The sequence below is a fragment of the Myripristis murdjan genome, chromosome 24, assembly GCF_902150065.1.
Source record: "Myripristis murdjan chromosome 24, fMyrMur1.1, whole genome shotgun sequence".
Taxonomy (NCBI): Eukaryota; Metazoa; Chordata; class Actinopteri; order Holocentriformes; family Holocentridae; genus Myripristis; species Myripristis murdjan.
Genome location: NC_044003.1, coordinates 22,181,910 through 22,326,088, shown reverse-complemented (window position 1 = coordinate 22,326,088; position 144,179 = coordinate 22,181,910). Strand labels below are relative to the sequence as shown.

The 144,179-nt window shown below is 40.9% G+C and overlaps 6 protein-coding genes and 1 non-coding gene across 7 annotated transcripts in view; 1 reads left to right on the top strand and 6 right to left on the bottom strand.

The window, feature by feature from the left end:
* The window catches only part of LOC115355783 (cholesterol 24-hydroxylase-like), a 10,294-nt gene extending 5,127 nt beyond the window's left edge, over positions 1-5,167 (bottom strand). Inside the window, exons 1-5 of the mRNA XM_030046673.1 lie at positions 4,977-5,167; positions 4,801-4,878; positions 1,182-1,263; positions 872-945; positions 190-276 (exon numbers count right to left, since the gene is read on the bottom strand). Of these exons, the coding sequence (XP_029902533.1) occupies positions 190-276; positions 872-945; positions 1,182-1,263; positions 4,801-4,878; positions 4,977-5,125 (470 nt within the window). The 5' untranslated portion in view covers positions 5,126-5,167. The remainder of the gene's footprint in view (positions 1-189; positions 277-871; positions 946-1,181; positions 1,264-4,800; positions 4,879-4,976) is intronic.
* A 4,034-nt stretch (positions 5,168-9,201) lies between these two features.
* Positions 9,202-11,217, bottom strand: LOC115355781 (cholesterol 24-hydroxylase-like). Its single transcript, XM_030046670.1, has 3 exons — positions 11,071-11,217; positions 10,678-10,744; positions 9,202-10,593 (listed from the first exon to the last, which is right to left on the bottom strand). Exons 1-3 carry the CDS (start codon positions 11,142-11,144, stop codon positions 10,435-10,437), a joined length of 300 nt encoding a protein of 99 aa, XP_029902530.1. The 5' UTR covers positions 11,145-11,217; the 3' UTR covers positions 9,202-10,434.
* Positions 11,218-28,225: 17,008 nt separating this feature from the next.
* LOC115355880 (cholesterol 24-hydroxylase-like) lies at positions 28,226-39,954 on the bottom strand. Its single transcript, XM_030046805.1, has 14 exons — positions 39,900-39,954; positions 34,992-35,206; positions 34,816-34,893; positions 32,377-32,458; positions 32,065-32,138; positions 31,328-31,414; positions 30,659-30,797; positions 30,102-30,215; positions 29,848-30,010; positions 29,622-29,687; positions 29,382-29,454; positions 29,214-29,298; positions 28,987-29,097; positions 28,226-28,390 (listed from the first exon to the last, which is right to left on the bottom strand). The coding sequence occupies exons 2-14, from the start codon at positions 35,138-35,140 to the stop codon at positions 28,226-28,228; spliced, it is 1,386 nt and encodes a 461-aa protein (XP_029902665.1). The 5' UTR covers positions 35,141-35,206; positions 39,900-39,954.
* Positions 39,955-40,032: 78 nt separating this feature from the next.
* trnat-ugu (transfer RNA threonine (anticodon UGU)) lies at positions 40,033-40,105 on the top strand. Its single transcript has one exon. It is a non-coding gene; the product is annotated as a tRNA-Thr (tRNA).
* Positions 40,106-47,662: 7,557 nt separating this feature from the next.
* ism2b (isthmin 2b) lies at positions 47,663-61,548 on the bottom strand. Its single transcript, XM_030046668.1, has 6 exons — positions 61,080-61,548; positions 56,236-56,487; positions 54,387-54,720; positions 52,203-52,340; positions 51,916-51,984; positions 47,663-50,443 (listed from the first exon to the last, which is right to left on the bottom strand). The coding sequence occupies exons 1-6, from the start codon at positions 61,188-61,190 to the stop codon at positions 49,926-49,928; spliced, it is 1,422 nt and encodes a 473-aa protein (XP_029902528.1). The 5' UTR covers positions 61,191-61,548; the 3' UTR covers positions 47,663-49,925.
* A 1,422-nt stretch (positions 61,549-62,970) lies between these two features.
* Positions 62,971-85,160, bottom strand: sptlc2b (serine palmitoyltransferase, long chain base subunit 2b). Its single transcript, XM_030047436.1, has 12 exons — positions 84,912-85,160; positions 80,580-80,774; positions 78,204-78,358; positions 76,795-76,943; positions 76,256-76,380; positions 74,759-74,852; positions 73,953-74,058; positions 71,727-71,946; positions 70,462-70,588; positions 66,844-66,979; positions 66,393-66,522; positions 62,971-65,116 (listed from the first exon to the last, which is right to left on the bottom strand). The coding sequence occupies exons 1-12, from the start codon at positions 85,053-85,055 to the stop codon at positions 65,003-65,005; spliced, it is 1,695 nt and encodes a 564-aa protein (XP_029903296.1). The 5' UTR covers positions 85,056-85,160; the 3' UTR covers positions 62,971-65,002.
* A 12,225-nt stretch (positions 85,161-97,385) lies between these two features.
* snw1 (SNW domain containing 1) lies at positions 97,386-107,625 on the bottom strand. Its single transcript, XM_030047483.1, has 14 exons — positions 107,561-107,625; positions 106,878-107,031; positions 106,330-106,491; positions 105,921-106,016; positions 105,331-105,437; positions 104,439-104,543; positions 103,230-103,299; positions 102,829-102,894; positions 102,573-102,689; positions 101,381-101,522; positions 100,368-100,470; positions 99,537-99,654; positions 98,901-99,064; positions 97,386-97,714 (listed from the first exon to the last, which is right to left on the bottom strand). Exons 1-14 carry the CDS (start codon positions 107,572-107,574, stop codon positions 97,522-97,524), a joined length of 1,611 nt encoding a protein of 536 aa, XP_029903343.1. The 5' UTR covers positions 107,575-107,625; the 3' UTR covers positions 97,386-97,521.
* Positions 107,626-144,179: the final 36,554 nt, after the last annotated feature.

Below are 144,179 nucleotides of genomic sequence, written 5' to 3'. Positions count from 1 at the left end.
TCCCTATTCATGAGCGTTGTTGATCAATGATAATGATATGATAAAGAAAAATTATTAAGCTTGTAACTGAGACTGCGTACAGATGCCACTAGATGGTACAGAAAATTTGTGATATTACACAGTGTATCTTGATTGAAAATCTGCAACTTTTCCCTGTCTTCTGCCGTGTGAATGGGATTAATAACTTACAGGCTGCTGAAGGCAGGGTCCATGATCCGGCGCTGTTTGTACCACTGCTCATGATTCACTGCTGTCACCATGCCATTGCCCAGGAACCTTAAAGAGATTATTAAAGAGAGTTATTTACTTTTTCAACTTGTAAAGGCTGTTAGGATTTATAACTAAAAATCTGACTGTGTGTAAGCACAAATATGGTGCAGAACCTGCTTATGCCATTTAATAGCACATGCATTCTAAAAGTATTTGAGACACATTACATATTTCAGAGTCCACATATGAAATTTCAAATCAAAGGGGCCAAGTATGTCTCCACTGTTGCAACTGACAAGCACAACTACTGTACCATTTGGGTCCCCATGCTCCCTGATTTGTAAAATTTAGTTTTTGGTAGATACTTCAATACGTATAGTTTTTTGAAGGAGAAATTTGTAAATGTTTTCACAGCAATATAAAATAGATATAGAGAGGGACTTATGACCTGTACAACTTCCTAACACTGATTCTAAACAATATTGTATAATATATGAACATAACTTTGTTCATTAAACATGTTTTGTTTGGAAACTATGCAATAAAAATGCTGATTTTCTAAAAGTGAGGTCTGAGGCAAACTGTGGATTTAGAGAATCGTTACACCCCTAGCCTATGGTAACTATAGCTGAGCAGTTTATTTTTAAGACCAGTGAATCACCTCTGACCAAACAGGTGGAAGAGTCTCTTGTAGGCAAACTTATCTTTTGGATACTTTGGGGACATCAGGATTTCCTAAAACCAGGGGCAACACAAGAGGGGTATTAAAACAAGGCCTTTTTTTCAGTTCAAATACTGTTGTAAGAGACACTGATTTTCAAAATGTAGCACTGAAAGTAGTTCAAACAAGACAGGGCTCCCTGAGCACCTTTACACTACTTTTTATATTATTATTGTAATTTTTTTTCTTTGCTTATGCAACTGATGGTAATTAAGCAAATACCTACTGCAAATTAAATTTTGCTTTTTACCTTAGTGGCCTCTGGACAGGACACAACTATCATGGCATGATGCAAACCATTGAGCCTGTAAACAGGACCATAAGTTTGGGCCCTGTAAAGGTAACATGAAATGCAAACAATTACAGCCTGAACACACCCTTTAGGCCGCCCTGGATATTTGGTGGGGTGTGTTAGTGAGTGAGACAGAGATAGAGAGCAGAGGGAGGGAGGGAGGGAGAGAGAGAGAGAGAGAGAGAGAGGGAGAAATTGCTGCATGTATACATGTACCTGCATGTTTGTGCAGCTCTCAGAGAAAATTTCATGAAGGAACTGTAACCTAACATGCTCCCATGCACAGGTGTCAAACGGCAGCTGGCTATGTGGAGATGTTGCAGGGGGCATCCCTCATGACTGAAGGCCATCGTCTGTGTGGTAATGACTGGGTTTTTCAACAGGACAACGCTGCAGTTCACAATGCCCGCCTGACAAAGGACTTCTTCCAGAGAAATAACATCACTCTTTTGAACCATCCTGCGTGTTCCCCTGATCTAAATCCAATTGCAACATTCCCACTAGCTTCCTGGAAACACTAGCATCAAGCATGCCGAAACAAATTTTTGAGGTGATTACCAAGAATGGCGCAGCTACTCATTACTGAGTCCTTTTTTGAAAATTTCATTTCTATTTTAGGTTTTTTTTGTTTGTTTGTTTTTTTGAGATGTGGTCTTAAACTTTTGATCATTTCAGTTTAATGGTTGTTTGCAATAAATTGCTTACCAGAGGTGTGGACTCGAGTCACATGACTTGGACTCGAGTCAGACTCGAGTCATAAATTTGATGACTTTAGACTCGACTTGACAAAATGTAAAGAGACTTGCAACTCGACTTGGACTTTAACATCAAGGACTTGTGACTTCACTTGGACTTCAGCCTTTTGACTTGGAAAGACTCCCTACTTTCCCCAAAACACAAAGATTAAAAAGTATGTTATTAAGGAACGCTCTATCTCCCTCTGTGTATATGTGTGCGTCTGTGTGTTTGTGTCCGTGTGTGCTGTCGGCACAACATCCAATCAAATTAGTTCCACGTTGTTTGATCCGACAGTATCCATCCAATCAAATTGCAGGACAACCAATGAAGAAGAAGTGTCAAACTTGCCGTTACTTACTACTAGACCCCTCCATCCATAAATTTTGAATAATATAGTAATATTCAATGAAAGTGCAATGCAAGCGGTGCTAATTATAAATGTCAAATAGTGGGTTTTTAAGTGTTTAAAAGTTATGACCTCCCCCATGCCTCACAGTGGTTTGGCCCGCATCCTGCTGCCGGCAGAGCGGCAGCTCGGTAACTTTCAGTCCGTCAGCCTGAGAGGCAGCAGCCTGATGAGAAGTAGCAAGAAAACCTCCTCAAGTGAAAGCCAGTGAGTCATTTATCACACCACCTGTTCACCAAGCACAAGGCTGTAATATGAAAAGCGATATTTTTCCCCTGCTTGGTCCAAAACCTGCCTCTTTCAGCTCTCTGTTTAAGCTAACAGCTAATGATTGTTTACAGGCTGAAGCGAGTGCAGGACAGTGAGGGAGAGAGAGGACAGACCACAGGAGGAGCAAATACTGAGCTTTTTATTCTTTCAAAAAGTCTGTCAGGATATTAATGTCAGAAATAGTTCATATTTTACTGATATTTTGAGTTTGTCTCAAGATAGATATCTATTTTTTTGCATTTTAAACTGCATTATTTTGTCGCATAGTTTCATTTCATTTTCTTATTTGATCTAAAAGGGACAGTGTACAGCTCAAACATATACTGTATGTCACTATTTGATGCCATATCTTGCTTTGTTTTTTGTTGACACTACAATAAATTTTTTCGAAGAATAGTTTGATGTAGTTGGATTATTCAAGGTATTTCCTGTAGTTTTAGAGCTTATTTTGAGTTTCTAGTTCTTGTAAAGCTACTTTGATGGACTGTAGTGGAAATAGAACAGTGAGTAAAGAAATTAGGATTGTTGTTTTTAATAGCATTATTTAACCCCCCCCCGTAGCCACGTATGAGTGAGGGGGTACTCGTGGTCTGACAAAAACGGCTCAGGGGGTACACAAGACAAAAAAGGTTGGGAAACACTGGTACAGAAGACCAGGGGTTCAATTCCCCATCCTGACTAACTGACATTACTACTTTAAATTATAATGTATTACTTTTTCAAAGTAACGTGGCCAACAGACAATGATAGATGAAATTTGACAGCAATGTCCACACTGCAACAGCAACGCAAAAATATGTGCATTAATAAGAGGATTTAAGAAAAGAAAAAAATAATCATAAAAATTACTTTCCCCAGTAATTGAATTACTCTTCTGCAGCAGTAATTGTAGTAATCAATAGTAATCAAAATTACTTTTTTACAGAAGTAATTAGTAATTGTAACTTATTAGTTTTGTGAGTAATTGGTCCCAACACTGATAGCAACTACACCGGCACCGCACGAGCTAAAAGGCAAAGAAACTTTCCAGGCTACAGCAGTGCACTGACATAGATTGTGAAACAAAGCGAAGAAGTGCCACTTCGCTCTATTTTCGCTGGCTAAAAGCAGCACACTGGCTTAGCTTGTCTATTCAGAGAAGAGGTATCACTTCGGCTTATTTTTCAATCTATGTTATCAAATGCATACTACTGCTGATTCACTGGTAGCTGAATTGTTAGGTCTGTTTGATAAGTAATTTACATTACTTACATTACTTAATTTACATTACTTACATTACCAGATGGTGATTCTGCTTTACAATTTGATTTTATGACTGCAGGATCAAAAAGGTTTTCCCAGGTAATGTGTTTTGTTAAATTAGAAGACAGTAACAAAATAAGAATGGAGCATAAAAAACAAAAAAACAACACGTTTTTATAAATAAATACAGATTTTAAAAGCATACATGATATGTTTATTACTCTGTTGTTAAAAGGACTCGAAAGGACTTGAAACTCAAACTGTAGGACTTGGGACTTGACTTGAGACTTGTCAGTCTTGACTTGGGACTTGACTCGGGACTTGCCTGTCTTGACTTGGGACTTGACTCGGGACTTGAGGGCAAAGACTTGAGACTTACTTGTGACTTGCAAAACAATGACTTGGTCCCACCTCTGTTGCTTACTCAAAATTTTTTTTGTCTCACTCTCATTTCTTCTTTTTGCATTTTGAAGCTCTACTTTGAACCTTCTTAAGATCCAACAGTGCAAAATGTAAATTCTTGCAATTTTTCAACTGGTCTTAAAATTTTGATCAGGAGTGTATATAGATACACACACACACACACACACACACACACACACACATTGCAGATTCTAACTGAAGGAATCAAAACTATGAATGAACACATGTGGAGTTATGTACTTAACAAAAAAAGGTGAAATAACTGAAAACATGTTTTATATTCTAGTTTCTTCAAAATAGCCACCCTTTGCTCTGATTACTGCTTTGCACACTCTTGGCATTCTCTCGATGAGCTTGAGATGAGACACAAATAGTGTCACTGTCACAATACTTATGGACCTGATTGTATATAGGGCTGATAAATACACGAACTTTCAATCTCAAAATGGCAGCTAAGTGACACCAAGAGCTTGAGTTAAACTTGAAAGCTGTGCTCACCATTCAAGAAGTTTTTCGTGTACAACTCTCTCAGCCTTCATTTCCCTCAGAAACGTCGGTGTGTGTCCGAAGAAAAAGCTGGTGGGAAGATGAAGCGTCATCTCGTAAAATTAAGTGTTTTTATGAAGTTTGTGAGAAAGCGAGTATAATGTAGGCTAATTACATAATCCACTTACCTGTTTCTCGGTGGCCCGGGTATGTGGTCATATTTCATGTGAATGTGTTTTATATACAAACTGTAGCCGAGAAACGCCACGAGAACAATGAAGAACAGATACCAAAGTGCATGACAAGCACAGCCGAAAATCAGACTGAAAACTGCCATATTGATGAAATAATTTCTGATGAGATTATTCTGCAGAGAGAACCAGCTGCGCAGCTGCTGCTAAACCTCCCGTGTCGAAGTGTCGAAGTGGTTCAATGTCCAAAGCGACTCGACACGACTGGTGGCTGGAGCCTGGCAATCACAACCGGATAGGCCTACGTAGTGAGCTTTAAAAAAACGAACTTCTTAAGCTGCTTATCCTAAATAGGGTCGCAGAGTGCTGGAGCCTACTTTGCACTACTTTATCAGTATTCTTATACTGACAAAGTGTGTGTGTATATAGTTTTTTTTTTTTTTTCTATTTTTTCTTTCATTTTCTTTTACTAAGATCAGTCATTGTTCCCTGTATAAAAAAAAGCCAAGCAATCGAAAATGCATTGTAAAATTTCCAACATGCAAATATAATGTCAAAATCAACCAGTTTTACTCACTCCTTTACTTTTGGAGATAATAATCTTTAGGTAGGACTAGTTCTTTAATACATCTTCTGATGCTCCTGAACACATCTTCAGTGATGTTTCCTGGGGTCATAGGGTGTTTCGGGTCTTGCAACATCAGACACCCTCGCCCAGGCGACCCAGCCGCGGTTGATCAGACCGCGGCTTGTGTTCAGGCGGCATTCGCTTCTCCCCATGGTTCTCCTCTCCGGATCCAGAGCCATCTTGAAGCTCTCTCAGCTGCTTCAGTGGTGTTTTTGATGGCTCTGCTCCTAGCTGTTCCCGTGATGCCCAGGGCACTCAAGGCTTTGTGGAGTGAACGCCCCACAAATCCTCTACAGCCAACCTCGATGGGCATACAACTTACCTTCCAGCCCTGAGCTCGACAGTCAATGACCAACTGCTCATACTTGGTCCTTTTCCTTTCATGGGCCTCCCCCAAGCGGTCCTCCCATGGCACTGTCAGCTCCATGATTATGATGCTCCTGGTGCTCTCTGAGACCAGAAGGATATCTGGCCTCAGGCTGGTGCTGACAATGTGCTGGGGGAATCTCAGCTGCTTCTCCAGGTCTACAGAGAGCTGCCAATCCTGGGCGGTTGCCAGGATCCCTGCTGGTGTCTTCTTGCAACCTGCCCTTGACAGATTGCTATGAAAGAAAAAAAATCTAAAACTGCTGATCACTTCTTTGTGTTACAAAGAAGTTGACTTTTCTGATGCCTATAATGCTCATATTTTCTTTCTGTCACAATAATACAGGTGTCCATTCAATTCTGTGTTTGAGCTCATAGTGGTGCTGTTGCACTGGACTGCATTTTCTTTAGAGGTGTTTCCACTATTCTGTTCCCCTCCTGTATGTATAAATAGGGAGGACAAAAACTTAGAAACACCTCTCAATATAATGTTGTCCAGTACAAGACCTCTGCAAGCTACAACCCCAATAATAAACAGAATTAAATTTACACATTCTCCACAATGCCAACAAAAACTGAACACAATAAATATTCTGAAAAGATAGAATTTATTGCAGAGCTGTTGCACTGAACTGATCATACTTTGATGTTTATCTGACCTTAAACACTGTTTTAGTTACCTAAACAAGCAGCTCAGCTAGGTTGAGATCTGGGGACTGACTTGGCCTTCTTTGCTTGCAGTAACTCTTTGGCTGCTTCCGCAGTATGTTTTGGGTCATTGTCCATCTGCACTGTGAGGCGCTGTCCTATCAGCTTTGTAGCATTTGGATGAATCTGGGCAGATAGTATAGCCCTATAAACACCAGAATTCATCCTGCTACTTCCATCAGCAGTCACATCATCAGTAAACACCAGTGAGCCAGTTCCACTGGCAGCCATACATGTCCATGCCATAACACTGCCTCCACCATGGATGTGGTATGAATGTGGTATGCTTTGGGTCCTGAGCTGCTCCTTTCATTCTCCACACTTTACTCTTCCCATTAAGTTCAGGTTCAGGTTACTTTATTCGTACCCGTAGGTAGATTTGTCCTGCAGTGAGTTGTCCAAACACACATACACATACAAACATTGCATCATACAAACATAATAACCAGAAACCATGGTTATAAAGTGCTACGTAGGTCAAGGCTCCACCAATAAACACACAGATTTCCTAAAACACAAAATGATGAATTAGTGTAAAACAAGAATACAAAGAGTTTAAAAACCCGGATACTAAAATACAATCAGATAACAAAGATTAAAAATACATGAATAAATAAATAAATAAATAAATGAATAATGAATAAATAAGGCCTGTGCACTGTATGTAGTTATGGCTTGTTCAGCTCTATGATGGCAGCAGGAACAACTTCCTGCTTCACAACTGTCTTCAAAGTGCAATTTGTCATCAGTGACAGTCCCCAAACATTTATAAGACTGCACCACCTCGATAGTCTGATCTTTGATAAGAGTGTCTTCATGCATCATTCTGATACAAGTTCATCTTTGTTTCATCTGTCCAAAGAACATGTTCCAGAGTCAGGCAGGCTTTTTTTTTTTTTTTAGATGTTTTTTGTAAAGTCTAATCTGGCCTTCCTGCTAATGAGTGACACCAGTGGTTTGCACCTTGCTGTATACCCTGTGTAATAATTTTCTCACAAACGTGTCTTGACTGTAGATTTGGACAATGATGCGCCCACCTCCTCCAGAGTGTTTTTGACTTCCCTAGACAGTGCAAAAGGGTTTTCTTCACCAGGGAAATTCCTCAGTCATCCACTTTAGATGTCTTCTGTGGTCTTCCAGACATTTTGGTGTTGCTGAGCTTATTAATGCATTCCTCCTTTTTACAGGATATACCAAACCTTTGATTTGGCTGCTCCTAAAGTTGTTGCTATCTGTCTGACAGATTTTTTTTAACTTGCTGTGATTCCTCAATGGTTAATTACACTTTTTTTTTTATTCAAGCCCTTAAATTAAAGCTGAAAGGCTGCACTTCAGTCACACCTTGATCGCTTCATCTCATATCCACTGTGGTCGTGTACAAGGGCAAAATTATAAATAGTGTCACTGTCACAATACTTACGGATCTGATTGTATATAGGGCTGATACATACATGAACTTTCAATCTAAGTGACACCAAGAGCTTGAATTAAACTTGAATGCTGTGCTCACCATTCAACAAGTTTTTTGTGTATAACTCTCAGCCCTCATTTCCCTCAGAAACGTCTATGTATGTCCGAAGAAAAAGCTGGTGGGAAGATGGAGCGTCATCTCGTAAAGTGTTTTTATGAAGTTTGTGAGAAAGCGAGTACAGTGTGGGCTACAGTAGGCTAATAGTCGAAATTAGCAAAAAATACTGAATATTGATAAACGTATTTTAAAGATAGTCCCAACACAATATTCACTATTATAATCATTCAATAATCAATAATAATAATAATTATTATTTAGCAGTGCCAGCGTTTGTCTGTATGAAGGTTAATGTATCAATTAGTTCTACAGTTGTTGTAAATGTAGGGGGCTGATGTTATGTACTAATCTCTGAAAAAATGTGAAAATAACTCCCAACATACATGCCATCAGCATTCAACAGTATTTTGTTTATTCAGTTCATTTTCAGCATTGTTTGCGTATGCATCTTTAACAAATGTAAAAAAGGAAACACTGTTAAGCCTGAGCTCGAAAGAACTGAACCCACAAAGCAGATGCGGTTAGAAGTAACAGAGTCTTTAATTAACAAAAAAACTCCAAACAGAACTGAGTAAGCACGGAGAAATCCGGGGAAGGCTGGGCGCAGCAGGCAGGACACGGAGGGGCAGGCAGGACACACAGGCAGGCAGGGCAGGGTCTAAAGGCAGAGCAAAAATCCAACAATCAAAAGACTGGTCACCAAAGAGTAGCGCAAGATCAAAAATAGGAGCCGGGACGTTACCACGCATGGTACAGGACGAACTGGCGATGAGTGGAAGTCTGAGCCGGGGTTATAAAGGCTGTAGATTGGTGAGATAATGACGGGATGGAAACCAGGTGCGTGAGCGGGAAAAGGTGAGTGGGAGAGACCAATGAGCCTGCCACGCCCAGCCTGCAAGGAAAAACACACACAAACACACAGACACACAGGGGGAGGGGAAACAGGAACACACACAGAGACGGCTCCTAACAAACACGACATGAAAACAAGGTGCACAATCATCTCTGAGTGTTTTATTAGACTGCTAAAAGAAAAACAGCGCACATTTTACAAGGTGAACAGGTGTGTTTGGGATTTCTTTGGTAAGTTACACTGCCACCTTACGGTCACACCGCTATAACGACCCCAAATAAAGACATGAAAGAAAACTGGCAAAACAATGTCAGTAAGCTTCAGCTGTAGTGTATTTTGATGATTTGTGTGAAAACGTTAATTTGAATAAGAGTGTCCATCAAATCACTGCCATGTCCTTATTACTGTTTATATTGGTAATAACAAGAGGAAAAGGTAAAACATGATATGAAGGATAACTATGTTGTTAATAAGTAGTGCATTTCATTACAATAGATATGATTAAAAATACAATCAATAACATTACAAGACAAACAGCACGTTTCAAAACACAGCTACAAAGCACTTAACAAATGACCGAAAATTCATCAGGAAAAGCAATAAATCAAAATGAGTGGATTTTAGCTGAGATACAGGGAGCTGAAGTGGTCTAACTGGAGGAGACAGAAAGTATGAGTGACTCTCCAGATCAATAAAAATGAAAGACACACAGCTGAACCACTTTAATCTGCTCTCTGAAACTCAACTTAGCATCACAAATTACACCTAAAACTCTTGTCACCGTCTTTATAACTACAGAGACAGCGCCTGATTCACGGTCAATCAGTGCAATTGAATTGTAGGAGGGGCTTCACTGCTAGTGAAGCCCCTGTTTTTTCCTAAGTGTGTGTCATCAGCATTACAATTAAAATTCATGTTTGCAGATAATATGTCGGTGTGGCATCATGTAAATGGAGAATAACACGGGGCCAAGACTGCACCCCAGTGGGAACAAATATGTATTGTCTGCTGAGGACGAGTCGCCAGTCTTAATAGAAAAGGTTCCCTCAACCTGTGAGGAAAAACCTGGTTTCTCAAGCAACGCAGTAAAATTATATGGCCTACTGTGTTGAAGACTTCATTGGAATATGAAAGAAAGACAACATAAAATTCCTTAGCATCTGTCTCTCTGCTATGAATTAGTTTTTATAAACCCTGAAATTTACTTGATCCAGTGCTGAAATTCTGATTTGCATACATTTGTGCAATCTATTCTTTGTTGATCTTTACATTGTTATTTTGCTCTGCTGTATCCACTTCCAATCTGTTAGTGCAAAAAGCCAGTTTCAGCGTTTTATCTCATCTGATCTTGTCATCTTATCGTACGGTATGGTCATTCTTTTACTTTGCTGAGATTTCTGTGTTTGATGTGGGACATTACTCCATCCTTTGGCCTGAGGGTTCCAACGTCCCGGATGTCAAAGCTCTGCCCTGGGACCAGATTGAATTCAAACCTCTGCAGCAGTTTGGCCATCACCACCTTAGCCTCCATCTAAAATCACATCATGACGACATTCAATTCAATCAGTTTGTGTGTTGCTGTGCACGAGTGTGGATGTGTGTGTCTGCTCCCCACCTGAGCAAAGTTCTGTCCCAGGCATGAGCGTGGTCCCAAGGAAAAGGGATAATAACAGTAGTAAGGCCTTGTAAAACAGATAACAGACACATTAGTTTATTTCAGTGGATTTTTCTTCCAGTCTTTTGCATAAAGTGAAACTTAACTTTGTGGTAAGGATTCATATGGAGAAATTATCTAAACTCCAGCAGCTTGTGAAGATTGAAAGTAATAAATATCTACAGTGTTACACATGATTACTGTATTTTGCCTGAAGTGAGCTAATCTGGCAGTAAACTGCAATACAATATCAGGGAAACCTGCAGTACATCATGTACACTTGCACAAACACACACACACCATGACATATACACAGAAATGTAATGTCAGCATTTTTCAATGCCAGGCACTTACTTGGGTGCATCTGGGTGAAATCTGTCTGGATCAAACATCAGTGGGTCCTTGAAGAATTTGCCCATTCTCGACATCACATAGGTACTAAACTAAATGTCATCACATTGATTATTTCATTATATTATCAGTTAAATTTATTTGTTTTGTCAGTTGATTCATTCATTTTTCAAGCTACTTATCCTAAATAGGGTTGCAGGGTATTAGAGCCTACTTTGCACTACTTTGTCAGTATTCTTATAAAAAAAATTTTATTCTGTTTTTTTTTCTTTCTATTTTTTACTGAGATCAGCCAATGCCCCCTGTAGAAAAAAATCCAAGCAATAGAAAATGCATAGTAAAATTTCCAACATGCAAATATAATGTCAAAATCAACCAGTTTTACTCATTTGTTTACTTTTGGAGAAAATGATACTTTGGTAGGACAGATTGCTATGACTGAGACAGATTGAGAGGTGTTTCCACTATTCTGTCCCCCTCATGTATATAACAGTGACAACAAAAAATTAGAAACACCTTTCAATATAATGTAGTCCAGTACAAGAAGAGATGGCCAAGAAGGAGGGAAAGTCTGTGCATGTGGTGTTTCTTGATCGCGCCAATGCCTTTGGTTCAGTCCCCCACAACTTTCTCTGGGCTGCCTTTGATTTCTTCAGAGTGCCAGCAGCTCTCACAGATCTTGTGAAAGCGTATTTCCAGGATCTTCAGCTATGCCCATGAACAGCACACTTCACCACATCATGGCAGCGGCTGGCAGTTGGAGTCATGGCGGGAGGCACTATCTCCCTTCTAGCCTTCACCATGGCTATGGAGGGGATCATTAGAGCATCTCAATGGGTGGCTGAAGGGCAGAAGATAAGACCTGAGCTGAAGATAACATCAAGTTGGCTTGGATGAGATTCAAGCCATCCAAGTCAAGAAGCATTTCCATCGTCAAGGGGAAGCTTTTCGAACAGTGCTTCTTCATTGGTGAGGAGGAAATTCCTACTGTCCCTGAGAGGCCTGTAAAGAGCTTGGGTAGATTAGATTAGATTAGATTAGATGGCTGGTTGGATGGTTATCAAGATGGCGCGGACGAGTCCAGACGCCGTCGTGACTGCTCCGCGTAGACTGTGCTTTTTGTTTGTTACTTTCTTAGCTTTCTTTAGTTCTTTGACCTCTCTTTCTTCTGGCTTAATTACCTACGACCACAGCACACTATTCAACATTGCTACCAGGTCTAATTACCTTTTTTCTGAAGTTTTACACGAGAGCTCCACCTGGCCGAAGGAGATCCTGCGGGACACGGAGTGTAACCAGGGGAACGGGCCTCCGAGGAGAAGCAGGAAAAAACACAGAGGGAAACGTGCCGGGGTCAGAAACAGGCTGCGAGTACGAGCACACCATCCTCCTCTTCCCAGTATCCTGCTGGCTAACGTCCAATCCATGGATAATAAACTGGACGATATCAGGGCACGGGTCCGCTTCCAGCGGGACATGAGGGACTGCAACATCCTTTGTTTCACGGAGACATGGCTCACGCCGGAGGTGCCGGACCACGGCGTTCGCCCAGCAGAAACATTCACAATGTTTTGCATGGACAGAACGAAGGACTCCGGTAAATCTAAAGGTGGTGGAGTGTGTTTCCTAACCAACAACAACTGGTGTGATCCAAGGAATGTTTCTGTTCTGTCGCGCTCTTGCTCACCGGACCTCGAACATCTGGCAATCCTCTGTCGCCCTTTCTATCTGCCCAGGGAGTTCTCTGCGGTCATCGTCTTTGCCGTTTATATTCCACCACAGGCGGACACGGACACTGCTCTCAATACTCTGCATGACACCATCAACAAACATTATGCTAAACACCCGGACGCAGCCCTCATCGTGGCCGGTGACTTCAACAAGGCGAACCTCAAAAAGGTTATGCCCAACTTTTTCCAACACGTCACATGTCCCACGAGGGGTGACAACATTTTGGATCACTGTTATACCCCATTCAAGAACGGATACAAAGCCATATCACTGCCGGCTTTTGGTAAGGCTGACCACGACGCCATTTTCCTCTTACCAAAATATAAACAAAGGCTAAAACAGGAAGCCCCGGTATCGCGAGAGGTCAGACGCTGGTCTGCCCAATCAGAGGCCACACTACAGGACGCGCTGAGTGACGTAGACTGGGACATGTTTCGGGCGAGCTTCGATGACGTCAATGTGTTTACGGAAGTGGCTACATGCTTTATATCCAAGCTTTTAGATGATACCATTCCTATGGTGACTGAAGGTTTTTCCTAATCAGAAACCGTGGGTGGATAAGTCTATCCGCGAGGCTCTGAAAGCACGTACCGCTGCCTATAACGAGGGACTCATCACTGGAGACATGTCACCGTACAAAGCGGCAGCCTACAAGCTCAGGAAAGCGGTGAAGGCGGCTAAGAGGCGATACAGGGATAAGGTGGAGGAACAACTGTGCGACCGCGACAGCAGACGCATGTGGCAAGGACTGCGGACGATTACGGACTATACAGGACGAGTGAACACCTCGGCTGTGGTGGACTCCTCACTGGCGGAAGAGCTTAATACCTTCTTCGCTCGCTTTGAGGCTGGCGGCACTAGCGCTAGCGCTGTGGCTAACGCAATCGAGGCAGGCGGCCTGACCGGTGAGGAGGACCGCTCACTCTCGCTCTCGGAGCACGACGTCAGGAGAGCTCTGAGACGAGTGAACAGCAGGAAGGCAGCCGGCCCAGACGGCATCCCCGGGCGTCTGCTAAAATCCTGCGCTAACCAGCTAGCTCCGGTGTTCACAACCATCTTCAATCTGTCCCTGGCCCACTCTGTCGTCCCCACCTGGGTAAAAAAGTCCACCATAATCCCTGTGCCCAAAAAGACCAACCCAGCCGGTCTAAATGACTTCCGCCCTGTAGCTCTGACCTCCGTGGTGATGAAGTGCTTTGAGAGACTCATCAAAGACTTCATCTGCTCATCACTGCCGGACTCCCTGGACCCCCTTCAGTTCGCCTATCGCCCCAATAGGAGTACTGACGACGCCATCACCCATGTCCTCCACTCCACCCTCTCCCACCTGGACACCGGTAAGGGGAATTATGTGCGTCTGCTGTTTATTGATTACAGCTCAGCATTTAACACCATAGTTCCCCACAGACTGGTCACCAAGCTCAGGGACCTGGGGCTGAGTCCCTCACTCTGCACCTGGGTTCAGAGCTTCCTGACTGGCAGACCACAGGTGGTGAAGGTTGGAGCCCACACCTCCAGCTTCCGTACCCTCAACACTGGTGCCCCCCAAGGCTGCGTACTGAGCCCTCTGCTATACTCCCTGTACACCTATGACTGCACAGCTACACACCAATCCAACATCATTGTGAAATTCGCGGATGACACAGTGGTGGTAGGCCTGATCTCCAACAACAACGAGACGGCCTATCTGGAGGAGGTGGAGCTGCTGTCTTCTTGGTGTAAGGACAACAACCTTGACCTGAATGTTGACAAGACCAAGGAGGTGGTGGTCGACTTCAGGCGAGAGAAGCAGAGGATCCATTATGCACCGCTCAGGATCTATGGGACCCCGGTGGAGAGAGTAAGCAATTACAGGTACCTTGGAGTTCACATCTCTGAGGACCTGACATGGACTACACACACCACCACCCTGGTGAAGAAGGCTCGGCAGCGGTTGTACCACCTCAGGCGGCTGAGGAAATTTAAGATCTCCACCACGCTGCTGAAAACCTTCTACGGCACCACAGTGGGGTCTGTGCTTTCTGTGAGCATCACTGCCTGGTACGGCAGCTGCAGCTCCCAGGACAGGAAGGCCCTGCACAGAGTGATCCGATGTGCTGAGCGCATCACCCGCACAGCACTGCCCTGCCTCCAGGACATCTACACCCAGCGGTGCAGGTCCAGGGCAAGTCGGATTTTAAAAGACACTCATCATCCCAACCATAGACTGTTCGAGTGGCTGCCCTCAGGCAAGCGGCTTCGCTCCATCAAGGCCCGGACTGAGAGGCTGAGAAGGAGCTTCTTTCCCCAGGCCACACGGATTCTGAACTCATAACACAAATTATATCAGTCCACAACACCACCTGCATGCAGTGTCAGACAGCTCAGCACCTTACTATCCCCTGTTGTCTGATACTCAGGGGAAGGGGTGACTCCACAAGGCTGGATCAAGTCTGACAGCTCCTGTATCCCAGTACCGGGCGTCAGGTTCTGTCACTTGGTCTCACGGTTTCACACTAACCCTGAACCTCCGGCGGAACGTGTTGTTCTTCAGGGTTTTGCAACTCAGTTCTTCTACTCATTTGTACTTACCCTCTACTTACTTGTACTTTTTGTACTTTTTGTATATTGTTGCATATTGTATATAGTCGTTCATTGTATATAGGAATGTCATTTATTCTTTCTATTTTATCTTTATTTTTATTTTTATTTCCTTTTATTTTTTTATTATTATTATCGTTATTATTATTATTTGTATTTTTTATTTTTATTTTTTACTTGCACAGTGCCGGAGTTGTTGCAATTACATTTCACTGCTGCTGTACCTGTACATTCATGCATGTGACGAATAAACCTTGAATCCTAGATTCAACTTTATTGTCATTGCACATGTCACAAGTACAGAGCAACGAAATGCAGTTAGCATCCAACCAGAAGTGCTTAGCAGTGTATTAAATACAAATGTACAGTATATACACATTATATGATAAACATATTATATATATATATATATATATATATATATATATATATATATATATATATATAGTGCAAATTAATAAATAACTGTTGCTGTAAAGTGCAGGTATGAAATGAATAATATTTAATGCTACGGGTATGTACAGAATAAACAGGTTGAAAAATATACAGTTGAGATTTATATTATTATCATATCAGATTATATGATTTACACAGATCTTGATGATTGCAGTATGTACATGAGTGCAGAGAGGTATTGACAGTAGTGCAAGGAAGTAGTGGATAATAAGTCCGGTACAGTTACAGTATGTACAGTAGTGCAAGGAAGTAGTGGGTAATAAGTCCGATACAGTATGTACAGTAGTGCAAAGTAGTGGGTACTAGACCAGTTCAGCTCACCTCCTGGAGGGGTGGAGGGATGGGGGAGTTGGTTTGTGGGAGCGAGAGGGGGCGGGAGCCTGGGGGGACAGAGTTCAGCAAGGAGACAGCTGTGGGGAAGAAGCTGTTCCTGAACCTGGTGGTTTTTGTCCGGAGACTCCTGTAGCGCCTCCCAGAGGGCACACTCAAAAAACTGATTCAAGCCCTTTTTTGATGTGACACATTTAATTAGGGCCCGAGCGCTGTCCCAGTGCGAAGCCCTATTGTTTTTGTAAGGTTTTTCTCTTCTTCTTCTTCTTCTTCTTATTATTACGTCCAAGTAAACCTTAATTTGACCCCCTAAACATGCTCAAAAACTCACCAAATTCAGCACGCACACCAGGTCTGGCGAAAAATTTGATAAAATCAAAAATCGAACCCCCCAGGTGCAAAAATGGGCTCCGTAGCGCCACCTAGGGACGCAAAGGCAGCCCCTGCGGCCCACAGGAATGTCATAGAAAGACCAAACCAGCGCTGAAACATAGATATCATCAAGCCCGACATTTTTTGTGTTCGCGCCCCCCACCTAAAACCAACAGGATGTCCGCAATTTGCATTTGAAAGTCACGTTTTCGCCCAAATTTCCACTTTGCATGAAATCTATCTCCTCCCAGGGCGTTACTTTTATCGGCTTGCAAATTTAATAGATGACAGAGAACATAGTGCTTAACAAAAGTTCAGAAGGAATTTACATTCCTTCGAACTGTTTGGATTTCAGAAGGACGCAAAGTTAGAGTGTCTACAACCAGCGCCTCCACTTTTTCCCATGGACCCTGGTGGGAATAGCACAGAATGCTAGGGGCTAATTAGGCCCCTGGTGACTAAAGTAAAAGTCTGACAGCTTTCTAACCTATGCCGATGGAAAGAGGACCACAATTCCTACAAAACTATATATCATGGTGTGGATTGGAAAAAGTGTGTGTCCACTGTGAAGACTAGTTTAACAGGTGGGACTCCGGTTTCTCTTCTCTGCACTGTTCTCCCTCCCCTCCTCCACTCCTCTGACTCACAGTAGCTGCCTGCAGCCTTCTCCCAATACACACTCATTGGGAAGGAGCAGTAACAACTCTGTGTGTGTGTGTGTGTGTGTGCTTAATGCCACAGCCACCGGGCACAAGTGGGCACAAGGCGGCACGGGTGCAAGGGCCCGTCCAACGCTGCTTGCAGCTTTAATTTTTGTTTTGATTTGCTGAAACAAATCTATTAAAAATTTATACATGTACATTTAATTGACACAGCCTAATAGTTTCACATTGACATTCATGAACTCAAAACAAATGTGTTTCATTTGAATTTGGACCGCCCATTGCGCATGTGCGAGGCAACGCGCTCTCACGGTCTGTGCCATAGACATATTGTGCTGCCCGGGCTTTTCGTCCTTCTTCTCCTCGGATACTGTTGCGGGATACTAATGTACGGAGACACCAAAAGCAGCTGATTCCACTCATTGGTGAGTACTCTATTTTGCTGTATTTAAAAAGCTTGCTGTTAACGGACCGTGAAGCCAGACAAGTTTTACCGTCAGTGAAGACATTGCGGGCTAGCTAGCTAAGATACAGGAGGGAGAATAAAGTTGAGTAAGTGTCTGTGGTTACTCTGACAAGTTTATAACCACACATATTTTAGTGGTAAGTGTACATGAACATGTGTTGTGACCTCTGGCATCGAATTAATCTGTTTTGGCAGATCCCGTCTCCCCCTCCCCCACTCGCGGACACTCACCGCGAACAGAAACGCTGGCGGATTCAGTCGCGTCGTTGACTTTCAAATTAGACCTTTCTGGCTTATAAAAGACCAATTACTTGGTGCAAACTTGTCAAAAATCGCCGTTTTGAATGCAGTGTAGGTCATTTATGTGATATATAAAGTGTATAGGTAGCACACCAACGGCTAGTCAGTCAGTCAGTCAGTTAATGAAAATGTTTTTTTTTTTTTTTTTTTTTACCAGTAGCCTACAAAAGGGAAGCTGTGACACAAACATCGTCTCATGGTGTCGGGAAATCTAAGTGTGTAAATGTCTGTTATTTGAACATTTTATGAGCAGCAGGGCATAGTCTATAATTAAGCCTCTTAAGGCTGAATTATGCTTCCGCGTAGGAAGAGCCTACGGGGGTTGTGCGAAGCACGCATTTCCTACGCAGCGCGTGTGTGTCCAACATACCTCTGCAAAACACACTGAGCAATCCTCCGCCCACCACCCTGTGACATATGGTCGCTGGTCTTCTGTACGTCTTTGTAATGGGAGAGGACGAGTCGTATAGGTGCGGGTACTTGGGCACCTCCTCGGCCAGGCGTTCTTCCGCGAGATCCAGCACTCTCCAAAGTTTTCAAACACAACCGACGAGTCGAGACACAACAGTTGTTTTAAAAACGGCGCTGTCGGCCGGCACAACAACAGGATGTGATGCTGGTTGCAACGAAATGCTGGAAATGATGTACTTCGGCGGACCAATCACAGCTCTTGTGGGGCTGCGTAGGGTCCGCGTAGTTACAATTTTTGGGAGGCGCGCGGCAAGGCGAGCGGCAAGGCTCTGCAGCGGTCGCACAACCCCCGTAAGCTTCGCACAACCTCCGTACGCTCTTCCTACGCGGAAGCATAATTCAGCCTTTACACTGGCGACGTCGGCGCCGACAGGATTCGGCATGCTGACTTTACATAATGATTTGTCCGTGACCGCTTACAATATTCAGATTAAGAAAACAAAAAAAAAAATCTGTAACCGGAGAAACCGGAGTTTTTCGCCTCTATGCGGTCCATTACGGTAACTCCGTAGGATCACTGACAATTCGACCGTCCAATCACAGAAGATTCCCCGGTGTGTCACATGGTTGTAATCTGAGCTTCTCAGTACCGTAACTCCTGAACCAATGGTGTGATCGAAAAAATTCCAACGGTTTCTGAGAGCAGAGAACCGGAGCTTTCCAATGGAGTGCGGATACACCAGTCATTACGGTGTCCCACTGGCCGGCAGCCCACAGTTATTGTCTTCAGTTAGCCAAACAAGTTTTATATTGTAACGGACTGGTGGACCTAAGTGCAGTGATAACATCAGTGGCAGGTTTAATGAGCAGTCAGTGCTGCAGGTGAGGCTGGATTATGGACCTAAACTGACAGTTAAGAACACTTCATTCTGCATATTAAGTAGCCATGTGCTTCTGTTTGTGTGAGAAATGATGAATGTCTCTCAGATTCAGTGTGATTGATGGACAGGTGAAAGATATATTTCATCAGAGGAGATACATTTCATTAGATTAATTACAGATTAAATTAGAATAATTTTATAAACATTATATGCAGGCTCTGTCTTTAAATTGGCTGCAGTAGAGCAAATAAGTCTCTCTCTCTCTCTCCCTCTCTTTCTGTCTCTCTCTCTCCTTACTCAACATAGAATAAGCTGTGTCTGCTTGATTTGTCTTTGGATGCAACTAAAGATTATTTACAATTGATAAAAAATCTGCACTGAACCCGTGTCCACCTTAAAAATTTCATCTTGATGCAATAAAAGATTTTTTTTTTTTTTTTTTAACCATCTCTATACTTTTCTGACTTACACCACATGTCAATACCTTTTGAAATGATCTGTTTGCTAAAATGACTTTCTTTTAAGGAATTACAATGATGATTTGATATTTCATTAAATATACACAGATTACATACCAAATACATACCAAATGTATTTGGAATGCTTTCATGACATGATGTAATCTGCAGCATCATTGTAGCTGTAAAATGTTTCCTTGTCCTTTTCAAATGTCCCCTTCCACTCAAAAATGTTAGTTTCTATCCCAAAAATGTGTCCTTTAATATACTCACTTGTATATGTGCAAAGTTTGTGTAGAGGTGTTTTGACTCTTCTCTATTGAAGGAAGAGATATACTTCTCTAAAATCTGATATTCAAAGGTAGACAGAGCAAGCTAGACTCTGTGTGTAACACATGAAAGCCAATGGCTGTCGACCAAACAATGTCAGAAAACGAAACCATGAACCGTTAGGCCACACCACATATGAAAACAGTGGACTTGTCAGTACAGAACAGGATTTTTTTTATTATTTATTTACATTTTATGTAGGAAAATTTGACTTCTTGATGAAATGATGTATCCCATCACTTAATATTTTTGTCTTGTCCTTTGTAGTTTCATCAATAGTACCAAGGCACTGAAGGGCAACCTCTCTGTGATATCTGATGACCCTTAATACTGGCACAAGTTGATCTGTATCATTTTCACATGTTCAATTTGAATTAAGCTTATTGATTTTTCTCTCCTTTTCAGGATAATGAATGTGGAAGTGCAAAGAATGCAGTGTAGAACTACCTAGCAGGTATTTGTTGCTGCAGCATTTCAGGCAGATACATGGGCATTTTAGGGGCAGTTATTGCTTTCCATGTCCATACACAGATTGCCCTTGTACATTTAATACATGGAGTAAGCTATTAAATCACACATATAAAAGTCATGCTAAACAGCCAACTCCAAAGCCATTAGAAGCATCTACATTCCAGTGTCACGTGTGTTCTTGCAGAGAACTAGCAACAGAAAGAGATTTTTTCCAACACCTAAATGGACATCTCAGGCATAATGAGACGGTTCCCTGTGTGTTTTTAGGCTGTACATTTAAAACCAATATTTACAGTACATTTAACACACACAAAAACAGAAAACACAACCAACATTCATTTAAAGACTTTCAAGCAAATCTCATAAGAACAAGTACTAATTTAAATCAGTGTGATAATTCTGCAGATGGGCTAACAGAATCCATAGACACAGATCATGAATTCGAAACACTAAGTTGTTATGATTCTGCAGAGTTACACCCAACAAATTTTATTGAAGAGAAAATTGCATGCATTTTATTGAAGTTGGAAAATATTGTTCATATTCCAAAGGCTGTAATTGATGAGGTCCTCTCTGAACTTCACTATGTATTAAGTACTGAGTCTTTGCCTTTGACAAAAGCTACAGTTTCTGCTGTATTTCAGAGCCATAATTTACAAATTGAAGATTCAGTTGTTGATGAGCTTTCCACTGTTATATGTAAATCTAACCCGTTAGGCATAGCTATTGCAAAGGATGGCCCTCTTGCTACTGCTTATAAGCGTACACAATACTATACTTCTCATTTTAGGGTTGTGGAGCCAGTTGAGTACATACTAGATGCCCAAAGGAAAAGGACATTTCAGTACATACCTCTATTACAATCTTTGCAGCAGTTGGTCTCTCATAAAGGTGTCCTTGATCATCTTGAAACTCCAAGAATACAAAACCAGCCATTGTCTTGCTTAAAAGAGTACCGAACCATAAGAGACGGTGAGTACTTTAAACAAAATCCTTTCCTGTCTAGTGAAGGCTTTAGAATAGCAGTTCATCTTTATGTTGATGATTTCGAGATTTGTAACCCTCTGGGGACGTCTCGTAAAAAACACAAACTTTGTGGTGTCTACTGGGTTTTGGGTAATTTGCCACCAGGTTCCCATTCAAAACTAAACTCAATCTATTTAGCTGTTCTTTGCAAATCTGATGACGTCAAAGCATATGGCTTTAAAAAAGTGTTAGAGCCGCTCTTGCAAGACTTGAGCATACTAGAACAGCATGGAGTCTTTATTTCGCAGGTTGGTCAGTTTGTTAAAGGTTCTGTGCAGTGTGTAATTGCTGATAATCTTGGTGCCCATGCGATAGGTGGTTTTGTTGAGAGTTTTTCTGGCGGGTCAGTATGCAGATTTTGTACAGGAGATAAATAAGAATTTCAGACCAAGGATGTGAAGTCTGGCGCTTTCCAACCTAGAACTAGAGATATCCACGATGTTCATGTCCTGTCTGCTCAGGAAAGTGCAACTACTTGCTCTGGAGTCAAAAAACAGTGTGTTTTAACAGAGCACCTTTCTCATTTTCATGTAAGCACTGGCTATCCTCCTGACATTGTGCACGACCTCTTTGAGGGTGTTGTTCCAGTCGAACTTGCACGCTGTATTATTGATCTCAAAAAAATACTTTACTCTTGATTTCCTCAACACATTGATTCAGACATTTCCATACAAATGGGGAGACAAAACCAATCGCCCACATGCCATACCATGCTCTTTCACATCTAGCAACACTATAGGTGGCAATGCACATGAAAATTGGACATTGTTAAGATTTCTTCCCTTTGTGATTGGGCATATTGTACCAGAAGATGAACCAGCATGGCTGGTGATTCTGGATCTTAAGGATATTATTGATTTGGTTGTGGCTCCTGTACACACAGATGAGACCATCGCATATCTTGAGGCTAAGATCTATGATCACAGACAGCGCTATCTTGAACTCTTTCCAAATGTTAAGCTCCTACCTAAACATCACTATTTAGAGCACTATCCACAAATGATCCGTTGCTTTGGAACTCTGGTTGCACTATGGACAATGAGGTTCGAGGCTAAGCATAGCTTTTTCAAGCAGGTTGCTCGGCACACAAACTGCTTTAAAAATATACCTCGCTCACTAGCTATTAAACATCAGTTTATGCTGGCTTACCACACACATGCCTCCACACTCAAGAGGTCATCCTTGGAGGTCACGGATGTCTCAGTTATGCCTGTTGATGTCCTTAGTGAGGAAGTAAGATCTAACCTACAACAGAGATATCCTGAGGTGACTGAGGTCCATATGGCAAAACATTTGTCTTACAGTGGTATATGTTACAGCAAGGGGATGCTTATTGTACATGGATCTGTAGATGGACTTCCAAAATTTAATGAGATAATTCAACTGTGCATTGTAAAGGAGAATCTGTGTTTTCTAGTGAGAGATGTGCGTGCTTGGTATAGGGAACATTATGGTGGCTTTGAACTGTCTACCTCGTCTACTAGAGAGGTTGCCCTAATTGAGCTTGGTGACTTGGAGGACCCATATCCCCTTGTGGAATACACCGTAGGGGGTTTGCGCATGGTATTGTTGAAAAGATTGGTCATCGTTAAAGGTTAGTGACATTATTGAAATTAAATTGTGGAGCCCAACTGATAATATCAATTTTCTGATATTAGCCTGATTGAAGACGTATTGGTATTAGGGTTGTCCAATGTGCTGCAGAAAAAAGATGCATTTCAGACAGTAAATTTAATTTATAGGTTGCAAAATATAATAGTGTTTCAAAAATGTTTGATATTATATATGGTATTTGAAGGATCATTGCAAAAACTTTGTGTTTGGCTTTGGCCTCAAAAATTAAGTCTCAGTCAGGCTCCACTTAATACTCTGGGTTTTGGACAGCAAAATCCTGCAAAATCTAAAACTATTTTTATTTGCATTTAATTCAGTATAGAGTGCTTATGTATTCTTTTGTTGTGCTGCTTCTCTGTTGTTTCAGATCAGGAGTAGGTGTTCCACAATGGCAGATCCAGCTGTCCTACGGGTTATCTTTGGCGATGAATCTGACTCAAGAAAATTGCACCTAGTTTCTGGAATTCCAGAAACAGTGGATCAACTGCATCATCTTGTAAAGACATTCTTTCAATTGCATGATGACTTCCGTTTGCAGTACATGGATTCTGATTTTAAGGAATTCATGAATCTCACTTCAGTGTCTGAAATTCAAAATAAGAGCACACTCAAAGTAATATACACGCCACCTGTGGATCCCTACATCACTTTGTACCCAGTACAACCGTCTGATGAGTCTTTGAATACCAGCATCCCAAATGCTGAAATGTTTTCTTCTTCATCAGTAGCCTCATCAAGCAGTGTTGATATGCCTTACACATCGACACCACATTCATCCCCAGAATTTGAGCTCTCAGGATTGTCCTCCTGGCCCAATATCTTTGTGGTCCCTAAATTCACCTACGAGGCTGAATTTGAGCTACAGCAAAAGAACAATGAGTTCGAGACGAATGGAACATACTTCAACCCTGGCCCAAAGCTAAAAGGGATCATCCTTGATGGTCTAGTTCAAGAAATGATGAAATACACCAAATACCCAAAAGACTATCAGTGTGAAGAGGTAGCAGCAGCTTTGACAAAGACACATCCTTGTTTGGGGCAGCTAGGATCCAAGACAGGATTCTGGGGATGGAAACAGTCTCTAAAATATAAAATGCAAAATTATCGAACAAAGCTTGGGAGACTCGGTCATCCCGAAATCCGTGTGAACTCCTTGAAACACAAGCGAGAAGGCCAAGGCAAAGCTGCAGCTAATATCAAGAAGCCTAGAAAGGCTGAAGTTAACTACATTCCTCTTCACCCAAAAGGTGAAACTGCAGAGAGCTTGGAGAACGAGAGAATTGCTTTGTTGTCAGAACTGAAAAAGCGTGACAACGAAGTAGTGATAAAAGCAAAAATGGAGAAAACCTTCTCCCACAGACGCCTTGAAGTTGTGGAGCAGAGGCCTATGATAGGAGACTTCAAAAACAGATGGCCTGCTCTGTTTCAGCAAAGTGAAGTGAGTAAATGTGTGCTGTCAATTTTTATTATTGTCCACGGTGATTAATGGCTTCAATTTGTATTTGGCAATAATCCTGCATCCCTTTATGGCGGAACTTAAAAAAAAAAAAAAAAATGTCTGTACATTGTTGAAAATTTTTCAGGTGAATGCAGAGTTTTTGCGAATCACCACTAAGCCACTGCAATCAAAGTTCCTGTCACAAATGGACCAGTTTTCAGACAAGCTGCTGAAGATTTTCCAGACCAAAGGAGGTGTTAAGGGGCAAAAGATCAAGGGCATCTTGGCAATGAAGGACTCGGTTAGTATAAATACATCAAATGAACTTTAACTGTGTTGTGGTGGTTTAGTTTTTTCCATCTCTAGCTGAACAACTGAAAATATGATGTTTTGATAACACTAGGAAAATTGGTGCTACATGATCAGAGAAAACAGGCTGTGGCATTTGCTTTTTCCCCAAGCAAAAATAAAAACAAAACAAAAAACTGTGACTAGAAGAATGCACTGCAGTGCACCATACCAAAAAACACCTCTCGCAAGTTGAGTGGTGCTCAGTTTACACAAAAATGTGGAAATTCAACAAACCTAGAACCAAAACAAAATGGCGTGCAGTCTGTACTTGTACATGCACTACCTACCATGTAACGATAACCACAATCTGGTATAAATTTGGCAAAGTATTCTTTTATTCTCAGTAAGAGGGAGGCCTGATGGGAGATCAGTGTTGAAAACCTTACATGCTCTTATTAATCTCAAACCTACCTACTGCAGCTATAATTTTCACAATTCCCGCACCACTCCACCATCACAACCAGATGTCTTTGTCACCCATGTTTCAGTGCGAGGACATCAACATAAGGAGGGAGTGCATCCTACGAAGCCTGGTTGTCTACGTCAATGAAGACCCAGACATGTTTTTCAAAGAATATTTGGTAAGTTTATTACATTTCTTTGTCATGTAGTATAATTGTTACCCATACATATCACTAATGAAATCATGCAACATAAAGAATACTGTAACTCACCTTTTTTTTCTATATTTCTTGCATTTACTGACTTTTGGCACCTCCATTTTGCTCGTCTGGACTTTACTGCAAACTAGTGGCATGGAGTAGTCACTGTATACACTGTAAATTATCATGCACAGATACACACACAACACACACAGACACCTACCTTTATAAGTAGGGATGGATTTTAGGTTCTAATTCTTGAGGTTTGCTAAATATTTTCTGTGTAAGATTCAAAAGGGATCACTGCAACTTCATAGCTTTACAACTGAAGGATGCTATCCATAAAGCTGCTAACATAACCCTCAGCTCTCTTGCACTGCTATAGCCTTGGCTCTGACAGCTGCAGTTTCAGGCATTTCTGGAGATGAAGTTGATTGGGCTCAGTCCACTCTTCATGTTGTGTGGCTCAGATTCTGGAGGTGAAAATACCTCCACCTCTGAGGAGCAGTCTGTGAATAGGTGACCTGAGAGTCATCCATTTCTCTTTTATCTGTCGTTGACTAAATCCTTTGTCAAACATCTACGCTCTACCCTGTTTCAGCTCCTCTCTCCTTGTTCTGTCAGTGTCTGCCCACTTTTTAAGCATTTTTCAAAATTATCCAGCAGGTGAAGTTACGTTCTGATTAGTTAGTTACCCTTTAATTTTTTAATTCTTTAATTCAGTGCTTCATTTAAAATCAGGGAGGTTCTCTCTTTTTTGAGCTCTTGCTGTTTGCATTCCTGTAAAATGAGAAATGCTATGAAACATCTCATGACTCCAGGAAACACAGATTCTGTGAAAAATTGACTACCCATGGCCAGATATCTTAGGTCAAATGTTGTAGGCTACAGCTGTCTTAGAATTGGCATCTGTTTTTTGATCAGGACAACTAATGAAGTGCTGCTCTAAACTGCTGTATGTAGTACAGTAACTGTGCATTTATATTTTGTATATGGTTTTCTGTTTGTTGTTCAGCATTTTAATCAAATTTGTTTTCTGTATTTGTGTTGTTCAGCCCTCTGCAGTTGAGGATGCAGAGAGGGACATCGCCACCACAGTCATGGGGATTTACACAATCCGAGGGGATGGACATGAGGAGCCTGAGGACGTGGGAGTTGTGATTGAGGGCATTAAAGTCCTCAACAACCTTGGCAGTGTCATCATGGGGTTCATCATGTTGTTTGGGCTCATTTATGCCCTTGATCTGGCCTTTCCCGAAAACCTCAAGTACACCTTTGAGTTTTGCCAGAAGATCATTATGAACTTGGATGGCCACAAGCTGAATGCAAAGATACAGCAGCTGAAAATCAAGCTGTTTTCATAAGGGGCGAACAATATGTGTCCACACAGTCAGTGACAGTGATCGTGAATGTTTTTCTTGTTCTAAAAATGTGTTCAATACTTGTGTGGGGAATCTTGAAGTGTGTTACTATGGATAGACTGTGATTGGACTCAAAGACTTTGCATTTTGCACTTAATGGTAAAAACCAACATTTTCATGTGTAGTCTGAACTGGTAATACTATGCCTTAGCCTTTGCAAATATTGAAATTGTATTGTGTTCCAAGTACTAGTAACTAGTTTTAAAGTCAACAGAGTAATTTCTTTTTTCTTTTTTTTTTTTTTTTTAAATGTTATAGGCAATATACTGTGTTCATCACAGAAAAAAAACTTAAGAGCAGTGAAAAAATCTAAACTCTCAGTCAAGTTCAAGGTGCTTTTTTTTATCAGTCTAGTTTGAGCTTGTTGGAAATATTTCCATGTTTTGCACTGCTGCTATGTGTGTGTTTAGGCAGTACATATTACAGTTATTCATAAAAAATGTTCATGGTTGGTCCCAACATGTCACAATTTGTCTTAGCTTTGCTGCCTGGGCTTTTAAAGGCAGTTTTTTCTGTGTATTGACACAAGTCATGATGTTGTGAAGTTTACTGATCACTGTCGTCAGTTCATTGATGAGTTTCATATGGATGTTCAGTGTGTATAGATATATATATGTTATGTGTATTTGGATGAGTTTTTATGCGTTTTAAATAAAAACACATCTACCAGATTTGGTGTTATGTGTGTCTGAAATGGGGGTCAAATGAAAGAATGGAAGAATTTTGCCCTATTTGTTTTAGACTAATTATATTAGTTTGAGTTGAACAAATGTAAATCAGTTTAGGCCATTTAATGTAATTATTTTATTTTGGCTGTAGATGGTAAAAATGAGTTCGACCAACTCAATTTAATCATATTATGAGGAGGTACTTAGTTCGAGTTGAACAAATGTAAATCAGTTTAGGCCATTTAATGTAATTATTTTATTTTGGCTGTTTATGGTAAAGATGAGTTTGACCAACTCAATTTAATCATATTATATGGAGGTACTGAGTTTGAGTTCAGCCTACATAAAGTTAATGGATGGAAATCCTGCCCAAAATTTATTTGAGTTCATCCAATGAGTTATTTTTTTCAGTGCAGGAGGGCAAACAGACTGTGTGCTGGGTGGTAGGAGTCCTTAGTGATGTTAGCTGCTCTCCTGAGACAACGCTTCCTGTAGATGCTGTCAATGGCAGGAAGTGAAGCTCCGGCGATGCGCTGGGCGGTTTTCACCACCCTCTGCAACGCCTTCGGGTCAGAGACAGAGCAGTTCCCCTACCAGACTGTGATACAGTTGGTAAGGATGCTCTCGATGGTACAACGGTAGAAGTTCACCAGGATGTCTGAAGAGAGGTGGTTTTTCTTCAGAGTCCTCAAGAAGAAGAGGCGCTGGTGAGCCTTCTTGACCAGGCTGTAGCAGTTAGTCATCCATGAGAGGTCCTGTGAGATGTGGATCCCCAGGAATTTGAAGCTGGTCACACGCTCCACTGTCACACTATTGATGTGGATGGGTGGATGAGTAAATGTTGGTAAAGTGGTAAAGTGCGTCCCTCAAGGACAGCAACAAGGTTGAGCAGCTTAGGAAAGATGCCATCTGTGGCCTGGAGGCCATTGACAAAACTGCTCTCCCTGGCCTCAACTGGGTAGACAGCGTCTTGGGGGTGAGCCCAGGACGCTTGGATTCACTGCTGAACCCTCTGGAGACGTCGTGGGCCTATCAGCGAAACATTGAAGGAGGAGGGCGCCCACTTGATAACCCAATAAGGCGCCATCAGTCACTTGACAACCACGCAGCAGAACTCAAGTATGCAATTAGGGATAATAATATCGTGTCCTATGTAACAGAACATTTTCTCCACAATGTCAGCCAAAATTGAGCATGATAAAATTTCTTAAAAGGTAGAATTCATGGCAGACCTGTTGCACTGAACTGCATTAGGACGGACTTGTCGACATGGATCAAGCTTCGACCTCCACTCACAGTGACAGAAATGCTGATTTAGAAGTATAAACATACACAAAGTTGGAAGACTCACAGTACAGACGACTCCTCCAGGTATGTGGATGCCATTGATGACCATGTCTTCATGCACCTCACGAGACGTGCTTGGAGCGATGGGGTACAGCCTCAGAGTCTCCTTTAGCACCTGGAGGTAAGTGGAGGGCAGGGGGGTTATGAGGTAGTTCTACAATTTCAGTAACAGCTGGTGGTTTCATTTGAAAAAGAACAACATTGTCATTTTGTTAACTTCATGATATGTACCTGTGAGAGGTAGACCAGCTTCCCCAGATGATCATAACTTATCTCCCGTTTCATTCCAATCACATCATCCACCTCTTTCCTTGCTCTGAGAAAGATAATACAATTGAGGATTTTTTTTTCACTATCAACAATATCAAAGTAAGTGTTTCTCACTGTACTAATTCTTACTTTTCCAGTATATCAGGATGTCTTCCCAGTTCCATGATGCAAAAAGCAAGTTGATTGGCTGTTGTTTCTTGTCCTAAAAAGTTATCAAATAACAGCAATAATATTACATTTTTAAATTAAAATAATATAGAGAACAATGCTTCATTTTTTTCCTAAAATTTTAGCTTGCAAGTATCAAGTGTATTTTTTCTATCAAGTGTATCTTTTTCAAATACCAAAGACCAAACAAAAGAGCCTCACCCGCAATGAAGAATGTCACAAAGTTGTCCAACATGAACTCCTCATTGTCTTTACCCATGCCATCCTCTGGGAAAAATGACATTGAATAGGTCCATAAATACTGACCTCAATCTTACCACTTGTATTATATCTATCTGTATTACAACCTGCGAATGTAACATTTTGCACTCAGGGATCATTAAAATTTCATCTAATTTAATCTAATGTGATTCTAAATGACTGTCACCTTTGTCAGCACTTTTGATGATCTGTGTGAGGATGTCCTTCGGAACTTCCTCGCCATTTTGGATGGCAGTTTTCCTGGCTTGGATCCACCTGTACCCCATGTCCCGCAGCAGCTTGCATGCCTGCCTCACTTCATTGATGAAGGGCCAGTTCTTTGGCTTTAACTGGAAATGCCAGATTTTAAGATCTCACATACCTTGTAAGATGGTTATATTTGTCATTAAAACTTCATACATATGTGCAGTGAACTCAAACCTGGAAGAATACATCTCGGATATAGTACACCATCCCTTCCAGACACACCTCGATGGCTTTAGGAAAGGGTGAGTCAGTATTCTTAAACAGGTCTAAATCCACTCCAAAAGCAACCTATATGGTATTGTGCAATTAAGAGAAACAACAAATGTATCTTGACCAATGTAGTTCACAAAAAATTTTGATGATGCTATTGTTGTGAATCCTAAGCCACTGTAAAACATATCTGTGAGGACGGTTAAGCAGCTTTTGATACTTGACTGTAGAAAATCAGACTATGGATGAGTATGACTTCACCAAGTGACCCTTTGTGATGAACCAGTACTCTCTCCTTGCATTAATAATGGTGCAAATGTTGCAAATAGCAGAATGACACAATTACAGCTTGAACTATTGGATGATGAATGGTTGAAATGCTGTTTCTTGCTGGTTCAACTGTACCAACCATGATTGGCCTAACATTCACACAACACCGTGCCATGCTATTTGTGCCGTGAACATCATGAACACGAAATGGAGCATAAAGTAGCCATAAGTCATGGAACAGGTCCCATTACCTTGGCAATAACATCTAGGGTAACACTGTTGACTTGCTGGAGCATACTGGTCTCTTTTTTGCAAATAGCAAAATCTGCAAGTTTATCCATCAATCTCTCTGCCCTCTCATTGAAGGTGCCCATCAGACCTCTCAGGTACCTGGAAGTGATAGCAGGTATAGAGAGAGCTAAAACATAGCCAAGATGCCAAACATGTGAAGCGCCATGCAAATGTTATACAATGTTGCTTCCCTTACATATACTTGTCACAAGTGTTTGGTTACCACAATTACCACAACTGAGCTCCATGCAACTTTATTTTTCAAATAATGTTAATTCAACTTTTGTGAAATCGAAGCAAGTTTTGTGTTGGTGTTTCTAATACTGTATATTTTGAGAGTGATTCAAATTTACTGCAAATGAATACCAGCCCTGAATATTGGTTATTATCGGTGCCCTTGATTACTAATAAGCAACATCGGCCCTGAAAAATCAGTATAGGTTGATCGCTATTCATGAGCGTTGTTGATCAATGATAATGATATGATAATGATAAAGAAAAATTATTAAGCTTGTAACTGAGACTGTATACAGATGCCACTAGATGGTACGAAAACATCACGATAATTACAGTGTTCCTTTAATTGAAAAGCTGCGACTTTTGCTTGTCTTCTGGGATTAATAACTTACAGGCTGCTGAAGGCAGGGTCCATGATCCGGCGCTGTTTGTACCACTGCTCATAATTCACTGCTGTCACCATGCCATTGCCCAGGAACCTTAAAGAGACACGTTATTTACTTTTAAACTTGTAAGGTCCATTAGGATTTATGACACAACTAAAAACCTGACTGTGTGTAAGTACACAAATGGTGCAGAGCCTGCTTATGACATTTAATAGCACATGCATTCTTAAAGTATTTGAGACACATTACTTATTTGAGAGTCCACATATGAAATTTCAAATCAAAGGGGCCAAGTATGTCCCCACTTAAGATTATACTGCAAATTTTTGTTGACAAGGACTCACTTGACAAGGTTTTGCAGCTGACAAGCACGACTACTGTACCATTTGGGTCCCCATGCTCTGTGATTTGTAAAATTTGGTTTTTGGTAGACACTTCAATGAGTACAGTTTTTTGAAGGAGAAATTTGTAAATGTTTTCACAGCAATATAAAATAGATAGAGAGGGACTTATGACCTGTTCAACTTCCTAACACTAATTCTAATCAATATTGTATAATATATGAACATAATATGGCACTTTGTTCATTAAACATGTTTTGTTTGGAAAGATTAAACTATGCAATAAAAATGCTGATTTTCTAAAACTGGGGTCTGAGGCAAACTGTGGATTTGGAGAATCGTTACACCCCTAGCCTATGGTAACTATAGCTGAGCAGTTTATTTTTAAGACCATTGAATCACCTCTGACCAAACAGGTTGAAGAGTCTCTTGTAGATAAACTTATCTTTTGGATACTTTGGGGACATCAGGATTTCCTAAAACCAGGGCCAACACAAGAGGGGTATTAAAACAAGGCCTTTTTTTTTTTCAATTCAAATACTGTTGTAAGAGACACTGATTTTCAAAATGTAGCACTGAAAGTAGTTCAAACAAGACAGGGCTCCCTGAGCACCTTTACACTACTTATTATATTATTATTGTATTTTTTTTCTTTGCTTATGCAACTGATGGTAATTAAGCAAATACATACTGCAAATTCAGTTTTGCTTTTACCTTAGTGGTCTCTGGACAGGACACAAATATTATGGCCCGATGCAGACCATTGATCCTGTAAACAGGACCATAAGTCTGGGCCCTGTAAATGTAACATGAAATGCAAACAATTACAGCCTGGACACACATAAAGAGAGAGCAGAGAGCGAGAGAAAGAGAAAAATTACTTCATGTATTCCTGCATATTTGTGCAGCTCTCAGAGATAACATTTCATAGCGGAACTCTAACATAACATGCTCCCAGGTGTGTTTTATTCTTTTGAGGACTTGTGCAGGTATGAAAGGGGTAGTTGTTGTTCATGCCCTGAATACAAAGACCAAAGAGTCAAGCCAGCTGGAACACAACACAAAAAAGAATAAAAAATCTCACGTGTCTGTTTCCTAAAAAAGATCCTTACTGATGAACATGTTTTAAAAACATCTATCTATCTATCTATCTATCTATCTATCTATCTATCTATGAATGTGTGACAGTTTACAATTTTGAAGATAATCACACCAATATGATTTCAATTTGTAAAGTAGTCAATTTTATGCATATTTTATGTATGGTGAAATTCAGAATGGGTACTTTACTGTGGAAATTTGGAAACGAAAACCCAAACTGTATGAATGTGCAGCTTAAGAGATTTGGTAAAAAGTTCATGAAAATGTTGATGTTTTGACAAATAAATGCATTTCTGGTGCAATGGTCCTTGTATTTTAGGTTAATAATGAACAAATAACAAACAATAAATGAATGTAAGACACAAATGCAAGCTACAATGGTCTAATATTGAGGAATTTCAATATTCACAAGTGGTGAAATAGCCCCATGTTTGGGATAACAAAAAAAAAAAATGAAGAACTTGCATAAAGAAAAAATGTTTTATATCCCAAGAAAGAGCAAGCTTTGAACTTTAAATTAAAACAAAAATCAGATTTTTTTAAGACATTCCCACATGCAGTTATGGGCCAATGAAAATGTGACATGAAAACTTTTTTTTTGATTTGGAGAAGCTGCCATCCAGAAATCGATGCATATATCTGACTAACCATTAATGCTTTGAACAGTCCATGTATGTATTTCAAAGCTCTGAAAAAATCAAGTTGTTTCAAAGTTGTTTTCTGAAGGCCCAAACATGGTCGACCACAAAGCCCGTGTAATTTTTTTTCCATTTTTCCAGGTGCTGGCATGCCTACCAGTTATGATGTATGACAGATGTTTTTGTATATTCTGAGAGGGTAGGTGGAGGTGTATGTAGTTCTTGAGATACTGACACCTGAAAATGGAGGGAAAATAAGGCTGCACCAAAATTGCACCAAAATCGACACATACTCCCCTCACTAAATTGGCCGTATCTCAAAAAGTATCCATCTGAGCAAACAAAAATTTTACAGTGTGCCTATTGGATACATAAGGAACAACTGGTGAATTTTTTTGAGACCCAAGTGTGTGGGATGACCTGAAAAATTGGTGGAATGACATGGAATGACCCTCTTCCCATCATTCTGGTACAAGTTCATCTTTGTTTCATCTGTCCAAAGAACCTGTTCCAGAGTCAGTCAGGCTTTTTTAGATGTTTTTTGTGAAGTCTAATCTGGCCTTCCTGCTCCGGAGTGACACCAGTGGTTTGCACCTTGCTGTATACCCTCTGTACTTATTTTCTGACAAACGTGTCTTGACTGTAGATTTGGACAATGATGCGCCCACCTCCTCCAGAGTGTTTTTGACTTCCCTAGATGTTGTAAAAGGGTTTTTCTTCACCAGGAAAGACTTGTTTGGTCATCCACTTTAGATGTCTTCTGTGCTCTTCCAGGCATTTTGGTGTTGCTGAGCTGACCAGTGTATTTCCTCTTTTTCAGGTTATATCAAACCTTTGATTTGGCTGCTCCTAAAGTTGTTGCTATCTGTCTGATTGTTTTTTGTGTATTTTGTTTTGTTTTTTGCTTTCTGAGTCTAATGTTGGCCTCCTTCACCTGCACAGACACCTCTTTGGATGGCATGTTGAGGGTTTTGATAAACAGCAACCAAATGCAAATGTGCACATTTGGAATGACCTCCAGACCTTTTGTTTTCTTAATTTGTTATAAATTAACTGGGGAAAAGGCCACACACCCGGCCAAGAAACTACTTAATTAGTCAAATATAAAAATTACTTTTGAGCCTCTGAGAATAGGGTGACACTATAAAACTGTCTGTAATTCCTAAACGGTTAATGCCATTTTTTTGTTCAAGCCCTTAAATTAAAGCTGAAAGGTTGCACTTCAGTCACACCTTGATTACTCCATTTCAAATCCACTGTGGTCGTGTACAAGAACAAAATTATAACTAGTGTCACTGTCACAATACTTGCGGACCTGATTATATATAGAGCTGATAAATACACGAACTTTCGATCTCAAAATAGCAGCTAAGTGACATCAAGAGCTTGAATTAAACTTGAAAGCTGTGCTCACCATTCAAGAAGTTTTTCGTGTACAACTCTCTCAGCCTTCATTTCCCTCAGAAGCGTCGGCGTATGTCCGAAGAAAAAGCTGGTGGGAAGATGAAGCGTCATCTCGTAAAATGAACTGTTCTAATGAAGTTTGTGAGAAAGCGAGTATAATGTAGGGTAATTTCATAATCCACTTACCTGTCTCTCGGTGGCCCGGGTATGTGGTCATATTTCATGTGAATGTGTTTTATATACAAACTGTAGCCGAGAAACGCTATAAGAACAATGAAGAACAGATACCAAAGCGCATGACAAGCCCAGCCGAAAATCAGACTGAAAACTCCCATATTGATGAAATAATTTCTGATGAGATTATTCTGCAGAGAGAACCAGCTGCGCAGCTGCTGCTAAACCTCCCGTGTCGAAGTGGTTCAGTGTCTCAAGTGACTTGACACAACTGGTGATGTTATGGTCTAGTGCGGCGGAAGTGAGCGAGTGGGTCGGACTTCAGGGACGATGTATGTAGTGTGTCCCAATAGTATGCATACGCATGCGTATTGCATACTAAACTACATACTTTGTAAGGGCAGCTGCAGGACATACTAAAAGTAAAAAGTATAAGTATGCAATTTGGAATGCAGGGCAGATTTCTCTCCTCTCTCTCTCTGCTTCTCACTTAACCAGCAAAATCAGACTATGGATGAGTATGACTTCACCAAGTGACCCTTTCTGATGAACCACTACTCTCTCCTTGCATTAATAATGGTGCAAACATTGCAAATGGCAGAATGACACAATTACAGCCTGAAATATTGGATCATGACTCGCTGTTTCTTGCTGTTTCAACTATACTGACCATGATTGGCCTAATATTCACAGACACCGTGCCATGCTATTTGTGCTGTGAGCATCATGAACACGAAATGGAGCATAATGCAGCCATAAGTCATGGAACAGGTCCCATTACCTTGGCAATAACATCTAGGGTAACACAGCTGACGAGCTGGAACATACAGGTCTCTTTTTTGCAATCAGCAAAATCTGCAAGCTTATCCATCAATCTCTCTGCCCTCTCATGGAAGGTGCCCATCAGACCTCTCAGGTACCTGGAAGTGATAGCAGGTATAGAGATGTCACGACGGGTGGTAGGTTTGGCCCCAAATGCAGGAGCCAGGAGGCATGGAGTTCAGCAAACAGCAAAAATGTTTAATAAACTCTCAGGGAACTCAGGGAACACATACAGCTAAGACAATAACTGGACAAGGAACAGAACTCAAAACAGGACTAAAATGCACAAGAACTAATGAGCAAACAAGACACACCTGGGGAAGGGGCTGGAGCACAAGACAGCAGAACACAGAGGACAGGCTGAGGGAAACACTGGTAGGGATCAGAACAATCAAGGATAATTGACAGACACAGGACAGGTGAGGCACTTGGAGGGACAAACAAGACACAGGTGAAACCACTAAAAAGAACCAGGCAAAGGAAGAAACACCAAAATACAGGAAAACAGAAAAACAAGAGTATAACAAAAGTACAAAAACACTGGAAACACAGAACCATGACAAGAGAGAGCTAAAACATAGCCAAGATGTCCAACATGTGAAGCGCCATGCAAGTGTCACAATCATACAATGTTGCTTCCCTTACAAAAACTTGTCACAAGTGTTTGGTTACCAAAATTGACAGATCATTGCAAAAAATATTTTTATATATAAATCCACTATCAGTTGGGCTCTGATAATAATATGGTTGCAATTTTAGTTTCCTCCTCATTGGAATTGTATTTCATTTAGTTTTACAGAAGGACAAAAACACTCACTTGTAGCTGTTGCCTGTACTTATTTCAGGACAGCGAGCTCACTGTTTTCATTTCAGTTTTAATGGATTTATTTATTTTTATTTAAATAAATGAAAGTTGCAATTCCAGTGAATTGCACTTCTTTCAAATACTGATGTTCAAAGTCAAGCACTATCAGCCAAAGTGCTGGATTTTAAAATAAATGTTTTGTTTTGGGGAGCTTCATGCAACTTTATGTTTCAAATAATGTTAATTAAACCTTTGTGAAATCAAAGCAAAGTTTGTGTTGGTGTTTCTAATACTGTATAATTTGAGAGTGATTCAAATTTACTGCAAATGAATACCATCCCTGAATATTGGTTATCGGTGCCCTTGATTACTAATAAGCAATATCGGCCCTGAACAATCATTATCTGTTGATCCCTATTCATGAGCGTTGTGGATCATTGATAATGATATGATAATGATAAAGAAAAATTATTAAGCTTGTAACTGAGGCTGTATACAGATGCCAATAGATAGTACGAAAACATCATGATATTACACAGTGTTCCTTTAATTGAAAAGCTGTGACTTTTGCTTGTCTTCTGGAATTAATAACTTACAGGCTGCTGAAGGCAGGGTCCATGATCCGGCACTGTTTGTACCACTGCTCATGATTCACTGCTGTCACCATGCCATTGCCCAGGAACCTTAAAGAGAGCCATATTATCAGCTACTTTTAAAGGTCTGTTAGGATTTGGGATGTTGAAATCAGCCATTTCAGTCATGACACAACTAAAAACCTGACTGTGTGTAAGTACAAAAATAGTGCAGAGCCTGCTTATGCCATTTAATAGCACATGCATTCTTCAAGTATTTGAGACACATTACATATTTCAAAGTCCACAAATGAAATTTCAAATCAAAGGGGCCAAGTATGTCCCCACTTAAGATTATATTGCACATTTTTGTTGTCATGGACTCACTTGACAAGGTGTTGCAGTTGACAAGCACAACTCCTGTACCATTAGGCTGATTTTTGTTTTGTAAGTTCAGTTTGGAACGGTTCCCTGGAAACTGGGTTAGGAAACTTAGATGTTTTTTGTAAAGTCTAATCTGACCTTCCTGTTCCTGAGTGACACCAGTGGTGTGCACCTTGCTGTATACCCTGGGTAATTATTTTCTCACAAACGTGTCTTGACTGTAGATTTGGACAATGATGCGCCAACCTCCTCCACAGTGTTTTTGACTTCCCTAGATGTTGTAAAGGGTTTTTCTTCACCAGGGAAAGAATCCTCAGTCATCCACTTTAGATGTCTTCTGTGGTCTTCCAGACATTTTGGTGTTGCTGAGCTTATTAATGCATTCCTTCTTTTTACAGGATACACTGGACCGTTGATTTGGCTGCTCCAAAAGTTGTTGCTATCTGTCTGATAGATTTTTTTTAACCCCTTAAATTAAAGCTGAAAGGCTGCACTTCAATCCCACCTTGATTACTTCATCTCAAGTTCACTGTGGTCATTTACAAGGGCAAAATTATAAATAGTGTCACTGTCAATTTTTTTCACTTAAAAAAAATAGGGGTGGGGGCAGGGGTGTAATTTGAAATAAACATATTAGCCTACTGATGTACTGTCTAAATGATATATTATGCATGCCCTACACTATTTAACACTCCAGTAGCCTATGCAGAAATATATCAAAACAACAGGTGAAAAAACACATTTTCCTGCATGATAAAAACTGCATTATTTTTTGCTCAAAGCTGCATGGGTATAGCAAAAATGGACATGTATGTACAGGGGAGACTTGTGGCTACACCTCCAGTCAGTCCCCAGGCTGCCCTGCTGTGGCTACCATTGCTCCAAAGCAGTTGGGGTCAAGAAGACAAATTTTAACCAAGTGTAACTTAATACTCATGGTGCTTTTGAATCTGTTGGGAATGCATTTATTACAATCTTCAACAACTACAATGTCCAGGGAGAAAGTTCATGATCAAAACAAAACACTATAAATAAGACTTCTGAATCCTCTCAAATCAAGTCAAGCCAATTTTATTTTAAGTGCAAAATCATAACAATTATCCCTCTCCTCCTCTTGATTCTCCTGCTCTCCGTCTCTCTGCTGTATCACGTCCTGCTGCTCCCTGGCCATGGTTTTCCTCTATGTGAAGAAAACAACATTATACGGTTTGATAGAATGAGCAGACATGTCATGCAAATAACTTATTAGTAATAAGTTTTAAAAATGATTAAAAATACATGAACTTGCTCTTGGATAATAGACAGAATGTACAGTATAAATTATCAATTCAATCAATAATTTCATCATTAATACTGGTAAAATATTTGAGACAAACTCTCACCTAACGTTAACTGTAAATATCTGTTCCACGTTTGCCACGCTCATGAACCCGAATCTAACGTGACTGAATGACAAGTCCAATGTTTTAGCAAGCTAGTTAACAAGAATCTCAGCTAGTTTGGAGCCTACTAGCCGTGTTGTTATTGTGCATGCAACCTTTGGCGACTTTAGTTTAATAAAAAGTAATGATTGAGATTCCTGAGTCTTGACTTATAGCTCACCTGTAGTTTTCGTCTTTTTAAAGTAGTGCCCAAGAACGCGTTGTCCTGCCGCTCGCTTGGCCATGCTGACATTGCAGTGCAGTTAATCCTCAAGATGTCGCTCTGCGCTGCAGCTCGCGCCCATGGATGTATATTCACGCCGCTCCCTCTGGCATCAGCCAAGTTTTACAGGGTGGATGATTTTGACCGTTTTTATTTCAGGGGGGATGCCATCCGCCCTCATCCCCCCTCAACTCGACTACTGCCTAATTGTATATAGGGCTGATAAATACACGAACTTTCAATCTCAAAATGGCAGCTAAATGACACCAAGAGCTTGAATTAAGCTTGGAAGCTGTGCTCACCATTCAAGAAGTTTTTCGTGAACAACTCTCTCAGCCTTCATTTCCCTCAGAAGCGTCGGTGTATGTCCGAAGAAAAAGCTGGTGGGAAGATGAAGCATCGTCTCGTAAAATGAACCGTTTTTACGAAGTTTGTGAGAAAGCGAGTATAATGTAGGCTAATTACATAATCCACTTACCTGTCTCTCGGTGGCCCGGGTATGTGGTCATATTTCATGTGAATGTGTTTTACATACAAACTGTAGCCGAGAAACGCCATGAAAACAATGAGGAACAGATACCAAAGCGCATGACAAGTCCAGCTGAAAATCACATTGAAAACTGCCATATTGATGAAATAATTTCTGGTCTGATTATTCTGCAGAGAGAACCAGCTGCGCAGTTACTGCGAAACCTCCCGTGTCGAAGTGTCGAAGCTGTTTAATGTACAAAGCGACTCGACACGACCGATGACCGGCACCTGGGAGCTGCAAGCGGATGCATAGTGAGCTTTAAAACCGAATATTTCCGGCCATTCACACAGCTGCGGCTCCATAGCTCAGTGGTTAGAGCACTGGTCTTGTAAACCAGGGGTCGCGAGTTCGATCCTCGCTGGGGCCTCAGTAGCTTTTTCGTGTTTCAACCTCCGTTTGTCTTAAAGCTGAAAACTAAGCTGAAGCAACACTTTCTGACTGATACTAACGCACAAAAACAGGTAACGTTTGAGACTTCCACGACAAAACGAGCGTCTGTAACCCATTAACTGTACAATAAATATTACCGGTATATAGTAAATATAACAAAATATTTCCGCAGTAGTAAGGATGTAAAGTGATATGATACTGATCATATCACTGATGGACATACACAGTATAGAAGAAGGGAACGGGTGCCGTGGAAGTGCTCAGTTTGTTGTTGAGCTACTTTACTCCCCGTTGCGAACAAACACTTTCGATCGATCTAAAATTTCATTAGGTTCACCATCTGTCAAATCAATACAGAGTGTGGTACACAAGAGACTGACAAATTAGAAAAATGCATTAGACAAAATGTGACACATGTGACACATAGTCACAAAGTAAAGAACACTTACTACGTGTATGTGTGTGTATAGATAGCTAGATAAACAGCTAGCTAGCTAGATAGATGCCATAATAGTGATTAATCAATCCCCAGAAGTCAAATTCAGCAGTTTTCAAATCAGCTTTCACACCATAGAAGGAACTATGCACACACTGACACACATAGCCTACACTGGTGGAACATCTGAATAAACTGAATTGAACCTGTGCATAACAAACTAAAGAGATATAACAGTGGATCTGTTGGTGCACTTGATTCATTCAACTGTATAATAAAATACTCACTAGGTGATGATGTTACTCTGGGGAGTAAAGTGTTTTCTCTTGCACACCGTTTGCTTGACAAATGAATATTATGAATAACAGCAAAATTCAATTCTATATTCCTTGCAATGTTTTGCAGTTCAACAACACAATGTGGTTCAGTTTTTTTTTGTTTTTGTTTTTGTTTTTGTTTTTTTTCCCCCCTCAGGCCTGAAAATTACCCTTTTTTTTCTTTTTTTTTTTTTTTTACATCTGAAGTCACATAGTCAGGGCAGTCAAATGTGAGTGAGGTGAATGAATTTTGGTATACCTAAATCTGTGCATATGTCTCTGTCAAACCATTAGGCCTATATCATATCTGTGTAGTCTAGCCAGCATTTGATAACTAATGTGTAAAACATCATCAGCAGTAAACATCTGTTGATCTCTCTTCGTGTAAGTTACTAAGCTATTCATATTCAGCTGTTACTCCATTAATTGAATGTCAATATATATGATATGATTAAATGACAGCATAAACATGGTGTAAGTGAGTTTCCATTGACCTTTCATTTGTTCCATCGCTGCCCTTTCCAAGACCGCTGAAAGCTTTAGCTCTGTTGGAAGAGTGGGAGAACAGCAGTCCTTTTCCTGTTTTGTGCCATAAAGTGATTCAGGAGATTTCCCACAAAATCCAACCCCTTGGCCCTCGATGTAAGATGCACTGCAGAGGCCAGCACAAGCTGCCAGTATTCTCGACAGTGGTGTCATTTGCCAATATTAATGCTACTAATGTCACAGAACCAGTGCATTTATGATTTTTTAATACCAAAATGCAACATGTGCAACCTTTGAAAAGCTGAGACCTCAACGCATGTGTTCTGTCATGGACACCGATCAGCCTACAGGTATTCAATGTGAAAATAAAGAGCCATAAGGAAGTGTTAATCAAAACTATATGAAATCTTTGTCTGTAGTGCAAGTTTTTAGAATTATCATGCTAGACCTGTAAACATAGAGCTATAGGCCCAAGTTATGATGCAGCATGCACTCACTGCACCTTATAAATCAGTTCATTGCGCTGATGATTCACAGTTAACACTTCTAAAGCAAAATAATTCTTCCACTCACCTCAGCATTCAGTGCTCTCTCATCAGTAGGCCTATGTTTCAGCGTGGAGGGATGAGGAGATTCCTCCACGTCTCAAAATAGGATCATCACTGACAACCGAAGCATAGAAGTGCATGGATAGAGACGCTTCACACATCAGGCGCTGCCTCCTTTCACGTCTGCCACTGAAGCAGGCAATCCTCCCACAGCTTATACAATTACACCCATCTCCATCAACACAGGCATAATTGGGTAATTGTTTGAGTCAACACATAGAAAGAAACTAACAAAGGCTCAGTCAAGCTGTAGAGAGCGAGGTGGTAGGCTAAGCGATGCATACAGCATTATAAATCAAAGGCGTGATGAGTTGAACATTTGTATGTGCTCCCCTAAATAAATTCCCTCATTAAACTTGTGTGGTGCAAGTGGGCTAAAAGGGTGTCCTGTGACTAAGTATGTGTGGAAGATACAGAATCCAATTTGGTCGTGGTTAAGTTACTCTTTGTATGTGTCTCTGTGATGTGTCACAAGCTGATTGTTTCTGAAGTTTTTTTTTTTTTTTTTAAGATTCCTTGTAGCTCAAGCTGCCTCTGCTGAGGGACAGCGGCCATCTTCTGGCAGAAAAAATAAAGATCCATGTTGGAGCAAATGGTACGGCTAATTTAAGGATGTCCCGCATGAGCTCAGTTGATGGTGACAAGTGAAAAGCAATTGTCTTTTGAAATCCAAAAGACACACCTAATCTATCTTAAAGCCAACTCATTTTTTTTACACACCCTACTTATTTTCTTAGGCTGACAGGAGAATGGAAGCAACTGACTGAAGCGACTGAACAGCTTATCAATCCCAATGCCATCTCAAACTGTGGGTGACAGTATACACAATATAGGATTATTTTTTTACATACTTAGACAAGCTGTTAAATCGCCTCTCAGAGTCTCAGTATGTGGGGTGGAACTGCATGAAAAGGAAAGGCAATGCACATGCAAATATACACTCTCCCTTATTCACTTTGTGTTAAAAAAAAAAAAAAAAAACAGCCTGGGCACTTACAAAAATGTACGGGACAAATCTTGGATTTTGTTTTTTTTTACCCATGTACTGGCTTCAATAGTTAATCATTTAATGTTTGATGTTGGTGGTGGGGGGGGGGGAAGTGGGAAAAGTGCCAAAATCAATTGCATCTAGACTATTCTTACAAAATCTCATCGTATATGAGAGGGGAGAAAAAGAAAATGTTTGAATTTTCATGTCATTACTGTTGTGTTTGAGATTGGGAGTACACATTCAAACATGCATTTCCTGATGTTGACCAGCAGAGGGCACTCTTTGTCAGTTTCTCAACATTCCACTGTCCTTCCCTCTTGCTTGTGCTTTGTGTAAATGATCTGTGGATAAAGTTGAGTTACTGAGCCAGATCATAATATTTCTATGGGCCCCTGTGATGTGCAACTGAATCACATTGCTCCCCATCATTGATAGCCATCTTTACAAGACGATTTACAAGATAATCAAATCTAAGGTATACAAGAAACCTCTGATCTGATCTAAAAAAAAAAAAAAAAAAAAAACATTTTCATCCTACTTGTTTTCTGAAAACCATCTTCTTCCACTTGTAGAGCCACTTCATACCTGCACATATTGTTTCCAATAACCCTCCAAGCTTGTCTGCATTCTTATCTGAGAGAGAGCGAGCGATCATATTTTTGGTCCAGGGTCTTGGCTATGTGTAAACGCTGGAGGCTAGGGGCTGTTTGATGTTGTTATGGCTGGCTGTCTGCCATCTCAGTAGTACTGGAGCTGCAGGCCCCTCTCATGTCCAGAGGTATTGTGTTGGCTGCTCTTTTGATTATATTATCGACAAAGAGAGGGAGAAAATTAAGACTCCTACTGGACGTGGGTAAACAAAAGTTTTTAGAGTCTCGTTCATCCAAGGAATTTCAGTCAGACCTCTCTGAGGATATTGATGTCCAGTGTTGGGATTACTGGGCTGAATGTTGTTCTTGCTTGCTAAAACAACTCTTCTGTCCTCAGTCTGTAAGACTTGGGAGCGAGAAAAATATTCAAGGGCCAAGGACATTTTCATGAGTGAGACGACAAAAACAATAACATTGTCTTTTGAAACGCGGACAATCAAACAGCGCCCGCAAGTCGAACATCGGAGAAATGGAATGAAGTACACAGTTACAGGGCGTTTAGATTAATCTGAGTTCTTGCACAAATGAACCACCTGTATTGCTGTAATCTGAGGTAAACGGAGACACAGGGAGTGTTTTTCATGCTCCGCAGCCTCTGGATGTCCATCTCTCTTGTGGATGGAGGCCAGGTTTGAGATTAGCGTTGCTGATCATTTCGGAACAAGGCCTTCCTCTGTGTCAAGCTGGTCAAGGAATGGGATAAGTCACACTCCAGATAATCCATAAGATCCTAATATCCATTGGCATTCTCATAAGTAACTGAGGTAGTGCAACTAAAGTGTGCATGTGGGTTTGCGTGTGCATAAATGTTGAGATGTTTATGGGAGTTGCGGTTCCGTTTGTGTCCCTGTCTGCATGTAGGTATGTGTGTTTGTTTACCTAGGGGTTTTGTGTTAACCCCCTTCACATGTGATTCACAGGGGAGTTTGGGGGACAAGGCAGTGTGTAAAAGGAGTGGCGAGGGACTTGAAGGGCCTTGTTGTTTGCCGGTCGACCGGCCACAGCACACCCAGAGGAAATCTCATGTTCCTGCCAGCCGATGAGGGTAAACAGATCTGTAACCACCGAGAGCTGGCACCAGGCCTGGGCCACCAGCACCATAACTAAAGGAATGAATCACATCACACACACACATTCATACACTGAGTAAAGTATGCGCTCGTGTAAGCAGACATCACACAGTTACACAGCCGGTCAGTCCCTGAGTCACACATGTCAGCCGTGACCATGCCTACATGCCTACGACTACATTCTTTGAGGTGGGTACCCTTTTTTGAGCTTGTATTGTGAAATTATTTAAAACCGCCCCATTTCATATCGTTTGCTAAGTATTTCAAATATAATGACCGCAGTCGGGTTGGACTCACAAGTGTAAATGTGAGTGTAGCGCTCAGTCTATGAGGCAACACTCATGCAATTTACTCAATTCTCAAACGTGTCCACCCAGAAATTCTTTTCTTCATTCAAGATTTCAGATAACATTTTTAGCCACGGCGTCTTGAAACCTCCCCTGTCTTTTATGTTCTTTTTTTTTTTTTTTTTTTTTTTTTTTTTTTTTGCTCTCTTCTGTTTTCCCTCTCTCTCCTTTCTCCTCCGTCTACACATCTGTGGTTATTTATCTGTTATGCTGCGGCAGCAATGTGGTCAACATGTGTCTGGCTTCCTTCCACACAGCACTCATCTGCAGTCAACTTATGAATCACTACAGGACTATAGTAGACCTACCAAGCTCCTTATCGTTCAGTCCAGTATGGATGGCTATATACCCGCTATAGGGATGGATAGGTGGATATTTTTAGTCTCCTAGGTTATACTCATAACATAAGTACATCCTGTGCCACCTGCGTCCCACTTCTGACCTAATGTTCCTATTGGAAATTTACAGCTATGCTGGTTTTTTCCCCGCTCTTGTGTCAACGAGAGCAGCAAGCAAAGGCTAGGCGTCATGACCTACAGGAATTAGAGTATCTAAGAGGAGTATTTGGATTGCCTAAGCCTTTGGATTTGCATTACCCTGACCCCTGAACTTTTAATCTTGATGTTATTTAATCCTCTTGTAAGAGTATACCCTCAGACAGCATGATTGTATGGACAGAACATCCGAGAAACCAGAGCAGAGACTGATGGCTGTGGCAGTGGTTGTGAGTTACGATCAATGGCAATGTGGATTTAACTGTTTAAACTTGAAGTTACGTACTCATGTGGAAACCTTATTGCATTATTTTGATATACACTGTGTACCATGAAGTTTCACTCTTGCTCAAAGCTGGAACCTGAATTTAAAGGAGCTCACAGCCAACACCAGCAATGGTCCAGCTTTATCGTTTGGACCCACATGATAAAATAAGTCTCTTGTACTGGGAATCATCATATAACTGTATCAATCATGTGGCTCACCTGAACTTGGCCCAAAAACCATTTTGAGTCCTGACACATGCTTTAACAAAAAAAAAAAAAAAAAAAAAAAGCTGGACCAGAGCCTTGAGATGTCTAATAGATAACGTTAGTGCAGCTTTTGACCCCCAGACATGAGCTCAACTTGTAAAAAGAGACTGACATTCGGCTGAGGACACACACTCAGCGAGACGGAGTAAATTAGGGAAACGTTTGATGCTGCTGATTCATAGAGTGTTGCAATAACCTAGCAGAACAGTGACTGCACATACTTCTTCCATGTACTATCAAGGGAACTGGGCCATGACGCCTAATTGAATCCTGTCGTCACTGGATCCAAGAACATTAAACATGGAAAAGGTTATTTAGATGAAAAACTACAGTCCCATTCCCATGACTTTTAATCATGGCTGACACTAACGCATAAAAAGACAGTCTTTTTTATCACAGATTATTAAACAATTTTGCCTTCCAGCGTGCTGCGTGCCGGGACATTCACAACTATACGGGAACCTCCCTTTGATGGTCTGACATTGTTTGCTTCAATTGTGGACGATGGAAACAGTATTTTTCATGAGAATAAACAACATTTGCTGTGTCTACTCTGACATAAAGGAAGTTTCAGGCATTTAGGGATGGAGAGGTTGGAAGGAAACTCGACTGCTTGACAAGTGCCAAGTGTCTTTAACATTGAATGGTCATTGGCTCTTATTTCTGGATCCTAAAGACACTCCCGGGTATACAGAAACATAAAAGTTCATACATTAACCCTTTGGCGCATAGTGGTCACTACAGTGGACAGCTGTTTAAAAGTAATTTTCTCCTAAATGCAATGGTTTCTATGGTGGAATTGCATATCAGCTGTTAGAATGCTCTCTGTTCTTTCTGCACTTTTCACTGATGACTGCTGCATTGAGACAGTATTTTCAGTATTTTATAATAAACTAAAGATTGAGTTACAGTGGTTGATTTTTTTAAAAACACAAACCTGCACACATTTGTCCCATTTGGCCAAATGAAATTCTTGGTTTGGGACACTCTCCCAGCTATAGTAAATCACAAATTGAAACGAAATACAAAGTAAGCAAGTAAGTGCTTTGTCGAGAAAACGCCGGGTTCATCTCAGGATCTTTTGCTCCTCTCATCCCTTTGGTATCTCTTGGTATAAAGCAATCACAGACTGCCCGAAATGGTGAGGATGAGTATGATGTGTGCACTTCACTGGCGTCATGTCACATCATTTCTGCGTATTGAAAATCAAAGCTTTCAGTTGGAACATGCAAAGTTGCCTAATGTCATTTTAACATTAATCAGTGAAGCATAAAGAGATACCCTCTTGTCATCAAAAGCTCCATATATATTTACCTTACTCTAATTTAAAGTCCTTACTTTTACAACAGCTTCAGCATATTAGGAGCTGACAAAGTATGGTCTACTACTTGGACAAGCCTTTCAGGCATTTCTCATTGACATTTAAAAATTCTGAATCAAGCTACAAGTGGCAGGATTGATAACTGAACAGCAACAAGCTTTCCTACTAGTATTTGTGACATGCCTTCCTCTTCTAATACCTATCATATCTTATACGTTCTATAGCATCACAATATAATATGAAAAACCTGGAAATAAAGACACCTCACATGAGCCAGGCGATGAATGCAAAGTCTTTATATATTTCTTCATCATAATTGCAACAACATATTCATAGAGCACTGAAGTACAACGTAGAATGAAATACAGACACTGGATGATGCTGTATGAAGTGATGTGAGGCAAATGGTTTCCCTTTTGACATTGAGCGCCTGCATTTCTCAGTCCGATTAGTGCACCATGTTGAGTATAGAGTCATTTCAAAGCTTCAGCAAACTTTAAAAAAAAGAACAGACAAATAAATACTGTACAAGACCATATATGTAATACTAGGTTCAGAAATCACAAAAAGATCATGCTTTTCTTGACAGAACACGTGATATATGCACTTTCATAGAACAATGCAGCATTTCTGGCAAGTTATCCTTTCACAATAACACTATCTTCAACACATGGCAAACATGAGTACATTTTGATATTCATATATATCTTTTGTTCATGTGTATATATATATATATGTATACGTATATATATACTTTTTTAAATAAAGTGCCTTCCTTTAAAATTGTTGATTCCAAATGTAAATGCATGTTCGCATATATACATCTGGAAATAGTATTCCTGAAAGAGTTTTGGAGCAAAATCCCACAGAACTAGAACTGATAGAACTGGTAATTCCTGGAGCATTGTTTTACACTACTTGAACGTTAAAGTTAAAAGATGCTTTTAAATCGCTTATTTTCCATGTCAATGTTATCAAATGTCCTATGCTGGCCATCACTACCAACTAAGTGACGACTCAAGTGTTTATTTGAACAGGAATGTCCTTTCTATCCATTCAAGTTCTGCACAGAAATCCAAAGACTTCAAGCCAACAGCCTCTTGCCGGACACAATGCATCAAAATGACAACAGCTATTCAGTGATAAGAATTCCATCTGCTAAAAACCATTATCTGTTCATCAGTCCCAATCTGGATTACACATTCGCTACCCTTCTGTTAATCTCTACCTGAATACATGCGCACTTCATACAAAGGTCCAATAGTGCTCCATGGTCGAGGTAAATGGACAGATTTTTATCATGGTCATTTAGTCCCCCTGAGAACATTGTAGAGACACATCTATGAGAACAATCTGCTCACTTTAGAACACTTTTTTGCCTACATTTTACACTGTAGTTGCTTAGGTGGCTGGATTAACAGAGGCACAAAAGATCCAATTTTTTTTTTTAACTCTATGAGACCCACATCAAAGCTTTTCATGCTGTCGAAACATGAGGAAACATATGGAATCAATTTGTGTGACAAAGCAATTAAAATCAAATGCATTGCTCCTGTGTAATTACTGCCTAAAGGATATGCACCAGCAAGCTCATCAGTCACAAGGAGAGTTGAAATCCCTTTAGTTTACTGCTCTGGTTAAGATTCCAACTGTCTTTAATATGTATATCAACCTCTCAATATTACTAATTATTACTATAATTGTGTCACGCACAATATCTAATGGGACACTGTTACTACTTGTGTCCCAGTAGATTGACTGACATGTACTGTGCTTGCATGTCTCTGCCAAATTGCCATATTTGCCAAATTTCACCTTTTTATTATCATTATTATTTTTTGGGGGGGTCTACTAATGTTCGTCCTTCACATTGTAGGCTTGTCCCCCTTAGTACCTTTCAAACCTGAAGCATTTTCACTTAATGTTAGCAGCATAGTGAAGATTATTCATTTGTTGGACTCTGCCCATGCATTCCTTTCTCTCATCAGTATAACCAGCCCATAATCATACATTTCCTAATGTAAATTCTCTAAGAAGCATGATCAAGATGTTTACCATATGTTGCTATTGTCAATCACATGAGCTCCAGGACACCACCAAAAAAAAAAAAAAAAAAAAAAAAAAAAAAAAAGCTAGCAGGTAGACATCATGCTTACACGCACCAAGAGTGTGTACTGAATGAAAAAAGAGAGATAGAGAGCTTGATGTCATGCCAGATGTGTAACAGGTTGGCAAGCATTGGGAGAATACTGCATCTTTTTTTCCATTCATGTTCAGGTCAGTTGAGCCTGATATCAGGACACTGTGCCAAATCCTAACTTGAGACAGCCACACTTCACTATGAGCCTTAACCCTCCCCCCAAAAAACCTCCCAGTCACATCTGTGCATTACCTCTGAGTAATCATGCATGGTCCATAGACAATGCATGGTTTTGATATAATATCATATGATTTTTTTTTTTTTTAAGGTAGGCAGTCCACTCTCAAGTTAGGATTGGGCCCACCTCCTCTCTGGCTGAAGTGGTAGTTTTGGCTGTGGTCCCTCAGTACTCCCTGGCCTCTTCCAGTTCATTCATGAACACATCTTCATGGGGATTTTCTGGGCAGCTCAGCCCATTGTTGGGCGGCCGCACCGCATGGAAGCGGCTCCAGTCTCCCTTGCAAAGGATCCAGGGCAGCACATCCACTTTGAAGTGCAGCTCAGGTGAGAACTCTGTGCTGATCAGGTTAGGCATGCCTGCACCCTTCCCCCGTGTGATCAGCCGTCCATGGTCGTCATAACAACAGTGTTGCGCTGCCAGTGTAGATGAGTCGCCAGAAAGTGCTGATCTGATGCAGGTACGTGCTGATGGTTTGTAGATGTCCAGGCGCTCCTTAGGGCTACTGGCATCACGCCAGCGGAACGGCCGGTCTTGATTTTCATCAAAAACGCTGACCACTGTGTACGCCACTTCAGAAGGGTAGGAGCAGGGGCAGCTGGGCAGCTCGGATAAGACCTGGTGGAGGTACCTCTGGAGGAACTCACTCTTACAGTTCAGCCACTTCTCACAGCTGTCTACATCTGTTGGGAAGATCATTTAAAATCATGTGTTACGGTTGTCAACAAAGATGACATTGCTAGTGGTAAAGACAGCACCCTCTTGAAAATCAAAAAGTCCAGTGCCTTGCATCTTGACAAACAGCCATGCTACCAATCAAGCTAGTGAAGAAGTGCATTCTCAAAACTTCATTAGATCCAATGCATGTGCATTCTCTATATTCAAACATCCCAAGTACACCCAACAGTATAGCTTTACTTTCTTATAATCCATCATCTATAGGGGAATATCATCAACCAACAGCAACCTGTCAGGTCAAGTCAGATTGGGAAGCAGATTTGACTATACACATTGCAGAGGGACAACAGTTAGATGCACTGGCAGGGTATCACTGAAGATCTCTATGCATCAAGCATGGTCTTATACTATTGCATCTACATTTCTCTGAGGTCAAGCACTTTAATATGAATTCCAATTTGGATCCGATGTGTGACTGATGTAAAATACTTTCTGTTTCTTTGGGGCACATGTTCTGGCTTTGCCCCAAACAGTTATTTGCACATTGAATAGGCACTTGGCTGTTTCAAAAATGGAAAATTGATGTCTAGTGTCTCAGTGTTTCAAACATTGTTTGATATTTTGGAAGAGATGGGCAAGCCTGATGTAACACTTGCTTCACTTGGGGTATTGGTAGATGATTGGCTAAGTGACTAACTGATAGGATTGATAGTGCGCCCAGAGGCAGGTGAGATATACTGTATTACCAGGCATTTTTGCACAGGGCCTAATTCTTGTGAACTGGAAGCAGTCCCACTCATGTTAGACTGATCAAACATTTTATGCAGCACCTTACATGAGAAAATCTCAGATTTACTGTTTTGCACTGGTACATTTCTGAGATCTTGGCAATCCCTTACTGAATACGGGAAAGTGGGGCTTTAATCTCCCCCGTAACTCTTTGAAACATCCATGGCTGCACCACACTAGAAACATGATATCAAAGATCTGCCACATTAAAGAGCTTTGTATTTACTTTTAATTGCTTCACTTTGCATAAAATGTATGATTTTGGTTTGGCAAGCTGTTTCTGCGTGTGTGTATGGAGGGGGGGTGTTATTGCATATGCCTTTTTTTTTTTTTTTTTGCATTTCTGCTTCACTAGACAGTCACAGCAAAGAGAGATAGGAAAGACAGGGTGGAGGAGGGGGACAACACACAGCAAAGGAGCTGGGCCGGACCTGAACTCAGGCCGCCACAGCTTAGCCCTACTGTTTCATGGTACGTGCTCCACACAGACAGCCAACAGGGTGTACCTTTTGTTGTACCCTAAACATTTTTTCTTTCTCCTATTTGTGTACATATGCCCTGCTACTAACCAAAAAAGGCACATTCTTAAATTTGCTGAGTATTTCAACAACTGGAGTGAATTTAAAGTGATTTCCTCAACTCTGCTACTATGTAAGGCCTAGCAAAACACAAAATACATTCAACTGACCTGTCCCAAATGGCTCTGTGCCATTCTCCATCTCGAAAGGGAAAGGCTCCACCACAAAATTGACATCATCTACAAACGGGAAAGACACACATAAAGTACAGATTAAACACGCTTTATAGATTAAGAAGTCTGTATACTGTAGGAAACTCTGTTGTTGTGGCCCTGGAATAAACCTAGTTCATCGAAAATAATGGAAAAAAGTTCTAATAAACAGTTTATCATTGGTGATCACTGGAATGAAGAAGGCATGTATGCCTTGAAGGGAAACTAGACTAGTGTAATCTCACCAGGACATGGCTCCAGGTCACACCTGGAGGCCTCTGTAAGAGTGCAGGAGTAACCACAGGACTTAGTCCTCTTCTTTTCACCATGTCCACAAGTTACAGAGCAGGGAGACCAGGCAGTCCACTCGTCTGTCTCCTTCTCTGAGGAAGGAAAAAGACAAACATAGTCAGCAACACTAACTCAGCCAAACTTACTTTTGTTTACATTTCACTATGGTTTGGAACCATAAGCTACTGAGCAACCCTGTAAAAACTCAACAATTCAAACAATTTATATATTGTATAAATGACAGACATTATTAGAAAAGAGGGAGAGAGAGAGAGCTAAAGGTGGTACTAACTTTACAGTAACATTTTTGAGGATCATTGTGTCATGTTTGTGGTCAGAGGCCAACATCTGGCTCAATCTCTGTATACATGGGGAAAAAACAACAGCTCCTAAGGTTTGATCAAGATTACCAACTGTTTTCCAGCTTAGAAAGCTAGAAAAATGAAAACAAATCAGCTTAGAGCACTCCGCTGAAGTAATTGATAGGGTGAGTAGCGTCAACATCCTGATCCAAGATAAACTCTGAAAATTTCTCGCCTGCCTCAGTCAATATAGAGGGAAATTTTGTCCTGGTCTAACCTTTCCCATACAAACCCATATTCTTTTGAAGTAGGCTTTATCCAAATTAGAGAGCGAGAGAGCCTGTGCTGGGGTGGGCTGATCTGTCTGCACACCAAGTTTCCTTATAGTGTTAATCACACTGAAAACAAGTCATTCTTGATTAAAGGCGAGGTGGGTGCAGAAATACCAGCTTGGGTGCAGCGAGCACCCAATTTTGCCTTTGCGGGCGCAGCCAACTCGCCATGTGGCCACACGGGAATAGGGTCTCAGGAGAGACGTAATTACAGGAGAAGCTAAAGTAGACGTCCTTGATTTATGTTCATCGAGCCTTTAGATCTGACCACTTAACAGGCATTGTTGCCCTTTGCTGGGAAGTCTATATGCACATCACTTACGCAGAACGATTTCTATCAGCAAATGGATGAAAGTTACATAGCTAAAGTTCTCAATATTTTTATACACCTATATGCTATACAATCACTATAGATTGGTTAGGTGTACATTTTTATTCATGGAAATCTCTAATGCTGTGTTTGAAGAATAAAAACTTAAAGTATGGCTGTAGCTCCTCTATAAACTCTCTACCTTAGTCTTGCCCATTGCCCAGCCCATCCTCTGTCTTTCTGTCTCTCAGTCTCTTTTTCTCAACTTCTCAACTTCTCCACTTCTCGCTGTCACTGTTTGTCGATTTGCATGTTTCTCATCTTTCTCCTCATCTCTATATCTTTCTTTTTTTACTCTTTGTCAGTGAATAAGGTCTGTGCACACTGAGGCACACTGCTATTTTTTCCCTTCCGAGGAAAGCAAAATTAAATAGAAACAAACAAACAAAAAACAAAACCAAAAAAACAAAGCCATAAATGTTATGCAGAGCCCTGAAAGCCCCCCGAAATTCTTGAACTGGCTCAAAAGGCGGAGCCGCAGAGGGCAGTGAGGGCCGCCAGGGTCTGGGGGGGCCCATGGGGTCTCGGGAAAGGATAAAAGGGGCAGCCGAATGGCCCCTGTCATTCTGTGTTCCCAATCTGCCCTCTAATTGTCCACAAGCAGAGGGCTGTTTTGTCCCAGGGAACAGTGCCGGCCTCACGCTGCCATTAGCGAGCGCATCGGACCCATCTTCAAAAGGCAGGCCTCAGTGACCAGCACGACCAGTGTCTACTTCAAAGTGCCTGAAGCCCACAATGCCCTGATGGTCGAGTGCTCACGCTGCCTGTCTTCCTGGCATCGCCTGGCTCACTCCGGCTGTCAGGACAGTCGATCAGGCAGACCCCCTGAGCCAGTCTGTTGGTCTCTTTCTCTTCCACAACACATTCCTGTCCCCTTTATCTTTCTTTTGATATGTGAACCTCATTGATTGCATTCCCCTAGTTTGAGCTGCTACTTTTTTCTTCCCTATATCAGCGGAAAAAAATTTCTTTGATGTTGGTAATTTCTGAAGTGATCCGTTTTAATTGGTTGGTCCTGTTGTTTTGCTGCGATTTGAAGAAGCCAAATCTGACACTGAATGGTGAAAAACCGAGAGGAATTTGTGCTTATATGGCTAAACTGGCAGACAGAGTGTACCACTTGGCAAACCTCACCAAAGTAGCTCTGCATCGCGTCCCAGCCTTCGTTCCAACGACTATCCCAGTCCCCGCCCACTCCGCTGGGGAGGGGCTCCTCACTGCCATAATCCAGAGAGTAATCTTCGTCCTCCTCATCCTCCCCAGTTTCCTCCAAACCCGAGCGGCTGGTGCTGTCCTCGCTGGAATCGGCGTCAGTGTAGCCCCAGAAAAGGGGCCAGAAAAGCTTCTTCCCTCCTAGCCAATCTACTGTGGAAGATGGGGAAGAGGACGAGGAAGGCAGCCAGTCTTTTTCCTTAGCCAGGTCCATCTCTACCTCCATCTGAGGGTCGTCCACCACCTCAATGGTCACCTACATGGCCAGAGAAAAGGATTTTGGTTAATTTGAAAATAAAAATGCACCAACAAATATCATTCACCCATGTTATTGACATGATGTGGAAAGCACTGGTACTTGTGAACATGAACAACTCTTTCCCAATGCTGTTAACTAGCAAACCAAGACTCCATATAACCCAAAGCCGCCTAATTTACAGTGAGTAGAAGACATACACATTATTCATGTTCGACAAGAATTGCTTACATGTCCAAGATCATTGGAATAATTGTTCTGGTTTTGTGCTGTCACAGATAATTAACAATATCACTTTGCTTTACGGCTTGACTTATAAGCTCATATCAAGAGATCAGCCATCTCCAATCCTCAGAGGAGTATTTGAAGAAACCAAACCCACTTGCTGCATCTCTAACTCAGCCAGCCAGACATGAGCATGAGCATTCAGACAACCAAACGATCCCGGCTCCTTTGCTCTCGTCTCAGGGAGGAGAATTGCAAGCATTTATTCCGCTTAACTACCTCTCATTACCTCAGTATGACTCATCCTAGATGCTGCAGTAGTTACAAGGGCCTGCTTCAGCTGATGTGAAGACCAGGCAACAAGCAGGCTGGAGGGGAAACTTCCTGTCTGCATTTTCACTATCTTTTGGTAAATGTAGTGAAAATAATTTTGCACAGTGTTTGCAGTGAGGAAATTACAAACCTGGCGATTGGAAAATTGCTTTTGCTTGCTTTAGGGGACTGCAAGCTAAGTGCAGGGTCATATAACTTTAAGATGGTATTTCTGGTCTACTATATGCTGTAGAAAATTTGGTTTCGCTGGGACAGTGAGAGCAGGGTCACTGTAGTTACATGATGGAGACGTGGGCATCATTACGTTCCCCTTACCACATCCTGATTGCACTGACCAGAGAGGGGAAGCATTACTACGCTGAGATAAGTTAAACAGAAAGACTTTTTGAAGACGTTTAGGCCAATCTAGACGGACTGATGAGGACTTAATGGGTGACGCTTATGATTACAGACTGCCTTTTGGTTTTATTACACTTTGATTAAATAGTAGCAAAAAGGACACAGCTGGTTCTCCAAGATTAGATGGTGAGATTGTTGCATTTTGCTACTAAGTAGGAAATAAATCATTACCCTGAAGGGAGAAACAACTGCCCATTTTTTTTTCTTTTGTGCAAAAGATTTCTATTTAGCCTACCATTTCCTACCCCCTTTTTTACTGTGTAATGACACCAGACATGCCAAAATGAATGAGCTTGTCATTTAAGTGGTGGTTAAGTTATGGTGTACTACAGTTCATAAGGATTTATGCAGCCAGGCCAGTACATAACAGTGAAAAATACATTTAAAAAATCAGTCCCCATAAAACTTGGAATGGAAAATGGAAATTAAGAACATATGCATACACATCCTGACGTGCCTCTCTAACGAGCTGAAACATCCATCGTGTAAGTTCCTCTTTACACCTGGTCAAACATCAACCATCATGCAGTAATTTGCAACATCCCGCGTACCACTGACCTGTATATTGGGGTTCTGGGAGTTGACGTCGGCGTTGGCCAGGTCCGGGAAGTTCTTGAGATCTAGGATGAAGGGTTTAGTCTCTTCTTCAGGCTCAGGCTGTGGCAGGACCCCAACGGAGCGGTGCTGGGTGTGGGACCACCTCCTCTGGTGTCTGTGGGGCTCCGGCAGTAGACTCTGGACCTGGTTGTGCTGCTCCAAAGCCTCGGGGGCGTATTGGACGCCACCGCTCTGAGGTGTCTGGCCGTGAGCCTGATTGAAAAGAAAAGTGAATATGCTTATTATTGTTTTTCTATCACCCTCATGAACAATGATGAATGGCCAACTGGAATGGTGGCATTGAGAGTTGCAGCCCATGCTGTACATATCTGCTTTACATTTCCCCGATCATTTGCAATGCATGAGGTGACGTGTATGAGGTAATGTTTGCCAGTAGACACTTCCATGTCTTCCTGTGTGTACAACTAACAACTTACACACAACAAAATAAAAATAAAACAGAAACTTTGACAAAAACGCACTAGAACATAACATTTACTTTGATGGATTAAGGTCTGAGGATGATGCTTTTCATACAATTCCAAAATTCCAAAATAAGAAAATGGCTTTTTATGAAGACAACTAGCACAAACTGGCTTTAAAAAAACAAAACAAAACAAAACAAAAACAAAAAACATCAGTGTTATGCTTTGAGGTAGTGTATAAAACCTAATCAATACTTTGGGGTTAGCGGCAAAAACGTTTAGTTATTTTTATAATTGGCTTAATGGCTCATTGCTTAGCAGCTATAGCACACAATTAGTGCTCTGTTTCCAGGAAGAAACCTTGAAAATGTCTACCATTTCACAGCTTGGTCAGCAATTCTAAAAAGCCACCGAGGCAACCAACCAACCAGCCAAGCAACCAACCAGCTCTCGTTTATTTCATTCTTTTTTTTTTCCCACAACAGTTATGGCATCCAGGCTTTAGACAAAGAGGGGCCTGTGCCAGAAAGATCCTCTTTTAGCTTTAATGAGAGGGCCTGGGAGGCGTGGGACCCCTGGGCTGGCCCGAGTGTGTCTGAACCTGCCGTACTGCCACCGCCACGACCACCACTTAGTGTCCCCTCTCAGGTCCTCAGCAGGAAGGCCAGCAGGAAGAAAAGTTAATGACTGAGATTAAATGTGACACTACAATGGCGAGGAGCTGGAGACATAAGTGTGTCTAGAATATAATCATGGAAAAAATGTATTTTTCTGTAGCCTGATTATCCAGTGAACAAGTGTTTATTACACAGCTAATAGAAGAAGACACATGTCTGTTTTATTCCTGATAATGGCCAAAGTCAAACCCCAACCCCTCTAAACCCTTGTCTGCACAAGTCTGCAGCATATCCTCTATACAACAACAAAAAAAGCCCAATCATACAATTGGAAATGATCTTGGGATTGGAGCTATGCCAGACTGTGGTCTGCCCAGAGCAAAACAGTGGCAGTTGGAGGGCAAAAGAGGGGAAAAAGTATCTGAATTAATGACAGAACAGTGGAAGACATATAGTTATGGCCTTAGCACAGGGTGTACTTTTCACTGGCTCTCTGTGATTGCCCTGTAAAAAGTTATCTGGTTGGCTGTATCCAACTATGAACACATAATGCCTACTTAGAGGAAGAGGCTGTCAGCATTAATAAGCGATAGATGAAGAGTGTAGTAGTCGAAAACAGGGGAAGGAAAACAATATGTCCTTGTAAATCACCCATTGCTTACAAATACTGTGGCGAATGCATGTTTGACCTATTACCACATTGTGAATTAATACCCTATTCAAACAGACAAGGAGCAGAATTTGACAAATTATGGCAATGTTACTGCAATAAGCAGTCCAATGGCAGAAACTGAGCCAGGAGATCATTATAGCTTTTAACATGAATTTTCACCAATTCCCATTTTTTACCACAAGTAAACACATAAAATGCTGCAAATGGCCCTGCGGTTTGTCAGAAAGGCCAATGTAAATTCAAACAGTGTACTCAGTAATTACACAAAGGTCACAATTCTTTCTACATTAACCAGGAAATTTAAGTCCCGTAGTGCAGGCGTTTTAAACTTTTTTTTAAAGGTGGGTACTTTTAGATGAGTGTGCCATTGGTTTTGACTCGGCTTAGTGCTGGGGTTTTCATCGCCGGATCTGGTGGAACACCAATACCACTTTTTCAGTGCTGACACCTCCAGCCTGATCCATTATTTTTACTGAGAGATGTAGGTTTAAGCCATAAACTGGAGTCTGCATTGATAAATGTTTGACATATAATCCGTTAGAAAGACCTAACATTGTTTTGCTTGCCAAAAATATATATAAAATCAAGTAAATCTCTGACAGGTTACTCCTTGTTCTTGGCGTAAGATTTTATTGAGGATATTCTCCTGCACAATGCATTCCTAGCCTGTCTTCAGAACTGGATGGATCAAAAACGAACGCATGTCTGTGTGTCGTACCTTCATATCTGACCGGCAGTGACAATATTCCCCTCGCATACATACAGACACAATCTCCTTTACCTACACACACACAGAAAAACACAAGCTGACACAGACCCGACTAAGACCAGAGTCATGAGGGAGGCCACATACTTTCACACCCTCCTCATCTTGTCCTGTTACACATCTGGATCCTGTATTCTTTCGCCCTGTATATCACTCTCCTCCTCCTTTCTTCCTCCCCCTCGTGCTCTCTGATCCCGCTCTCCTCTTCTCCTCTCATCTGTGGAGGGGCCTTCCTGATCAAAGGCCTATTGGCTGATGGCATGTGGTGTGTTTTACAGGGTGACTCTGCGGATGCAGTGGGAGACCTTGGCCTGGCCTGGAAACTGCCTCCTTCTTCAGACCATCGCCACACGGGGAAATCCGCTTCCCATCGCCGCGGCAAACACAAAGCCTTGTGTCCCGCTGTCCTTTCAGGCGACCGGCTGGAAAATACCGGATCCATTTAGGGCTAGCTCGCCGCCGCTGCCGCTGATGCTGCTGATGGTGACACACATTCGGGATGGGGAGAGGAGGTCGAGGCGATGGAAGGGGGCAGGGGCTCAGGATGGGGCGAGGGGTGGGGAGTCCGGTGAGGTTCAGGGGTGGGGGTGGGGGGGTGGCAGCCCTGATTTATGTGACCGCAGATATCAAAGGCCTCTGCACTTGGCTGTTTCCAAACCATTACAGAAGAACAATAAACTATGGGCCCTCTTTGATCACTGCCTTTGCAAATGAAAAAAAAAAAAAAAACACACACACACACAGGGAAAACAAATGCATGCTCGGTGGAATCAGGGTGAGGCTGCGGAGGTGGTAGGGTGGTAGAAAACAGAAAAGGCAAACAGGGCAAACAGGTCCCGATATTTGGGAAAGAGGCCACTTTTCAACACTTCTACACAAACCCCACCCCCCCCTCCTCCTCCTCCTCGTCCTCCTCCTCGTCCTCCTCTTCCCCAAGAGATGAGGGTAAAACCGAAAACAGGAAATTCCACATTAACACAAAAAAGAGGCAACGTAAACAATCAGAGAGGTGACCCTTGACCTGAGCTGCAGTGTGAGAGACTCAGAGGGTTCGCCTTACCCTGGTTACATAAGCCTCTCGTTACTGTACTGCCCCACAGCCCCCCCCCCCCCCCCCCCCCCCCCCACCCCTCCTCCTCCTCCTTCTCCTGCTCTCTTCCTACTCTAATCTCTCCTGTCCAGCCACCCCCTTTTGGACGAGCATCCACCAGGTCACAGGCAAAGGTGCACAGTCACCAACTGCAGCCTTGTGGAGGATGAAATGAGCAACCGTAAATGCCAAAGCTTTTTTTTTTTTTTTTTTTTTTAAACTCACAAACCATCCCCCGCTCTCTCTCTCCCTCCCTCTGTTTTTGACATCAATCAGACAGATGATGGGAGGGAGACCCAATAGGGCATCCATGGGAGGCCACACAAGAAGGAAAAGTTCAAAGACAAAAACTAAACCCCGACACACACACACACACACATCCATGCACACTCGCACCACACAAACATGCACAGACTTTGATATCCATATATGTCCATGTACAACACAAACACTAGCTTTGACACACCACACACTACACAGGGTGTGTGTAGTGACTTCTGAATTTATTACTGGTGCGGTGCAAGAGTGTATGCCCAGTGTTGGCACACCCTCTCCGCTACCTTACTATACATGGAGAAAGAAAGGGAAACAATACAGGTCTGCTTGCACTCTTGAGGAAATCCCACTCTCATGTAATTTGAGCTGACCTGATTGATTGACAAACAGATTTTGTGTGAGCTGCTGACTGATTTGACCAAATGCTGTTTCCATGACATGAAAAAAATGACCACTTCAGCCTCCATCAGCCTTTTATCCAATGATGCACAACTAAAACATGCAGAGAAACGCAGATTCTATGTTTGCACGCATTACTAGGCTCTAATATTCCATGCAGAGACGTACTCAATACTGAGCTCATGGTGACCTTATCCTACTTTACTGTGCTTTTTAATCCCCTATGGCGTCACGACAGTCTTCCTATAATATCCATAGAGACTTATGGAGACGTATAGTCTTGCTGTGATGTATGTATGGCGCTGCTCTCATTTTAATCATAGGATTGGTCAAAGGTAATCAATGAAATGGACATAAAGCTGAGGAAACAGAAATACACCTTACAGTCATTACCGTATTGGCAAACATCCAATAAGGTATTCATAATTTCCATTAAAAAAAAAATAACATTTTGCCTGTCGCAGGTGCAAGACGTCCCAGTCATTTTCGAAACTTGTTGCTTTAACTCGCCGAGCTTCAAAAAGCCAACACACATATGTAATGCACGATTAAAACTTACCTTGTGGGCTACATTCTTGTGTCTAGTGGGAAAGCCCGTCCCAAAACTAACGATAAGTATCGGCCAAATCACAAGCAGCATCTGAAATCTCCCGGCGACCTCTTGACGCATCTTCTCCGCTGAAAAGCTTCCTTTGAAGATTTGTAAAACTGCTCTGGAGGCGCTTCTCCGACTGTTCTCTCTAACTTTAACTCGTCGATTCAGAGGGAGTGATATTTCCTGCCCTTCATCAGGTTGACCGCAACTTTGACTTGGGGGCAAGTGAAGTTTTCAGCCTCGCCAGTCTCGATGTGTCGCACTTTATGAAGATGCGCACCAGTGTCCAAAGGTATCCAGCGCGCTATCCATGTCTGGCACCAGCGACTCTTGCGGCGACTCTCTGTCCGTCTGCTGGGTTTAGGTCAAAGCCTACCTTCCCCATAAAAATTAGATTTTGAGCGGCTTTAAATACCAAAGAACCCCAAATACCCACGCAAAACCTCCCCGTCCGCACCGGCGCACGTTTATTCAACTACTTTAAAATGTGAGTCATTTCGTCGTGGGTGGGTGGGTGGGTTTTTTCTTCCAATACATTGACATCTGGAATTCATACTATGCTGTGCGTTTTTATCTCTGGTGCGTTAATCCATTATCCAGTTGAAGTTCATCCACACCGGTTCAGTAAGATGTGTGCGTGTTTGTGTGTGCGTGTGTGTGTGTGTGTATGTGTTGTGTGTGTGTGTGTGTATGTGTATGTGTGTGTGTGTGTGTGTGTGTGTGTGTGTGTGTGTGTAGCTCAGCCAACGGTAAACTTGCCTTTTACGCACGCATTCAGAGGGCTGATGCTGAAGGACTGGGGGGGAGGGTGTTGGATGGGATAGGGTGGGGTGGGGGGGGGTTCTCATTGCTCACAGCTCCAGAGGCAGTGGGGTGGGGAGTGTGTGTGTGTGTGTGTGTGTGTGTGTGTGTGTGAGTAAGCGGGAGAATCTGTGTCCTGAAGGGGTCTGAACGCACGAGGACTTTAGACTGGGCACCTTAACAAAGAGTTGTCCTGTGTGGATGCAAGGAATGTCGAGTGCAATCACTGTTAAAAAAAAAAAAAAAAAGTTAATCTGCATTTACTCTAGTCTGCTGGAGTATTAAAATCTTATCTTTCTTCAAACAAGTGAAATGCCCTGACAATCAGATGAGATCATATCATAAGTTCATATGTTTAATCAAGTGTTTTCATGACATTTTACCACCACACTGGCAAAATGTTTCGTTTCATGAAAAATAACATTAAGAATGAATTTAAGATGAAAGGACTCAAGGTTGTTGTTTATTTTTTTTTGGTGGAATGGGAACTAAACTACAGAATATCAAAGACTAACCTGTCAAAAAGCTTTGTCATTGAAAGTTTAGTACAATCTGCACGTGTCCACTGTAAATAAACAGAGCCATTACAGAGTTTAATACAAAGAAAGTGATTTAATCTTTGCAGCACTGTTTCCAACAGCACGGTCAACATACATCATGGCTTTACAAACCCCTTTAAGTGGTTTATCTTTGACCCAATACAATGAAATTGCTAAGGGCAAAAGCGACTGATAAGGAAGTTTCCAGTTGCCGCTGCAGGTCAGTTTACAGGACTGTTTTGTGGTAGGCTGAACAATGTCACTTCTTATCAACAGAGGCAATTCTGAAAATAACTACATTTTTAATCGTCCGTTTTCAGTGTTCCTGTTTCAAACTAAAGGAAAACTGGCTGATGTTACTGTTTGCAATTTCACTCTACCTCCAAAGAGAGAAACTCAAGAGGATCTTAACATACTGCGCAGGCCACCAGACAGCTTGAGAGGAAACTCTGACAAGAAGCGGAGCTAAGAGTTTTAGTGCTGTCTCAAAAGTGAAATTCCATATTATACTCTCATGTGTTCTGTAACGTTTATTGAATAAAATACATTGTTCAACTGTTTTTAAGCCATTTTGGAGAAAAGATTTGAAGAAAACATTTTGGAATGACTGTCACTCAAAGACAACAATGCAATAAATGTCTGTATCTGCAGTGATGTACATACAGTAAAAAAGTGTCCTTAAAAGTTGTCATACTGTGCCATAATGCCAAAAAAACATCAATAAAAGCATTTCTAAACATCAGCTGAGTTTAGTAGTTTTGGTGGACACTTACAGGAATGGTCACAATGCCACACAAGGGCCAGCTTTCTGACTGGCTACATTGGTGTGGCCCAAAGATGAACAACTATTTTCAATTCACATCAACAAACAGAACAGACAGAACATAAACATACACACATGAATTGGATGCTTAACAGTGGCACATACAATATGCAAAACTTAGGGGTGACCTGTCTATGTAAGTTCACACAGAAAACGTAACGGTAAAACAAAACACCTAACAGTGACTGCAGGTCGATTTGGAATGCCATTCAATAAGATGATCACAGATGATACAGTACGGGAAAGATAAAAGTCTGTTCTGACATTTTAAGCATGCCCAAACAAATCCTGCTAATTTCAGTGACTACATCATCTGTGCATTTACAATGCCTGTCAGTAGTGTGAGCACTGAAGTAAGACGTGTAAGTAGTCAGCTAAAACACACACGTTCCATTGGGACACATTTGGAGCTGCCTTTCAGATAAAAGGGTACATTTCTCGCAAAAATAGACAGCTGAAAGAAAGACAGGAAAGCAATTTTAAATAAATAAAGCTGTCTGTATATCAGATAAGCATGGGAGCACAATCGTCATACATACAGATCTAAGTTACAGCGTGTCATCATGTTCAGAGATTGGTGTCGACGCTGATTAACAAGAAAGCACTTGAGTGAGAATGACAACGACAAAAATCACACATGTAGCTCATTAGCATATAGAAATGTTAAAGACACTGGGCTCAAGTTTTTGAGTGCAGGTGTAAACAGTAAATAAGGCTGAAAAATATTTCTAGAAAATAAGCTGTAAAAAATATTCCTTGCTCTTCCTCTTCCAAAGGGGTTCTTTCCCTGCTTTTTTTTCTTTGTGAACAGGTGCTTTGCATTTCAAGAGAAAGGTAAAAAATATATCTATACATATATATCCTTTGGTTAGGGAAAGAACCCAATATTCTATAGTCTTTATTCAAGTAAAAGTGATTAGGAAAAAGCCATCAGATAAATACATATGGAGAACACATGCTTATGTTGCTCCTTTGAAATAATGTATGTTTCTTTGAGGTTTGGGATGCTACCCTAAGGCAGTACTCTATCAATTTTGGGATAAATAATATTTACATATATGTTTTTTTTTTTTTTTTAAACTCTTGTGTGCATAATAACAAATGTTATGAACCTATTCCTCCTTTATATATTTTTTTCCCAAGTGCATGAGTGGCAACCCATAGCAAAACTCTGTCTGCATTGTTTGAACTAACATAGAAACTCCACATTATTATTAGTATTGCACAAATAAGACTAGTTCAGTTTGCACACAGGAATAAGACTTGACGTTAGGTCTTGCACAAATGCAGTCTCAATAAGTTAGTACAAACTGAATGGGATCTGAACACACTTTGTAACAAGACACATAGAGAAACATGTGGATGCCTCTGGTCTCTTGCTATGGGTGACTCAGCTGAACAGGTCACAGAATGCATCACACACATACACACACACACACACACACACAGGCTGATAAGCAATGCTAGTGTGCAGGCTTTCTAAGTGGGGCGGACCTGTGGAGACTTTGGCTCTGGTGAGTTCACAGGGACTGGAGGTGGATGGGAGAAACCATGAACAGAAAGTGGTAGAGGGAGTTTGGTGATAGTGACTGGCTCAGAGGAAAAGGGAGGGGTATGTGAAGGGAAAAGACAGAGGAGTGGAGAGAACGGGGGTGGGGGCCTGCTTGGGAACAGTGTACAGGGGCAGAAGGCTGGATATAACGGGAAGGGGATGAGGCAGCGGCTCAGTCCTGAAGCAGACTCTCCTCAGACATCCAAGCCAGAGAAGGCAGGGGCTGCTCACGTCTGGAGTACTTCAGCTGCAGCAGGTCGCCCACTTCACTGATGGCCTCCAGTGCCTGACCAAGAAAGAGGAAGGAGGTTATTAATCCTGAATTGTAAGACATTATGTATGTAGATCAAAAGCACATTATGATAATGTGTTGCCAGAGAAAAAAAAAGGCTGCAGATGATTAATCATGCCAAATGACAGTGTGAACAAGGATTTTATCTTTTTGTCATACATAATTGGTGTCAGAGGAGTGAAGGAGAGCAGGCACTGGAGAAAAGGTGAACAGAGAGCTCCCTGCAAAACCACATCTGAGCAGAAACTCCTCCACTCCTTTCCAGCAGAGACTGTATCAGCGTTGCAACACTGCAGGACACCTGGAAACAATTTACCTTCCGCCTGACCTTTTTCTCTGATTCCATGGCTTGAGAAATAGTGAGGTCTGGGTTTTCCAAAGACGGAAAAAGCGGCTCCTCGAAGTGCTCAACAAAGGCAGGCTGATGCCCTTTAAATGGACTATTAAAAATGGTGTTGACATACTCTTCAGTGAGATGAATGAAGTGTCTTTGGAGAGACAGAGCGGCCTGAGTAAAAAGCTCTGTCTGAGCCACACTGTAATATTTAGAGACAGCTTGGCCTTCCAAGTTCCTCTATAATAAAGGACACATTGGATGCTTTTATTATTCAACATGTGCGCGCACACACACACACACACACACACACACGCAAAATATGTTGGCTCTGTCAGTCAGCAGTCAGGCAGAACTAACTGACTGACTGACCGACCAACTGCTGAGCAAAGTTCACTTAGTACTCTGATCATCCATGGAATAAAAACAGACTCTTAAATTGTGTCAGAGGAATAAAAATATTCAGCATTAAGTGTAACAGCACCCTCTTGAATTGCACCCAATGGTCAAGATGACAGACTTTGAGTCGAAATCATTAAGTGACTTCTACACAAGACCAAAAGGGAGTTGAATTTTGGTAGCAGAAGTCCTGCAGCATTCAACCAACGTGTACAGTATAGATTATCTGAGAAACTACTTCTTCCTTATCACTCCCAACGGTGAACAGACAATGTTGTATTACTGATACACATCAGGGATGGTGGTGCAGCAAATACAAATACTGTGTTCTGAATATATAAGTGCATTTTAAAGTTGAACCTAACAGAAAATGTGATGTATATGAATGTTGTTGAATTTCTGTACAGAGATATTGCTGTATGATCAAACAATCAGAATATGCAACCTTGTGTAGACTTCACGTTTAAAGTCTTGGGCAGGTACATGGTGTCGAAAAGTTTGAGTTTATACACAGAGATGCTATTTTAAGTGACTCACCGTGTCAAGCATCTCTCTGGTATGGGCGGCCGACACGCAGAAACGCGCCCTGGACTCAATGATGGGCGTGGCAGGAAAGCCAACCACCACTGTGCCGATGTTTCTTTTCAACATCTCCCGACCAAATGCCCTGCAACGCAATGACAGGATTAGACGAAGAGCAACACTTGGCAATCCTGAAGAGGGTCTGATGTCTCAACTATCACCACATCTGAGATGATATTTCTGCCATGTGTGTGACTGACATTACTAACTGTCTTCAATACAAAAAGTGACAAAGGAAAGGAAGGTCACTGATTAAAAAAAAAAAAAAAGCAAAGGCCTGTATGTCTTTCCTTGGTGTGGAATGATTAACGAGAGATAAATCTTTGAGGTTAACAGCAGTCAAAAACGCATATTTTGATCTCCAAGGATTCCCTTAAATAATAGGGAATGAAGGTGAATCATTTACCCAATTTTTGCAGGCATGTAGAGCATCATGGGTACCACAGGAGAGTCATCATTCCCATAGATGATGAAGCCCATGTCACGCAGTTTCCTGCGGAAGTAAGTGGTGTTCTCTGACAGCTGTCTGAGGCGATCAGCACCTGGAGAGGACAGAGACAAAATGTTCAAGTGGAGGCAAAGTCCAGCTTGCACAGCAGGAGCAGATGCCAACCATGAAATATTCAACTATCTAAGGAATAGACGCTAAACTCTCTCCAATAAAAACAGTGCTTTATCACTTTACTTCAAATTAAATGAAAAAAAAAAGAGAAAAACTTTCAATTACTTTGGCAATGGAGATCTTCATAACACACAATATTGAAAGTGAATAAATATTAATGGAAACCACACAGAAACATTAATCCATGATATATAAAAAAAAAAAAAAAAAAAAATTCCACATCAGGACAGCAGCAGCTCTTACATTAATGTTTACTTGTCTTTTCCTTTCAACTACATGGCTTTACAGAGGATATATGCAACATGAAATTAGTTGTGATGACATTCGACTGGCTGGCAAAGAAACATCACTGCATTTTTTTTTTTTAGAAGACGTTGGCCAATGAGGTATTCTGTGCTTTCATTTGGCTCCATTTTGGCAGTTCTTGAGCTTGGTCCCCAGTTAAATCTTCAATCCATTTGACAATGACATACATTTATTTGGAGAAAACCCTACAACATTTGTTATCAATAAGTTGAGAGGCCAAGGGGGTGAAAACAAACAGGGATCAATCCATGTGTGTCAGTCTTATGACCTATTCATGCACACAGTGGGTTGCCTCACTCAAACCTGCATAATGCCAAGCCTGCAGAGATAGCATCTTAACCAAATAAATAACCACACAGCATAAAGCGCCAACAACAACAACAGACATCTGCCTGGCCGTGTTGAAAAACAGAGCAGAAACATGACAGCTTCAAAGCAGCCCGAGACACAACAAAGTCTGACATATTTACCCAGACATTTTTTTCCAGAGTCCAGGAATCCAAAACTATTCTCAGCACTGAGTGATTAGTTGGAGGAAAAATGAAACAGTAGCATGTGATATTCAGGCAGAGTGTTTTGTAAGTGTTTTTGCATTCCTTTCACACTGGTCTCACATTGAACACTGTCTTGCCCGTCTTTTACCCTTAAGTCCCATCCACATAATTGATTGATGTGAGCTTTAAACAAGAGAGGTCCATTTTGATGTAAGTCTGGGCCTGGAACCATGAACGGCCATTCTTAGAGCTGAACACATCACCAAACTGTAAGCAGGCAACTCAACTGTCACTGCGACTCAGTGTCAGTGTCTGAGACTTCAAAGGCGTGAATTTCAAACAGTGACTGGGCTGCAACTAATCAGACTGTCACTGTTACTGTTCCACAAGGAAAACTTGTCAAGCTGGAATATGGTACAAGGTCAGCATGTCTAGCCTCCTTGTCTCAGGGAACGATCTTAAAAAGAGCTGATGACATTGTGGAAAGACTAAAGTAGGCATGGAGGTCGTTTCTAACCACCAATGTTGGTTCAGGTGTTTATTCTTCTCCCTAATGGTTGAGAGCTGGACTCCCGAGGTAGGCTAATCTGATTTTATATCAGGATTTTAAGGGAAACTGCTACCCTCAAGGCCCATAAGGAGTTAAAGTGTACAGACCTTCAAGAAAACCAAGACCACAGATTGACCTGTTTGTGTGTGTGAATGTGTGTATAAGAGATGAGTACAACAGAGCATGATCTGTCGGGATCTCAGACCCTCAGCACCATGCCGCTTTGTACCCAGCTGGAGGGCAAAGGCTCTCACACACCAACAAAACACACATCTGAAAGCCATAAAGAGAGAGTGTAGTAGAGTCAACAGAATGCTACTCCAAGAGCTTCAATCAGCCTGGGCTGACTCTGAAAGAGGCAGGATATTGTCCACCTACCAGTTCTTAAACACTGCACTTTGCAAAAGACAGAGGAAGACAAAGGAAGGACTAAGGCAGACTGTCAACCACTGTCAAGCTCATGTTTGAGATACATGAACACTTAAGTGTTAGTTTCATATCAAGCTCTTCAGATAGAGGAACTACAACTGCAAAAAGTCAGTCTTCATCTTGCAAAAGAGATCCCCAAAATTTGAAGTGAGGGTCTCAAAGTTTTAATAAGCTGCATTTTTCCGATACATCGCATCCTGATTTAGGTGCAATTGGAGCAAACCTTTTGTCACCACAGCCTTGAAAAATAAACTCAGGTGTTTTTATAGAACAGGAAAGGACTACTGAGCATGAAAATCCCTCTTTGAGCATCTTCCATTTTATAGTAGCCACTGAGGTATTGCGAATGTGAATTGAAGGGGAGGGGGGCATGAGTCCAGGTGATTTTTAAATAATATCATAACTGAGTTTGCAAATGCCATATGGGTACGATAAACTAGTCAAACACTCCTTTGTTTACTTATGTCTATTTGCCAGTTGGCTACCAATACTAATTTTTATCACTTGGCTGGGAATGAGAGACTGGAAGAGTAAATAGGCAGACTCAGTATGAAGAACATAGTAAAAGGTGGCAAAGCTGATGTGATCCTGAAAAACAAACAAGCAAAAAAACTTATGATATTCTGGCAACTCACCGTAACACTCTCTTCCAGTTATCACCTACAAAGTCAATGACTCTGCACTACCAGGGAGGACTAAACCTCAGATTCATGTAAACACACAGAGCCGCAAGTCTATGCTGCCATCTTGTGGTCATGAATAGAAAGCCATGGCAAATAGACCTTGGCAATGTGTACTCCCAAAACAGACCAGCAAAACACTTTCCAAGTGACCCAGAAACTAGGCCTAAAATCTAGGACACCATTTCTGATTGGCTGCTGTCCAAGGAAAAAGGAAAGCGAGAAAAGCCCAACAAAAAGGGTTCCTTCACTCCACCATGCACATAAAGTATTTTCTCCTATCTGGACATGTTCCTCAGAGCCAGCTCCAACCAATCTACATTTCTTCTTGCTTAGTGTATCTTGCCCACCCAAAACTTTTTGCGTTCTATGTGGGTGGAACAGCAAACAAATGGCAACCATCATAAAAGATGGTCCTAAACAATGTTCTAGCGTTCTAGAGAACCATCCTGGATTACTGTGATTGGTTTATACTGTGTTTTACTGAGTTTTAATCTATCTTCATGTAACTCTGACCAGAGCCTCTGCTACATGTACTCATACTTTAGCAGTGGTATAGCTCTAAGGCTAAGTTAATTAAGGAGAATATTTGCAGCAAGTAAGACAACACCCTCAATATATTTTATTATGCCTTCTCTTGTTTTCTACTTTCCCCAGGCGCACTCCAACTATATGAGGAAAGCATCCCATCAGTCAGAGAATAATGTGATTCTCCACTGAGTGAAATTCTGAATTTGGTTGCCCTATCCATGGTAAGATGAAAGTAGCCAGGCCAGAGCAGCACTCTTGGGTGCCATGCTAAAGGACACTTCAGCAGAGTAGATATATGCAGACAAGGCACATGTCTTTCGTTAAGGGATCTTCCCACCCACTGTGCAACCCAGCTGCTGATCTAGAGTCACACTTTTGAGTGATTTTTTCACTAGACTTAAGATTGACCTACCCAGTGTGGTCCCATCCTCTCCCATGATGGTCTTCATGGATGTGATTATCTGCTGGGCCACTGGAGGGGACATGGAAGTGGCGTACAGGGCACTGTGAGAGTGGTTCCTCAGGTAGTCAATCAGCTCCTTTAAGAGAAGGTCCATTGTAATTTATTAACTTTTACTTGTATATAACTTCTTTTATTTTTAACATTTATTTGCCAAGTCCAACAGACACATAAGAAGTTTGATTTGGTTAACTGAAGGTGACAAAGTACAAGACAGTTGGACATAACAGGACAGACATACTGACTGTGGGATAAAATGCAACACATAGTGCTGACAAGGCATACAGTTGTATGTAGTTGCAGTAGTGTGAGGACAATAGGAACAGCATACAATGGAGTGAAATATTGGTAGTGCAAGAGGTAAAGCAACAGATGTGCAAAATACAACTATGTTGATAGGTGTCCTGAATAACTTCAGGTTTCTACACATTAATATAATCCTGACTCTCAAAGTAAAAAGCATGAGTGACAATCAATCAAGCATACTAGTAGCAGTCAAACAATATTTCGGGAAACACACAATCATTTGTGTATTTTGGGCATGTTCTGATGAGGGTGTGCTGCCCAAAATGTTGTTCTCCTCCAAAACAATTTGAAAAAAGTCAAGAATTTCAAGTCACTCTTTTTCAAGAATTGTAGATAAGTCAGTCATTTTGAAACTGAAAATAAAGCTGTATGAAATCCATATCTGAAACACAGGAATCGCAGTTCACTGCTGGTAAAAGTGTTGACCAACAGCATGTGATGACGTAAACTGAATGACACAGGGGACATTGGGTGTCAGCTGTCAGGAAATCAGCAATGTCCCTGAGGAGGATGAGTAAGTGCTGTAACTCTGATGATATCAGTGGGCCTGACCTAACGACTAAATCTGACTCTGTCATAAAAAGATTAACTTGTTTGCATCAGCTTACTTGTACTCTTAAAGGGACAGGCACATGGTAAAGGGAAAAAAACAAAACAAAACAATAAATCTTGTTGAAAATTTGCTTTACAGTCTTCAGACTACAGACACTACTAAACTGTCATGAATGCCACCAACAAAAGGCCTTTGTATCAAGGCATTAAGTGATCAAATTTTGGGGGGAACCACTTGTTCAAATACGCCTCAATACTTTAAGTCAATGATCTAGAAAGCTCTTATTAGAGAAAAGTCTTTATTTTCCATTGTTTTTAAGCATAACCGCTTAATTTTACCTTTGCCATAATTCACTCACCCTCTTGCCTCCAATATATCCCCCAGCAGCACCAAAGCTCTTGGTGAAGGTTCCCATCATGATGTCCACATCTTTGGGGTCCAGGCCAAAGTAGTCAACCACCCCTCTGCCATTAGGCCCCAGAGCCCCGATGCTGTGGGCCTCATCCAGGTAAAGGTAGGCTTTGTAGCGCTTCTTCAAGGCAATGACCTCTGGCAGACGAACAATGGACCCCTCCATACTGCAAAGAGGAGGAACTCGTGTGAAAAAGGGGTAAATGTTTTGTAGTCCCACTACACAATTTGCATCTGACCTCCTTTTTCGAGGGGGCTTTTGCAGATCCCAAATCAATCATTTGACTTAATCCCTAACTGTGATGCGGAACCTCAAAGTTCTCTCACCGTATAACAACAAAGATGAGTAGTGTCGAATGAAATGTTAATTTACTTTTATTAGTTTGACAGTGCTCAATAAAGATCAGATGTGTTGTGTAAAAAAACACTGAAGTGCTCTTATGATGCTGTTTGATACCTCAAAGCTAAATGTAGGGGAATAAAGTCTCTTGCCCACAGCTATCTAACTGATCTGAATTTGGCTCTTGATACCATGATGCAAGTACTGCAGTAAAAATACTGCTATGAAAATATCTGGATACTGCATCAGTAATGGTGCACAGTACATTTTGCAAAACCAATGCACTCAAACCTGAAAAAACAGAAAACTACGGTGAAGTGAGGAACATGTGAGCCATCTGCAATATGTCTGTGCTCTTTGTTTAAGTCTATATGTGTAGCTGTGTGTGCATTGTTTAGCACTTGAAGCATTTCCTTTGTAAATCCCTCTGGAAATTTCACTCCATTAAAATTGCATTAGTCAAGTGTATTGACTATCTCAGGCAGTTTCCCTGAGAACTATATTGATCAAATGGATTGACTGCCTTTATATAGTAAGTACACCTGAATGAACAAGGCAGACAGCTGTGTTTACAAGGAGAGAGTGCACTTTGTCCACCTTGCCATTATTTTCTTTATATAGACACAGGGAAATGAGTGAGTGTTACCATCATAGCAAGGTCATGGCACAGAAACATAAGAGGGAATCATCAGTTGGGACTAAAGCAAGGGTGAGGTATGGTCACACTACAAATTGCCCAACCAAATTATTTCTTTGGATTTACTATGTAAAGTCAGCAGCTGAATACAACATCAGGTATAGAACTGTAAAAAGCTGAGGCATTGCTTCAGCTGTCTTGTAAAAAGCTTCACTGTTTTACTACAAATGGATTTGCTTGCACAGTGAGAACAGGGCTCATATAAATACCTTCAAACAGACTTTGGGATGTCTGGCTATTTTATTTAATACCACCATATTGTCGCTACTAATGCCATAATGTCTCAAATAGAGTGGACAACCCTGCATCAAAATAAGTGACTTTCTCGGCAACCAGAGCAAAATGACTGCACATTTACGCTTTTCATTTACTACTGAGCATCACAGAAACCCAAAACACAAAGTTAACAGTGTCAAACCTAGCTCGGAATTAACTGCTGTCCCAGTTAACAAAGACGCCCTAAATAAAAAGATGTAGATGTGACACAGTTTTTTTTTTCCTGATTGAGACTCACAATTCTTCCTGTGGGGGTCACATTGCTGACAGTAATGTAACATAATGCACACACTGAAATGAAAAGAAAAAAAAAAAAAAAACAAAAAAAAACTGAACACGTGGCCTACAATGTGGGTGCAGTGAAACAAGGATAATACAGAAACTTTGACAAAATCAAATTTATGGTATTGTGTTTACTGTGATAGATTATTTAACATTTTTTTTAGTCTGCAAATTGTAGTTCACACTGTATAGAAATGAGCTGCAAACATCTTCTGAAAGTAGGGAAACAAACAAGCTGTGATGTGTCCAACTATGCTGTGCAGACAAGACAACGCCAGGAATAGGAATTTTTTTCTCCTAATGTTCTTTTAATCCATCAACCTGCCCAGGGACTACGGATGAAAATTAGCCTCAAGGCTAAATCTAGCACATTTACAGTCATGTTTATTAATGTGCATTATCCCCCTTTAAATTAATAATAATAAATAACTTCAAGAAGAGCAGCAGCCCAGACAACTGACACCAACGAAAATAAATAAATGCATAAATAACTCAGTATTATCCATTTACCTGTCATTTTGGCATGTGGTCAAATGCCTTTATGAGAGAGACAGACGCAGACATATTAACAGATATACCTGTATATACCCTCAACCACAATGAGGATTTTCTTCCAGGGCCGATGAGTTCTTGGCTGCCCATGTACGATGGCATCCCTCAGCAGCTTCTCCAGACTTTGCATGTCTACAACACACAGGAGTTAAACACACAGTTTAGACAGACACACGGAGAAAGACACCTCAACAGAAGTCATACAGTGAAAGGATAGATTCTATTCCATTTATAAAATATGCATTGTTTGATCAATGACTACAATATTTTATGATTACAACTACTTCCGAAACAAATAGTCAGTTAACTGATTCATTGTAATGTTAGTTAATGGCCATTTATCATTTAAAAATATCAAACTTAGCTGGTTACAGCTTCACAGTTTTTCTTTCTTTAGTGGTAACCTGAAATATGCATGTGTCATTTTTTCTTTGCAAGTTTTACAGATAAAAATCATTATTAGATTAAAAAAAAGCTCCTGGTTGCTGACTCTGAGCTTTGATACTGCTCAGGTGAGTGTAGTGTGTATTAGTATTTGTCCTACACAGAAAGGCGTACCACACCCATTACTGTGTGAACAAAATAATGTGCACTCAGTCAAGCAATTAGTTGCAACAGACACACCTTTGTTAAATGTATTTGCCTTTCTCTTGGGTAAGGCAACTAAAAGCTGCTGAGGACATAACTGTTGTCTGCAAAGTAATCAGGGAATCCATTTTAATCACTGTAATTCTCTGTCCTCTGTGTTACTTCATGTTTTGGGTTCATGTTTTTGAAAAAAATTCTATGCAATTACTCTTATGTAATGTGCAAGGCACTAGAGGTCACTCACTGTTGTGTTTGAACACCCGAATGGTGGACCCAGACAGGCGAGCACCCAGCACCAGGGATGCATGATTCAGCTCATCGCTCAGGATAAGACAACCCTAGAACAAATAAAAAAAAAAAAAAAATCCATTCCAGCTATTCAGGCAGAATTTGGGATGTCTGACCAATCGACAAAAAGTAACCCAGTAATTTTGATATTAATTTCAAAACCAGCAGAGTAGACATTCCTAATTAGCCAGAGAACACAAACACTATTTATTGTAGAGGGTGAAGTCCATTATGGAGCAATACGTAGGTATTACTATAGGAAAGCAGAACTCTTAAGAAGGCTATTAACATAAAGATTTAACTGACTGAACTTTTCCAGCGTTGAATAATAACTTTCATGTGCATTACTTTATTATTATTATGCTTGGAAGATTATTGGTTGTTGCAGAGAATTAAATACCTGGAACATTGTGTACACTTATATACAGTAAGTCCCCTGGCCTGGCTACACTCTGGTTCAACTCTAATCCAGGTTAAGCTGTTTACATCTTTGATACCCTCCCACTGAGTAACAACGGAAGTACGTTTTGAAATTTCACACAGTCTTATTCTGAAACCTGCCATTCTCAAATGCAATTAACAACAATCTAATTTAAAAATCAGCACATTATTTCCTCATTGTGTTTCTTCAGAGCACTGGCTGGTTTAGCAGTCTGGGGTACAAGTCCAGCCATCCCCTTAATGGGGAGAAAAGGCTGATTTCCTAGAACAAATGCGGAAGCCTTATCCACTTCCTGTCACTCAAAACACACCCAGACCTTTCCACAGGTCACACCATTTTCTCTGGTCAATGAATGATTGAGCACATTACACAACACTCAGTTATTCTATGATTTGAAGATGTGAGCCTGCAGGGAAGTGACAGGCATAGTTTAGAATTTATGAACCCTCCTGACAAGGGAAGTGACTGAAATCTTTATGTTTCAATGTCTGTCTGTCTCTCTCTCTGTCTGTTTGCATCTGCTTCTCACTGTCAGGAAGTCTGTTCACAAGGTACATACATCTGTCAGTCCACATTATTACTTTCCATTCAGACATTACTTAAAAGGACTAAACTATGGAAGACATTTAGAGCTCTAAGAAAATCAGAGGAAGTGCAGGCTGGTGGGTTTGACCTGCTGGGGTTATAGCAAAAGAGACTAGCCAAATGCCATTAGGCAACCCTCTTGCAGTCAGTGTTTTTAAAAAGTGGAACGGAAACGAGCATGTTGTGGAACAGTCTGAACTCTTCAGGGGCTACCGTGTATCTGAAAACACACATTGTTTTCCCTCAATGTAGGAAACAATGTTAAATGTATTTTTTTTAAACAATGAAAAAGTTAGAGTATCCGGTTACAGTTATGGGCACACGGGTAAATGTGGCTGTAAAATACCACCTACAAAAGAAGCGAGATTGGAACAGGGTGTATTAGAGAGAACAAAAAAACAAAAGAAAAAGAAGGAAATTCCATACCTTCCCTGTGAGAGCAGGAATGTTCATGGAATTGGTTGCAAAGCCCATGCCAAAAGCCATGGACGACTCAACACCTAGGAACCTGGCAACCAGTTGCTCCATTTCCTCATGGATGTCCAGGTTCCCTGGAAACAACAACATGCCAGGAACCAGGTCACTTTTATTTGTGTAGTTGTTTAATAGGATATCTGCTTGTCAAGTCTTTGAGTTGTTTCTTATCCTTGTTTAATGGTGTTAAGAGTGAGGTCAGTACACATGTGCATCAGTCCCAGTGGTTAAGAGGGTCTGGTGCAGAGTGTTAATTCGCTGGGCAAGCAATTATGGATGACAGTGTTCATTGCTTACAGCCAGCACTGCACTAATCCATGTGAGCAGTTTCATGCAAACTGTCGTTTACAACATGCTGTTCTATTTGCCTGCGGCCTCTGTTGTCTCTTGAAAGTGCCACTTACAAATGAGGGCATAATTTTCAAAGTTAAGGTCTGTAGAGGCTTTTTAAAATCCTAAGCCTCCTGTATAAGAGCTTTTGTAAGCCTTACCAATCTCATAGCGGGTGCTGCCCACTCCAACCCCATACTTGTGGGTGGCTTCAACAGCAGCATCGGCACAAGTGCCAGTGTTCTCAGCAAAGCCAAGGTAGTTGTACGAGCCCATATTGATGACATCCTTCACAACTTTGCCTGTGTGCCTGAGAAAGGGACATGAGGAGAGGGAGAGAGAGAGAGAGAGAGAGAGAGAGAGAGAGAGAGAGAGAGAGAGAGAGAGAGAGATTTGGCACAAGACTCAAGGTTAATAGAAATAACAACCCTCAGCATGCATGCCAGTCATGGTTGCCTAGAAACCATTTCCTATTCAATGTTGAACATTTTACTGCCACAAGCATCTGCTGCACAAAACTATAGAAAACTTTCAGAAATTCAGCTTGCTTAGACCAACACTAAAAAACCCACTTGGTACATATCATATAAAACAGCAAACAAAGCATGAAACCATATTCACAGTTATCAGTAAAGTCACACTGTTTTATGTACATGGAAAGGTCAGTGCAGATATATATGAATTCTCTCCATTCATTTTTCTTTAGCATGGTGCTGTGAAAAACAAAAGTCCTATGTGAGCAGCCTTGCTAACCGCGAGTGATATCAGTTTGTCCATATTACTGCAAATTTTTGAACTTAAAGACAAGATCATTGGATAAGGGTTAGGGTTAGGTTTATTTGGAGAATTCAAACTAATACAGGGTCAGAAGTGTATCCAAGCGAATATGCCAGTCCAGCCTGGACATTAGGCATAATGGAACAAAAATTCTGCATTTTAAAATGAAAACATATTAGTGTGGGAGTAGCCTAATAGAGCAAAGATGCCTGGGAAACTGCTGAAGCTGCAAAACACTGGGTCAAAACCAGCACTAATTATACATCAGACATTTCTTAGTGTCTAGACTGTATTTGTATAAATTACAGATAGATATGTGCTTAGGCTTACTCTCTGTTAAAGTCTGGAACATGTATCTTCCTTGATTAATGACGTGTCCTTCTGTTTCAACACAATGCCATGTGACAGACACTACCAGTGAGTACTGAATCATGCCTTTCGTCACTCTTACTATCAGAAATGGGTCATTGACCTGAAGTGCAGAACACTGAACGTCCCACTGAGCAGTAAAATATACACAAATAATCACCCATACACTCCTCATGAGTGATAGAAGAAGCACAGATATCAACGACATGGACAACACCTTGATATTGTAATAACCTTGCAGACCTACAGACATTCAGTCACTCACACTCACACTCACACACTCACACACACACACACTCACACACTCACACACTCACACACTCACACACACACACACTCACACACACACACACACACACACACACACACACACACACACACACACACACACACACACACACACAGCCTCAGTGCAACAACTCACTGGAAGGTCCAGTTATAGTCATGGGAAACTCTCTCCACCAGGTCCATCTTGGCACCAGGGACACTACAGATGGGACGGTTCCAGTTGTCCCGAATTCTCATGTACAAGTTCCTGGTGTAAAAGTTCTCAAAGTCCTGATAGAGGGGGACAAAATCCTATGGAATGGAAGAAAAACATTCATAAGGGCTTGAAAAAGAAAAACAGCAAAACAACAGCTGTGCAATATTGAACACTACAACAAAGCCAACCTACTTTCATGTGATGTACAGTTTGTGGGGCATGGTTTCAGCTAAGACTCTCCCATGTATCCTCATACTAAATGTGACCTTTCTTCCGATATGAACCTTCTGAGTACATTTCACAGGAACCCATTTTTGTTTTGTGCTAACTACAATCACAGAACAGTAGAACTGTCAATACAAATTGGCTGTGAACTTTGTCTTGATCGAGAATCACACGTCTGTGTTAAAAATGCTACAGGAAAGTATCACTACCACTGCTGAATCATGTTTTTTAAAAATGGTGTGAAAGCAAGTGTGAAAGACAATTCTGACTCTGATAGCAAATGTGGCAGGACGTGTCTCATACAGAGTTTCATTCAAGGATCACACACCCAACATTCAAACAACACGATGCCGTTCTTTGGGCTTGTTTGGGAGGCCAAGTGTCCAAAAAAGTCAACAAAGGAGTAAATTCTAAGATGTAGGGTTAATACAAGGTACTCATGAGGAAATACTCTGATTATCAGGCAAAAAGGAAGCCATGCAAGGCTATCTTCAGGAAGTCTTGCTCAAAAAAGAACTGTAGATAAAAAAGATGTGATCAGAATATGAGCATATCACGGACAAAGAATTAGAAATGCTAACTAGTTTCAACCAGTGCATGTACAGGGTGTGTAAGGGGAGACGATGTGAATCCAAGTACATTTACCTGACTGAATACACATACGCAAGTCAAAGTCAATTAGAATCAATTAAACACTCACTACACTCATTTTAAATGTTAAAATCGCATTACAACATGCATACTCAACCGCATCACATTCATAAAAAAAAAAGGAATGGTCTGCAACCAGCCTCCTCATTTAAAGCACAATATATGAAAGCATCAAACTTGAAAATTCAATATGTTCCCTTCTGCAACAATTTAGCCAAATGATCACCACCTTTAATGGACTGTTCAGTAACTTCAATGCCCTCCACTTTCAGCAAATTCTATTTGCTATATGCTGTTTTTCTATAAATTGCTGTGCTGCAGGGGAATCTAGGCTTTGGGTCTTAATTGGGTGTTTGTGTTATGAAGCCCTATTACTTAGACGCCTTTCAGTGCATCCAATATAAAGACAATTTCATGGGTTTGTTAATTGACATACCATTTAGGTGAGGTTGCAGTTAGATCAAAAAATTATTTCTGCTGACTGATGCTGGGCAGTGACTGCAGATACTTAAGTTGCCAAACATTTATAGCTGCCAATAAGCCTCTTAAGCCATTCAGTCCTCCTTCTAGCAGTCCATAACACAGTGGGCTTCTACTTTTTAAAATGTGCTTGATTTAACCACATGATTTGTTTGATCTTTTTTGCTTGGTTGCTATGTCTTGTGACCAAATATGCACCCGATGTTGCTTTTCCTTTTTTTGGTTCCGTATACACTAAAGCCCATTATAGGGATGTAACAATTGCAAATGCAATTTGATTTTTTTTTTTTAATCACACGATTTGATTTGATTCATGATACAGAGTTTGTGGTTAAACATTCTCGCATTTTTTTTTAATTCAAAAAATATGATTGAAAAAGATTTTTTATTATTATTTGTGAGGCATAATCAACACAAAACAATGTCTTTTCATCTTGTTTTCATAACATTAAAAAAAAGGATTTTTAGACCCCTGCTGTAGAAAACTTCACACATGAACAGAGGTATAAAATTGTATCAAATCAATCACTCAATCAATTTGTCACATGTAATCATATAAGTTACAAAATGTGCTGTAGCACATTTACAACATCAAAAATAATAATTAAAAAAACAACAAAAAAACCCAATCTTACACCTTATATCACAAACAATTCAAACTCAAGAGAATACATATATATTATAGATCACTGTTTCTAACAACCATTAAAAAACATCAATTAAAAGCCACAGCCAGTCACATCAAAACAGTTATGCATTGGGCTATTTAACTGACCTATTTTAACCCTGGCATGCTGACAGATTATATCAGCGTCTGATATTTTTTCAGTGTTTTTTCTAGATGATTTGTCTGGTTGAGGTGAAAGTTTGAGCTCTCATGTCAGCGAGTTTAAGTTTTAAATAGAATGGCATTCAAACAACTTTCAGTCAACTGTAATATTGACAGAAGGCCTACTGTACCTTCTGCTCCTCTCTCTCCCGGGCCACATGGCACTTCTCGATGTTCCAGTGGCGCAGGAAGTCTCGGAGGTAGCCAAAGATGGTGAGGATGCCATAGCCCATGTAGGTGAGCACGGCCACCAGTAGAGGAGTCTCCTCAAATGATTCCAAAAAAGGTTTCTTGTACAGGCTGGAGTTACGCGTGACATTTTGGTTCTGGAGAAAACCAAAGAGAAAGACAACAACTGTAATTACAAGTTATTTAATACTAACAACTAAGAGTTATCATAAAAAGAGATTTTAAACCAGAGCAACTTTCTTCAGTAACTTACGCAACAGTCTTATTACTGGCACATCTAAGTGTCATACATGCTAACCCATTTGCATCAATTACACAATTACACATAGATCACACATTATTTATACCTGCTTCTCTCACTTCATTGATTAAAAAGTAAGAGAAAAAAACTTTCCAACTTTTAACATGCTATAGTTAGGCTGTCGTAGTATCTGTGAGCCTTAGCTATTCCAGCAGGCAGTCGTTTCTCCTCTAGAAGGTAATGACTTAACTCCACTTTAGATCTGTTTACTCATTAAATCTGCCACAGCAGAAAGCCCATTTGAATGTGAGAGAAGGCAGAGCAGAGCCAAGTCAGTAAGCTGCCTGGAGCCTCTTTCTCTACCCCTGTCAAGAAACAGAGACAGGAGAACTCTGCTTTTGCCAGGCCAAAAACAGAGGAACCAAAAGTATGCGGCATCTTTGTAGCAATGGCTCTGTGAACACTGTTTCTCTTGGCAAGACGGTTAGGAAGCTAGTAAAGTACACAATAAGCACATTAAGCACCCCTGGATGAATAATGAGAAAAATGCCCATCAAGAAGGGGATGAACTTGTTTGTGAAACAAACACAGCCCCAATGCATGAAGCATTATAAATATGAATAGTCATGGTTCAAACATTTTTACCAGTGATTTTCAATGACTTTTGAAGGATTTCCTCATACATTTTAGCTTAATTTCCATAGCCAAAAGTGCTGGAAAAAGCTTAGCTTTTAACTGAAAGGGAGTGTTTTCACAATATTTGATGTAAAAGCCAGTCCATGAGCCTCTTTGGAACAAATGAGTAACAGATATACACAGAGATACTTTTTAATGTTTTTAAACTCCAGTCCAACCTAAGAACACAATTTGCAACTGTTTTGACAAAAAAATGCAGAGGGTATTTACTCACAGAGGTAAAATAACCTATGACAAACTGATGCATGCACACACAACGGAAATGAGGTATCACCACAATGGTTTCACTCTTTGAGTGGCCAGTCTTCAGAGTTGAGTGTGCTTTAGTCAGATTTCCATGACTTTTCCAAAACTTTTATTTTCCAGGGCCTGGATTTTAAATTTTCAAATGTAATGACTTTTCCAGGTTTCTCATAACCCTGAAACCCTGAATACTGATTTCAAATTGTGGGAGCACACAAACTTGGGTCTGACATCAGAAGTGCTATTCCAGGATACTCAAAGCAGCCAGAGGCAGGAAAACTCGTGTTCAACCAAAAGCCAGTGAGCCACTGAGAAATATCTTTGGGGCATCACTATGAGCTGGACTGTGGACTGGTTGTCCACAAGACCAACACTAAACAAATGAAGGCAGTCACTCATTACAAGCTCTGCCCTGCAACTAAGCAACGGCACATGTGACCAGTCATGCCTCTCAAAGAAATACCACAGCCAAGGAGAACAGGAGAGCACCGTAGTGTGTGTATGTGTGTGTGTGTGTGTGTGTGTGTGTGTGTGTGTATGTTTGTGTTCAATGCCGGTCAAACAGGTCTATCTCTACCTAAAGATCCTTGAGAAAGCACTCCAAGCCTTGATCTCACTCACAGTCCAGGCCTCCTGGTTTGTGTACAGTCTCAAACTTCAACCTAGCCTGCACTGATCACAAAAACACATTCATTTTCCAAGCACACTGCTCAGAGAAACCATTACATCCTGAGGTCAACCACAGCAACTAAATACAGCTCAGACTACATGTCAAATTTGCTCAACTTTTTATACCTACAGCGTGGTGGGAAATTAGCAGACGTAAGCCTGTGTCAAATTTGTGCAGCTTTTATTGCAGGATGGCGTAGCAACAGTCACCCAGACTAGACTCAAACCAACAAACACTGTTTAAGACTCTGTTCTTCGTAAATCCTTTCTTTTACAAAGCTTTCTCTGCAGCTAAACAGGCATATTCTATTTTGCCCACAGAAAGACAAACGTGTTTCACACTCAGCCTTAAACATTCATAAACTAAGTGTGTGAATCCTCTTCACACTAACTGCATATTGCTTATTGATTATATTATGTCAGCTGAGAATTGTTACGGCAATCTTTTTTCCCTCCCTGGTCATAAACATTCTGCCTGGGTTATTCACAAGTTACTCACCTTTGCTGTTATTCTTGTACACACCCTATAGACATTATGATTAAAAGAAAATCAGTCAAAGACCCAGACGGAGAGGTACATTTAAAGTTGGCGATTAAAACATGAGTAAAAATTTTGGATGCTGAGGCCATATCCACAGATTTACGAAATGCTGCGTTTTAAAATCGCAAAGAAACAAGAGAATAGGCATTCTGTGGGTGGTGCACCCGTGGGTCTGCTGCTGTGATAGCGGTTGTTTCCACACTATGGCTTCCTCTTTGTCAACCACTTTCCACCAGTATGTATTATCAAGAAGCAGCCCCAAGACCAGAGAGTGATGAACTGATGCCACTTTTTTTCCACTTGTCTACAGTTTAACTAACATATAAAATTTCATACAGACAAACACAATCTTGTCAGTCATTAATTTTACTGAACAACACACAGATTGATGGTTTGAGGTTGCCAGCCAAAATGATTGAGGTCATTTGTTTCCACTTCCTTACAAATGTGAAAATACCAATGTTTCACATAGCTCTTGAATTGTGGTATTAGTTAAGTGATACTCTTTCCTTATTTTAACCTAACATCAAGGCAATATTAGATACAGATATCAGCAGTGATCCATTCCTAGACAGGAAAATTGACATAATCTCCAACTCATGACAGAATGAAGAGAGTGCATGCATATGGGCCTAGTTTGTCTGACAGTCATGGCACCTGGTCCTAATTGAAACCACTGTATGTTGAAACTAGCAGCATTGTGGTTGAATGCTGTTGCCAGTGTGGAATGTGACAGCCTAACATGTGGGAGCACCAGTTTGAATTTCTCTTTACATAGTTTTAGGATTTCTCTCTCTGTTTGCGTGCATGTTGACGGAGGCCCACCGAACCCAGACTGCTGCGAAAACTTCAAAAGGTGTGAGTGAAGCACCCCCACACACCACCAGCCACTTTCTGCTTCTCATTCCAGCCTCAGAGGAGCCACACCCTTCAAAGCCCAGAGACATTCCTCTCCCCCTTAATCTGTTATGTTGAGGTAGACCTCCTCTCTCCTCTCCTCTCCCAGAAGACAGAGGCAGCTCCTATGGTAACATTACACAATAGGGTCCTGCTGATATTCTCCATGTTAGTGTCATTGTAAACAGAGACTGGTCCATCTACACTACACACACTCACTCACTCACACACACACACACACACACACACACACACACACACACACACACACACACACACACACACAAAATAACAACAAGGTGTAATGTTACCAGCACCTCACCCCTACAATCCTCCCTGATCAGGTAGCATGCACCAATGTGCTTTCAGTGAAACACAATAAGAAAAAAAAAAAAAAAAAAAAAAAAAAGGATCGCAATAATGTTAGCATTAAAGTTATGCTATCAGCTGTCAGGTACAAGTAATTACAGCACAGTCTCTTGAATGAGGCCAAAATGTGTGTGGAAAAAATGGGTGGTTTAGCATAGATCATTTAACATGAGCTGACCACTTTCATCTGATTAATTAAAACTGTGTCTTAAAAATAGCATTAACTTGGCTACTTTTTAAAACACAGGTACAACATACCAGAAACCAAATTCGGCGTAACTAATGCTAAATAGCTAGCTAGCAAGAATTATGTCGCATTGGGACAATACTGTTTTAACATCAATGTTACACTAAGTTAATTATAATCCACTCCGTTTTCCATGGGAAATTACGTTGGGCTGTCTTCGTGTGGCCGCACACTTTTCGCCTGTTTGTAGGCATAACAAATATTCAAAACAAGCCTTCACAGCCGAAATGAGAAATGAATAGGCACTCGTTGGGTAAAACATCAAATGTTGTCACTTTCCCTGTGTAAACCGCTTCCCTACATACAATAATAAACACAGCATTGCTTGTTTCTGGCCCTTCCCCATCGAGCAGTTGACGGTTGGGCCTCACCTTCTCCCTCAGGCGACGATACTTCTGTGGCTGCTGGAACAGGCAGTGGTTCTTCACGAAGCCATTTTTACCCGATTTCTTGCCACTTGAGGATCGGTGACAGACGTCTCCGTTTAGCAGCTTGTTCGCGGAGCTTTCTGTCATGTTTGTCGGCCAACTGCACCCGAAAAATTCACGATTTGAGGTGGCCCAACTTGTATAATCGTTAAGTCATGTACGAGCTGAGGGGGAAGACGGATGAGACGCCCACTCTGCACTGGCCACACGAGATTGCCGGAAATCCACGCCCCTGCCTCTCCTCATTGGTCAATTGTGTTATTCCACCGCAAAGATCGTCTATTTTTAAGAAAATCAACCGCTCAAAAATATCCCCCGCTTACGCACTATTCTAACTCCTTGTAACTTGAATGTTATGTCGTGATCACGTGTATTTCTTCTCAAATATGAACATTTTCCTGCATTCCCTAAAATTATTTTTGACACCAACCACAGACTTAACTAGGGTATTAACTTGTAGGATGCAGCTGTCAACATTTTCCACTCAGGAAAAGGTGAGAGCAGTGCCTCTCTTATCCAGAGGGAAACATGCTGTGGCTGTATTGAATTATACAGTAGTTTACTGAGGCTACACATTATGGAAATATTGCCATCTTTGGCTATGCTACTGTGGATTTGTCCTTGTGTAATTGTGGAAAGTTTCCGCAAAATGGCGAGCCTTGGAAGAAGACCTTACACTTTGTGTGGGATTCACAAAACAAAACCTGCCATTTTTTTTTTTTTTTTTCTGCAATTTGAAGCGGCACAAATGATGTTTTATGAATTTTGCCAGCTACCAGTAGCGAAAAAATGCATCTCCAAATAACAAAAAAGGGAAAAAAAGAAATGTAACGCACACTGCCAGTACCACTTAGCTGCTTTTAAGCAACATTAAAGTTACTTTTTAACGCATTTAAAATGCGTTTTTTCATTAAACGTTTTTTTTTCCCTTTAGACGTGCACAGTGTGGTCCACGAGTGTTACATGAGGAAATAGGAACAGAGTGAGAGCTCTTACAAATTTCATCCTCTCTGGTTGACGTCACCCATTCCCCAGTGAGGGAGGTCCTAAGGCCCAGCCCATGGAAATATCCTCTAACCTTGGCTTGGGCGGCACCTGAACAGCCTTTCCCAGTGGTGGTAGTTCTCACCTGTTCAGGTGTAGGTCGATGCAGAGCAAGTGTCAAGGACAAGGTGATGCCTTCACAAGGGTAATGTCTTTAAAGTACTGTTAAACTGACCGAATAGACTACACTCACGTAGGCCAAGTTATATGACTGAGTATGTTTCCTCTTCAAGTTAAGTTAATGTCTCTTGTGGGACCAATTTTCCAAAGCTTAAAATAAATATTTGGCTGAGAACTTATATTAAATATTCCAGAGAAAGTCAGCAAGAAATCAGGTGGCATTTCAATCTTCAACTGTTCGCAAACAAAAAGAAATTTGGGCATGCCAGTTCCTGTTGCCTGAAACTGTAGATCCTGTACGTCCTCTTCTATAATGCATACCTTTCCCATTCCATCACCCATCCATCCAAAAATGAGGATTTGTTCTGTTGTCACATATTATGCGTAGACGGATGCATTATGTGTTTTGTCATTATCTCTCATGCCTACAGGACAGGAGAGGTTTGAATGAATGTTTGCAAACACCAGTGAAGACTAATATGGAAATATGGAGAGGGAGAACACCTCTGACGTGAGGACTGTGAGTAAGAGCATGCAACAACAATAGAGGTGTTTCCTGGAGTCAAGTCCAGGCCTGAGGTAGACCTTTAAAGACCCTCCAGGTTCAGGTTGTACTTCCTGATCTCTTCCTGTTTGGTAAATATGGCCTGGTGGAACGTGCATGTCAGCACAAGATCCATGTATGTGGGGGAAAAATGCAAATAATGCATCTTTCTAAATGATGTGTGTGTATGCGTGGGATGTGGTGTTTTTACATGCATGCAAATCCATGCCATTCCCCTCACTGCAGTTTCTACATATGCTTTTTTGTGTGTGTAGTGATTCTCTTCATTTGGGAAACTGGATGTGGATACTCTGCAGACAGTTTGCAGACTTGAAAAGTCAGTTCAAGAAAGCCACTTCTATGTTCTTCCTCCTAGATGGCACTGTTAGGCCACATAAAGGTAAAACACAAGCAGCCTATTAACAGACCCACAATGACAGGTTATGCTGGTGCACTGGGTTGTATTTCAGTGTGTAATGACATTTGTGTGCAGCCCAGTGTTCCAAGGGTGTGACATCCATGATTAAGACATTGATGATAACATCTGACTACTTTATTCCCTAATCAATTTTTAAGGCCCGCCTTTTTGGTTTCTCTCAAGGTTGCAACCTTGGTTGTGCAGTAATAAAAGATCAACCCAGCGAGCTTTTGCCAATGTACACAGAGGCAGTTAAGCTCCCATCTATTCTAAACCTGATAAAGGCGATAAGGATCCAGCTTTTATAGGATCAGAGGCAGGGTTAAGAGGAAAGAGGATCTGCTCTCATTGATACTGGCACAGTAAGGAGCTTTAGTAATGACTGCAACACAGTTTCATGAGATAGAGACATTGAAAAGCATACTGAATGATTTGTAATGAGGAATTGATTGCAAAAAATAGAGCTCATTTGATAAGAATGTATTTAATGTGATGTACTGTATATGTACCGTAGATGATGATCTTTTTGCTCCTAGTATAGTTGCTCTCAACAGAGTAAATGCAAATATAATCTCAAAGATCGCTAAACTTTGATTCATATGAATCTCTTGTTTTTGTGAGAGGATATTAAAAGTGGCCTATCTAAGTTAAGCGGGTGATCTTAGTCTCCCTGCATCACTGTGACATATCCACCATTCCTAGAGACAAAAATGTCATAATTATTATGTCTCCACTGACAAGTTTACATGTCATTGCTGGTGTAATGCCTGCTATTTTATAGTAAGCATCAGTCAAATGACTGATGCTTACTGATTTCCCATTCACTGAAGATGTATTCCCGCTCTCTGTTGCAATTTCCCTGCTTTGATGTCATCTAATGAAATCATCAGGAGAATCAATCTCTCCTCCTATTCCCCAGGCAGCCTATTAAGAGCCAATGCTGCCATAGAGGAAGTCTAGGCAGGCAGCAATTTTTCATACTTCAATGGCGTCTAATGTGTTAGATAACAAATGATGAAATGAAGATAATACACAAGTAACCATATAAATGAGTATAAATAGGCATGCTTATTGCGAGGAATTCCACTTATGCAGAGTCTGAAGCAATTGCATATCACATCCCACCAGCGATCCATTCCAAAAAGATTGATAATGCCTGCGATAAATGTCTCGAACAATCACACAAGGACAAAGTATCAATCAAAGCGCTGCAAATTGCGTGTATGGTGAATGTGCAGAAGGAAGACTAATGGAAACATCAAGTGTGCCCAGGTGCAGCAAGGAGAGATTTGTGAAGACGGGGGAAATGGAGATGGCATTGGTTTCTACTATAATGCAGTTCTTAAATTATTCATTCATTTTCGATACCCTCTTATTCCTATTCATGGTCATGGTGTGTGTGTGTGTGTGTGTGTGTGTGTGTGTGTGTGTTTGTGTTTGCGCATGTGTTTGTGGCAGAGAAACACCCTGGACAGGACAGCAGTTCATCACAGGCCTAGCACACAGAGAGTGACAAACACACTCACACTTGTATGTATGCCTGTGGGCAAGTTAGTCCTTGATTTGCATGTTTTTTTTTTGTTTTTGTTTTTTTTTTGTCTTTGGAGGGAAACCCACACCAACACAGGGAGAACATGCAAACTCCATACAGAGATGATCAGGGCTGAGATTCAAACTCATCATCATCATCATCATCATCAGCACCACTTCCATCAGACATGAAACAACAGCAGCTGCAAGATGTTCTCTCTTACACCGCACTCTATAGCCCAGCTCCTTCTTCATATGAAGACATTGGCTATGGTGTCAATCAATTCCCGTCACAGCAAATCCCTGAGCTGTCAATGTGCTCTCCCACCATGCTTGGGCGGGCCCTGCTGCCAATGGCTAGTGGGTAAGCTGCGTTCTGACTGACACAACCATTAGAGATTGTTACGCCTGTCTGAATCTTCCCACCATAATGGATTATCCACAGAGGGAGCCACTGAGGAGAGGACGAATCCGGCTCTCCAGGTTTCAGATGAGGGCCTCGGCTACACACCACGACCCAGACAGATAGAATGACAGGCAGACCATTTTCCAGTGAGTAGTAGACTCTGTCCAACTCCAGACTGCTGCTATAATGATGAGCGAATTATTTCAGTCCTAAATATGCAAAGATGAGGAACTAATGACAAGAAAAGGATTGAGTGACAGAAGAAAAACAGGTCCCCGAGGTATGTGCTGCTAGCGAAGAATGACAGATTCAATTTACAGAATGTGTGGCTTTACATTTTGTATATTCACACTATGAATGAGAATGACAGTGTATATTAAAATCAACTATGCACTTAAGAGTTGTCTCAAAGGGAATCTGCACAATTTAATGTGCAAGAAATGACATTTTCTATGTAGCCCTGTTTATCCTCCTATATAAACAGATGTGATTTCCTCACTCACAACACAGTTTAGTGTAAATGAAAGCAGCACTGAATGTGGTAGATAAGGCCTGTGTTGGATTACTGACCAGGCACAGCAGGGGCCCTGATCACCAGAGCATCCCATCCAGATTATAACCATGGCCTAGCAAATGTGGTGGTTTTGTATAAATCTTAAACGCAGAATGAACTCATTAAACAATATACAGCGTGAGATAAATTTACTTTGTGATGTTATGGGTCCCCCAGGCATGATTTGTTTCATCGTCTCTCAATCTTTTTTAAAGTTTGGGGCATTCAATATGCTAATGTTATTTCTGAACACAATGGAGACATAGACATCAAATGGAAACAATGAAGGCAAATATTAAAAAACTGTCTCCTCACAGATATATATAATTAAAGTAAGGCTAACCAATTGTCCTAAACACCTCATATTTTGTTAACTTATGTGAAGAACCAGGCAGCAAACGTTATTTCATTCATCATGTATTGGAATTATGTGTATGAATGTGTATAGAAAACACAGCAGCCAATTAGGATGAACTTTTCACCAAGAAAAGTCCATTCTGTTCCACTGCAAATGTTTAATTGTTGTTTTTTACCATGCACTGTAGGAAGAGGGAACAGAAACAAACAGGTTCCTCACTGTCATTTCTTCCAGGGGATGATTTTCAACAAATGTGCAGAGCCTAGGGGTGCTCTGGTGGCTCGTGTACAACATATCAAGGCTAAGGCTGTGGTTGAATAGTCAAAAAGTTACACCCTTACCCTAACCCCTTCCCCTTGACCTTGATGGAAAGTGTCATGAGCCCAAGGAAAGATGTGAAGGAGAATTAGCACTTCGGAAAGTCTTAGATACTCCGCGGCATGCAGGCTATGTAAGCGTGGACAGCACGTTGAAAAATATTACTTCATTACCGAGGTTGAATTTCAGATAAAAAGGAATATAGACTACCAGTCACAAAAGCGAAACGAAATGGTTGTCACATGAAGAATGGTTGTTCATGCTTACCCTCCTGTCCACTCAAATTTATCAACATGAATCCCTATTAATGAAGATTGTATGAAAATTGTTAGATTCCTGGAAGATAGGTATAACACCTAAGGCTTATAAATCTACAACCGTACATGTCATCATTCTTTAGTGAATTAAAAATATCATCTGGCTGAAAAACATCTCATATCCATGTCCTTGAAAGACAAACATTGGTGTTATGGTTAATATTCTGATTATGATGATTATATATAATAGCTTAAGAACCACCACAAATCTCAGTAAACGCCTTGAAATGTAAACAGCCGAATGGTGCATTGCTTTAAATGTCGTTGCAAGGAATTTCGGGACGTCATTATCTCCTTTCCTTTTGTTAAAGATGGTCCAGTGCATCCTATGCTGAAGGTGATAGGACCGGAAGCACTTAAGCACCTTTCCTTCATATTTATAAAATCCTTACTACATCGGCCAGGTGCGAATCGGTCCTGAGCCTTTCTGCTGCATGTCATTCCCTCTCTCTTCCATTCTTCTCTCTCCACTGTCACAATCAAATAAAGCAGAAATGGCAAAAAAAAAAAAAAAAAAAAAATCATCTTTTCAAAAAATGTGCAGATCCCATCCTGTTTGTGTTCATATACATTATTGAATTGAGTGTGTTTGGTGAAATTTGTACCCCAGGGCTCCACTGTGCAATGATCCGGACTTCGTTTAAGCTAAATATAATAATAAGTCTAAGGTCAAGCTTAAATCACTTTTAACAATGTCTGCAGATTCTGTCCAGCTTTACACAAAAATGCAGAATGGTATATGGAGGAACTTGGGTAATTGTCCTCCAAGAAGGGCTATTTTTCCCGAACAAAACAAAGAGGGCTACCTCTGTTAACAGCAGCACTCCTCAAAGTCTAAAGCCGAAGAACAAATCTAATGGAGTGAGATAAGATCCCTTCTATGGCCGCAGTTTTCGACAGGTCAACAGCAGCACTGGGTACATTTATCACCAGACTTATTGCTTTGCTGCCGCTGAGGGGAAATATCACAAACAGTGTATTACAAAACAAACTAAGCTATCCTCCTTCAAGTGCAAAGAGCGGAAAGATGTGCTACAACAACTCAATATTGTTTATTATTTCTGGGTGTGTTTCCTTCTGGAGAGAAGATAAGAAGCTATCCATCATGGCCTCCGTTTGCGACCTGAAGATTCCATTATGGCCCGACACAATATGTTTGCTGTTTGCGTCGAAAGGCACACAAAAGCAATGCCAAGGAACCAATTTCCTCCTACCTTCATGAATAAGAAACTCATTCATCTTCTTCTGTGCACATTCAGGAAGGCAGACAAGGGCTGAGTGGAGCCCCATTATCAGCCTGTCCTTGAAAATTAAATACACCTTAGCACTTGGACAATGGTCCGAGTGCAATTGCAAGCTGAACGGACCTCCTCCATTCTGCTGTTGTGTGATATGAAACCCTGCTGGTTTCAAAAGCTTAAATTGATTGTGTTGTCTAGAGCATATCAGACCGCTATGTTTCTGGTGCTGCTCCAAGGACTCGGGCCAACATGCGCACGCAAGCAGACACACACACACACACACACACACACACACACACACAAACACACGCACAGCTGCCTCCAAACCTGCAGACAACAATCAAATCCCCATGATTCAGTTACACTAAGCTGGTATGTGTCAGATTGATTCACTCACACCAACACTCCTACTGGCCCTCACAACAGTCCCCTGCTGTCTGTAAACCACCTCACACTGCTAAGAGAATGAATTTCCATCCATTCATTCAACTTTCATTTGCACGCTGAGAATGAGCCCTCTGTTTTAGTATGTTCCCCTTTTGCAGAGCACTGTTAGAAAGAAGATAACAGCAAATCAATCAAGCAGATTAGGTATGCAAATGATTAAAATAATAACAGTAATATCCACTATCATGATATTTGTGGCCACAGGCAATATTTTATTGCATATATCAAATCCACACCCTATTGCCCTGAGCCATAGCCAGAACAAAGCATAATAACTATTGAAACTAGTTATTTTGGTGGCACTATTCTGAAATCTGTTGTTTCAATTTAATGTTTGTATCAGAGGGTGCAATTCCTAGAAGTCCAGTAATAATAGGATGACATTATTTTTGTAGTCTTGGCAATAAATTCTTTATTTTATTTAATAATGACTTTTGTTTTCTTTGATTCTTTATTTTATTTAAAAGGGAAAAAGCACATTAATAAACATTTATGCAAATCTGCCAGAATTAGCCAAAAGGCTAGTTTTCATCTGTAGTCCCTGGGCAGTCTTTCCAATAAATTCTTTATATGATTTAATATTGACCTGTGCTTTCTTTCATTCTTTATTTTATTTAATAGGGACAATGCCCATTTAAAAAAAAAAAAAAAAAAAAAAAAAAAAAAAAAAATCATCTCTGCAAATCTGCCAGAATTACCCAAAAGCTTAGTTTGGACTCCCTTCAAAGCAAGAGGCAAAAAAAAAAAAAAAAAAGAAAAAAAAAAAAGAAAAACAGAATTATGGAATTGCGAATACATGCTAATAAGGCAGTACCAAAAGAAATTACACTTAGAGTTTCTGTTTCATTTAGCTGTGGTTTGATTTAAAAATGTAAAAAAGTTTGCTACCTTGGCAGTGCATTACAGTAACATTAAATACATGCGTGGGTAATTTTGATTACACACATGAGAATTTTTATTTGCATGCTCTAAATAAAACATGAATTGTGAGAGAACAGAAGGAATATGCACAACTACACACTGAAATTAACAGAGCAACATTGAATTTGGAAGGAGGATGGTTCTATATTTATATAGATGGTGGTTGATATATGTCATTTTGGGTATACTGAAAATAGTGAGGAAGAGAGAGAAGTGATATATGTATATATGTGTATATATATATATATATATATATATATATATATATATATATATATATAGTCAGAAATATAGAAAACATCTCTGAATAAAAATGAAAAAAGAAAAAAACAAAACAAAAACGTATATGGCTCATCACATGATAAAGGTCAACACCAGAGCCTCTCTCCTACATCATGGGGTCATGGTTTTATGTCAGCCTGCTTCCCCTGCTGCAGATAGCAAACAAGAACAAAGCTGCCTGGTTTCTCCCCCAAATGAGATTTTCAGCGTGTCAGCTCCTCTCCACACCGTACGGGTCAATGTTCAGTCACATCAGAGCCACTTTTGTCATATCTGAGTTAGTGTTTAATGTCTTTTCGCTTGGTTCCTCAAGTGCACAGGGCAGGCAGAGACAAGCCGGAGCACTTCACCCCACTTTTTTCTGACCCAATAAACACTGTAAACAGCCACTGAGAACTGGGTTGGCTCTGATCTCACATTGTGACAGGGAAAAAGTGTTTGGGTGTAAACAATAGCTGTGACCGGAGACACAGATAAGGGTCTTTTCTGCTCAGGACGAACAAACGCCATGGGTGTATTTTGATAATTGGATCCCGGTAATGAGGTCGGGTCAAGACTCAGAATCCTCCCTGTCTCGTTCTCTGTTTGGATGAAATAGCAGAAAACAATCAAACGGTATGAAAATGTGGCACTGACTGTAACCTCAGAGCAAAACTGTAAACACATCAAACTATAGGTACCGAGTTGGTTTCAGTGTTTCTCACATGGCACCTTTACTAAATAAAATATTTAAAAAGGACAATGTTTCAGTCCAAAGGGCTTTGTCAGGTCTGATTTCACATGAGATAGAGGGATGTGTTTAGGCTAAGTTGGAGGAAAGAAGGGCTGCGTCCCATTTGTCATTCATACTGCTTGTTTCCTTTCCTCCCTCCTTACCTTCTCTCCTATGGGGAAGTAACTCCTGGGAAGTGAGGAGAGGAAGGGAGGAAAGGTGAGAGTGAGAGAGGGAGAGAAAGTGAATAGAATTGGGGCAGTTGTTTCCTAATATGAATACCAGTAGCCAATTACGAAGCTATACAATTATTCAAAATGCAACTTATAATAGCATGCTATTTTATTATACAACACACTAAATGCAGTTTACTATGCATATCATTAGTATATTATGCTTTTAATTTGTGTGCACTCACAAACTACTTCAGCTGCTCTTTATGTGGACTAACTGATTTATTATGTGGGTCATTGTATACAGTTTTATTGTACAACAGCTTAGGGCTGGGGGTGTGGGGTGGGGGGACAAAGTGAGCGAGCTGTCTGTGTATTTTCAGTCTATGTTATGTAAGGACGTTTTTTGTTTGTGTGTGTTTTATATTTTGTTGTATTTGTGTTTATTGGACCCCTTTGAAAATGAGATGCTGTATCTCAAGGGGCTATCCTCTCAATAAATTCCTTTCAAATGCAGTTTATTAAGCGCCTTATTAGTATTTTAGGGATTCTTAGTTTGCAACAATATAGGATTATTAGAAAAGAAAAAAAAAACTTAGTAGGGAAAACAAGATCGTGAATATCGCATTAATTTTCAAAATAAAAGCAGTGTTTGAATTAGTCCTTTATTGAATATTATATATATGGTGTTTTATATGTGTGGGGATTATAACAATGCAGGACAGCTGAATAAATAAAAATGAAAATCAAATCACAATCAATATTTTGAAAAGTTAAAAAAAAAATCTAACATTTCCTAAATCCATGTCCTCCTGTATGGTGGTCAATTAACTCTCAACTGGGGTTGGGTGTGTGTCAGCTGATTAGAACTGGGTGTGGTGTTCATAAAACACCTCCAGATAGGATCCTCCTCTGTTTCCTTGGCTCAAAGGTTCCTAGGATGATCTAAAACTGCTTCATTTGTTTCCTACTGTACTGGGACTGCCGGCAAGATGGTGACACCCAACCCAGTTTCCAGCTCACAAAGGGAAGGAGGAGGTAGTGATGGAAAGTAGGGGGCGTTTTAAGGGTAACGGGATGCGCCCAAGGTGTGGTGTTACATTAACTCAGGCTGCACTGCCCACTGCTGGTAGGAGTGTAGAGCATCCATGCATTCATCCCATGATTGCACGGCTTACACACATGGTAATAAGATACTACAGGGCAGCAACAACAAAACAAATGATTGGTGCACCAGCTAATCATCACTTAAACAACAATACGATGTCAGGTACAGCCATTAAATCTAAAAACTTGAAAAAACACACTCCTTTTAGGGAGGGGTGTCATATCAGAGACGGCTCACTGGTTCGGATTGCGTGAAACTCAGAGGGATGGTGAAATGCATCAGGCATGCATGCTCTGATGCATATGGGTGGACACTGTATTTTCAGACTGAGCAATGCTTACCACAAGCTTGTAAAACTGTTATTATTGGGTATAAATATAGAACCTCTTTACCTCGATGCACCCAGAACTGTGTTTGACAACCAATGGAGTTCATTTGCAGACCATGCTCATGAGGAACTCCACATGGGCAACTGAAAAAAACAAAACAAAAACTGAACTCTGTTGTCCTGAAAGTTGCCTTATTAATAAAACACAAGTATCGTTGTTTCTGAACTGAGAGAGGATTTCATTCAGTTGGTGGTAAGCTTGCAGTTAAACGTCTATATTGCTATATCTCATATCTGTTATGACCTTGAAAAAACTGGCCAGAGTTTGCAGCAGCTTGCTTCAGGAAGTATGTCCTTTTCTGCTATTAGTTGAGTTCATCAAATTTTCCAGAGTTTTAGGATTGTAAATGCTTAGATAACTGGCTTCATCAGCTAATTCTGACTTGGCACATGTAGAAAATCACCAGTGCACTGCCCATTTCCAGCGTTTAAACAAAATTAAAATTTAAGTGGTACAGATCTGAAACTCTTGTACGAGTTTGACACCTTCTGCATCTTGGTTGCTCAATTTGCTTGTTTTATTATGTATTTCACACATCACCATATTTTTATGCTGCTGGTGAAAGATGGGCAGTAAAACCAAGCAGGCAGGTCCAAGACACTGAACTAATATGGGAAGCCATAACAAAAATAATGTCCACTGAAGAAAACATAAATCATGTGAATAAGCCAACTGTCTGAGACTAATTCAGGCATGAGTGAGAGATGGCATTATGCAGAGATTTGTAAGTCTGTTGGGCTGTGTAATACCAAGTTGATTAGTTTCGGGGGCCAGGAAAATAAAACTGTCAGACTGCATAAATCATAATTAATTGTAATTAATGGAACCAGTTTTGTTCTAATCATGACATAAATCGCAGACCCTACTTCTGGTGAAAATGTCACCGCTCAACACTTTGTAATTGATGGCTTCTCTCAATACACTCTGGGTATTTAATCATCTATGTAAATGGGACACATTATTCAGAAAGTGATTAAAATACGGAAAAACTACTATAAGCAAAATATAACAATTACATAACTAATGGACTTCCCGCTATGCTCTTCGAGTTGAAGTTAAACAACTCTGTACTGGACTGACTAACTAGCCTTAAGGGGCAAACATTTAACATTTAATTCTCAAATCAGCACGGTTTCCATGCCACTCATATTTCTCTATTCCACATGAAATACAAAGACGGATCTTGATTTCACGCTAAGAAATTTATTCCATTGGTAGTACTGTACAAGAAATATAGAGCAGGGATTTTATTACACCCTACAGATAGCAAGTCATAACCTTTCAAAATATCATAGATCACAGAAAGACTAGGGAGAATCCACTTGATTTACAGGAATGCTGTACATATCTGGTATCAAATACGGGCCACAACATTGCTCACAGGTACACTGGTGGCTTAAATAAAGCAGTCATCACATAACGCCGTTTCCATTGCAACAGGATTCAGTGAAAAAAGAAGTAATAGTTCCTGCTAAGTTTCTGGTGGGGTTTGTTTATTTAAAAACAACAAATTAACTACAAAATAGATGCAGAGTATCTCACACGTACAACAAAAGGAAGGAAAAAAAAGTAACACTTTCTCTCCAACTGAGAGGAAAATGTTCTTAACAGAGGATTTTGGATAGTAAGTCCAAGATGTTGCAGACAACCTCCCTCCATTTCTTGGATGCTCTCACTCCTTCCTGCGTTTCTTCTCGTGGTAGTCGTCCTTGGAGCGGCTGCTGGTGGAAGGCCTCTTGGAGCCGCCGTGCTGTTTAGCCTCCTCCAAGAACTTGTCCAGACCGAAGGGATCCTCCTCAAACTGCACCGGCCCTTCTCGCCTCTGCCCGTGGTCGGCACCTGAGAACTCCCTGTCTGGAACGAACCTGATGGGGGGTGAACAGGAAAATAAAGAGTGAGACTGTGCAGCACATTTTGTGTTTGCCCTTCAGGTGTCCCTCAAAACATAAGAGGGGGCAAAGGGGTGCTGAAGTGGGGAAGCTGGTTTTTGGTCAACAGATGTGAAAGCGCCTGAAGGTATTCCACCATGAGCAGAAAAATAAAACAGAAAAATATTGGTGTTTCCATGATGTTTTCATGCCTCGAAGAACAGTGCTCAAAATGAAGATTTGTCATAATGCGTGTGCATGGTGCCGTAGCACCCTGTAGCCAGCCAGCCATTCCTAGAAGACAATGACAAGCTGGCGATCAAACATATGGAGGAGGCTACGCTCGACTAGTAGAGTGTGGCACTGCTGCCCTGAGGACAAGGGCCCCTGCTGGGACATCATGTGCGCACTTGCCTTGTGCCTGGAAGTAAAAGCTGGAATGACCTCGAAAAAGTTCCAGGCCTTTATGAATGATTTTATAGGTTAACAGTGACTTGTTAAATGGTTCAGGTTCAGCGGCCTCACTTCTGATAGGAGCCTGATAATTAGAAAAGGACTCCCACGCGTGATAAATATGGATAACCGTTACGAGCCAGTGATCTCAACCTGGATATTTGGGAACAACCTAGGGCTATTCAATTTATTTTGGGAGGAATACATAAAACTTTACAGAATACAAAAAAAAAAAAAAAAAAATCCAGTGTAGAAATATAGATTTCACATTTCCTATCTTTGAATACAACTCTTCTTTGAGAAACAAGAGGTACTTAAGCTGACTGATGTCCTGCCATTACTACCATGATATATGAAACATAACCAGTTATGCTAATGATGTAATTAAGCCAATTCATTAACAAAAATGTCTGTGTCAACATACTTGTCTATACATAACACATGGGCGGTATTTATATGAGGCCCATATCTCAAGCTGTTCAAGACTTAAGTATTTTTAGGAAAATCATTTTTCCTCATCGCAAAGCCATGAAGCCAAATTAATCACTAAACCAAATTAATTAACTAATAATTGCTTATTAAAAATCTCTACAATGTCCACATAAGGGTATTGGGTGGATATGTTTTTGTCCATATTGTGTAGTCCTATTCAGGTATGTAAACATGTAAAAAGCTAATTATGGCAAGTCAATAAATACATCCATCCAACCGTAATTCAACTAACTGTTACCTGTTGTTGCGCATGAGTGTGTCAAAGTCATCGGCGTAGGTGTCTTTGTCAATGTTCTTGCTGGGCCGGTAGATGTTCTGGGCCATGTTTCTGCCGCTGCGGAACGGCTGGTCGTACACGTTGTATGTCTCATCCTCGCCGCCGGCAAAACCGCTATCCATACCCTGGGGAGGCAAGAAACAGAAACATTTTAAGTGCACAAAATAGTAACAGCTGGAACTTTTGAGGTAAGAAGTAAGTTTCTCTAGCCCTAAAGTGGCTCTCCCTCATCACCATTTAACCTTAATTTTCATGCAGATTATTTGTGTGTGTCCTTCACAAGTAACATCTGAAGGAGTTCCAGTTGTACTTTCCTGGCTTAAGCCTGATGAAAAACCAATCTGTCAGTGCTTTGGAACGCCAATGCAGGTGAATTTTAACAATTCTGTAACAAGAACTGGATGCTTCAAGGATTTTAAATGCAGCAAGGCAGCTCTGTCAAAAGCCTTGGAAGCCGGCACATCTCACCTGGCTTAGGCAAGTTTATCTTCTGGCCAAGTGGTAGATGTTTCCGTTTTGATGTTTTATCTAAGTCTACATAATTCAGTAAAAGCAATCGTGTGAATTTGTATTCGCCATCATAACAGTAGCTATCACCTTGCTCTGGTTGAAGAGTCGCTGGTCGTACTGTGCCTCGCTGGAGGAACGTGGGTTGGGCATACCAAGAGCGATGAGCTCGCTGATGTCTCTGTCCTGGTCCCTCTGTAGCTTCGACCTGTGAGTGAACACAAACCAATTGTTAGTGACCTTGACATTGATGACTAGTAAAATCACTGCTAGGAGAATGGGGATTGCGTAAGGAAAACTAATCAGCATAAGATTTTAGCTAACAGGACTGCAACTGTGGAATCTTGAGAAAAGGTCTTGATTTTTTGAGGTGACCACTCAAAAAGACAATGCTGTACCAATAAATTTAAATAAAATATAGTTTTAGAAGATGCATAGATGCATATTTTTGCATTTAGTGGATGTCTATATGGTGCACATTATGATGTGCAATGGAGAAGGTGAAAAAACTGTTTCATTCATTTGACTGACTTTAAATCTTAGCTATTTGTCCTTCAACAAACAGCTGTTCCAGGGTTAAATAGAAAGCAGTCCAAAGTAATGAGGTTTCTTTCTTCTGACAGCTGGAACTGTAACTGTAATGAATGCTCCCCCTATTTTCATTTCGACGCCCACATGGACCCACAATTACATCAACTGTCAAACTGATGATGTGCGCGCATACACCCACACATGACCCATCTCACATGTGCATGTAAGTCTCTGGATCATTGCAGACAAGAGTTAGCGCTTGAGTGCTATGCTGGATCCTGCTGCATTTGTTCAGTTTTACTGCATGCATGATTCAGCAGTGAGAGGAACATCTGTGTGTGTGTGGGGTAAGGGTACAAATGCGGGGTGTTAAAAGTGCGTGTCCAGCACCTCTTATCGGGAGCAGCTCTGGAAATGTTCTTGTCGTGCTGTCTCTCTTTCCTTCTTTCTTGGCGGATGTCTTCACGCTCCCTGGCCTCACTGTCCTCACCACCTGCCGTGTGAGGGGGGTGGGGTGGGGGGATGGATAGAGAGGGAGGGAGGAGAGAGAAAGAACGTGATGGAAACCAGAAATGGAGGAGAGACAAGCACAAGGGAAGTGGGAGACAGACAGAGGGACGTGGTGGAGTGACGTGGGCCAAGAGAACAATGAGGACAGAAGGAGGAGAGCGGGAGTGAAAAGAAAAGCCAAGGAGGTGGATTGCAGGTAAAGATGAAAAGAGGTAGAGAAGAGTGGAGAAACACAATTTTTCAGGAACGATGGGTGGAGATGGGGTGCAGGAGGGGAGAGCAGAGGATTGATAGAGTAAGAGGGGCGGAGACAGAGAGAGACAAAGTGTCAGAGGTCAGTGAAAACACAGCTGACAGCTGGGGGTCTGTTCAAATTTAAAACAGCTTCTCCTAAATGATAGGATTCCAGAGCAATGCTCTTGAGGTTTTGTTTTACAAAAATACACACTTTTTTTGACTTTTGTATTCACATTCTCCTTTTGGTGTGAGTTAATCTCTTCAACTGGCCATTATGCCAAAATCACAAACATGCAACACTGAACTTTCTTTCCCATGATGTGTGCGAGTAAGTAGTAGGGAAGCAGAAATGTAATTTCACAGTTTGCTGGTCCTGTCAAACACTCAACAGTTATTGTTGACACTATCATGTTACAGCTTTGAAACTCGTGTCAGCACTGACAACTGAGTCGGCTCTACAGATTCACAGATAATCCCACAAACACCCGCAAAATGTGCACATTAAATGTAACATGAATCTATATATACACATTAGACAGTCATAGGTGTCCATATAATAAAAGTACATTAATGTAAGGACTGGGGCCAGACAGATACATCTGTCACTGGCAGTATCAGGTTTTGTTTTGTTTTTTTTTGGGGGGGGGGGGACTAACCTTTTTCTCCATGACCTTTGATGCCTGCCCTGCGGTCTCGCGCCATCTGGGCCAGCTCCCTCAGTTTCTCCTCCTTCTTCTCCTTCTCCTTCTGGGCCATCTTCTTTTCTACCTGGGCACGCATCTCCACTGCCTCTCTGGCCTACAGACAAAAAGTAGAGTCAGAGGTGCTGTTCTCATCTGAATGTGCCCCAATTTACTGTTTTTTCCCCAAACATTTTTCATTTAGCTGATGATTTTATCCAAAGTGACTTCCAGTCAGAGAAACAGCAAAGTATTACTATAATTTCTTCATGAACAATATAATAAGAAACAATAAGGTAAGTGTAAGGGTGTCAATTTATGATACACCATATGACGCGACACTACTGATCATGTAAGACAATGTAAATATGTACAAATATTACACATTTTGGGGTGGCAACAATGCTGGAGAACAGAGTGAAACCAGGATCCACTGGGGCCAACAGTGCATGGTGTTTTCCACTAGTGCATGCATTGTCCTGCTGGGTGTAGCCAGTTGCTAATGTTCTTGTCAGAGACACATCTGTAGCCTCTTTCACACCGTTTGTGAGAACACAAATGTCCAAATCAGTTATTCAACTATATCCTCACAGCTCCCTAGTACTAAGAGTGCAAAACATGTGGCTGAGAAGTAAATTTGGAAATATATTTGCAGATTTTAATTTCCCAGATCCATAAATCATGAGCAAGACACTGTTAAAACAGACAGTATTTCTTCCTTCTGCAGTGAGGCAGACAATGAGCTATAATCAGCTAGATTTTGACCAAAAGGAGTCGTCCATCAAGCTGGACAATGAACTTTAGTCTTTATGTACAACTGTCTGTGAGTGTGCTGGGACTGTCTAAAAATGCAACACTGCAACAGAAAATCATCTGGATTTAAGCCAGCAAGACCTGCACATTTGTGGCTTACCTGTCTTGCCTACTACTCGTGTGACTGACAAGCATGTAACATACACACAAACAAGCAGTGAGTGACAGTTTAGCTTCTGCTTTCAAGACATAGGCTGCGCTCATTTAGATGCAAAGCACCTTATGTCAACAGTGCAAGAAACAACTCGCTATGAGAAAAACAGTAAGAAAGTAGTCGGCTGGAAACGCTTTGATGTCTGGCCATCTGGCTGGCAGCCGGCGCTTATGGAGTCCACATATACCCAGAGTGCAGTACCTTTCTGTCAGCAATGTAGAGCGCCTCGGCCAGCTTGGCAAAGTTTTCGTTGATGTGAACTGTTTGCAGCCCCCTGCCGTCAGCAGCCAGACGCTTGTCCAGAGGAATGGTGTAGCCCTGGGAGAAATCACAGACAGATCAAGACAGAGACATGAACAGAAAGGGACCTGAGGTTCCACAACAAAACAAAAAAGCTATTTTCCCTTCAAAAATCAACCAAGAAAATGTGCTTTTTTCCCCTTCTGCTTCAAATTACCTTTGCGTTCTTCCAGTTGGAAATGCAAGGGGGAATCTTCCACTCCTGTTGCTCCTTCACTGTCATCTAAAAGAGCAAATGGTAAGATTAGTGAAACTTTAACAGCTAAAAGATGATGCAAGCAGTTGTCCTTGCTCATACTGATTTCAATATATTAATACATGATGAAGGTGTATTTAAAAGCAAAATGCTGGCTTCACCAGTCTAAACTTGTTGATCTGTAATCACAAAAAGAAACTGAATTGAGCAGCTTCTGACTGAATCAGAACAAATAAAAAAATAATAAAAAAATAAATAAAAACACTTTTAAAAAACTATTAATATTGCAATGTGCTCTTCCACTTTCCAGCCAATAAGATTTATTTGTTCATTCTCAAAAGCTCTTGCAAACCCACGTCTACCTTTCTGCTTGGAGAGTGCATGACAGGTGCAGGGGGTGAGGGAGGTCCACGGGGTATCTTCTTGTTAATCCTGAAACATACATATATACACATCACATTTCTATTTTTTTCATCATCATGAAATGCCTCAATTAAGCTGTGAAAACCCTGTTATCAGCGGTGAGTATGTATTAGCTTCAGTGAGGGAAAAAACAACCAAAAGGGACAGTTTATTGTTCCATCTGATACAAGTCAAAAACGAGTTCCCCCTGTAATTTAACAGCATGATTAATGGAGTATTCAATTACCTGAGCTAGAGTTGAAACAGACTTAACAACTGGATTTTTTTCCATTCTTTAGAGTGCATAATTTTTAATATTTGCTAAAATTACTTATTAACTTCAGTCAAGTAAAAGCCAAGGTCCTGCTTAAAATGAATGCCTTATTTTTGACTGAGTTTCAATGGTGGCGCGTTGTGCATTCAGCAGGGCAGAAACTGATTTGTAAGACACGGACACAGTGATGTGGACTAGCCACAGATGAGACCCTGGAAACTGGAATGAAACTGCCAGTTATTTATTAAAACTCTTTATGGAGGAAAAAAAGAAACTGGCCTTGAACAAAATCAAATGGTGACAGTGGAATGTAAAGCATTTACAAAAGTTTGGTACAACACACTAGTCCTGCAACCTCTTTGCCTGCTGACTTTTTTTTTCTTTTTTTTTTTTCACCTTTTCACAAGAATTATGCTTCACAGCCAGTTGTTTCTTTTTGATGTGATTGGGCTTACTAATGTGAATTTTGTTGAGATTTTCTTGTTAGCTAATATCTGTTGCCTAATACATAGAGACGTTCTATTGGGGACCAAGTAACTTGTAACTTTATAAATTACTGACATTACTGGAGTTGTGAAAAAAAAAAATTGAAACTGTCCATTCCTTCCTAATATAGTTAACGTTCAATGCCAGAAAAAAAAAAAAAAAAAAAAAAAAAAAAACTACTTTGGGAGCTATTATACATCTAAGAACAGAAAGACCAATGTGGCTTCTGAACTACTATTCAAATTATAATAAAATTAAAATAATCTAAAATTATATGATAACACACCCATATATGTTAATATAATTCAAGACATAAGGCTTTTTCAAGACCTGCAGACACCTTGTATACTCTAGCAAACAGGTATTTACATGTAGCTGAAGTTACTCTGATACAGTTATATTTACATACTTGAAACGTGGAGGCTCCATGGGGTCCTTCTGCATCTCCACCATGCGGATCACTCTCTGCTTAGCCCCTGAGTTGAAGGCCACTCCTTGCTGGGATGGAGTGTATCTTTAAGGAGAAGAACAAGAAAAAAAACAAAAAAACAAAAAAACAAAAAACAAGACAAAACAGAACTGTCACTAAACATGGAACTGTTACATTCACACATAGAGACTATAATGTTAGTAAAACAGCTTTGACAAATATCACAGTATTTCATTTTGCCAAGACTATCCTCTGCACAGTGCACAGGCTGTTGTATATTTTCAAGGCATGCTAGCTGATTAAAATCACCAGTCCCGGAAATCTGTTTTGGTACACATAACTAAGCGTAGGGCTCTAATAAGCCACATAATACAAGGTATTTTCATGATAATACAATGGGTGTTAAACAATGATGGTTCTTAGTCACAAATACCGATAAATGGTTGTGCCTATCACTTTGGCCTACACAAGTCATTAGGAAAACGCAGGGCAGGTAGTCAAAAATGAGACATCAGACAGGGAAACGTGTGCTTACAATGAACACTGACACCGTTATTTTCTCTGCAGGGACCGAGGCAGATAAGCTTGATAGCAGTTTGCAGCATACCTTATTACATTTCTTACAATTGTCTAATCAGGTATTGCCAAAGTACTGTGACAAGCCATGAGTTTTGTCAATTTGTTTCGCTCCGTTGTGATTTAAAATCAAACAGTAGCATGCATATGGTCAGAACTGTTGTGATGTGTACGTGAAGGTCTACAACTAACAATGATAAGACTGGTTTTGGTCATATGGACTACCATACAACACATCATCATAAACACAAAAGAAGATTATTTTTTTTTTACCCAGCCATAATAAATGGGCTACCTGATATATTGTGCAGGGGCCTGTTTGTCTGCAGCTCTCACAGGCATGGCAGCAGCGATCTTCTGAGACACCTGCTTGTCCAAGGCAGCTCGGGTCTTCTCTGTCAGCTATAAAGGAGACGTACACCTCAGTATCCAAGTTAAAAGAAAACAATGATACTAAACTATGAATTGCAACTACTTCAGTGTTACAGTAAATAAGACTTCAAGGCATTTCTGTATTACCTTGAGTTGCAATTAAACAAAGTTTAATGGCCAAAAGCAATAAAACACTTATCAAAACTAGCCTATTTCTAACTGAACTTGGCTGCAGATTAAAAGGACACAAAGAAGTTAACTGTTAAGATACATTTGTCTAGTTTCTTTCAAACAGAAAAAATACACTGACCAAGTGTGTAGACTATGACCAAGTGGCCATTTAATATCTGTAATGAGTTTTAGATATAGTGACACTTAAATATCCCAAAGGGGAAACTGGACACAGAATGTTGTTTTCTTAACAGTAAAAAACAATATAATGGTAAAGTATCCATGCCTTGTTCTTCCCAAAAAACAGAGAAACCCACTCCTCCACAGCGCACTGCACCTCACCTCTTTAATGGCGTCCTCGTCAGGCCTCTGTAGTTCTGGAGCATCGTTGTTCAGCACTTCCTTGGGGAGGAGGTCTGTGTACTTACTGAAGATCACCTGTACATACACAACCACAAAAAATTAGAAACAACTTTAACATAAACAGGTCATCTTGACGTAATGTCATCATGATGTGATATGCACCACTAATTTAGAATACACATATTAGAGGTTAGATGTATTAAATGGTAATCATGTATGTGTGTGTGTGTGTGTGTGTGTGTGTGTGTGTGTGTGTGTGTGTGTGTGTGTGTGTGTGAGAAAGAGAGTCACTGGTGGGTAATGTAAAACATAAGCCAACCTTTACTATTTAAACCTTAAGACTCTGTCAGGTTTGACAATTATAAAGCACTCATTTGCCTGTACATACCTTATCCTTGCCCTGTCCTTGTCTAGCGATGGCGTCATATTTGATCTTCCCTTCTGCGTCCACTTGCACTGCCAGGGCATTGGAGGTCTTTTTCTTCCTGCCCATCTCCAGAGGGAACTGGGCCACATGGATCTCTGGGAAAGCGCCCCCATCTCCAAAGTCCTAGAGAAACACAGATAGTCAGGAAAAGATGATGTGATGGAGGCAAAATTAAAATGGTCTTACTATCACGCATTGTTTGCTGGCAGTATTGCTGCCTCTATGTCCAGTGTAAGGCCACAACAGTAGGAAATTATCATTGTCAGAGAAAAGAAAAAAGCCAAGCAAACAGGCACATCAATGTTTTGAGTGGCCACTGTCCGCAAAACATACGGGAAAATGCAATGGCCTGTGTAAATAATGATGTGGAAGCAGAGACAGAAGTTATCATCAGCTTCAACCAAAAACATCAGGTAACACTTCCCTTTCTATCCCAGCCATGTTTTGAACTTTAGAGTGGATTTTTCTACTGGTGGCGTGCTTTCATATGATCACAAAAACTAACTTACCTCAAGTGAGCGGGGCACCCAGCCCTTTCTGTGCCCGTAAGGAGGAGGCTCTCTGCGGGAGGAAACCAGGGCGGTGGAGTAGGACTTCTGTGCCCGGAGCCTCTCCTCTGCCTCCAGCTGGTCCTGTGACAGTTGGGTCGGCGCCGGTAAAAAGCTGGATAGAAAAATAAACACGTACACAGCTTTAGCCTCATTGTTGTGACTATGCTAGCCCATTTGCAGTTAGCTAGGCCTAGCTAACTTTAGCCAGTAATGCGGTTGTACACATAAACAAGGCTTAATCTACTCAAACAGACCTTTAATAACCACGCAAACGAAATGACAAAGTTTTAATGTAATAATACATAGCAGTGGTTGTGTTACACGTCGGTTGTAAACTAGTAAACATGTGTAACTAGCAAGAGAGCCACGAAGAGGGCCGCGTGCAAGACAGCGAGCTAGCTGAAGACGAACGTTTAACGTTACCGGACGCTAGCTAGCTAATGCTATTAGCTTCGACTAAGGTAACGTTGGCTAACGATTAGGTAACGATCCCACACAACGATTAACTCTCAGACTGAATCGTTTAGATGATTCTTATACACTAGTCACGTCATTTCTACCGACGATGTGGCGCAGATGTTTATAATGTATTACTACATTTTTTTTCTAACAACCACAAACGGCTTTGTCGGACGACTTACCTCGCAAGAGACATTTTCCCTTCTTCCTTAGCAGCGAACTACGCATGCGCATTGTAGAATAGAACCTAATAGAATAGAATAGAATAGAATAGAATAGAATAGAATAGAATAGAATGGAATAGAATAGATCCATATGCAAAGTAACAACACTGGAACCTGGTGCAGTGTAATTGTAGTAGCATTGTGTTTACAATAACTATCAGGCTTATGGTTGCCTGTTATTAACCCGTATTTTCTGTTTGGTCTGTCTGGTCCCATTCAGTGTAAAGGTCAAGTGGGTAAACATGAAATTAACATGATGATATATTCTCAGTGTCTGTACACATTTTGTATGCATCAGTATCTTTGAGAGTCAATTTGACCCCAGGCTTTTTAGTTGTATAACATTAACATTATCATTTATACTCTTCAAAAAGCCTCTGCTTCAGAGCCCTAACAGAACATAACCATACCTGTAGTAGTGACTTATAGCTTACATGACACTGGGCATGGGAAAACATGAGTCCCACAAGAACTTTGATGTATAAGGGGAGTGGGGGGTTATGTTTTTTTTTTTTTTTTTTTTTTTTTTTTTTCTATTTAGGTAGTCAGCAAGAAGCATAAACTACCTGACACATACACTTGGATATAATTTTTTTTTATTATTATTATTATAATCATTTTTTGGAGGTTAAAATTAGTGGGGTCAACCCCCACTAATTGACCCCAGTTGAAGAAAAGTTATATTTGAAGGAGGATTAATTAAGGGCTGATCTCATCTCAATGCAGCTGAGGTCAGTGTTGGTTAATGGATCAGGACCCAAGTGAGTCATCTAGAACAGTGTTCCCCAACCCAGTCCTCAAGGACCACCTGTCCTGCAGGTTTTTGTTTCAGCTCTGCTCTTTCACACCTGATCCATTTAAAGGCTTCATGCTGATTGGTTGAAGCAGATCTACCTGAACAGGGCATGTAGGAAGATGCATGGGCCTTAATTGGGTCAGGTATGCAAGACCAGAGCTGAAACCAAAACCTGCAGGACAGGCGATTGTTGAGGACTGGGTTGGGGAACACTGATCTATAACATACCTTTTATTAGAGGATGTTCCTGCTTCTTGTGAGTGCCTGCCCAATAGATACATTATGGAAGATATTTGCACTGCACGAACAATTGAAAAACCGAATGAAAAAACACAACTAAGTTGTGAGATCAAAAAAGTCAGTTATTAGTTAATATCTCAGAAATGTGTGTTGTTTTTTTTAACAGTTGCAGTAGTTTATAGCTCTATGCATTAATTTGCAAGAGTCGTATAGCTGGTAGCTTCATTCTGTAGCAACTATATTATAACTGTTTTTTTTAAATGCAAGAAAGCAGTTCTGAGATATTAAGTTGCAACTGTCAGTTTGAGTTGAGTCATAATTTTTGAAAAGAAAATCTCACACTTTAGCTGCTTTTAATGTTGGGGAAACAGTCTTCCATAGTGCACAGTTTACCCTTGTGGGTGTGCAATGTATATTCTAGTATTCTGGTACATTAAAATGCAGTTGTCGTGTCCAGGAGAAACAATTTGCCACCTAACTGTGATTTGCTAAAGCATTTTGACTTGCAGTGCAGGCTGTGCTTCTTCTCTTAAGCAATCAAAATCACAGTCCTGATAGAATTTCAATGAAGAGTCTGTCAATAGAGATTGTCCCTCAGTAGCTGTGAGCTCTGGTGGGAGAGCAAACAAAGCAGAGTGCAATCAACAAGAAATGTGTACAGGGATTTGCTTAACACTCACTGTCAATGAATATCACAAGTCACTCTGAGTTGCCTCACCTGGAGTCAAAGTCTCAGCCTATGTGCCTAAGTCCAGAGATTCAGATAATTTTCCACACACCTCAAGTATGTCACCAGCTTTGTGACTGAGGTTTAACTCAAGGTCAAATTATAATCCTTTAAACTCAATGCACAATTGGAAAAAAAAAAGGCTACAACTATAACACTTTATTAAGATATCTCCTGAGGACAGTTTTGGCTTGTTATGCATGAAGTGGTGTTTGCAGACAACTAAATTTAGTAGCCAATTATGTTTTAGTTTCACAAGATAAGCTGTATTAATTCTATATCTCACCCTGTTATTGAATCAAGAGTGCTTTACACTTTACCACACAGTCCTTGAGGGACACACTGTCTGCGACAAGCTGCAGCACAGCATCATTAACTTCAGGCACATTCATACATGCCTGCTAGCTATGTTCTGGGTCTATAGTATCTGCAGGCTTATGTATGCACATCCTCTTATGTCCTCTAAATCGCATGGGACAAACCACAGACACAGAATTTGTAATGCAAGTTGTCATGTGCACAGGGTATTAAATTTAACCAAGAACGCCAAGCAACAATGATAGAATTTCCCAGCCTGTTCCCACAACGCCATGCTATGAGATTATTTCTGACTTTATCTTGAACTGTCGCAGCAATACACAGCAAATGTTCTGAGGTATCGACCTCTTTAGGAATTCTGTTGGCCACACCGGGATTACGTCTCAGCCAGAACAGTTTTCTAGCTTTCATGAAACTGTGACGGCAGGGCGCTGATATATTACAGAGTATAGCATGATAGATTGGCCTTCCTTGATGACTGTCACTCTAAACTAATAGGGCTGCCACTTAGTATTGCCGTAACAACATTATTTATTTCCCCTTCCAGAGGTTTTCTCTTGTTCTGTGATCCCTACATGATAGTGTCCTGTGTAATGTGATCATTTGCCTGTACACTGTATTTTGTCATTTGGCTTAAGTTAAAGAACCTCTGAACAAAAAATAACAGGAAAGCTGCTCCCTAAACACAGTCTGACCCAGCTTCTTAAAAATCCACTGCCTTTTTTAAATCAAAGATCCAGTGCTTGAGTGACATAGCTCTATTTCACTCAAGTATTAATGGTTTACTACACCAGAGACGATGGACAGTGACACATAACAGAGAGAACAGCAAGTAGAGTTTTACCAGTGCGATAACGTCCTCCCCTTTTTGCGTCTTAGCCAGCTTGGTGTGAAAAGCTCTGCTCTCTCACTCTGTCAGCCTTGGTCTTTGACACAGATCAACTGAGGCCACATTTCTACAGCTGAATACCTTTCCCTCTTTACCATTTTTTTTCTTTGGTTCACTGTTAGCACTAACTGCTCAGCATCATTGCTGTGTAGTAAAACTCCATGCTGGCATCAACTACAGAGCGATGAAGCAGTGTAAGCAGAAAGGACAGCAGACATTATCCTCTGTAAAATAGCCAGAAGGAATCCCTCAAGCTGTTCCAATCTCAGTTGCCATAATGACATAGGTTTCACTTGAGTCGGCTCCTAAACCAGCAGGAGAACATTAAAGCTTGTAAAAGGGGATTTTTTTATCATGAAATGGGAGAATTATTTAATGTCATTGTAATAGACCTGACTGATATGATGGATATCATGACTCGGGCTATCCTGCTGAAATGATCAGCAATAAAAGTGACACTCCTGCCATCAATGACAGGTGCTGGTTGATCTTACTCCTCATTCTTTTGCTGTCTCTTTCCCTATATTGTTCTTTCATTCATTCATTCATTCTTTCTTTCTTTTCTATGGTCTTATCTTGGTCTCCTAATCCCTCCATCTCTCATTTTTCCACTCATTCTCCCTTCTCTTTCCCTCTTCCTCTCCAGGAGGAGGATGCAGCCTGTCAGTCTCTCAGCAGAGACGTAGTTTATTAATGTGACAGAGGGTAAAAGGACACGTCAGAGGAGATCAATCACTGGGCTGGGGCACGGGACGAGAAAGCTTTTAATAGACCCAATCATCTGGGTGCTCCTCTTCTGGGTCGTGCCTGGCATTTGGCATTGAGGAGCCCTATACCATTCTATCTACCTCTCCCTGGACTCACTGCGGGATGAGTGATGGTGTGAGCATCTTTTCACTGCTCAGCTGAAATCACCCTCCAGGGGATTTGTAAGTGGTGTTTTAGATTTTTTTGAGTATATTCTTGAGAATGATGGGAAATGTGAATTAATAAACCTGTTTACTTTTCAAGTCCAGTTTTTGAGAGCAAACATCAGCATCAGGCATGGCACATGCCTAACCCTAACCCAGAAAAGCAGCTTTATAAGTCACGTTGAGTCTACTTCCTTGGGTGAGCCTGTGAATGAGATCACTGATGCCTCGGATCTCTGAATCAAAGACAAGAGCTATGGCAAAGGTCCGCTTTCATTCATCTGGGTTACAGCATTCAGTGTTGATAAGTAAAGATTATGGAGACAAGTGTTTTCCATTTGGCATATACCCTTATCTGACAAAAAAAAAAAAATACAGCAATATAATATATGTATTAAATAATACATTCACATATAGACACATATAGACTTTTATATTTTTCAATATATGCATGGCTCTATCTGTCTATATACTAGCTATATAATCTACTACTAATTTGTCTTAAATGTTTGTAACTACTAAACTACTAACAAGTAAATCAAAACAATAAATAATTCCATATTTTATTTACAGTTCATAGCAGATTAGATTAGATTCAACTTTACTGTCATTGTCTTGAAGTCAGCTCTTTATGACATTTGCACACTTTTTTGCAATTTTCATCCCTATTTTCCCTCTTTCAATATTCCAGATCACTGTTTTATTTTTTTATCTATTCATTTATTCTAATATTTGAACTATAACATCAACAAAAGTCAACAAAATCAGTCAACAAAACAAACAAACAAACAAACAAACAAAAATAATTTATTTTTCTTTGTCAGCAGGCTTCTGACCAGATCAGGAATATTGCAGCGGGGGGCTGAATATTGCAAAAAGTGCAAATGTCATAAAGTGCTGAGTGCAAAAACAGAAACACCCATAAAAGTCCTCATAAATGAGTATATTTCCTTCAATATCCCTGTTATGAGGCTGGACTGACCGTGGAAGGGGTTTGTCCACGTGCTGCCAGCTGTGCTGCTTATGCTGGGCTTGTGGCAGAAGGCCCTGATGCAAGTCGACATGGAGGTGGCAGTGCCAGTGGCCATGTCAAATCTCCCAACAAGGGAAGTGTGAGGAGCGGAGGAAAACAACACATTCTGTGGGATACCTCATCATCATCAGCATGATCTCTGTGTCCAGTGTCACTCTAAAGTGCATAGGGACCAGAGGAAAGTGACGCTGACGGTGAGAAGTAGAGGAGGATTAACACGAAGAACAGATGAATGGATGGGGCAAAGCAGGGCGATGCAATCATTAGTCACTTGTGCATCTCATTTAATGGTCATTAGATTGTGGTATTACTTCTATCTTTGTATCACATTTTTCATTTGAGGACAACTGGGAAACATCTTAATAGAGGTGAAAACAAATCTACTAGCTCTCCCCTGCCTAATGCAGCATCTCATGTTCGCGGTGAACTGCCTGTCTGCCTGAGACGTTTATGTTGTTCCTCCAGCATCAGTCAAAAGCAAACAGAGAGATACAAGGAGTGCTTGTAAACTCATCAGCCACTCAAGCATGGGGGTTCAAAAAGAAAGTTTCTCTTCCTCTCCATGGCTTTTATAGGGGAGTTTGTTCCGAAAGCTGAGCTCCTCCCTGTCGGAAATGATTCATGTCACAGTGATTACCTGGTAAATACTGGGAGGAGAAGGGGGAGAAGAAGAGAGGAGTGGAGAGAAAGCAAGAGCCTTGTGGCTGCTCGTGGGGAGTGAATGAAAAATGAAAACAACTCAAACTGGGTCAGCAGCCTGCCAGTTTTCAGTCTGGAGAATGTGCATGTGCATGTACGCATGCACACAGACATACACACACATGCACGCACACACACGTGCATGCATACATATGCATACACACTTTCTCACACACACATACACACACACACACACAAACAAAAAACAACTAAGATACTCTAGAGGACATTTACAGCATGAGCACATTTGCTTATTTGCTGTTGCACTGCAATCTCCCACCTGATACAGTAATCACATATAGGTTCTTTACTATTTGCAACCATAGATTTTCATATGGCTGACAGATTGTTTTAGATTAGTGTAAGTCTATTTCCATTTACTCATTACCTCTAATTTGTCTGTCAAATGTGGTTACACACTAACTGTTGTTACTCTCCCTTTCTGCAGGTGTTTTGATGAAGCAAATCAGTATGAATTACATGGATGTGCATTAGTGTTTACAGAGCAAAACACTATCTGTCCTCCCTTCGGAAATCCAGGAGACAGGTATGGAGGGCTCTGTGCTGGCTGGCTATCCCTGACTAGTTATTAGTGCATCATGTTCACGGACTGTCGTTCTCTACTCGCCATGAAGAAGGAGTACTTTCACCTCTGCTCGACTTTTTTGGAGTGTGTGTGCTTGAGAAACCTGCAGTGTGCGAGAAAACTAGAGAGGAAACAGAGAAAGAAAAAGAAAGAGCACAATAAAGATAAATGAGGGTGATCACAAACATGACAGGAAAACTGGAGGGAGGGCAGGCAACTGCAAGAAATTCTGCTGAGTTGTTTTAATGGCTGCTAAGTTCTCCTTAACCTTTAACACTGACCTTATGCTAGTGTTGTTGAAGCCAAAGGCCGTGCTATCTGGCCTTGCTAGAGTGGAGTCACTCGTGGTCAGCTTTCCACTTTTCCAGCACCAGTACTGAGTCCACAGAAAGACAGGGCCAGCCAAGGTCAGCAGAGGGCTTGGACAGCTTATGAGAGCTAAATAAACTGCAGGCATTGCCAGCGAAGCCTAGAGAGACTTAATAAGAGGGAGAGGGAACAGTGTGGCAGCGCTGAGGATGAGGAGAGCTGATGTAAATGGTAAATATGATACAATATCCAATGATATGATCATCATGTACAATTCGTATCTTAATAGTTTTGATCCTTCCTCAAAGCTGATCTATTTAAAATATGGATTTGTCTCATGGAAAGAAAATTAATGTTTGCGATCATGGTGCAGTACATTCACGAGCATAATTCTGCTGTGGAGTGGATTATTCAGTATTTATGACCATGTAGTTTTCTGCCATGATGGCAAAAAACAACATTATTAAAAAAAAACAAAAAACAAAAAAAAACTGAAAATAAAAACAAAATTCTCATACAAAGAATATTCACATACTGCTTTGAGGAACACTACTTGAGTGGCCACCTTTAACTTAAATCTCTGTCTATTTTAATATACGAAACAGTATGTTGTCTCACTTTCTGTTGTTTGCAACTGCCTGCTCTAAATAGCCCCATGAGAGATGAATAAAATAACATTCAATTGAATTGAATTCTCTTTGTTGTTTGATTGAGGTTGTGAATCATGTATATTAAATACCTCTTTTCATCTTTGTATAATTCAAAGACTGAACAATGTATTAGTCAAATTAGATATCTTTATGGCTAAAAAGTTATTACATGCCACTGAACATGAAATAGGCATATAGGGAACGTTCTTTTAATTACGTTATCCTTTAATTGCATGTTTCCCTTTTTCATAAATTAACACAGGATGAGGAAATGGTGCAGCAATGTGTGCATTAACTCAAAGTCTTATTACATGATGAATATATACTGTCATGAGTGCCTGCATGCTGTTGACAATATATCTATATATCCACCACTAGATGGCATCACTGTCCAAAGGTGCATTAGCAGTCATGAATACACACGCACACGGGTTAGTGCGCACAGATGCACACACACTCTCACACAAACCTAAATACATACATTTACACAGCTGACAAAAGTGTGTCTGCAGGTGTTTCTCAGGCTCTGAGGTCTGAGTCTGTTTTGCATGACAAAAACAGAAATTGAAACGGAGAGGAGATGATGGCGGTGTTCTTTTATTTATGCATGCGACTATACATTTTTGTACGCATGTGTGCATGTGCACAGTTTTGTGTTAGTGCCAGAGAGTGCATTTGCAGAGTGTGAGCGAGAGGGAGAGAGAATCAGGCAGGGGTTGCTAGTCAGGGCCTCTTTACATCAGTGGGCAGGCTGGCAGAGATGCTTTTCCCCCTTCTATATTTAGACCTTCTTCATTTGCACAGCGGCCTCAGTGCACATCCCGTTTGGGGTGGTCGAGGCAAGGTGGCAGTGGCCTCCCATCAGTGCCAGCAGTCTCACTACCAGCCTCCCGCTCTGGAAAGGAAATCATTTGCTTCCTAATCGACACAAAACTGCTTTGTCACTTGGTGAGAGCTTGTTGTTGAGAGGGCGAACAAGAGAGCCAGGCTAATTAAAATGCTCCCAGCAAACATCGACAGCCTTTTATGCAATTACTCAGCCTGCTGCGTGTGTTCAAATAAACAAGTAAGCACAGTTGCTCTCTGATAAACTCCATTTCATGCTGCGTTCATCCCTCCGTGCCCATGGCACTGGTGCTTGGCGCTCGACACTGATCTGACCTTGAGAGGGAAAGGGGGAGATACAGACAGCAAGAGCAGAAACAGCAGCACACAAGGCTAATCTCCAGAGCATGTCGCTCGATGAAGGGTGCTGATAGTGAGCAGCAGCGTCTCCAGCAGTGGAGATATGTATCGCTCCAGATTTGAGACAGAGCCCTGGAAGTGGAGCTGAGGTGTTGCAAGGCGAACTTAAGCAGCCACAGTTCTGATTCATTTTCTGCTCTACTAACAATTAAGGTAGCAAGGCAACTTCATAAAAAGTATAATAACTGCACTGTGTTGTGAAAATAAATCATACAACTTGGAACTTGGTTTCATAACGAAAAAAAAGAGGGATCAACATCTATAACACACTGGAAAAAAATAAATAAAAAATAACAAGAGGAGCATGGTGTATCTGTTGGTCTCAGCAGAACAGCCAGCCAGTTTCTGAGATCGTAACTCGCTCTTGTTTTCTTAGACCACCTCTTATTCAGCAGTGCTTCATGCTGCAACTCAAATTCTCTCTCGCTTCACCTCACATTTCATCTGGATCCAGGGGACAACTTGAGATGGGATCTGGTGTGTGTGCATGTGTACGCAAGCTTGTGCAAGTGCTTGACACATGTCTGCTGACATACACACACACACACACACACACACACACACACACACACACACACACACACATGCAGCTGTGGGACATATTCCTGTCACAGTTGGGGCACTGCCAGGCCAGTCGTGCCCTCCAACCACTGTCTGATTGATTTGTTGGAGCAACGCTGGCCCCTGTGCTTTTCATCTTTATGCATGGAGATTCCCTGCGGCAGTCCCCCTCATTTTCCTTACTTCCCTTCCATCTCCATTTCTTCCCTTCACCCCTCTATCCACGCTCCTTCAGCCCTACCCTTAACTACCCCACCACAGGCATCCAGTGTTCTGAAATGGACCTCATTACCATAATAAGCGCCAGCCAGGTTCACCTAGGGGCGACTTCAGCCTCAACAGTAACCAGACAATGTGCTGCAGAGCGGCTGGTGTGAGGGGGCCTCTCCGCCGTAACTGCTTGCGACAGGTGAGGGAGACGGGAGGTAGGAGCTGCAGCTGCGCTCCACACATACCTGGTTGTGGATCAGCTGGCATTGCCTCCCGAGGAACAGAGAACACAGCTGCAATACTCAGCGCTTGTTCCACCTTGCAGGGCTAGTATTTATTGATATATTTTAGGCTTGATGATGGACTTCCTGTGGATCTCAGTTTTCTGTAATGCTCTGTGACGTTCTGTCTCTTTTAACAGACTATTACTGCATCCACGCCATCTCCGTATAACTGCAACTACCTGGAAAACGCATTTACAGCTTCTCCCTTGCTGTATTTACCATTTGTAAACTTGCTCCTGAAAAAATACAAGATGTGCATTTCAAATACACACGATACATTATGTAAATGAGACAGCTTTGGAGCTGCTGTAAGGTTTGTTTTTTTCACTTTGATGGAACTAGTATGATAACTCCAACAGACACAAAATGCTACCCATAGGAACCGAACCACTGGACGTACAGAGGTGAAAATGGTATCAAACATCTTGTCTCAGTCTGGGTAAGTTGGACAAAGGATGTATTTCTTAAAACGTTGGAGTATTCCTTTAACTTTTGCTAATAGCCTGTAAATCCTTCTTCGCTGTGACAGCAACAATTTGAATGAAGGTATGAACGCGTTTAGGTTGTCAGGATGAATTGTCAAGTCGGACTTCCAATCTCACTGGTATGGTGTGAACGCAATACACTGTATCTCATGTAGTGATAGTATCTTTTTGTTGGCCAACCTGCAAAATTCACTGACCATTCTCTCGAGTCAGATTTCCATGTTGATTTTTTTTAACAGTTTTTTTTGAAAATTTAAGAGGAAAACAGATTCCATTTCCACATTTTGTTCAATACGATAATCTCCAACAATCTACAATCTACAACACTTCTGCCGACAGCACGTCACCATCAGCCCCTCCACATGTCCACCATAGTTGCCGCTCCCCCCGTATTCAAGTAGCTACAGTAGTTGCCAAAAATTCATAAATAAGCGGTATAACTGTGGAACCATTTGATAAAAACTTTGAAATTAATGATCACAATATACAGTCTTAAACAAGAGCACATGGAGCAGAGCAAAGTTAGCGTGATTAACATAATAATGTGTATTTATTCTGACAGCTGGTCTAGTGTCAAAACAGCAAGTTGTTTGCGACTTAAGCCGTGTCCACAAGGATATTGATACTTTTGTAAACAAAACTTTATTTCTATGTTTTTCTTGAATCACTGACTTAAGAAAACAAATTCAAATACAAATACAAATGCTAGTGTCCAGAAAATAAACTCAAGATGACAGATGACAAAACAAGGTGAGCTGCTTGTAAGGACATTATCGTAGCTGTGAGAAGTCAACCAAGTGGCTGGTTGGTTGTGCCAAGAAGTGACAACTGTGATGTCAGCACTTTCAAACTGTACCATTTTCTTTGTACACAGCAAAAGAAAATTGTCACTGTGGAAGACGGTTTCCATAACGTGCACTTTTCAGTGGCCAAAAACGGTGTATTTCTGTGGGCAGTAATCAAAAAAGAAAGAAAAAGTTGCATTGAAAATCTGGCCAAGGAACCCATGGCTAGAAAATGCCAACTTCTAGTTTTAGGCCCACAAACTTAAACACTCTATGTTGTCCCAAAAAGGCTCTGCAGACTAATTACGTAGAAATTTTACAGTACATCTAATATTTCGGGGGTTCTTTTAAAATGAGTTTTCATGTTTATGGTATGATGAGCATTTTTCATATATGCATACCTTTAGTCAAGCAGTGCAGCTTGGCAAAGGTGTTAAATTACTAATGGAGCGAGAGCGGAGAAGGGCAGGCACATGGGGCTATGGGGAGTGGATAGTCATTTACATCTCAGAGGCAGTGAAGGGTAGCGAACCCAAATGGAACTGCCACCACTGTCTCCCACATGGTTTTATTGGTCTCTCTCTGAATTAGTATCGTGTGAAAGGAGACTGTAATGTGGATTTGCAAGGCCTCCCAACATAAAGATAGCTGGAGCTATACCATTCGAGGCCTGGGCGAGGACAACTGTGGAAGATCACAGGGCGGCACAATTCATCGTGCCGGCCTCAACTGCGAATTAGCCATGCGTGACAGAAAAATACAAGGCATGAAATTAGCTACAGCTCCCCTCCCCTGTGATCTGTCTCCCCTGATGTCAGTTGCTCCCTGCTGTATTTTTGCTATACTTTTCATTCCACATGAACCAGCCGAAAAATGCAGATTAGATTTATTATTAGAGGTCATCAGTTGAGAGTGGTGTGGAAAGTCAAATCCAATGCAGTCTATAATTTGCTTCCATAGGAACAGGATTTGAATACTGCATAATGTACTTCAGATGACTGCATATTTTGAGTTGGCAAAAGCAGGCGCTCATTCAGTCATGTAAAGATACAGTAAGTCAGCTTTTGGTGTGTAATTGTATATGGGAGGAGAAAAATGACTCAGTGATCCTTTGCAAACGCCTAGTTCTTATTTCTCAGCTGATGTCTCTCTCTTATTTCTTGCATCACCAACAGTGAATTTATAAAGAGAGAAATAATGAGATTGTTGAAATGGGTCTTTCTTTGCTGGTTTTCAAATTACAACACACACACACACACACACACACACACACTTCACAAATGTAATGTTGACCCCTTCCTTTGGACTTTGGCATCTTTTGGCTGGTATGAGAGAGAGATACTGACAGGCAACAAATGACATGACACATTCCATATAACCAATGTAAAAGGCAGACTTATGAAATTCTCTAAGGGCACTGACCTTATGGTACAATATACCCAATTCTTTATGTGCCCATTTGATATATATATATATATATATATATATATATATATAGATGCTTGTCTGTGTAATGTTTTCTAGCCAAAAAAAAAACAAAAAAACAAAAAAAACATGTCAATTGTGATGCCTTTGGGAGAAAGGAGTCACTTGACATTGACTCAATTGACCTGGGTCTCCCGCTGGATTGAAGTGTTTTTTGGCTGAGCGAACAGTGTTTCAAGGTTATGGCTGTAGATGCAGTCAAACGTAATGGCAGGCTGTAATGAGTGTTTTCCTGCGGGATGGACGGTGACTTTGTGGATGGCAGGTGATTCAAGGCCTTGGGGAGAAAGGATTAGAGACTGTCCTGCCATCTCTAAGCACTGGCTAATATAGACTGATAGAGCGCCCTCACCTCTCTTTGTGAAAGACTTTCTCCTTCTCACTATCTATCTCTTTGTCTTGTTCCCAATCTCTTTTACTTATAGTCCTGGTATTTGTGCGTCTCTTTCACTTTGCTTCTGTTGTCTGTCTGCCACTTTCTTTCTTTTTAAATTAAGCTCCTCTCTCATTCTATTCCACCTATCTCTTTCTGTCTTTCTGTTATTCTCCGCAATGTTCTCACCCACCAACCCGCTCTCCCTCTCCCCACACCTCTGGAAAAACTGTGATCCCGGTCATATCACTGATTCTCTGCTCCCTCCCACTGATGCATGCACTGGCATGGCCAATGCATCTATGACTTCCCACCCATATGACATGATGACATGTCATGTACATCGTTAAATCCCATAGGCTCTGTACAAGTGTCTCAAAGGATAATTCCAGTATTTTTCAACCTTGGCCCTATTTCTACACCCTTTGGGCTCCATATGACTGGTAGAAATATAAAACTGGTACAAATATCTTTGCAGCCAGCCCAAAACTGAGTGAGATTTCTTCAGCCTGCAGCTGCAAAATGGTCTACAATGTAATCAAACAGAGCATGTATGCGCCTCAAATTATGTACACTAAAAGTGCTTGTTTTTGTTAATGACAGGCTGAGAATGTTATTGTAAATGTCTGACAACATTATGGAAAGAATCGATACAGAGATAAATGTGTGTAGCACCTAAACAGATGTCTAGCTCAATGAGAAATCTCGCATGAGGTGAGGTGTTGCAGGAAGACAACAGTGGATATGTGGAAGTTGCTGGAGAAAGGAGTGCTGAGCAGGAAGCGTTTGTGAGAACAGAATGTGTAGCTTAGTGTTATCTAAAAGATTATTTTTTAAAAAATGGTTCATGTTTGTGTATTTCTGAATTGTGGCAAGAAAATGACACACAGCACTTGGTGCAGCTTTCATAGACTACTTTTGTTGGATAAAGACACATTGAAGTTGTGGCTAAAGTTGTGGCTTTTTTTTTTGTCTCTACCGGTCATTTGGATTCCAAAATGTAGATAAATAGAGCCATGGATAAAAAAAAACAGAATCATCCTTTAAATAATGAATCAAACCCCAAGTTAGTGCAAGCTGGCATGTTGTATCAGAAGAACCTTTCCCTAGAACCTTTACATGAGGAGTAAAGATCTGTCCAGCTGAACTGTACACACATACCTACTGCCTGCACATCCACGTCCACACGCAGTCCATTCGATAATAATATGTATTATCTTAAATTTGAAAAAAGTCCCGTGGAGTGTGCATATTGTCACTCCCCATACTCCTGGCATACCCCCTATGTGCCACAGCAGGATAGAGACACTTGGGTATTTCTGTGCTACATACCATTCAAACATAGCCCCGCTCTCAGTTATATAAGCTTTCTTTGTGCTTGGATCCTTTCATCGTTTGATGTCATTCCATGCTCACTGTGCCTACATCAATAGAAATGACACAGTCTCTTCTCTGTGCATGACACATATGTCAAGACTGTAAATGGCACAGAATAAGGGTTAGCGGCCTAAGCGCCATGGCAGAAACAAATGATAAATCACGGCGCAGTGTGATGTGGACATCTCATCAAGTTCAGCGTTTGCTGAATGGGTCCCATGTAATACTGAGGCAATGAGTGCCATCACTTGCCCCTCACTGCAATTAACGTCACTGCAGAAGAAACTGAAAAAGGGAGACGGACAGAGAGAGAGAGAGGGAGGGGAGAGAGAGAGAAATAAAAACAGAGAGTGTCAAGTTGAAATTGCAATATCTTAATTGCTCTTGCAAAGGGCAATTAAGAAAACTCAACAGTCTGGAAATGACTGCAATAACATGTAAATTCTATGATAGGCCACCCAGTTTTCTGCGTATATTCCTACAGTATCCATGGTTTTATTTCTTTTTGGTTATATTATTATAATGCAATATGCTCTGAATTCAGCTCAAAAACACGTTGTTTTCACTGAGTTCAATGCAGCTGCTACGCTTTTAAACATGAACGTATTCCTCACCTTCCTTGTTTTCCTTCATAGGTATCCTGTGAGTATTAGAATCAATTTTAAGAAAACTTTTAAAGCACTTCCTCATGGCCTGGCTTAGCTGTTGCTTCAATTTTCATATTTCTGTATTTGTTGTAATATTTTGTAGGATTAATGCAAATATTGAGACTTCATGCACATAACTCACACACTTTTGATACAACTTATTCATAATGCACATACTTTTAAATTTGTAAAGCACTTTTTTTTTAATTTCATACTGTGTTCTATTTATTATAATGTCATTCTTTTCTTGAGAATCTGAGCTGAACTCCAACTGACTGAATTTTTCCTCAGGGATCAATCAAGTATTTCTGGTTGTGATTCTGATAATCCATAAGAGCTTGAATGTGGCCATGAATGTTGCTGCACGTCATCCCCTTGACATGGCATGTAGCACATGTCAGTGGGGTGAAATTATACAAGTGAAGGATTACGAATACCTGGTTTGGTGAAATTCAGCATAGTTTTTTCGACTTGTCTCATTCGTGAGGCAAATGTTTGTATATTGATTTTTCTATGGAGCCGCACAGAAGCTTTAGCAGAGGTCACCAGCCTGAATGCCAGATATGACTTTGGACTACCTGAGGGCTCAGGGCTAATGTTAATGAGGCTAGACAACAATGACACAAAAGCCTAACATTCAGCTCAGAAGGCAATGCAGTGCATGAAAACACACTATACAGTAAAGTACAGAAATTTTACACTGTACTTTAATGTTGGTAATATTACTACCGTAGATTTGAACATGAGGTAACACTGACATATTTTAGCTCAAACTATTAGGCTTGTGCTTCTAGCAACAAATGCAGTTGAGGCGACTGGCCTATTTTGAAATTATTCAACTGACATTATTAACTAAAATAATTTTAAAAACAATATTTTTATGTCAAAATATTGCTTTCTTTCCTAAGTGCTAAGGCAAATAATGTACAACCAACTTGTTGCAACGTTGACCTGCTGGCTATAACGGTAAAAAGTCTGTTTACCCCCGTTCAGCTTTAGGTTGTCTTTGAGTTTGGTTTCTGCTTTAGTATCAGATGTAGTGATTTTTATGTTTGCAAGTGTCTCCTATTTGAACAAATACATTTTTCATAGTTGTGTAATCAGCATTTTCCCCTATGTATTTCGGACTACTCCCTCAGGTTTTCATCTCATTTTCCCAGTGTTTGACTTGGAAATGGAGAGGAAGCTGGGTGGCTGTCTAAATTACAGACTTCCTCTCTAAACTCAGCCTGGAGGCACAGGAACCAGTAAAAGTGATGGAAAGAGTGGGTGAGAGAGAAAGAGAACAAGAAAGAGATGGCAAAGCATGGCTGGCTGGTTGACAGAGCATGATTATAAGAAAGGAGAACAGGACAATAGATTTATCTAATTGGGCTGTGGTACTAATGTAGAATATCAAGACGTATGGCTTATTACACTGTCAAAGAGATTAGATTCTAAGACCCCTCTATTGAGGGCATTGAAAACAATATTGCCCACTGGCTCCTGCTTGAGGGAAGGTATCTATGTTCCCAGGGTCCTGTGTTCCCCACTTCAGTATTCTGTAAACACACATTAACCCCAACCCTTTACCTTACCACCTGGATACAGAGCTTGGAAACATCTTTTCAGGTTCCCATTATGTGCTATATATAAATGAGGAACATAGGACCCTGGGAACATAAGACCCTGGGAACATAGGACCCTGGAAACATAGGGCCCTCTGTCATGTTCCCATTATGTGCCATATAAATCTGGGGAACATAGGACCCTGGGAACGTACTGTAAGAATGACTCCATTGCTTGATGCTCTACAATGGCACTAGTTAGGAAGGGTTTTTCTCTTGAAATCGACATCAAGTAAAACAACAGTTTTACTTTCATAACAGGGATCTTGTTGTCAGCTAAGGTTGGTGTTAGGTACTGTATCTCAGTCTCAGCTGGTGGATATCTCAATTGATGAATATATTTATTAGTAGATGTGTCAATTGGCATACATTGGATAGTTGGATATCAGTGGATACCACATTGTATATGCAGTCAATTTCCAGAACAGTGTCAAGATGGCTCTCTGATGAAGTGATAGTGCATCAAAACAACTGGATCACAAAAACTTACCTATGTTTTGGGAAAGATCAATCTTTCCTCATTTATAACAGTGCTAATGATCTCTGATAAATGGTGCAGCAATTAAATCCCAAAATACTAGGAAGGGCAGAGACACACAGAGAGCAACTTGCACCTCCATGCATTGCAGTAATCCTGATTCATCAATCTTTTGTCATGCTGAACACATAGGAAAACTAGATGCATCTCTGTGCTTTAACAGGCACAGGTTTACTGATGTAATATTGTTGTGTTTGAAAAACAACTTGTGCAATTTCCTCACTGAGCGCCCCAAACCTCAGTGGTATTTAAAATCCAGCACACCTTTGATCGACACACATGATGCATTTTCCCACCCCTTTCAACTGGTAGCAACAATGCATAGTTAAAAACCTCCGGGAACTGCAACAAATTAAAGATTAGATTTGAAAAAAGCCACTTTTCTTTTCCTTCCACATCCCATGTCACCCATGCTCTTACTGACTGAGTTTTTTGTTTGCTTTAAGCAGAAATTTTCCTTCACTCGCTCACATAACTCCACTGTAGAAACCCAAGGCCTGTTGATCAATGCGACCTTAATTTGAGAGCATGGATTATAATAGAGGCATTAGCGTCTATTGATTAGTGCTCAGAGGGCCAGTCGCAGTATGAATGGAGAGTCAATAGAAACATCACTCACAACTGGAGGCAATGACAAAAACCCGCAGACCCCCTCTAAACTGTGGGGGGATTTAAATGTCAAGTACATAGTTGATTTATAGTGAAGCTCACTGTGCTTTACAGTAGTTTGTTCTGAGCCTTATGCTGGTGCTTAGCTAAACAGAAACAATACATCAAATTCACCTTTTTTCCTGCTGAAGACCAATGTATTTTGCTACAGAAAAGTGAGAGCTCAAATACAATCCTAAATTACTGTGCCTATTGGAATAATTTTGAATTTTTGTCCAGATTTCATAGTGGTGTGAGTTTACTTTACTTTGGCATTTGAATGTGATTGAAGGGTATTTTAGTTTTCAGGCACTGAGCTTGTTGGGGTTAGAATTATAGTCCTGTGACTCCGTTTTGATCAAATAACAAAGTGCAGTGGAAAAAAAGAGGTAGGAGAGGTAGGTGTGGTGCTGATTATCCATTCTTGACTACTACCCATATACAAATGGTCCTTTTCAGCTATAGCGTGAAGTCAATGTCACAGGTTCCCAAAGTGCTTGCCACTGGCAACGGCACAGTCCCAGTAAACTTGACGACATTTCTATAAATATGCACTATCAGAGGACTACAGCACAAAGCAGCTGGCACTAAATGGAAAAATAAAGGGCAAAACAATGCAAACTTTAAGTTGGACAAACACATAGGTGCATGCCCTTATCAGCATTTATATAAACACATTTGTTTACAGTGCTGTGATGCTTTGGGCATTAATTCTAGTTTTGTCCCATATCACAGTTTGGGTCTAACATATTGTATGTTTCAAGTTGAGGTTCTACTGTAAAAAAAAAAAAAAAAAAAATAAATAAATAAAATAAAAAGTTTTTAATCATATTATAATTAATATATTAATGCTTTCTTGAACATGTGGACTACACTTATTTCAGCTTTAGAAAATAGTGAGACTACATTAAGTCTTTATTTTAATTTCATATTTCCTCTTGCAGTGGTAGCAGTTTCCTTGCTGTGGTGGTGCATTACTGCTAAACGAATACAGAAAACGCTGCCTTGTGTACACTATTTAACGAATAACATACCGGGAACTCAGCCGGAGTGCTGCGGCTGTCCTGGAGAAGCAAGCAGAACACGACGGTGAAGCGGGCTCTTCACAGTGTCTACTGCAGCAGTAGTGGCTGGAAGATGCTGATTTGTACCTACAAGCTAGCCCCTGCTCACTGGGAGGAAAATGCTTTTATATGAAAAGTGTCAGATACTGATATGATCTGCCAAAAAGCAAGGGGGTTAATACAGGTTAAATAGCCTGATACATCATGACTGTTTTGATTGACTCGGCTTTTAATTGCAGTTTCATGCTATTTGGTGGGAGCTCATCTTAGACAAGAAAAAGTGTATTTTAAAAAGTGCAAAATAGTGTACAACAAAGCAGTGGGGAAAAATATTGAGCAAGAAGACAAAATTATTAAAACCAAGATTTTTTTATTGGGTTCTTCCTACCCTTCATGGTTGGTTCCTCACAGAGAGGAGAAGGAAACGAAAGGCAGTCCCTGAACTTCATGCATGTCTCCGGTTACTTAAACAATCTAAAAAGGCCAAAAGTTGAATCGATCAAAATACCAAGGAGCAGCTGAAGTTGTTGAAGAGATTAGTGTGTCATCACTCAATCAAAAAAACTCAATCAATCAATCACCTAACCTGTGCCCTGTATTTACTGACATTTGTCTTATTTTGAATTTGTTTTTTGATGAAAGCTCTCTCTTTACCCACAGAATGTGTTTGGGATGTTTTCAGCAACAACATTCATGTATAATATCCAGTAGCCCAGCAAGATAATATGCATGTCTTTTCTGTAATGTCCTGTATCCAAGCTGAGACAGTTTGGTGAGTAATCGGATTAACAAAACAATCAGGTGATCGCCAATCACTGGCTGAGTTGAGCCTGAGAATGATAACTTTTTTCAGCAGGCCGAGAAAACAACATTAAATAGAGCCAATTGTCTTTATCGGTGAGCAGCACATTGCTCATCCACACCCTCTGCAGTCAGTCAACCAAACCCTAATTAACTGTCTGGAATTGGTTGTTTTTGGCTTCAATATACCTCCCCAGTATTCACGGGGTAGAGATTATCTTTATCTTTTTGTTGGGCCGTGATAATCTGGGTGTGCTGTGGGGCTAGGAAAAGCAAGCCTGGGGCAATAATATTTTCACTGCTATTGACTGTGCTGTCTGTGCTGCCTGACAGAGCCTTCATGCATTTCATTGACAGTCAATCACTGAAATCCATGATCCCATACTCCTTCAAGGGCAGTTCTGCACTTGTTAGAGAAGGCCTCAACATTTGATAAATCAAACCTGTTTCTTAAATTTTCTGGTACAAACGAGATACATTACCAACTGAGGGGCTGGGATGCATGGCGAACAAGCAAGACATACAAAAAGAAATAAGGTTACATCACGGCATATTGTCCTGATACACGTATTCATTTGAGTGCGCTGTGAGCCCTGCTGATCTGAAATCTTCTGGCATTGCTGTGTTTTCCATTTCTTCAAAGCCAAATGTGCTGCCAGCTCCTCAGTCTCCTCCCCCCTCTTCATCCTCCCGTTGTGAGGCGTAAAGTAACTGCAACGCTGTGAAACCGCTAAGCTTGCCTCTTCATCCCCCTGCGGAGCATCTGGCCAGTCTGAAGTGTACAGTTGCGAGAACACACACCCCAGGCCCCAGTGTGAATCCTCACCCGCTAACACATTACGACGCCATCTTCCAACAGAGCATATTCATTGGCTTTGCCACAGCTTATGCTAAATATGGCATGTGTAGATGGCCAGAGATGGAGGTAGCTGCTGTGGGGAGAGGGGAGGGATCGTGAAAGGTGATGCAGGGACACATAGAGCTTATTATGGGAGTGAGGAATATGACAGAGAGATGGGTTTAGGCGGGTGAAGGGGTGAATCGTGTTGTCATGTTTCGCACAGCTCTGGGGGAAAGGCTAATTTGATGCCCGGAGGGGATGGGGAGAGAGGGGAGATGCAATGAGGCTAATGTGGAGCGATGTAAAGGGGGAACGAGCCGCGCACTAGACTCAACCCACACAGTCAGGCTCACTCATTCATTGTATTACCACAGAGGCCCAATGTTTGAGAGAGGCAGACAGACTGGATGAGAGAAATTGGTAAGAGGGAGAGAAATGTGAGCCAAGAGGGAAAGTAGGAGCGTTACATCATGAACCTTGAAAGGGGTGGGCAATGAGGGTGGCGGTGGGAGTCTCCTCCAGGATTGAATTCAAAAACTCTCTCTTGATTTCCCACCCTATACCCCAAAGAACTTAGACCTCCATTCGCATCCTCACGTCAAGCAACAACCTGCACCTCCAAGCCCCCAGGACCTAAGTCTGCACCACAGGGGACTGCGCTGTCTGCAGTGGCAACCCCCCTGCTGCTGGAACAAACTCCACAATCACCCGGGGGCTCCACAGACTATGGGCTCCTTTAACAAACAGGCCGAAACAAAGGCATTTTCATTAGTAAATAACCTGCCATTTCTCTGCCCTGCATTTTATTTTCATTCCTGTTCTGGTTCACCTGCTACATGAGACTTGCTTTAATGGAAGGTGCATTACAACTAAAATGCATTGTTATTATTTCAGTCTTCAGGGGGTCAAATAATTCATGTTATTCATGCAGGTATTTTTTTGGCTGCTTGCTGCTCAGCTATATCTAAAGTGGCACTGCGTTCCAGTTATGCTGGGCGCCAGTTACACAAACTAAAGTTTACTCTGTGATTTTCTCTCTCTCTCTATCTGCCTTTCTGTCTCTTCACCTTTTTCTCTGTACCTCCCACTCTCTTTCCCTCTCTGTCTTTCTGTTTCTCAGGAGAGCTCATTCTTCGGAGCTTATTTCCCATGAGCCTCTGCTGATTGTGTGAATACTATCATCCTGCGCAGCTGCCAGGGTGACAGGTAGAGGGTATTCTTGCTCCAATTGCAAACTTGACACTACATTTGATGACCTAAGCAGAATGATGTGTGCGTGTGCGTGTGCGTGTGTGGCTGATCTAATTGACTTACACAAAGGCAAAAAGGCCACAGGTGTCAGTAGTATTATGTTGTTTCTGCTGTCTGGCAGTGTGTTCTATATGAGGTTTATTGCATCAGAAAATAAAAAAAAAATATGGATGTATACAGTAAAGGTATATGTCAGTTTGTCTGTGTCCTCTCCTATGGGGTGTCGGGTTTGTCAGTAAACAGAAGTTTTATGAGTGCTGTCTGTGTGTGTCTGTATGTTCTGCCAAACTCCTGAGGAGTGGAGGATACCCTCGCATGTGTCAAACCAGTGTGTCACTGCAATCTGTTCTGTCAGGCTCAGAGAGATGTTTGTGTTTGATAGTGAGGTGCCTTTTTTCCTTATGAAAAGGAAATTGGCCTGCATCTGAGGTCTATATCATACGCACCTTACTAACTGGCAAATTCACTGAAGGGGGTGGAAATAGATTTGAGTGTATTATGCCATCCCTTGCTGATTTTGCACAACTGTGAGACCGCCGACTGGTTTACACTGCCTCAGCTGTCACAGTGCTTGAGAAAACTGCGGTGACTGCAAAGAGAAATAACACCTGAAAAAACCTATTTCACACCATATGAAACTTTACATCAAAGTGCTAATTATAATTCTGAATCTATTCTTTTGCATTCACTATCAGAGTCAGTCAAGCAGAGTCATTATCTCAGACACCTTTACACGAGCTTAGTCATGCGATCAATGTCAAGGTTTTCTTTCCTGCTGAGCATCTGCTGGGATCTACACAGCTTGTATCGAACACATACACACTTCACCGACTGTGGACTGAAGCCTCAAATGCAACTTTTTCTGTGTCTTGGCCTCCACTTATCTGTCTTTCTCTCTGCCTTCCATGTCTCTCCTTTTCTTCAAGCCTACGCCTGTGTCTTTACACCTGACAATGCTTTCTCTCTCAAGTTCCCAGTCCATCTCCCTCCCACTTTCACCCCTTCTCTATTTATTTTCCAACTTTCTCTTTTCGTTTATCTTTCTATCATAATTTTCAGTTTCAGTTCAAGTTATGTGGCCCAACAAGTTGGCAAAGCATGAAAAAATAAAATAAAAATAATAATTAAAAAAAAACATACAGATTTTTGAAGTCAACTGAAATTCCTATTGTTATTTCAGTTACTTAATTTCTTATAGAGGAGTGTCTAAGACACAATTTCTATACAAGAACTGAAGGTTGCTTCTTATGTAATACAGTTATTTTTTTCTGAACGTAGGTGATGTAGATTCTGGTATATGGCATGGTGAATCTGATAAAATGCTTATATATAAGATGCATGTTTGATATTTTGAAGTATTATTGCCTTTTTCTATGTACTTTTCCCCTATGTAAGTTATTGAACTGTTAATTGTTTTTGGATGTTTATTACCTTGGGTGTTTTGGTTGTCATCATAGAGCTTATCTGTTACATCTGCCCCCATGTCCTCCACTTCTCCCTAATTGGTTTGTTAGGAACTGGTGTGTGAGGACCAGTTTGTCTAGAGCCACACCAGCTGGAACTGTTTAGTAATTATTGTAGCCTCTATGTAAGCTCAGCTCTGCTCCTCATTTCTTGTCAGATCCTTGCCGTAACCTGTGTGCTCTCTGTTCGCAGTTCTGCATGCCTGGACCTTGCCTAGCCTTGCCAGCCCAGCCAGCTTAATCTACAGCCTCTAGTTTTGGCCTATTTCGTTGTTTGTTGTTTGAAATTTTTACTTTTCTGTTTTTTGCCTGGTTGGTAATTAAACTCCAGTTTTTCTATTAATGCTGCCTATGTGTGTTGAGTCTGCACTTGGGTTCAAGATTGACTATTCAATGTAACATCATCAGCCTATTCATGATGATGGAGAATGTAAAAGTACAAATAAGTCTACTGTTTGTGGTGACTTTTTATTTTATTGTAAAATGTGTCAAAGTTAGAATATTGTAATTTGTTAAATATTTAAAATTGTCCTTCTCTTCCATCCGGTCAAACAATAGTTTCCTAATGAAAATTCTCAGTAGCTCAGGTAAGATTATTTAATTATTGCACTTCAGATGTAAGGAATAGTGTTGAAAGAGGAGGAGGCGCTGTTCATTTTTGTAGGTGAGAACTACCTGATCAAACTCTGGTGTGCACCAGATATTAGAGCTGGAGTGATAATTGAGACACTGGAGATTCTGCCTGAAAGAGGCTGTCATAGATTAGTTTCAAGTTTTCAGTTTTTCTGAAACGGCTCATTTGAAGGGAGAAAGGTAATGCTGTCAACTGTGGGGTTGAGAAAGGGGCTTCTAACCTGCGATACCTGGTTGGCCTCCCTGGTAATGCAGTTAGAAATCATGAGACAGCTCTAGTATCCCCAGCAGTCTGCGATGTGATGGCGGTGGGACAGACCACCATGCTCTCTGATCAAAGTCGTATCAGTTTCTCACGGCATGATTTGTTAATCTTCCTTTGATGCACTGACAAAAGGAGGATGACTGTCATAAACATTAAAGTCCAAGGTTCAGGATGTTCTTGCATTATGAAAAGGACCTTTTTTTCTCACACACTTTTTTTTCCATGATCAATAATAAGCAAGCATGGGAACCCCAGGAACAGTAGCTGCTACAAGATTTATTTAGGCTTATGTGAACTGTATGAAAGCCAGCTGAGCCAAATGAAAAGAAACAAAGACTGTATCAAACAACTTGTTAGTCTGCACTACACCAACGAGACTACTTGGTGTCTGTGGAGGTTCATAGTCCTCCAGGTCATAGTTATCCACACAGAGCTGAATCGAGGGCAGCTGGACTTGTTTGTAGATTCTCAAAAATGCTTGACGTTTCATCCAAGAAGCGTCTTCAGTGCTGACAGACTCGTGGGGAGGCCCAGATATTTAACCTGTGTGGGGATGTTATCCAGGTCACTGGCTTGTTAGTGCTCCTCCCTGTTGTGATGACTGCCTTTCACCCCTGGAGTCACGTGACCCTAACAACATTTAAAGTGGTTTAAGGCCATTAACAAGAGTTTGTCGCAGGAGTGAGTGTGTTGGCTTGTTTTCCCGCAGTTTTTGGCAAAGGTTTAATATATCAGGCTTGGCTGATGTTGAGCTCATCATTAGCACATACTGGCTATGCTAGATATGTGGAGAACTCTGTTGTAATAGTCATTAGCAGTCTGCTTTGCATCATGAAAAAACAAGTGACATACCTCAATTCAGTCATGCCGGTCTTGTTAAGTGTCACTAGAGGGTGAACTGAAGCAAGTTTGGTGGAATAAATATGGCACTGCTGTCTTAGTTCCTGAATGTACTCGTAAATGTAACTTAACAGTGGTAGAAATAATATTAAAGTAATATGAATGAATGAGTTACTATGTACAGAAAGTAATAATGTAATGTAATGAAATAATGTGAGGTAATAATGTAACCAAACTACTTCTGATGAGGAGTAATAAGACTCCATGTTGGACTTGGATGCACTTTAAATACTCAAACAATTTTAAGAGAGATGCTGTATTGTGTCATGTGAACCTCAAGTGACTCAGTGAAGACATTTAAAATGTCAAATGTCTGTTTATCTCATTTTCTCTTGTGCCTCTGCCATTTCCTCTTTTGCCCTCCCTACCCTTCTCTTGCTGCCTCTTGCTACCCATTTGTCTCTCTCACTCCCTTCTCCATCTCTCATTTGTTCTCTCTGTTGTCTAATTGTCCCCTTCGCTGAGGGCATGGAAGCAGATGAGGAGACGATTATACAGAAGTTGTCATTACGTAATTCATTATCCTGCCCAGACTTGATTGGCTCACACAGATGAGGAGGGGAGAAGAGAGGTGTGGTGGGGCGGGGGAATAAAAGACACTTTACACATGGAAGAGCTTAGTGCAGCGCAGGGCCGGCCAAGGAATGTGGTGGCTGGCTCTGCCTTTATTCATGGGTCATTGGTTTCAATAGAGCGAGAGCGAGAGCGAAAGAGAGAGGGAGAGAGAGAGAGAGAGAGAGAGAGAGAGAGAGAGAGAGAGAGAGAGAGATGAGGCAATGTTTTATCTATTGGACTGCACTCTGGCAGCAGTACCACAATCCTCCATCGGCAAATGCCCATGCCCTCGTCTTCCTTATCATCAGCATGTACCACACCCCTCTTAAAGGTCTCATGCTATACACTATGTCTAAATACAGAAAATGTTCGCCGTCGTCTACACATATAAAAAAAAAACAAGGCTCAATTCACATCCAACAACCCATGTATATATGCACAAATGGATGTATCCGCATGCAGAAGCACGCACACACTTGCACACAAATTAAAGAGCTTTTTATTATTAACGCTTGAGGACAGACACCTCGTCTGTACACATCTAATCTTCCATACTCCCCATCTTCTATCCATTAGCCATGCGTCTAGAACAAAGCATGTTGATAGCCCCGAGTCCTTAGTGAAAGAGAATGAAATGCAACAGAAGAGCGCAGTGTGTTAATAAATATGTATAAATAACAACCTCTGCACTGAGTCGTCATGGTTCATGAGTTGGAAAACCTTTATTGCTGGCCAGAGCAGATGGTTGGATGAGGCGGTTCGTTGTGCTTTCTGCAAATGTAAATGAAATGAAATTATAGTAGTGCTATTTTTCTATTTTTCTATAGTAGTGCTATAGTAGTGTTATTATAGTAGTGCCATTTTTTTCTATCCCTGAAGCATTCAGTATGGCCAATTTTCATTTTGCCCTTACTGAAGACAAAATGTGCACGTCATTCAGGATGCTATTTAAAGTTTGATTCACTTGCTGAGTTCTCCACAAGGCCGGGAATCATTTGATTTTGGATCACAGAATCAAAATGGAAGCTTAATTGTCCTCCAAATGTTCAAGAAGTTATACTGATAGTCTTGGATGGCTCAAAATGAAACTGTGCGCTGTCAGATACAGCGGGCTATAGCCTCCTCCCTGCTGGTGATGTGATGCCATGCATAATGGAAGTGCACCTGTTCAAATTAACTCATATTAGCAAGGTAACACTGATACATTGGAACACATCACATGATGGTTTTAAAGAGTAACTCCACAGTTAAAGGTACAATACGTAATAATTTGATTGTTAAAATGTGATGATGATCATAACACAGCACTGGGGAGTTAACTGATTGATTGCTTGATTGTTTATCAAAAATCTCACAAAAATCCAAGGGATACCATGTTAAAATGATAACATTTTTTTTCAACATGCTGTGAATAATATTTAAATACAATAAACACATAAAGAAGCACAAGATATTCAATATAAGAACTAGACAATACAATCCTGGTATCCAAAAACATATTGCCACACATATTACCACAGATTTCATTATAAATTTGATACCTTGTTCCATAAAAAGTCCTAACCTGTCTATGGCCCCTTGTATATTGAAAGACTGGATGTGTAGTGGAAGGTTGTTCCACAACACGGCACCAATATAAAAATAAAACTGGTGAACGCAACTATTGAGGAGCATACCCACTGATAATATTGTACATATGATGTACCTTTTGTTCTACTCTGAGCTGTACTGGCAGCAGCCCTGCACAAACACTGAATATTATTATTTTGCATCACCTACAGTTTAGCTGTTACACCACTGTATCAAGCTAGACATGCATAATCAAAATGACACTGTATCAATGATGACACAAGGGGTTTCTTAACAGAAAAGTTGAAAACAGGAACCTGGGTTTGCTGGCACACAGATAATAGCAACAGATTCACAGGAGAGTGATTCCTAAATATGACACACTTGTCTGAGGTACAATTTCAGCCGCTACAACAGACTTTCATCTTATTTGTTGATCGATGTCAGCCACTCCACGGTCACCATTTGCTGAGATTTACGGCTCTGAAAATAGCGAAATCAGCTCGGCTTTGTTTGGTTTTGGGGATCAATTTTGGCCTTCAGTGGTTAAAATGAGGAACCCGTGTTCGGTCGGGGAAGCAGCTGTATTCAAGAACAGCTGTCTTCAGATATGTTAGTTGTTGAAAAAAAAAACAAACAAAAAACAAACAAACAAACAAAACACTCCAATCCTGCTGTGATCTGCTGTGAGCTACCGCTCATTACCAAACTTCTGGGTCACGTAAACCGGACCAATTAAATAATAAAATCAAATTCAGTCCTGATTCCCGTTTTTCCATTTCGTATTTTTGATCTGAGCCTAAAATTGAACTATGAAAAACCAGGCATATTTTGGATTTTGGTGTTAGATTAAAAAACAAATAACAAAATAACCAGTCACTTTTTCATTTTTAAAATTTTTGATTGGCAGTTGAAAATAGAAAGAACGAATGATACACGGATTCCACTCCACTCCGTGTATAAGTGCACATGCCTGCAAACACTCCACCTCGGCCACCTCCACCTCACTAACCTCACCCAATCCCAGTCCAGGTCTTCTGTATTGAGTCCTCTGTCTTATTTTCAGTCTACTGTCATATTTGCACTGAAAAAAAGTGGCAAATCACAATCACATTTCAATGCTGCTTGTTCCAAGAATTTTCTTGAATCAAGTCTCACTGTCTTAAAGGTATTTTCTTTTGTTTCAGAAAGCATGTACAATCAGTTTGACAATTTTAAGATATTATCAACAAATAAATGATTTCCTGACTTAAGATAAACATTTCAACACTGCAGTGTCAAGAGCAGAGCACAGTGCTGCAGGAGATGCTACAAAAGTGTCTCATTTACATATCATCTGTAACTTGTTTTCACAAAGGTTGAAATACGATGTATTGTAACACCAGTGGGACATTAACTGTTTAGCTTTCAAAATGTTTATGTATATATAAAAATTTGGAAAATACCAAGAAATGAAGCAGCAGTAAATTGAGTTACATTAAACTGTTTGTAGGTTTTGCTGACAACAGTCAAATTAGACTCTTGACAATTTGTTTGTCTCTCGATGAGTAGAGTCTTGTTATAGCAGATAATTGAATTTAAATGTAAAGCAGTGATAAAGAAAATCCATCTACACTTTTAGTTTTAACATACACATAATGCTAGCATACCCCTGCACACATACACATTCATGCTTGACCATCTGAATCGCACCACTATCATAATGGGAGTATACATCCATCTTGTCAACTACTTGCTCCAGACACCCATATTTAAATCTAATGAGCTTCCCTGAGTCTGGGCTCCTGGCTCCTGTGAGATTGTGCGAGAAGTGTGGAACCTAATCCTCTCTCACACAGATCACTGACTTACAGCAATCAGCTAATAACTATGCCACTCTCTCATTAACTGCTCACTGTACGTCTGGTCTGGCGCCCACTCTGCTTTCAGCACAGCCTTGACTACACACACATACACACATACAGTGCATATACATAAAGGCATCGGTGCATACACACACTTACATAGTGGAGGACAAAGTGCCATAGTGAGCAGAGAGACCAACCTCCAGCTGGAGGATCAGGGTTCATGTCCTCTAGCTATAAAAGTACAACTATATGTGGCAGTTTATGCTTCATGGCTCTGTCACAGCCTTTTGTGGATTATGAATTAATTACTTTTTCTTACCTAAACCGAGAGCGGTGTGTCTAGTGGAATGAAACAGGTGAACACAGGGAATATGCAAGTCCCTGCACAGCACCCCTGATAACTCTCCTCTTAGTGCTGGACAGTTTTTACACATCTGACTTGAGATTTGGAGTAAATTGCAGAATTTTAAGTTTCACTTTCATTTTCACGGTGAGAGGTTCTTGCTGGTGAGTGCAGCGCTGCTATTCTTGCTCTGTGCATTGCCAAATGACAACTGCTCAGCTGGTGATGTGAATTTGGCAAACCTGAAATATTAAAAAATGAATAGACAGAATTGCAGTATTTGCTTACAATACCTTCTGGGGAGAAAACCTCTGCAACATGGACAAAAGAGCAAGTAACAACTGAGGTTTCAGGTCAAGAGAAAATGGTGAATTATACTTGTGTTTGAGGGTGTTGGGTAAGAGTAAAGAGTTGAGAGGGGGTCAGATTTTTCAGATTTCCATCTGAGAGGAGCACACCTCCTCCTCTCCTCTCCCTTACTAACTACCTTAAAGGCAGAATGAGTAGGACTTTCCTAAAAAAAACAAAACAAAACAAAACAAAAAAAAACAATATATAGACAAAAATAATCCCTCTCAATCACTTACCACCATTAGAAGTGTGTGCTGGTGGGTGCATCTGCAGAAACCCCATGCCTCTATGCCTGCATTTTCTTGTTTTGCTGAGCTCAGGACTTTTTTGCCAGCCAATAACAGCGCACAGTGCCAGATTGATAGCATGACATCCAAGGAAGCTACAGCGATGGAATGTTTTCTGTCACCGTCCTAGGAAATGAAAACTCGCTGCCGGCAATTAACTTAGCCATGGATGAAGGGCCAACTTTGAATGTTGTGTTTAGCAACTGCAACCGACAAATCCCACTCATTCTGCCTTTAAACCTGCACTAAGTGATTTCAAAACCTATTAACAATCCTGAAAATAGTAAGTGCTTTATGGCAGCTTTTTGTACCTCTAATTATATAAACCAACACCAAGTTGCTTGGCCCAGCCATTTTTTTGTCTTTCACCACTTTTCTCTCTTTGTTGTGAAATCCCGGCCCAGAATGCAGATCCACCACTTCACCCCCTACAATATAAAACTGGCTGCTGTCCCTCTTCCACTTCACCCCCTCGCCTCTTCAATTTCATTCAAGCACCTCTGAAACTGCACATTCTGCAGATAAATGTATCCAAATTTCAGTTGCACGAGTGCCTCTGTTGCTGCAAACAGCACTGCGGTGACAGAAAAAAAATCATTCAAATCAGTTGTTTACCTTGTAGCTGAAAGTCTGCAGCTTCATCACATTTTTGAATTGGATGTCAGAGACAAAATAATCCAAGTAATCTAACAAGAGCCTTATGCAAGTTAAATATATCCCTCATTTCCATCCATTTAATGAGTACTCTCTGATTCGGTAACCCGTTTGCACCCCTAATCACTGTGATAAAAAAGTGCCTGAAGTGAGTGGTACCTCACCTAGCATCAGCCCACACTTAATTGTCTGAAGCTGCTTCAACTGCAACAACCTCAACTACACTGTTGCCAACTTGACAGCTTCTCACTTTGGCATGTTACTTAGTTGTGGAGGTTTATGTGTGTGTGCGTGTTTTTTTTTTTTTTTTTTTTTTTTTTTTTTTTTTTCTCTCAGTGTGTTCTCACTTGAAATAATTTGTTTCAGTGACTAAGTAGGAATGAAATCACACATTTTTACTCAAACATGTTCACTTTTTAAATTTATTTTACTGCAAGTCTGGATATTCAGTTAGGGATCACTGCTGCTTTCTTGTCTTTCACCTTTCTAAAGTGTAACAAAAGTGCACAACATTACCCTGCTAATGCTCTAAAGACATCATCTCTACATGTAATGAACTAATGTGTCAAGAGGATGTCACTCCGATCCACCAATCTCTCAGCATCAAGTGAAGTGTTTGGTAGGTGGATATAGGTGATTTTATGTGAATTTTAATAGCTCCCATTATTCCCCCGCTCTGTTGCCTTTCACAATGACTCTAAACCTGCTGACAGCAGCAGCCGGCTGCCAAGCAGCGACGGGCGTACTCATTATTTCACAATCAGGAGTCTTTTATTTACTTCCATCGCCACTCCCAGTCTCTGCGGGGCCTAATAGAGACATTTTCTCATTAAAATGAGACAAGGGGAATATGAGCTGCCCAGCACTTAAGCATTTGAGCTGCCTGAGTTTTGAACTGCCTAACACTGATCTTATGCCCATTGGTTAACATATGCTTGCAGCATGCACTGCATTACTGGTCTCCTGCAGAAATCTTTCAGCTTTAGTTGACTTGTAACTGACAGCAGTCATTTTCTTATAATTGTGAAAAATAATGTAGCTGTACGGGACCAAAGCATTTGCAGGTTGTCTAATACGCTCACAACTTAGGTAAGAATGTGTCGGACAAGCAGTAGCTGAAGTTATTTTGGGATTGTGGAGGTCATTTGGGTAATGTGAAGTTACATTTGTAACAAAACTGTCTTACAGTTTTTTAATTTCAAGTTTGAAATAGTTTAAGTAGTTAAAACTTTTAAGTGCAGATTTATGTATGTATGTATGTATGTATTAATATAATTTGGTAATTTGTGGTATTCAGTATATACAGTATGCTGATACACATTGTTTGCCAGATTTCCTTCAAGACAGTGCAGTGCTGGAAGAATAGAAAATGCATTTTGCTGAATAATACACAAAAAAAAAAAAAAAAAAAAAAAAATCCATACCATCCTAACAAGAATAATGGGTCTTTGTAGCATTTAATTATGAGAAATTGCTGAGTAAAAAGTTTTGTAATAATAGCCCTTCAGAGAAATACATAAGCAGTTATCCTGCAAGGGAGAAAGCCTGTGGTTGTTTGCTTTGTAATTAAGGACGCCGCAGCTCCTGCAGCTATAAAGCTCTCTACTCCTCCTCCTCTCTCCTCCTCTCTTCCTCTCCTCTTGTCGGCAGCAGTGCTCAGTGTAATCTCTGGCCTAATAAACACATGCATATACACACGCAAACGCGTGCGCGGGCACACACACAATATTCTCTGTGAAATCCCTTTAGCTGGAAGAGCATGCCATCTTAGCAGTGCAGGCCTTAACCACGCACTGCAGTGGCTATATATAGAAGTCATCATAGTCGGCTTTCAGGCCCCCTCATCTATTTTCCTCTCTTCTTCTTCTCCTTCTTCTTCTTCTCTGTATTAACCGCACCAGTGGTTTTCTTTTCCTAAAGTGCTTTCTAGCCGGACGGCCCATCCTCACCGCTGTCCTTGAAAAGGTTACGCGCATGTTTCATTCTTCTCCATTTTGTCTGTGCCCAACAGGGAGAAAGGGGTGGGGTTGGGGGTGGTGGGTGGTTGGTAGGGGTAAGAGGGAGACAGAGAGAGAGACAGAGAGAGACCGAGCAAGAGAGTCCCTCCTGATTGAGAATGATTAAAAGCAGCGGGTTGTCACACCCTGCTGATACTGATGACACAACAAAATTACAACGTTTAGAAGGTAGGAGGAGGAGCGGAGCAGGAAGGAGAAAACACAGGAGGGAAAAAAAATTCAATCCAAAACATGTTTCAACAAATTGATGTTGAGCAGAGCCTGAAATTCCCTGTGTCTACCTGGCCCCCATCAGTTGCCTCATTATACACCGAATGACCTCATTATTTCCTAGAGAAGCAGGCATTTCCTTGTACAACCCCCTGGTGTTGACGTGCAGGGCCCCCAGGATCCCATTAAAACAAAGGTCTGTGGGACCACTCAGAGACAGCACTCCATTTTATTCACCCCTGGAAATGTACCAACTGGTGTCTTATAGTGCAGTAGCTCATAGCTGCTTGCGCTAGCGATATTAAAGTTAATGCTTTATTATGGGATCTCTGATTGGCCATCTGGACTGCATTGTAGCATAGGAATTTGCTTGGCTACCGCAGTGCCATTCACTGAGCACAGCTTTGGTGTTAGACTGAAACTGTCTGAAACTGAGACTGAAAAATTTTTGATTAAATACTTTTTTTTTTTTTTAACTCAGTGAGAAGACACATACTGGATTATCACTTTAGTGCAGATGTACAGATCTGTGACAAGATACTTTTAAATCACTTTGCAATGCAAATGGGGGAGCGACAAAATATTCACTGTGTAGACATGAAACAGTCTTGCTGATGAAAACATGAGAAAAAACAGAATGGGAAAAATCTATTTCAAGATGTGTTGAAGGTGAAAATGAGCAAGGTTTGCTGTGGTTCCCTGAAATAACATGCTGATGACAGACTGATGTGACTTTTTAAAGTTTTTTTGATACAGCCCTTAGCTGTTATAAAAGACACTTAGGTTTATTTAGATTTGGTTTATAGTTGAACGTTTTCTAGCTATAATACCAATTTTCAAACTCTGTTGGATAATGGAGATATAATAACTAAAAAACACTCTTGGACTGTTGCTTGGACTCACTGCCTTTCATGTAGTAGGTTATTTTTATTTTCTGTTTTGCTATTTTCTTTATGGTTGATATGACAAGCAATTTTTTCTTTTATCAGGCAAAACACCTTTTAAAAAAATCACTCCTAATATAGTGATGACATCAGCAGTTCCATATGTATTGCAAGCAATTTGTTCTGTGGCACGTCAGGCAGCCTGCCATTTGTCTGATAACTCTCAAAGGTGCGACATATTCCGATGTGTTGAGGAAAACACTTCCAAAGTGAGATTTCTTGATAATACGATAGTGAGATTTTTAATTAATGAAAAAGAAACCATATATTTGCATGCTGTACCCACCATTCATTTATATATTGTTCAAAGTGAAATCACTCGGTCATAAGCTGTTTTTCTCCACTATTTTGTAGCAAAAGTATCGGCAATAATGCAAGAATATTTATCAGATGCCAGAATATAAATCTGGCATCTGTCACAAAATCCACAATGTACCTTAGTCTAACCACTTTAGTATAACCAAGCTGTCATTGATGATTTACAAGAGCAAAAGTTCCTTACCACTAAACTACAGGGCATGAAATAATTATACTCTTTGTGATTTTGCACTTTTCCCCATGAATTATGTGCCCATCTGTCATATTAGTGAGCCTGCAAACCTACCATAATGCTACTATCAGGTTTATGTTCACCAGATGTATGAGCAGTTTGTTAACACTGGAGTAAAAATGTGATGTAAAGAGGGTTATTTCTTATGTTTATTCCCAGGCTGTCATCGAAAACACATGCAGTAACCTTCCACTTGGAAAGAAGCCTTGTATAAAACTCAAAGGGAAGGCGAGGTCTTTCTGTGAGGGATGCCATGTCTGGTTTTCCTTCCTGCCATTGTTACCCGTTCCATGTTAACATTTAAATTGCTACCTCGCTGCAGGCCCAAAGATGAGAAGAAATGTCATTGTGTGGTGACAAACAAACAATGCCTCTACCCCATCCTGATTCCTCCCTTTATTGGACAAGAGAGCAGAAAGGTCCATTTGCATTTTAGAGAAACGTGGGCTCTGCAACCTGAGGCGCATACGAGGAACTGCTGGTGTGACGCTTGGAAATGTGACATCGTGCCACAAATAAAAGTCAATACCTCAAAGGCTCGACGCGTTCTGTCATGGGCTCTGTGAACATTCTCTCTCACACAAAAGCCCAGCAGCCATACATTGTTTGAGCAGCATGTACCCATCAAATCCAACCCCACCAACCCCCCCCCATCCATCCCCATCCATCCCCACAACCCCCTCTCTCTCTCTGAGTGTATATCACAGGGCTGACAGACAGCGCCGGGGCTGGAGTGCTCCCTCAGCTGTGGAGGTCTGGTCTAGTGAGTACTACTGATCTGTCTGCCATCAGCCACCGGTGGCTTCACTCACTCACTCTGCCTCTTACAAACCAGTTTTACTGCAAAGGTCGAGGAACAATTTATCTTCTGCCATTTGTTATACCAGAGGTGGTGCATTATTAAACTGTCTGACTCAGCAGTGCACTACAGTGAAACTGTTTCCCATAGCATGAGGATAAGATTTGTTTCCCAAAGTTTAAATCTAAAACTAGACAGTACATATTTTTACAGCCTTTGAGATTTACAGAGGAATATCCTTGTCAAGTTGCTTTCACAGGGCCATGTCTTAGTTGCTTCATGTTATGTTAGGAGTGGTTCATTTAAGCAACTTCTCAAAAACTTTATAAACCAAATAAATTAACCATTTTATGAAATTAAAGCTGCACAAAGCAATTTCTGACCACTAGAGGATGCCATTTGTAAACAGAGTTAGTCCTGCTTTCGGGTTTCACGGTAGATCGCTTCTACAAAAGAGGAAGTTAAGGCGTAAATTTCGTTTTTTGGATGGAAATGAGGGATGCATTTCACTCTCACAAGGCTCCTGTTGGATTACTTGCGTTATTTTGTGTCTGATCTCCAATTCAAAAATGTGGTGAAACTTCAGGCTGATTTGAATGAACTTTTTTTTCTGTTGCTGCACTGCTGATTGCCGTGACAGAGCCACTTGATAAACTGATCTGAAATTTGGATGTGTTTATTTGCAGAATGGTCGGTTTCAGAGATGATTTCAATGAAGCTGAAGCGGTGAGGGGGTGAAGAGGAGGGCACAGGAGGAGTTTATTTGGACATTGAAAGGGGGCATTTTTCTGTAAAAATGCATGAAATATTGCCGAATGGCACTTTAACACATTACCTGTTATGTTAGCAGTTGCTTACATGTTTATGTGAGCTAAGCTGGCACAGCTGGCTGCTCTCACAAATTAATTTTCTTTTGACCATCTGGCCAAGCTCCAGTCAGAGCGCTATTGGAAGCTGCAAAACAGCTGGACCAATAAGTGTCCTTTGAGGAAATATGAGTATGACTCAGGTGAATATAATGTGAGAAGCTACAGTGCACTTTACTGAAAAAAGCTATCAACAAGTTATCAACATATATTTTTCTCATGAAGCATCTGTGCTTTATTTTGATACTGACAGAATATAGAGAGAGAGGAAAGGGAGGGGATTTCCCAAGTGCCTAATTTCCCCCCGGGAATCAACAAAGTATTTCTGATTCTGATTCTGGGAGAAGGTATAACAAGCAGCAAAGGGTCCAGGCCGGATTTGAACCCCAGCCACTGCGATAAGGACTCAGCCTTGATATATGGTGCATGTTCACTTTATCCACCCATCACAATTGCTGCTGTTTGTTGAGCTGTGGCGCTCTCAGACTACGTTCGTCATATGGTTTGGCTGATTGGACAGTTCGCTCCAATCACCCACTTTATATTTTTGTAAATGCCCATTGCAGCCACCCTTTTCCCAAATGGTTTGAACCCAACAGCTTCGACTTTGTTTCGTGAAGTGAACAACGGACAAAAAATCCAAGTTCGGCTGTGCCAGGGCCATATGTAAGCCACTTCTACTAAAACTTAAAATAGCTGCTGTTTTAGGATAGCGTGCCTATAAGCTTATGCCTTTGTAATTTGAGCTAATTTGAAAAAGTAAAGTCAGAAATATAACTGCAAGGCATATGTGTGAACACTAAGCCAGGAACACTTCATTACTTAGCAACTTCTACCTCAATGAGCTTTCAACAGCAGGTTTAAGTAGACTCAGCAATCACTGCGTGGCTCCCAGGGCCCTCCCTAAATGAACACTGTCTGAAGTGCACCACATTCATTTGGTGTGTGCACAAGATAATGTTT

Bases quoted from the DNA above. Each gene is read 5' to 3' on its own strand.
- LOC115355880 (XM_030046805.1), bottom strand. From the start codon at position 35,140: ATGGGAGTTTTCAGTCTGATTTTCGGCTGGGCTTGTCATGCGCTTTGG. The intron at 34,894-34,991 runs GTAAGTGGATTA...TCTTCCCACCAG, and splicing joins CCCGGGCCACCGAGAGACAG to CTTTTTCTTCGGACATACGC. The intron at 31,415-32,064 runs GTGATTCAATGG...TGTCTCTTTAAG, and splicing joins TTCAACCTGTTTGGTCAGAG to GTTCCTGGGCAATGGCATGG.
- snw1 (XM_030047483.1), bottom strand. The intron at 106,017-106,329 runs GTATGTACAGGC...GTGTATGTACAG, and splicing joins AAGGACAGGGCAAGGATAAG to GTGATCTTCAGTAAGTACAC. The intron at 99,655-100,367 runs GTGCTGGACACG...GTTCACTCACAG, and splicing joins AGAGCTGCTCCCGATAAGAG to GTCGAAGCTACAGAGGGACC.
- sptlc2b (XM_030047436.1), bottom strand. From the start codon at position 85,055: ATGACAGAAAGCTCCGCGAACAAGCTGCTAAACGGAGACGTCTGTCAC. The intron at 78,359-80,579 runs GTACAGTAGGCC...TCCATTCCATAG, and splicing joins GGGAGAGAGAGGAGCAGAAG to GATTTTGTCCCCCTCTATCA. The intron at 71,947-73,952 runs GTATATCTGTTA...TCCTCTTTGCAG, and splicing joins GTGGTTGAGGGTATATACAG to TATGGAGGGGTCCATTGTTC.
- LOC115355781 (XM_030046670.1), bottom strand. From the start codon at position 11,144: ATGTCGAGAATGGGCAAATTCTTCAAGGACCCACTGATGTTTGATCCA. The intron at 10,745-11,070 runs GTAAGTGCCTGG...CTGTTTTACAAG, and splicing joins TTTCACCCAGATGCACCCAA to GCCTTACTACTGTTATTATC. The intron at 10,594-10,677 runs GTGGGGAGCAGA...ATGTGATTTTAG, and splicing joins TGGGACAGAACTTTGCTCAG to ATGGAGGCTAAGGTGGTGAT.
- ism2b (XM_030046668.1), bottom strand. From the start codon at position 61,190: ATGCGTCAAGAGGTCGCCGGGAGATTTCAGATGCTGCTTGTGATTTGG. The intron at 54,721-56,235 runs GTCAGTGGTACG...CTGGCCATGTAG, and splicing joins CCCAGAACCCCAATATACAG to GTGACCATTGAGGTGGTGGA. The intron at 50,444-51,915 runs GTCAGTTGAATG...TCTTCCCAACAG, and splicing joins CACAGAGCCATTTGGGACAG to ATGTAGACAGCTGTGAGAAG.